This window comes from Octopus bimaculoides, chromosome 9 (genome assembly GCF_046866305.1).
Source record: "Octopus bimaculoides isolate indiv1 chromosome 9, ASM4686630v1, whole genome shotgun sequence".
Lineage (NCBI taxonomy): Eukaryota > Metazoa > Mollusca > Cephalopoda > Octopoda > Octopodidae > Octopus > Octopus bimaculoides.
Genome location: NC_142936.1, coordinates 34,835,513 through 34,979,691, shown reverse-complemented (window position 1 = coordinate 34,979,691; position 144,179 = coordinate 34,835,513). Strand labels below are relative to the sequence as shown.

The window sequence follows — 144,179 nt, the reverse complement described above, 5'->3', positions numbered from 1 at the left end:
GGATAGAATTGTTAGAATTTGGACAAAATACCTTGCAGCATTTCTTCTGTGTCTATATTCTGAGTTCAAAAATCCACTGAAGTCAACTTTGCCTTTCATCCTTGTAGGATCAATAAGTACCAATAGAGCATTGGGTCCCCTTAAAATTACTCACCTTTTGCCTCAGTTTGAAACAATTATTATTATTAGTAGTAGTATTGAGTTAAAAATCATCATTATTATTATTCGTGAGAGATATAAAAGTCTAATGGCAAGCATAGCTTTATATTCCTAAATAGCATACACCTTACTCTTTAAAATCTTACAGTTTTCACACTAAATTAAAAATAAATTATTGTTATTGTTTATATTTTCTTTTACAATTTTTTTTTAAAAATTTCCAGTTCAACATTGCTGCACAGAGAAGCTGGTGTACATAGAAACATTGTTGGTTGTATTATTGATCAAACCTGACTTTGTGATATTGAATAATAATTCTAATTATTAAACTTGTATATTCTGTATATTTTTATTTGATATAAAGTAGTTATGCAATAAGCTTGGAATATTCTTGTGTTGTATTTCTTTCTTGTATGTTAACTGTTTTGTATCTCCCCTTGGAATGAAAATGTGGAGAAATAGTAATGATGTGAATGTTTTATTTTATCTTCATTTACAGAAGGAAGAGCAGTGCCTATGACCCCCTTTAACTCTTTTATTACCATTTTTCTGTTAAAATATGCTGCTTTTGTTTCATTCAATTTTGAAAATAGTAAAGAATTTAGTAAAATTACTTTGTCTATCTTAAACTGGTGTTTGGAACATAAATCAGCATGAAATTTTGATGGTCAAGCAGGTTGGGATCAAAAGGGTTAAAGCTTCAAGACAGGTGGTGGTGGTGGGGGGGTTACTCACTGACAATGGCTCAGATAATTGCAACATGGTAGATTCTACTAGAGGTACTCAAAGGCTATGTTGTGATGTTAACTAGCTAAGGGATAAAGCCTACAAGCAATGATGTTGGTTGCAATAAAAGAAAATTAACTAGCAAAAAAAGCTGGTTGATTTTAGCCAAGGTCAGCCTTCATAAGCATAAACATACAGATTTATGATCAAAGGCATCAATATCCTCCATTCTGTTGTTTATTTAAATACAATCTATGCAGGTGTGCATAAGTCAAAATGTCTTTCTAATCTAATATATTGCAGTGAGTAAGATATTAGTCTACAGACTGAACATCATTGGTTTGCTCTGATTGAGCAAACTAATGATGTTACAGCCATAATATCCTAATTTTTTTGTTAGGCATTTTGTTGGGCCTTTAGATCAGTTCCATTTCAGACACTGCAAGCTATGTGAATTCAAAAGGGGCTGCTTAGCAATGTGAGCAGCAAGAAATATTTGTTCTACCAATAGAAATGAAGCTTTGATTGTCTGAACATATCAACAATGGTTTGACCAGATTCACTTAGGAAATCTTGGACTCACAGATTCCTCTTAATCTGAATGATCAACTTCTATCATTGTTGAGCTTCTGGGAAATGTAGTTGAGGAAAATTCAAAGTAGATTGCATGAGAATTAGCAAAACAGTTTAATTCAAGTTACAGTTTGATCATAAAATACTTTCATGAACTAGAAAAAGTGTTTAAACTTGGTCTATTGGTACCCATTATCTGACTGCTTCTTAGCTTAATCAAAGAGTTACCCTCTGCTCATCACTGAAGACGAGACTTGCTACCAAAGCTTTCCTTGGTAGAATCATCACAAGTGGGTTCTCTATAACTGTATCCAACAAAAACAACACTGAAAAGAGGGGAATCCATCCATACAAAGTTATGCTTTGTTTGGTGATATATGAAAGGTGTCTATTATGAAGTGTTGAACCAAAATGAAGCAGTTAATGATGCAAAGTACTGTTGCACAAAAAATTATTGAACAGCCTCCCATCAGTGGTAATTCATAAAAAGGTGTTGCTCTTACACAATAATGCAAGACCACTTATTGCCCAAGTCACTCAAGGAAAGGTTATGCTCAGTCAATATGAAAATTTTGCCTCATCCATCTTACTCCATCTGAATACCATTTTTTCAGGTGATATTCCAAGTTATTTAAAGAGGAAAACAGTTTATTAATTGTGAATGTTTCTTTGCTTCGAAACCTGAAGAATTTTACATCTCAAGGATCAACAATTTGCCAAATAGATGGGGTTGTTATTCATAACATGGGGAAATAACATATTAAATATTTCGAGGGATGTTGTTCGATGCACATATCAATATTTAGAAAATTACATTTCACCATGATATTAACAGCAATTTTCAAAACCAGCAGATGAGATTTACAATTTAGAAAAATGCTCTTCTTCAAGATGCATGTCAAAGTGCTGTTCAAGGAATCTGTCTCCTATTAGTTTTGGTAATTTCTCTGTTTCATATTGTACTCCTGTTAATAACATGTAGTTGGGCTTGTTAGGGTGTAGAAACATCCAAAATATATTATTTGATATAGTCTGTTGCTCAAAATGATAGTAGTAGCCAGCAAAGCCTACCCTGTGTTGATCAAGAACGGTAGAAATAGATGGAACATACCTATAAATCACCTCTTCAGCATTGTACACATGCCATGAGATGTTCTGAGCTGTCATGGGAAGCCTTGTATCATCAAAGTGATCTTGGAAGTCCCTTCTTCATGGTCTGGGTTTAACTTTAAAAAATTCAAATACCTAAGATGAACATTATGTGTTGCTATTTTGTTTGAAAGATATATTTTCCTTATACTAATTCTCAATTGTAACTATCAATCAACTTACTACATCACATGTTTACTAGATAATCACCATCATTATCATTTAATGTATTAAGTTATCCAAAAGTTTATTTCTCATTCACTATGTAACTTGTAGTATTTAGTATTAAATATTGTCAACAAATTATATAACTTCAAAATATAATGTGGATCAGTTTGGAAATGTAGATGTTAACATTAGCCAAATCTGAATTCTACAGTTTATGGTTGTCTCACTGCAAGTTTTGGTTTGATGTTTTACATATATTGGATTGTCCCATAAATAATGCAGTTTTTCAATTGCATGAACTAAAACTAGGAGGGAGACGGGATAAATTACCTGCATCAACTTGCTATAAAAGCAGGTAGTAATTTTACCTTGTAATTATTCTTAGTGCAAGTTTTGAAGAGTGCGGTTCAATTTTAATGGTTCTTTTTTCTAAGCTATAATGAAAGTGACAAAGGAGCATATTTTGCTTTATGAGTTCAGTAAAGACAACAATGTAATGGAAAGTGCAAGGAATATTGATGCAGTGTAGGGATCAGACAATAAGATCTGTAGAGCTTGATGAGGACGTCCTGCAAATCCTGATAGAACAAAATCCCATCATAACTGTTGAGGAACTAGCAGAGAAACTTGAATTTGGTCATTCAAGTCAGTACTAGAAGAAAAACGATCATCTTTGGTTTCAAGACAAAAGCTGTTCTTCCATCAAGATAATGCTCAGTCACGTACAGCAAGGATGACATTCTAAAGGCTGGAGCAGTTTGAATGGGATTTTGTTCCATCAGGATTTGTAGGACGTCCTCATCAAGCTCTACAGCTCTTCTAGGATGAGGCTCATCTTCTAGGCTGTAATTTCTGGTTCAGAATTTCTGGAACCACCATTAACACTGGCTTATGCTTATTGTCTGACCCCTACACTGCCTCATCCACCATATTCACCAGACATTGCTCCATCTAATTATCATTTATTCTACAGCCTTCAAAATCATTTGGACAGATAAAATATGAATTCTGTAGATGAGGTCAGAACAGTAATGGAGGAGTATTTTTCATCATGGACAAGTGAATTTTAGAAGAGGAGCCTTGCAAGTCTACCAGATAGATGAAAGAGTATTGTAGAAAATGGAGATTTTAGATTACAAAAGAACTTAGTTGATCTTAATTTTGAAAAATATAAGTAATATAAAAATACCACATTATTTATTGGATGACCCACTAAAATGATAGAATAACTTCAGAATATACCAGCTTTATTCAAATTTCAGGTTATTCAGAATGTTCCCAAATATAACAAGATAAAAACTTATAATACTAGGCCTTGCAGCTCAACCAACAAAAGATTGAGAATATGTGCTGATATTTAGTACAATAAACATGTACACCCTATACATTACAACATATCTTATAATAATTCTGCCTGTCATTGCATTACTTGGTCCATCAGTAATGGTTTCAAATGATTAGAGAAAAAGAGGGAGAGAGAAGCATCCATGATGTAAAGAAGATGGAATGTAATTGTAATGCTTTCACATGATCAGTTGAAGGAAAAGAGAGGAGAAAAAGAGGATAAAGCAAAGAGACAAAGATGGAGAAAAAAAGAAAGAGAAAAGGATGAAGAGAGAAGTGTCCATGAAGTTAGGGGGAATGTTATAATTTTAGCTGAGGGGTGATGTTCTGACAGTGAGGTTAAAGGTAGAGAGAGAAAGATGATGGTGGTGAGATGGAGATAGTGGTGGTGACTGGATAGTGAAAAGTGCATTTTTAAAAAATTTAACTAAGTTTTTTTTTATATCACCTATCACTTAACACATACGCATAAGTTCAATTCCATGAAATATTCATGCTTATTTTATGTGGCAGATGTATGTGTACTCATTCCGATCGCGGGGCCTCGACAGAGTCCCGCGTCGTTATTTTTCGTCACTACCTCCCCGTGCCGGGAGTGGGTAATTTGCGCGCCTGCTGCCTTCCTTGGATGTGGTAGCCGGGATACTTTTCTTTTGTTTATGGGAAAAATAAGAGTGAATATTTATTTTATGAGTGATGTGTATTAAGTCTATAAAATTGTATATAAAGTGTATATATAATGTGCATTAAGTAATCATCGTATTCGAATGGTTAGCAGATGAGCAACTAACTTTTGATACAGACACAACACAGGCTATGCTATCTGTTTTTTTGGATAACGTTTTCAGAAATAACCCAATAGGTTTACCATTAATTCTGTGAAATATTCACAGGTCCTGCTAGTATGAAAATAATTCATAAATTATCTCACCCCTTTTGCATTTACATTTAGCTGAAGGCTACAGTGACAAGTATAAATTAATATAAAGCTTAACCATCAACTCATGAATGAATCATGATATAAATAAAATGAATGATTCATTTCCCTGATATCATGATACACAATAAATTTTTAATCAGAGAGCTATTACCTCTGTGGGCAACAAAAGGTCTCTCCCTGAGTGAAAGGCACATTGCATGATGTTTGTGTATGTACAGCAATGCTACATGATAGAGAGACATGGGCCCTGAATACAGAGGATGTGAATGAAAAGATCAGAGAGGAATGAAACTAGTATGTTATGTTGCATGTGCAATGTCAGTATGCATATATGATAAAGTGCTAATGTACTGAAAGAAAAATTAGGTGAAAGAGGAATGAGATGTAGTGTGCAAGAGGGAAGCCTGCACTGGTTTGATCACATGATGCATATGGATGAAGACAGCTGCATAAAGAAGTACCAATCACTTGAAGTGGATGGAACCTACAGAAGAGGAAAACCCAGAAAGATAAGGGATGAAGTAGGGAAAATTGATTTTAAGATGTGGAACATCCATAAGGAGATGACAAAGAAACAAGATGTTTAGTGATTTGCTATGCTCAAGACAACCTGTCCAGCACAGTAGAAATGATACCCTAAAAACCACTTTGGTTATGCTTGTACATGTAGGACCCTGCCCACCTCTTCTTTTTCTGCCCCATCAAGCATTTACCCTACATATCATCCCTTAATACCTGTCATTTCTCTGAGAGCAGAATAGGCATATATTACATTCCCTCCATTGTGGTCACAATTCCATTTCTTATTATAATCCCTATTATTTTCACTGATCACCATCTTTTTGTGCTTTCTGCTCTCCTCTGCTTTACTCCATTCTTAACACCTCTTGCCATCACTCTCAAATCCTTCTCATATCCACCACCACACTCCACTTACCATAGCACCAGTGAGCCACTCCTCTGTCTCTCACCATCACTTGCTCCATGCACTTCTGCTCCACCCCCTACAATCCACTCTATCTTGAGCGGTTCCAGTATCCCACCACCACTTCTGTCTTCTTTCCAGCTACTCCCACCCACCCTTATATAATGCAGGGTAGTTTTGTATCTCTATTCTAAGGATGTCCTTCCATCACACTCTAACCTCTCAACATCTGACACAGAACTTTCACCCCACCCACCCATTTAGCTGAGGAGGCCTTTTCCTTTTTCTTTCTCCCCTTTTGCGTCTTCCTCTTCATTTCTTCTCTTGCCTTACAAGCTAATTTTAGGAGAGACTTTCAAACAGATCCACCTATGTAACATTCCAACACATGAATTAGAGTTAAGTTTGAAGCAGATGGAACTTTTTGGAATACCTACAAGAAATGTTCTGGAAGACTGCAGACACTGATGACCTAATTACTAAATAAACATATTTCTACAAAAAATGCACTAAATTGAGGTTAATAAGTCTTCTAGAGCCCAAACTCAGCATAAAATTGTTGTATTGAGAATGTTGCTTATTCCCTTTTGCTGTTCTAACATGTGGAGAGCCACTAAGTAAGAAAAAGTACTGGAAATGTATTGTTAGAGTTTGAGAAAATCTGTGCTGCAAGTGAGTCTTGAGATAGGAATTTCAAAATCAAGTGTCCATTGCATTTTGAAATGCTGTCACTGAAAAAGTTACATTCCAAGAATAGTCCATGTTCATAATGAAGATGATCCTGACCAAAGTGTAGAATTTCGCAAACAGTACTTGGAAAGCTTGTTTGGGCTGATGAGGCTACATTTACATTAAATGACTCAACTGCCACAGTTGCACCTACTGGGAATATGAGAATTTACATGTTATGAAGAAACATCATTTTAAATTACTAAGAGTTATAGTATGTAGGCATCACTATAGAACAATGGAGATAAGTGCAGTTTGAACACACAAAAACACTTTTTGCTTTGTTATTTTCATGCCAAAATAAATATTATTCTTGTTGGTTTCACCATAATGCCCACATCACCAAGTTTCTGTAGCACCTTCTTTTCTTAGACATGTTGTCTGTATTGCGTTTTTGTTGGTTGCACTATAATGCGTTCACCACCAATAGTTTCTGTAGTACATTATCCATCACTATAATGTACTCATCACCAACAGTTTCTGTAGTATCTTATCATCTTAGCCATGTTGTCTGTATGGCATTCTCATTTGTTTCACTATAATGCCGTCACCACCAACACTTTCTGTAGTATCTTATCCTCTTAGCCATGTTGTTTGTATGGATTTCTTGTTAGTTTCACTATAATACCCTCACCAGCAATGGTTTCCGTAGTATCTTATCCCCTTAGCCATGCTGTGTGTATGGCGTCCACATTGGTTTCACTATAATGCCCTCACCTCCCATAGTTTCTGTAGTATCTTATCATCTTAGCTATATTGTCTGTATGGCATTCTTGTTGATTTCAATATAATACTCTCACCACAAACAGTTTCTGCAGTAACTTATCCACTTAGCCATGTTATCTGTATGGCATTGTCGTTGGTTTCAGTATAATGCCCTCATCACCAACAGCTTCCGTAGAGGCTTATCAAATACTATCATGCCCTCATCACCAACAGTTACTGTAGTATCTCATCTATTACTATAATGCCCTCATGAACAACAGTTTCTGTAGTATCTTATCCTCTTTGCTAGCATTCTTATTGGTTTCACTATAATGCGCACATCACCAACAGTTTCTGTAGTATATCCTCCTTTTAGACATGTTGTCTGTATAGTTTTTTCATCAGTTTCACTATAATGCCCTCATCATCAACAGCTTCTGTAGTTTCTTATCATCTTAGCCATGTTGTCCGTATGGCATTCTCATTGGTTTCAGTAGTACCTTTTTCTCTTAGGCATGTTGTGTGCATGGCATTCTCGATGGTTTAACTACAATGCCCTCACCATGAATAGTTTCTGTTGTATCTTATCCTTTAAGCCATGTTGTCTATAGCATTCTCATTGATTTCACCATAATGCCCTCACTACCAACAGTTTGCGTAGTACCTTATCCTCTTTACCATGTTGTCTGCATGGCATTGCTATCGGTTTCACAATGATACCATGGTTTCACTCTGATACCTTCAGTACCAACAGTTTCTGTAGTACTTTATCCATCACTATAATGCCCTCATCACTAATAGTTTCTGTGGTACCTTATCCATTATTATAATGCCCTCATTGCCAACAGTTTCTGCAGTATCTTAGCCTCGTGGCCATGTTATTTGTATGACATTCTCGTTGGTTTCACTAGAATTCCCTGACCACCATAAGTTTCTGCAGTATCTTATCCTCATCTTCTCTGTATGACATTCTTGTTTGTTTCACTATAAAGCGCCCTCATCATCAACAGTTTCTGTGGTACCTTATCCTCTGAGCCACGTTATTTGTATACCATTCTCGTCACCACCAGTTTCTGTGGTATCTTATCAGCTGAGCCATTTTGTCTGTATGGCAATCTCATTGGTTTAACTTATAATGTCCTTATTACCAGCAGTTTTTAGAGTATCTTATTCTCTTAGCCATGTTGGCTGTATGGCATTCTTGTTGGTTTCATTATAATGCCTTCATCGCCAACATTTCTGTAGTATCTTAGACTGGCTAATTCTCTCCACATCTATAAGGGTAGGAAATTTTGCCCATTATGCAATATGGAACTGTTCTTCATTTTATTCTCGAAGAATAAACTGGTGAACACGTTCATCGAAAATGCATACAGATGTAAGCATTGGCAGCCCCACGTATTTTCTTCTTACAGATAAACAATACTAATTTATATAACGTAGACAGCTCACCTATTCACCTATTAGTTTCTTATATAATTCAAGCGATACAAGTTAATTATACCTTTATATGTATAAAGGTATGGTAGACTTGTCTCGCTTGATATATATTATCTAAACACTCTCCATTTTTTTAACCCAAATTAGGACACCCAGAACATCTATAAACATGTACTCAAACATTACTTTCAGTTCAACTTAACATAAACATTACTTCCAACAATGTTCAATATGTTGTGCTCCAATAACCTTATTCATTTGATTTCATGGCTCTTTCGTACATCCATATCATTCATTTACTGCTTTCACTTTATTCAGCAAAGATAGGAGTTATTTATCCTATTTTAGGTTATATTATTGGCATGATTCTGCGTCTAAGAATTTCATTTCTCTTCTTTAACTTTCTTAGACATATCTAAGATTCTGAAAGCAATCCTAGTTCATTTGTTTACGTTCATCGTAAAATGAATTCAAAACATATAAATATTTTCTTCTCTCTGCTTTATGACGTATAAAATACTGCACCACATAAAATTTTATTTTATCTATTGGAAAACCCTTGCACCAACAAATACAGAACGTGATTATCGAAGTAAACTATGGTAATAATATTAACTTAGTTTATACAAGTAATTTTTACTCCTTTAACCCCCTTTTTTTAGCCCCCTCTCATTTCCATCTAACTTAACAACACAATCTATCTCTGTAGATTAATAGACCACCCATCACCTTTATAAATTATCAATCATTTAACATCTTACTAGTTAATATAAGCATCATTTTCCTATACATATAGCACTGCTTTAATATTCATCACCACACGACTACTGTATGTATATAAGTACAAATGTATGTGTCTATGTATATGTATGTGTATGTGTGTGTATGTATGTGTGCATGTTTGTGTATGTATATGTACACATATATATGTATATATATATGAATAATAATAAATGGAGCAAAACGCATATAAATAAAAGTTCCTTTAATTCCTACACGTTTCAAAATATGAGAGAGCTCTTCTACAAAGAAGTAAGAGCTGCTGGAATTCCTCATATATTCCTCTTCAGGGAATCCATAAATAAACATATGAAAGCAAGACAAATACGAAATGATGAGGTAACTTACGAGCTAAGATGTTACATCTTATGTATATATATATATATATATATATATATATATATATATATATATACTTATAGGCATTTATGTCAACACTGCATGTATAAATACAAGATTAACTCCCCTTTACGGTCCCATTATACAATAAAACATTCTTCTCCCATTTTTATCGGGTTTAAATCATCTTATTAACTCCCAATTCTAAACTCCTTTTTTCCTTCTTTTCTTCCCTCCTTGTCTAACGTACTGTCTCGTAGCGTTGCAACCTCCAACGGTTTTTTCAAATAAGTTACCTAGCAATCTTTTACTTGTTTCTATCATTTGACTGCAACCATGCTGGGGCAAAAATTTTAGTCAAACAAATCAACCCCAGTACTTTTTCTTTTTTTTTTTAAATCCTGGTACTTACTCCATCAGTCTCTTTTGTTGAACTACTAATTTATAGCTGCATAAATGCACCAACACAAGTTGTCAAGCAGTTATCACATTCGGTTAAAATGTCTTACGGTTAAGCTGGTTCCTATGTATTTCCCTGAAGAGAAGATTACATCTTTATCAACATCACCTATTCCTTTGGAAGGAACCATTTGTAATCTTCGAAACATATGTTGGAAATAAAAGAATTCATTTAACATATGCGTATTACTCCATTTATTAAATTTGTATATTTACTCAAATAGCCAAAATAACAGGGAGTTTCTACCTCATAAACAGGAGTTACACCACAGTCATTTTGTGATCTTTGCTACCCTGGTATCTATTAACCAATTTATTTTGTCGGAGTTAATTATTAACTAAGAGAAAATAAATGCATATAATAATATATATATATATATATATGGCATGGCTGAGAAGTTTGCTTCCCATTCACATGGTTCCAGGTTCAATCCCACTATATAGCACTTTGCACAAGTGCCTTCTACTAAACTTTGGCCTGACCAAAGCCTTGTGACTGGATTGGTTGATGGAAACTGAAAGAAACCTACTGTATATGTATGTGCATGTGTGTCAGTGTCTGTGTTTGTCCACCACCACTGCTTGACAACTTGTGTTGGTGCATTTATGCAGCTATAAATTAGCAGTTCAACAAAAGAGACTGATGGAGTAAGTACCAGGATTTAAAAAAAAAAAGAAAAAGTACTGGGGTTGATTTGTTTGACTAAAATTTTTGCCCCAGCATGGTTGCAGTCAAATGATAGAAACAAGTAAAAATGACAAAAGATATATAAACATATGTGAAGAAAGACTTCGACAGAGAACATCACTCTGTAATAAGGTGGTCTCTGCAGAAGCTAGGGATAGATGAATGGTTTGTGAAAGCAGTACAGGTCATGTACAGGGGTGTTGTTAGAAAGGTAAGGGTTAGTCAGGAGTACAGTGATGAATTTAGTGTAAAGGTAGGTGTTCACCAAAGCTCAGCCCTCAGTTCCCACCTATTCATTATCATCCTCCAGACCATAACAAATGAATTTAACATCAGCTGCCCATGGGAACTATTATATGCTGATGATCTTGCTCTCATAGCAGAATCTGTAACAGAACTAGAAGAGAAATTCCAGGTGTGGAAGCAAAACCTGGAATCACAGAGCTTTTAAGTTAATAAAAACCAAAGTCCTTATAAGCAAGAAAACAGACAGGACCCTACCCACTTAGGGTAAATGGCCCTGTTCTACATGTAGGTAAGATGTAGGCAGGAATTCCATAGTGTATCCAGTGCAAGAGATGCAGTGTACAAGAGAGAAGATTGTGTTAGTTTGGTCATGTGATGTATATGGATGAGGACAATTGCATAAAGAAATGCCGATCACTTAGTGGATGGCACTTGTGAGAGAGGAAGACCCAGGAAGACATAAGATGAAGTACTGAAGGCTGAGCTTTACGAAGGAGATGACAAAGGACCAAGATATGACGCCGTGTTGTACTCAAGAAGACCTGCCCACCAGTGCAAAATTAATATCCTAAAATCACCTTGGTAATGCTTGACCATGAGGGGTTCTGCCCAACCACCATTTCCCCTACACATTTCATCCCCTTATGCCTAACACTTCTCTATCACTTGAGAATAAAATAAGCACATACATCTCCCAGCTTTCTCAGTTATCTCTCTTCCCCACCCCAAATCACTTCCATTTCCCATTATTTTCCTCTGCCTACTGTCTCCACCAATCACATCTTTTCTAGCTCCTGGGCTGTTCGCCATCATAAACACCTCGCTTATCTGCTATCATCCTCAATGCCCTCACATATCTACTGTAATCCCCATCCCAGAGCCTCTCCTATATTTCTCTTCATAATTTGCTAGTCACCTCTATACTGTTCACACCTCTGTATAACTTCACCTATTCTCACCACCCTCAAAGCCCCTAAAGAACATGTCTTGACTTATCTTCATCTCTCTCTGTTGTTCTTCTTTACTTACTCACCCTCCTTCCCTTTCCAACCAGGGTACCCATGTATCTACAGCAAGACACCTATCTATTTTTCTAGACCTTTAATCTCTCAACTGGCACAAAACTACCCTCATCTCAATACTGCTCCTCACTCCAAGTTAAGGGGGTTTTGCTTTTATCTATCTCTTTTTTTGTCTTGCAAGGTACTTGGTGACCCTGATGGTGATGGTGCCATGTAAGAAGCACTGGTGTTGGTGTCTGTAAAAAGTACCAGTACACTCTGTAAAGTAGTTGGCATTAGAAAGGGCAACCAGCTGTAGAAACCATATTAAAATGGACAATGGAGCCTGGTACAGCTCCGGTCAAACTATCCAACCCATGTCAGCATGGAAAACAGATATGGATGTTTTCACCTTGAGAGATCCTCTAATAGACATATGGTGCTAAGAGCACAGACATGTCACTAGTAGATGAGAACTGTTTCTCATAGATTTGGTTGGTAGGCTGCCACTGAGGAAGTGCAGTACACCAAAATCACACGATCTGGCAGTTCTAGTGACCATGCCAGACAGTTCTTGTCTGCTAGTGATATCTGTGCTCTTAGCACCATATATCTATATGAGAGGATCTCTCAAGGCAAATACCACAGTATTTGGTATTCTAATAATACATCCATTTTAAGTAGGATATAAAGATTGTCATTCAGTTTTAATATTGCTTCCAATGTTAATGTTTATTTTAATACTTACATATATATCATCATCATCATCATTGTTTAAAATCTGCTTTCCATGCTAGCATGGGTTGGACAATTTGACAGGAGTTGGTCAGGTAGAAGCCAGCACCAGATTTCTGTGTTTGTTTTGGCAGGGTTTTTACAGTTGGATGCCCTTCCTAACACCAATCACCCAGCATAGTGGACTGAGAGCTTCTTACATGGCACGAGCAAAGGCAAAGTCAGTTTTGGCAAGGTTTTTACAGCTGGATGCCCTTCCAAATATCAACCACTTTACACTGTGGACTGGATGCTTTTTAAGTGGCACCAGCACTGGCAAGGTCATCAAGTAACTCACAAGACAAAGATCCTTTGAGAGGGGAGGGGGCATTGGAGGAGGTGATCTTGTGTCAGATGATGAAAGGTGAGACAGAGACAGAAACAGGTGTCTTGCTGTAGAGGAGGTACATGGTTACCTGGCAAGAGAGAGAGAGAGAGAGAGAATGAGGATAGAAACAGGTATGCTGTTGTCAAGGAGATACATGGTTACCCAGCCTGAGGGGAGAGCAGAAGGAGAGAGATGGTGGCAAAATGCTGGGCATACTCACAAGGGATGAGGAATCAGAATATAAATGGGATGGTCAAGTACAGGAAAAGAAAGATAGATGGTGAGAAGTGCCAGGGCATACCCTTCAAGTACAGGGGTCATAATACAAGTGGCAGAACATTGCCAAAGAAGTGTGAGTAGAAAGTGGGGCAGGGGAATGCAGTGAGTGGTGAGAACCTGGGTGTATACAGATGGAGTGGAGGAGCTACTGGATAGCAATGATACAGTGAACAGGGCCGTGAGGACAGGTTTAAGGAGTGACAGATAAGCATAGTGCATGAAAGAGATGTAAGGAAGAGAAGAGATGTAGTTTGGTTTGTTGGAGTAGGATGTGTGAAAAGTTTTCTTATGTGTGGGTGGAACACAGCACTTCTAGAACTCAGTTTTGCTGACGTGAGCAGGACTTCTCAAGAACCTCATACACACACACACAAGTATATTGAAAGATTGTTATATCACCAATATAAATATATCTGGTAATATAAAATATGATGTTGGAAGATTGTTATCACACTTTTATTTTATTTTCTGTGCAAATACATTATTGTTATGTTTTTTTTTTACATTGATATTTGATATAGTTAATGTCCAGTATAAATACATGCATGTTTAGTAAAGTGACTTTTTGAGAGAAGGATTTAATATAGGTATCAGTTGTATGGTTTTTCTTCTGATATACATGTGTCTAGTTAAACTATTTACCTGTATGAATATGTTTGTGAGTAGTTAAGTTACCTCTCTGAGAAAATGATTTACCACAGATATCACAGTTATATGGTTTCTCCCCTGTATGAATGCGTTTATGTTTAGTTAAGCTACTACTTGCATAGAAGGATTTTCCACAGACATCACAATTATATGGCTTCTCTCCTGTATGAATGCGTTCATGAGTGGTTAAGTGACTTCTTAAAGAGAATGATTTACCACAAACATCACAGTTATATGGCTTCTCCCCTGTATGAATGTGTCTGTGAATTGTTAAGTGACTTTTTTGAGAGAATGAGTTACCACAGATATCACAGTGATATGGCTTCTCTCCTGTATGAATGTGTTTGTGTGTAGTTAAATCACCACTTCCAGAAAATGATTTACCACAGATATCACAGTGATATGGTTTCTCTCCTGTATGTAAGCGGTTGTGTTTAGTTAAGTTAGATTTTTGTGAAAATGATTTACCACAGATATCACAATGATATGACTTTTCTCCTGTATGAATGCGTTTGTGTTTACTTAAGACACCATTTTCAGAAAATGATTTACCACAGATATCACAATGATATGGCTTCTCTCCTGTGTGAAAGCGTTTGTGAGTAGTTAAATTACTTCTTGCTGAGAATGATTTGCCACAGATATCACAATGATATGGTTGCTCTCCTGTATGTATACGTCTGTGAGTAGTTAAGTTACCACTTTGGGAAAATGATTTACCACAGATATCACAGTGATATGGTTTCTCTTCTGTATGAATGTATTTGTGAGCAGTTAAGTGACTTTTTACAGAGAATGATTTACCGCAGATATCACAGTGATATGGTTGCTCTCCTGTATGAATACGTTTGTGGGTTGTTAAGTTACTTCTTGCCGAGAATGATTTACCACAGATATCACAGTGGTATGGTTGTTCTCCTGTATGAAATCGTTTGTGCTTAGTTAAGGTAGATATCTGTGAGAATGATTTACCACAGATATGACAGGGATATGGTTTTTCTCCAGTATGAATGCGTTTGTGTGTAGTTAAGGCACTTCCTTCAGAGAATGATTTACCACAGATATTGCAGTGATATGGTTTCTCTCCTGTATGAATGCGTTTATGTATAGTTAAGCTGTGATTCCGGGATAAGGATTTACCACAGATATCACAGCTGTGTGGTTTCTCACCTGTATGAATGCATTTGTGATTAGTGAAGTTACTATTCACAGAAAATGATTTACCACAGATATCACATTGATAAAGTCTTTTTCTTCTATGAGTATGCTGGTGAGTAGTTAAATTATTTTTTCTAGAGAATGACATTTTACAGATTTCACTGCTATGTGAATACTTTCCTATTTCTTTCAACATTTCATTTGATAAACCAATCTTTTTAGACTATGTTTTCTATTTAATCGGATTCTTAAATAATTCATTTTCCATAATTTTTCTTCTCTCACCACAATATGTAGAGGTATTTCTACTTTCTGTTTTAATATTTTATTCTTAACAAGTATTTTTACTGTTATATTTTCATCAACAGTTATGTTTGCTGAGATTTGAATATGCAGGAAACTTCATTTTGAATTTGCCCAAGTTTAATTAAGAACCTAGAATCATGTTGTACACATTCCAGACAGAGAAGCAGAAAAATTATGTTCATAATGTTACTCATAAATAATATTTCACAATATTTCTACCATATATTCATATAATCAGGGTTAAGTCTGTTGTATAAAGCCTTCCTTTAGTCATTAAAAGATAATAGATATTATGTACTCGCAGTAAAATGTTATTTTATGTCAACTTCATCTGGCATTCTGAAATAATAAAGAAACAGTGTAAGATATGGAAGATACTTAAAAAGTAGAGATTCAATAGTGGAAATTTGAATACATTTCTATATTGATAACCTTTAGAAACAAATCTTTACCAAATGACTGAACTTTACATCATACAAGCTATATTTTTTTATTCATATCAGCCATGCAGCAGCAGTCATGCTGGAGCACCACCGTATATTTACAAACTACACATACTTTCAGAGTGTTTACAATTATATACTACAGAATAATGGATGATAGCATTCTCTCTCCAAAAATGTAGCTATTCATTACATGGCTGATGGAAACTTCATTTTGAATTTGCCCAAGTTTAATTAAGAACCTAGAATCATGTTGTACACATTCCAGACAGAGAAGCAGAAAAATTATGTTCATAATGTTACTCATAAAAAATATTTCACAATATTTCTACCATATATACCTATTATCAAAAAAATTTCCATTCTCTTCTTTTAGATATTGTCTACTGAGAATTATATTAGTTGATGTGTTCAGTCATTCTACAACAGGATGCTATTTCAGAAATTTTTGGTTGCCACTTTTGAGACATCCTCAGAAATTAAGATCAGTCCTCACAGAAATCAAGATGATTTTTATGAGGATTGATTGATAGGTGATGAAAATTTTAACTACTTCTCAAGGTCAACTTCCATCACCCAGTCACATGCTGTGGAAAGCAAACTATCAGAGCTATTCTTGTGTCTTTCCTTCAGCTGCCCTCTTTCATTAACAAAGTCAATCTTCACAGCTGCAGTATGAATATTTCTACTATTACAGATTCCCTTGTGAATGCCTCAATAATAATCTTGAGGACATAGCAATGTCTCTAGTGAGTGTCCTTCACCCAGTGCCTTGGAGCAGCTGCTTAGGATGCATTTGAAGGCCCATGTCTTAGAAAACAGAGGGCATACAGATGTTTTCACTATGCTCCATGTACATTTGTTGGATGAACTGATCCTCTGCTTCCACTTCATCCAGGCAACCTGTTTCTGTACTGCCGCCACTCTACTTCCCTGAATTTTACTTTTTATTGGTCATGTCAAATCAGGTTGTTGTACTTGAGTTCAGCCCTACCCTATACTACATTCCCAAAAAGAGATTTATGTTTCAGCTGTTCCTTTGCCTCATGGACTGCCTTCCACTTATCAGAACTCTGAGAGAGAGAGAGAGAGAGAGAGAGAGAGAATCTTTTTATAGTAAGAACTAAGTTTTAAAAATCGATCATTTTGGTGAATAAATTTAGATATATTCATAATACTGTTTTATTATATTAAAGAATTTTGTTAATTTGCCTGATAAGAGACTGAAGTTTTTGAAAAGGTAGGATTTATATAACGCATTAGAAACAATATAAACAATTTTTTCTAAGATCCATTAGCTGCTGTACTATTCAACATGCAACTGAAATTGCTTGTGCTTGTATCTTACAAGCTGTAATGTTGTGCATGTTCAGTATCATATAATTACTGTATCCAAGGAGGAAATATCTTTTTTTTTTTCGGTGTTATATGTCTCAATTCTATGTAATTACCGCTTAGGGCAATCTCAAAAATATTTAGGGATTGAGGTACTGGCCGACCCTAATAGCAGCAGCTCCCCTAAAGGCTAACACAGAAGCAGGATGTCAGTACCAATAATAGCAGCAGCAGAAGCAGGAACAGACCCAACAGCACCTAACCCTAATCTTAACCATAAACACCGGGTATGCGTATTCTTTGCTTTCGCCTTAATGTGAATCAGTCGTACATTTTCGAATTTATGTAGTATAAGTGAAGGCACGTAGCGTAGTGGTTAGGGCATTCGGCACAAAACCGTAAGGTCGTAAGTTCAATTACCGGCGGTGCATTATTTCACTTTACTCCAGTCTAGTCAGCTGGCAATAATGAGTAATACCTGTATTTCAAAGGGCCAGCCTTGTCACATTCGATGTCACGCTCAATCTCCCTAAAAACTACGTTATGGGTACGCGTGTCTGTGGAGTGCTCAGCTACCTGCACGTTAATTTCACGAGTAGGCTGTTCTGTTGATCGGATCGACAGGAACACTTGTTGTACTTGACAGTGTCAGTTTTTCTGCACACTCTTATACTTCATTAAATCTCACGATAATTTTTTTCCCATTAAATACTTTTAAGTTACCTAATTTTTTTTCGTAACATACGTTTCTAAAATGAAAGTAAACAATATTACATTTTCGTTTCGTCGGTAGTTCACGTAACCTCTGATGTTTTCATACATCCCCCACCTTCTTTTTTTAAATTACGTCGTAATTCTCCACATTTACGTTAACAAACACGTTATTGCAGGTTAAAAAAGATATGAATTTCTGGGATAAAAGAAAATTCAATTTTAAAAAGTTTCACTATCATAATCGTAATCTACATCTTCCAAATGTATTCCTGCAAAGTTTTATTGACCCGCAAACAAAAAATCAGAAAAACATAGTGCAATGGGTGTAAAAAAATGTGTAGGAAACGAATATGAAAAAAAAAAGAAATGCGCGCAAAGCAACGGGAGCGTGGGGAGAGGACCTCGGAAAATTCGCAAGATCAGAGTTTTTCCCTCATAGCTTTTAGAAAAATGGTGTTTTTTTCAATGAAATTTTATAGAAATACCTTTCAAACAGCATACATTAGGATTTTCCAAGGGGTGGGGAGAGGACTTCGGAAAATTCACAAGATCCGAGTCAAGTTGTAAACATTAACCAAATTAAGAAATAAAGTCGGGAACAGGGCACCAAACTGTAGTCATATGCCCAGTGTCTCTTGGTGCAATGAGTAATTGAGGGAGTCTGCCTGCCTCTTTATTTTGTTTATAGTTATTTATATCTAAATATAAATATATTTATAAAAAATATATAAATATACATATTTTAAAGATTGTCTTTATATTTACTCTAATTTTCTTTTTCACTATATTTTACTAATTTTGTAAATCATGTTTTTTTTTCCGTTAAATAAATGTTGCTCGAAGTGAAACTTAATTCTTTTACTTACAATATCACTGTCTTAAAACGAAGCTATGTCAACTTACTGTTTTCAGATATAAACAGTGAATCGGTGTGTTGTGTCTTTTTACCAAACTATTAGCGATCTCGTTGCAAAACGGGTTTTCAAGCTTATTTGACATCAACAATCATGCAGCCTCTAACCCCTTTAGCCACAGATTCGTATCAAGGAACAATGCAGCAAATAAAGCTGATTTTATGTTTTCATCCACCGTTCCATTTAGAAATATATAACTGTATAATAGAGTATCATAGCTTGTTTAATCCAACGAGCAGAGCTATGATTAAAGCATTCCAACTGTGACCACTTTTTTCTTTTTAATCTAGGACTATTCTGTCGAATGTGTTTTTTTATGATATTAAGATGTGAAATGAGGAAGGATTTGACTGCTATTTCTAAAAATCGATCGACCACGTAGAGTCTTTCTCACTGAAACTTAATACTTCTTTTGCCGGCTGATATTTTTTTGATTTACCTGGGTCGAATGTAAATTGAAGCTGTCTTCAAATGTATTAACATATTTTAGGAACACTTAAATTATGCCACCAGTGATATTAAGGTAAGAGAGTTTAACCAGGCCACCAGCTACTCAGTCTGATTAGTTTAGGACTTTCAGTAAATCTGGCTAGCGGAGACATAAATGTAATACATATAGAAGCACCCACATCGAAATGGAGCAGAGGAAAAGATTTCAGATTCATAATCATTATGAGTAATCATAAGTAATATCTTATGAATATGAAAAATTGTTACCTACTGATCATGTGGGGCACAGAAACCAGCTAGCTTTCGGCTGCTCTTTTGGACCCTGTTGTGTCCACCACTCTGATTGGTTGGTATTGGTGCGTTTAGTCTCCTGTTCTATTTCGCGTCAGGGTGAAACCCAACCAATCACAACCTTCAGATAAGATCACGTGGGACAGTCTTTCTGAACTCTACTTTGAGCCAATAGTATCTTATAAATAGCCAGACTTTTCTTGGATTCGATTCTTGATTGCTTTCACCGTAAGGTCGGTTGTTGTGTTAAAATATTGCTGTCATTGTTATATTTGGGCTTGTTGGTTTCCTGTAAGAGAAGCATTGTTATATTATTGTTATAACATTTTGTGAACTGTGACCCTCTCCCTTTGGGTGAAGGAATTCTTTGTGAATTGTTGAACTGTTTTTCCTTTTTTTGGAAAATTGTTATTTTTTGTGCTCCGTTATACAGAATTGTTTAAAAAATTGTGAAAATGGCTTTTATGGAAGAAAGGTCAACACTGAATTTTGCGGTGGCTGTCGGCGGCCAGGAACAAATTAATTTAGAAGTTGAAGAGATTCAAGCTTTTTTGGGCATGATCTCTGAAAAGGACAGTGAGTCAAAAATTACGCCAACAAGTGAATTACAAAATAAGATTAATGAAAAAACTATAGTATACAAAAGTTACAACATGGAATCCAAGAGATTTGAACACTTAGAGGAAAGCTCTATAGAGAAGTGTCTTGGCGCCACTATGCGTGAAATTAAATATTTAATGAGAGGCACGAAATTCGCCATGATAGAAGCATGGTTCGAGTCAACAGAGCGGGTGAAGGAGTATTCGACTCGAACCTTGCAGAGTGGCAAAATTCTTCTACTTTCTTTATATCTGGGACATAGGACGTCCCAGATAAAGATTAAAAATATCCCTCCAGAAGTAGAGGTAGGCTGGATTGTGGCTACCCTGCTATTCAAAAGGGAAGATAAAATTAAAATCATACAGATTACAAGAGATGGACCTCAAAATTGGCAGGGCCAGACCCTTGAGATCCTGGCACAAACCACGACTAATGATTTAGAAGAATTGCCTGAAACAATAGTTATGGAGGACATAAGCATTCCTATACACGTGGAAGGCAGAAGGCCACACTGTTTTAAGTGCGGTAAGAAAGGCCACATAAAAGAAAAATGTCCGGACAACAAAAAAGTAGACCAGTCTACCTCTACCCCACCTCCAAGGAAGATGACCGCCAGGAGGGAACATCGACAACCAAGAAACTAAAGGAAAAACTAAAAGTAAAAGAGGTTGCACCCGCGACCCCTGCAGGAACCAAAGAAGGTATACTCCCGGCCACGGAGGCCATAACCAAGAATGCACCTACCAAAGAGGGCGAACTCCCAGCCATGGAGGCTGTTACCAGGAGTTCATCCAGCCAAGAGTGACCGCCTTGTATGAATTTATCACAGACAGCGAGGAAGAAACACAAGAGCCCACAGGTGGCTATAAAGTATGTTTGAGGAAAAGACCCAAGAAAACGAATAAGGAACATGTCCCGAAGAGCAAGGTCCCAAAGCCTGGGAAAATAGAAAAGAAAAAGAAGGAAAAGAAAATGTCGTTCATAGACATACCTATAAGTATTCCTAAAACAAAAGATTTAGTAACGGTTGCTTACAAATCCAAAAACATCTATCTAGATGGGGTCAATAGACCCCATCTAGATTCATCTGTATATAGAAACGACTATAAACAGAGCCCGATAATCATAGCAAAAGTTGTTAGAACACTTTACTATGATGTATCTAAACTCCACCTTAAAGACATTTGTATCTTTAAGAACCTAAAAAAAGCATTCGATCTGCTGGTTGAATCCTTTCTGAATGAAAAGGATGAAAGTAGGGGAATGGTCTCAAATGTCTTGAGAACCATTCCCCTGGGAAGATAAAATGGTAAGTGACTTTCCTTTCTTCTATGACTTGGAATGCCATGTTAAACATTGCATGTTTGAATGTGTGTGGCCTGAACTCGAAGAGGATGCAGGCGTGCCTCCTCGACGACCTCAGGTCACATTGTATAGATGTGATGGTTATTACAGAGACCGGCTGGACAAGCTGCAGGCCTTCTCGGCCCTCCTGAAAGACTACGAGAAAATAATTTCTCCTAGCCGGGAGGGAGGGAGCAGAGGGGTGGCTGTCTTGATCCGAAAAAGCTTGGTCATGCAGATACGTACAATCTTCATGGACCCAGAAAGTGAGTTGGTCGTTCTGGATCTGACATACAGTGGTAAGGCCTTCAGGATGGTGGGCATCTACGCACCTGGTAATGCAGGCAAACTGGTTGACTTTTTTCAACACCTGGAGAATTTCCTGGTGACATCGAGGACAGTAGTTGTACTAGGTGACTTTAACGCTATACTGGATGCACACCTGGATAGCATGGGCTCGAAGGATAGAAAGGGGAACTCATGCCTCACCAATCTGCTGAAACGCTTCAGGCTGGCAGGTCGATATAGACTTGATCACCCGAATATTCCAGTGTGGACCTGGGCAAGAAACAACGGATCAGTCAGGTCTTATATAGACAGGATAGTCGTAAGTACTAGAGACAAGCATAGATTTAGTTGTCCACAGTTTACCTATGTACCCTACACATATCACAAGTTAGTGATGTGTAGGGTGAATATAGATAAGATGCATAAACAGGGAAGCTGAACAAGACTTTATTGGATTGCGAAGCTTACCGTAGCCAGATTAAGGTTTTAGTGAAGAGGGCACTTACCGGTGCTGTGATCAACAACTGGTGGTTGAGTGCCCTCAAAAGAGCCCTTCGAATTGAGTCAATTAGATTTAGCAAACTAGAAAGGGAATTAGCTAAGGTATTAGAAGAGGCACTGAGAACGGGTTCTGTGTCACAAGTGTTGGCAGTGGACTGACATCTCAATGCCAAACACAAAGGATGCAGAGTCCGGGCTAGGACACGTGCAATGGGCCATGAAGGTATCAATGTTGCTAGATGGGCTCGCTCGGAAGAAACCCATTGTGGCATCTATGCTACAATTGGGTCTTTGGCAGATGAGTCTGGACAGGAGATCCAAGGACAAGAGGAGATATGTAAGGCCTTTTACAAGCACTTTGCCGCGTTGTTCAGGAGGGACAGAACGTTGGACCATGGGAACACCTTACAGCATTTTTCTGGCCGGCGGCCTGTGTCTTTCGGCCCGTGATGCTGAGAGCTGTGAAGGACCAATCACAGCCAAGGAGATCAGAGAGGTACTGTCCAAGTGCCCCAGAGACAAGTCACCGGGTCTGGATGGTCTTCCCTACGAATTTTATAGTAGCATGCCAGACTTGTTCGGGGACATACTGGCCAGTGTGTACACGAATTGGCAGCAGAATGGGAGGATTCCCAAAGCTGTGAGCCGAGGAGTGGTGACACTGATCAGGAAGGACCTGAGCAAAGGGGACAAAGTTAATAATTTTAGGCCCATAACTCTGCTAAACACAGAGTTAAAGATTTTGGCCAAGGTGCTTGCGAAGAGAGTTAGGGTTGTCATGGGTGACCTGGTGGGGGAAGCACAGACATGTGCCATCCCAGGAAGGACGATACAGGACAACCTTCACCTCATTTGCTACACCATAGAGCGGGTGGGTAAAATGCATGGCAACGGTGGGGCACTGGTGAATTTAGACCAGTCTAAGGCATTCAATAGGGTTGACCATGGATACCTGGCGGCAGTCCTCTGGGTGGCCAGATTTGGCCCAACCTTCCGAGGCTGGATTAAAGTCATGTACGGCAATATCGAATCAATAGTCCAGGTGAATGGGTTCTTCTCAAACCCATTCACGATCGAGTGTTCGGTTCGCCAGGGCTGCCCCCTGTCCCCGGTTCTGTATGTGTTGGTGCTCGAGCCATTACTGCAGAGATTGAGGGACACAGGGGTGGACCTGCATGATCTTTGCGGATGACGTCACCATCACTGTGTCTGATGAAGGGCATCTACCTCGAATAGAAGACGCCATGAAAGGATACGAGACGGTGACAGGAGCTAAAATTAACCAGGAAAAATCAGTCGGCTTGCAACTCGGCACCTGGTGGGGAAAGTCGATGCCTCCCAACAGTGTCGTCGGGCACTGGATGGAGGGCCCAGTTAAAATGCTCGGGGTCTGGTTTGGACCGAACCTCCAGGTGGAGAAGAACTGGAGTGAGGTGGCGAGCAAGGTGACAGCCATAACCCAGAAGTGGTCTGGGAGGAGGTTATCCTTGTTGGGAAGGGCAGATGTTCATAGCATCGGTGATAACCTACCACCTAACTGTCGTGCCTTGCCCCGATTCGTGGCTGAACAAGCTGGAGCGGATCCTTTTTCCACTTTTTGTGGGGAAGTAAAACTCTACTTGTGAGGTGCTCCATCTGTTGCCAGAAACCGTTAAAAGGTGGGCTGGGGATGCCCTGGCTGATGATGCGCAAGTACACACTGAGGCTGAGACATCTTCGGTGCCACCTAGATGGTGAGCAGGTGTGGTCAATGCTTGCCGAGCAGGTCTTCCCAAAGTGTGAGTCCCTTGTGGACTTAGGAGCATGGATCAGGCAGAGATCCAAGATGGGGGAATGGCAGGTGGAGTGCAAATAAGCACTTTCCCTCTTCTCCCGGGTGAGCGATGCTGACAGCAGAGTTACCACAGCGGATATTTATAGTGGGTTGGTAGAACATAAGTCTGATGATGTCCTGGGGGAGACTCTGGGCTTCGATAAGAGGCAGCTAGCCAGCCTGTTTGGGAGGACCTTCGAGTCGAGATTTCTGGATAACTACCAGAAATCCTTGACCTGGCTGTGCAACCAATCAGCCTTACCAGTTCGGGAAAGGTTATCAAGGCATGATTATGACACCTCCCCCACATATCCGACGTGCGGGCATGCCAGTGAAACGGGTTCACATGCCTTTGTACACTGTGAGGAGCTGAGGGAGTTGATAGCCTATGCCGAATAGCTGATGTCGGATATGGAAGGAGTATGGCTCTTGACTGAGTCCATGATAAAGATTGTACCACCTTCCTCTTTCACCAAAGAAAAGAAGGCGGTATTTCTCTGTGTAATAACCATATTGAAAGAAACGGTATGGAAGATAAGGATGAAAGGGATTGCGACAGGACAGTTCATTTCCGGACGAGTGCTAGTGAATTACTTCACCGCCCATCTTGCTTTCAAGATCCGTCTGGAGAGGAAGAGCCTGCCGCAAAGAGTGTTCACGAAAAGCTGGAAGGAAATCATAAGAAAGATGTGTATGCAAGGAGCCGTGCTAACACAGCCGGTCCGGGCATAGAGGAGCAGAGTTACCAAGAGGAAATCAACCAGTGGGTTAATGCACTAACCCAAAACCCGAAAGAGACATTTAAATTTTTAACATATATTATATCATATTAGATTATATCATATCATCTACATTGTATAAACCCATTCGTACTGAATCATTCGTAAAAGCTTGACTGACCCATATATATGTTCTTGTCTGTCCTTGTTTGTCCCCTCTATGTATCCTTGTATTAGGAGAATAAAGAAATTCAGTCCAGCTCCAGACCTTCTGAGGTCTAGTCGCTGACCACAGAGCACACAGCCAGTTCCAGCGACGACAACAGCAGCCTCATGGAGAACACCAACACTTCATTCAACAGCATTCAGGACACTCCATCATCGTCGCCACCACCAGCTTCTTAGCATCTACATCAACTCCTCTATGTACACACCAACCAGCAACGCTTGCACAGCTCTTCTCCACACTGTGAGTTGCTTCATCATGGTTAACAGCGGATACAACCTGCGAGAATTCCTGTACCAAGTAACCGGCCACAGCATTGAAGCCTCAACTTCTTACACGACATGTGGCTCTGCATTGCCGCCACAACATCTTGATACAGCACTTCAACTACTGTGTACCTTGACTATGAACTGGTATTTATCATCCTTGTGCCTGGACTTTCTCCTAACATCCTTATAGACTCTTTTCTAGGCTCTGTATTTCTTGCACACACATACATCTATGTTTGTATACACATACACTTTGTTTACATGACGACCCGTCTATTATGTTTATATGTCACACACACAGACACACATGTTGACATATCAATAAAACCTTCTCTTAAACCTTCTAACGGTTGTGTCTCTCTTTTCCTTCTGGCACTTATACTCATTTATCCTCTTTTCGTATTTTTTATTTGTATCAACCGTGCGATGTGCTAAAGGAGCCATTCCTCGTCATCCTCTCCTGATCGCGCAGTCCTTACAAACCAATGACTCTGACGTGATCACGCAGTCATACCCAACGTGATTCCAACGTGCAGTCCGACGTTTGCATGGACGTTTACTAAATGGTAACCCAGTGCCAGCTTCATGTAGCTGGAATTCTGAAGACGCCACATGATGTTGGCTAACCTGTGAAGAATGCCTTCACAATTGTGATTAAATCAACTCTGCTGCTTCCACACCAAGGCGACCTGGCTACTGATTGTCCCAAGATGTAACGTTTGTACAGACGGAAAATAAATATTGTTATTTGTTCGGATATTCTTGTTACGCTATTTTCTTCCATGTTTATGTAAGGAATTGTGTGGCACCCATCCAGTGCCAACCTCTCTTCCTACAATGGCATGGCTTGATTTGTAGGAAAGGCTTATGTAGAAATTCCATAAGATGTACCTTGTGCAGGCTATGTACACATAAGAGGTGCAGCAATATTAGAGGAAGGTTAACTGGGAAAATAATTTTTGTATGTGAAAGGTGCATAGGTACAATAAACACTAAAAATGCACAGAAAATAGACTTCATCAAATGCCAGGGGGACAAGCTAATAGTGGCTGTGGATGCTCTGAGTGCATAGCTGCAAGAATAAGAATAAGGTTGGCTTTAGTGATGTTGATCCTAAAGCCAAATTCTCAAAGTATTCCATGTATATATTGGCTATTACTGGTGATAGTAGTCAACCCATAGCTAAACCCTAATCCTGTTGATATATATCAGTTCTCTGAAGTAGGTAGTTTTTAATACATTCAAGTAAAACATCAAGCAAAGACTATAAGTAGTGATGCTGATACACAGCAGGAAGAAATGATCAGGCTAAGAAACAATCTGCTATGCAACAACTACCCAAAGAACATACTATCCACTCCAACTAGGAAGAGGAGAGAGGATGAAACCCATAAATTGAGCACAGTCTGTCTACCCTATGTTAAAGGCCTCTTGGAAAAGATACAAAAGATATGCAGCCCATATGACATCAGGACAGTATTCAAGAGCAATACAACACTTCGCAAATATCTTCTCCAAGTAAAACCACCTATAAAAGAGAATATGACCAAAACCTGCATGTAATCTATCCCGTGCAGTTGTGGTAGGCTATACAAAGATGAAACATACTGCCCCCTTAAAGTAAGGGTAGAGGAACATCATAAAGCTGTGACACAAGAGGATGTTGAAAAATCAGGTATAGCCAATCATGTATAGAAAAATGGCAGTGAGATGAAATTAAAATAATTGACAGAGAACACCACTAGAAAATACAAAAATTAAAAGAGGCTACACATATACTAGTGTAGCATAGACTCTAGTGAAATTCCTCTCATTTATTATATATATGTGCATTCAAACATAGCAAGGAAGAGCTAGCCTTTGGCCACTATTTGGATCCCATTGTGTCCACTACTCTGATTGGTTGGTATTGGCACAATTTGTCTCTTACTCGATTGCACCAACTTACCATGTATAACCAGTCAGAGTCTCTAAATAGGATCATGTGGGACAGTCTGTTTACCACACTGTTTGAGCCTACAGCTCCTTATAAAAACTCAGCTTTTCTTCATTCCGGGATCTTTGGTTCCAGACCTCTTAAGGTCTAAACCACTGACCACAAAGACACAGCCAGTTCCAGCGACAATGTCAGACAACACCACCACAGTAGCCATGTTGAGACTTACCAACTTCGTCCAACAACATTACAGCAACCTTCTTCATCGCCACTATCATGTCCTCAACATCATCTCTCTACATACACAGCTCAGCAAGTAATTCACCCAGGTTCCAACAGTTCAATGTTCGTAAATTATTTCAATACGGATCAACAGTGAAAATGGTGTGAACTTGGCGCTGAGACCGGGGCTGCACATGTTGGAAATTGGAACTGACTTGGCCACAGTAAGTGGATGGCATCAGTGATCAGCAATCAAAGGAGAATCTGCACAAAATGGGGCGCAGAAATGATAGTGAAGCAGCCGTTTCGAATCCTCAGAGAGCTGGCAATGAGTTTGGCTTGAAGCTACAGGTAGTGTTTGCGCCCTCAGAAAAGAATAAGGCAGATGTGCTAACCATGGTGAAAATCCCTGGTTGGTGGTGGTACAGGATGTACAGAGTGTGGTGGCTGCAGCATGTTGCCTGGAGGGCTCAGAGTTGAGGAGGTTGCACAGCATGAACCATATGGGTGTAGACTGGACCCTGTTCCTGGCCAGGAAGGTGGACCCTAATGTTACCAAGGAAAGTGTTTAGAAAGTGTTGCAGTGCTGCAACAGATGCCAGTCTATAGACCCCACACCAAGTGTGTATAAGGCAGGAAGGATTCAGGTTGGAGAAGATTGGAAGAAGTTGGCAATAGATATGACACACTATCAAGGAAGGCAATACCTTTCAATGATTGATGGTGGACCGGGAAAGATGGCAATATGGAAGGAAATTAGGATGGAAGCTGTGGCTGAAACTGTAGAGGTCCTAAATGCGGTATTCCTAGAGAGGGGGCCAGTTGATGAGTTGTTGATGGACAACAGTATAGTGTTTCACTCAGCTTAATTGAAAGAAATTCGTGACCAATGGAATACCAGACATTTCTTAAGAACAGCACATAGGCCTTGTAGAGGAGTAGGGGCCGAAACCAGATGTGGTTTCTCTTGATGATGTCTTGAGCTAACTGGATCCTATAAAGGAGCTGTTGTGGTAGCAGACCACAAAACATGGTTGAAATTCCTCCTGAATGACTAACAGAAGAAAACAACCACGCGGGATGTGAAAGAACGTTCCCCGTCCCAAATCGACAAGTAAGAAAACCTCAATTCTCTTTTTTCTATTTTACCCCTTCATACCACACTTTACTTACAATTTACTCAAAATTTTCTCCTTCAAACTTGTTCCCTTTACTGTTAATTTTTTTTCCAGTTTTTAAGTGTGTTTTAAGTGTGTTTTCATAGCAATTTTTTCATTATCTGAAATTGTTGAATTTTTGGGGTGGATTTCAAGTTTGGAAGCAAGGAAAAACCCTTACAGGCTAAATACAGAAAGTAGGGTGGCTGGTAAAGAGAAGTGTTTCATATTTTGCCAAAATGTCGTGGATATGGAGAAACATAGAAGCAAATGCCTTGTTGAGATGCAGAATCCAGATTTTGTTTGTTCATGCCACAGACCTCTTCCTTCACATAGTCTCTCAAATCCTCACAGCATCCAAGTAAAGTCCCTTGTTTATCAGCTAACCACATGGAATAAACTCTATATTTTCTTCAAGTTTTCTCAGCAAAGCCTTTGTATCTTAAGATACAAATCCAGTTTTTTTTCCTCTTTCTTTTCTACATTTGAGATAAGGTTTTGTATTTCTAGTATTCTAGTATTTGAAGATGTTTCTGAATGTTTTAATTTATGTCATGGATCTAAAACTTATGTCAAAGGAGTAATTGAGGAAAGAGAAATATTATCCACAATATCACTGTCTCATTATATAATTAGTTCAGCTAACTTGATAATAATACAGGGTCTTGCAGATGAATCGAGACCAATTTTAAGGAGTTGATTTAGTGGGTTTAACATTTCATTTTTTGACAAAACCTTATTTGCTTGAATATCTAATCCTAAAGAGCAAACTAATTCAACAACAGAAAGTCATTATTGTTTTGGTGCACGCCAGGCACATGCCAATAAAATTGTTAAGTTGACAAATCTTCCACAGTTTATCATGTGTATAAACAATTTAAAGAAGGAAAGCTTGATAGAAAAGAACACAAGACTCAAAGTGATTCCAAGTGCAATCCAAAGTTTCTTGCTGGCCTTAAACACTTGATTGAAGCCAACCCATCCACATCCTTGACAACTCTTGCAAAGAAATGCAATGTGTCCCTTTCCATGGTGTCTAAAGTTGTGAACAGGAACTTTGGCATTGCTAGCTATGTTTGATGACATCATCACCTCCTAACAGTCAAGACCAAAGCAATCAGAGCCGAGAGATGCCCAAAGCCCCTGACGTTCATCGTCAAGGTGCAGGAAAAACTCTCATGTTTGTGGATGAGAAAAAGTTCACTGTGGACGATGAGGTAAATTGCAGAAATTCTTGAGTGATTACAAACAACTCTTCTGATGTCCGAGACTAAGAATCCTGCCTCTGTGATGGGTTTTTTTGAGCTGAGACAAGTAATGGAAGTATGATGGATCCACACTTCATTGAGTCTGGCTTGAAGATCAGCACAAAGGAGTATCTGGACACCCTGAAGAACTCTCTGTTACCTTGGATGGAGTAGAAGTTTGAGCATGTGGTGCTTATTGAAGATTCTGCACCATGCCATGGGTCAAAAGCAACATAGGCCTTCCTTAGTGAGAAAGTGCCATACAATGTACCCAGTGTAAGCTTTGGACACATAAAAGGTGCAGCAACATCAGAGGAAGGTTAAGAAACTAACTTTTGTTTGTGGATGGTGCACAGGCATAATAAATGCTGGACATGTGGGGAAAATAGACTCCATCAACTGCCAGGGCGGCAAGCTAGAGGTAGTAGATAGCTTCCGTTATCTAGGTGACCAGGTTAGTAGTGGAGGTGGATGTTCCAAGAGCATAGCTGTGAGAATAAGATTAGGTTGGGCAAAGTTCAGAGAGTTCCTACCCCTGCTGGCAACAAAGGGCCTCTCTGTCAGAGTGAAAGGCAGATTGTTTGATGCCTGTGTGTGAACAGCTATGCTGCATGGCAGTGAAACATGGGCTATAATAGCTGAGGACATATGTAAGCTTGAAAGAAATGAAGCCAGTATGCTTCACTGAATGTGAAATGTCAGTGTGTATGTTCAACAAGGTGTAAGCATCTTAAGAGAAAAGTTAGGCATAAGATGAATCAGATGTGGTGTGCAAGCAAGACGACTGCTGGTATGGTCATGTGATACATATGGATGAGGACACTTGTGTAAAGAAGTGTCAATCTCTAACTTTGGAGGGAACCTGTGGTAGAGGTAGACCCAAGAAGACCTGGGACGAAGTGGTGAAGTATGATCTTCAAACTTTGAACTTCACAGAGGCAATGACTGGTGACCGAGACCTTTGGGGATGTGCTCTGCTTAAGAGGACCCATCAAGCCAAGTGCACCCATGCTGGTGGCATGTAAAAAGTCAACCTTTGAATGTTGGGCCTGATGGAGGCAAAGTGGCTGAGTTCCTTTCAAGCATTAGGCCTCATGGTGGCAAAGTGGCCGAGCTCCTTTCGAGTGTTGGGCCTCACAGAGCCAATGACTAAGACCATTGGCATTATGTTGTGCTTGAGAAGAAGACCCATCAAGCTGAACAAAATTGCAGCCATGGCAGATACCAGTGTCATGCAAATGGTACCCATGCTGGTGGCATGTAAAAGCACCCATTACACTCTCAAGGTGGTTGGTGTAAGAAGGGTATCCAGCTGTAGAAAACCATGCCAAATCAGACTGGAGCCTGGCACAGCCTTCCAGTGCTCCAGCCCAGTCAAACCATCCAACCCATGCCAGCATAGACAACGAACGTTGAATGATGATGATGATGATGATCACAAGCTGTGCTGTGTTGTGGTTACACCCCATTTTACAGGGTAGAGAAATTATTTTCAATCCCCAACTAACAATCAGTTAAATTTCTTAGCCTATCTTGACATTTTGGCCTTTAGATTTAATGCATGTATTATTTGGATTGCTATTACTATGTACATCATTTGTTTTTTCCTTGCTATTTGTGATACATTATTAGAACTACACACACACACACACACACACACACACACACACACACACACACAAGCATGCACATACACATACATACATACATGCATGCCTGCATACATACATACATATATACATACACACATACATGCATACATACATACATAGGGATTATTCCATCTTCACAAATGGTAGCCATCTCCTTGTGCTTCCGCACTGTCAATGACATTTCTGACTTTCTCTCCATAACCTCTCAGATGATTATTCCTCTGTAAAAGTCGGACTTGCATCATAACACAAAAACAGAACTATTTCACCTCAACTGGTCCAGCTCTCTTTAACATCATGCCAAGACACATAAGGGAAGAAAAAATCTTCACAATATTCAAACACTTCCTGAACAAATTCCACCAATAAATTCTGGATAAACCACCTGGATATATTTCTGAAAACAATAACTCTTTACTCGAATGGGATATGGTACTCAAAAAAATTACTATAATATGAAACATATTAAATGTTTTTCCCTCGTGGTTCTATCATGTTAGTCATGGTGTGAGTCAATTCCGGCTGAAACCTAAGTGTGAACATATAGTTTAATAACAATATCAATATGAGATTTTTAGGGAATCAAAACCCCATATCAGTGTCAAATATGTGAGGAAACATTCATTGTGAAGTGGAGTTTACTTTTGTAATCCATGCACCTGAATGCAGACAGGAGAAAAATAGTCATTGGGCAATATGTTGGAAATCATCTGGATTCTAGTCTTGTAATCCTCAAATACATCCTAAAGCAAGATCCATTCGCAAAAGTAATTTCATTAATCATAAGAATAAAACCATACTTATTATCATCGTTAATCATAGATATACAATTTCTTCTCTTTGTTCATTTCAGCTTTATTAAAAGTTTCTGTTCATGTGAAGTAGTAAACTCTTTTTAACCTTCATATAAGCCTTCCTTGTACATGTACCTCTACTGTTCTCATCATTTCACTAAGTTCTTTGCACTATACACTTTATTCAAGCCTATTTACCCAGAACTGGAGATTTTTAAAATTCCTTTTGCTTGTGTTAATCTAACGCAGTCAATTGTTATGGTACTTCTGTATATTGATAAGAGACATTGGTTGCTAACCCTGGTATATTTAAGTGAAGACATGTTCTATCATGGAAGTTTACAAGCCTAGATTTAGTATGATTTTATTATTATTGAATAGTGACATGCAGTCAGCAATTGTTCATATGTAGGAAGATGGTATTAAAGTCACTATGGTTTATATTATGGCATTGAGAGATATGTGCTTGTGAAAACAGGAGAATTATAGGTTGATATTAATGCTTTTAAAGCAGTTGCCCAACACCTAAACTTAACTCTAATACATGTAAGATGTATTGTCATCACTTAACAGTTGTCTTCCATGCTGGCTGGATAGATGGACAAGATCTGACAAGTCAGAAGACTGTATTGAGCTCCAATGTCTGTTTTGGCTTGGTTTACACAACTGAATGCGCTTCTAAACACCAACTACTTTACAGAATGTACTGAGTGCTTTTTGCATGGCATTGGCACTATTGATGTTACTGAGTTACTCTCAAGTAACTCATAATAAATAAATGAATGACTCTCATCATCAGTTTCGTGCCTGCTTTTCTATGTTGGCATGGGTTAGGTGGATTGTTATGAGACAGTTGGTACTGAGGACTTGTCTCACTCATATATGTTGCTTTTGGTAAAAGTAACTCATAAGACCCATTGACTTGGTAGGTCTTGTCTTGCAAGAGAGAGATGGATTTGTGCCAGGTGTTAAAAAGCTAAAGTATGAAAGATAAAATCGAAAATATACACTTATGGTTGAATGGTTTCAATTAAATATTCCTAAGACCACCATCCCATGACAAAATTCAGAATGCACGGACAGCACCTAACCTAATAGACTTTCCAAGACTTCACAAATTTAATTACTCTTTGATCTTCCTCAAGATAAAGAATGAAAATAACAATAATAATTTTGCAGTTGTCATCTTTACACCAATGCATAAGGAAAACGAATTTGAAAAAATATATAAATAAATCAATTAATGACTCATCATCAGTTTTATGTCTGCTTTTCTATGTTGGCATGGGTTAGGTGGACTGTTATGAGACAAGTCAGTTGTTATTAAGGACTTGTCTTACTTTTCAACTGGACACCCTCACTCTTGCCAACTACTGCACAGATTGTACTGGATAGATTCTTTAGTTGCACTAACAATAGAGAAGTTGTCATGTCCTTTACATGACTAAAAGTGTCTTCTTGGTGTTGTTTACATTTGTATGTTCATCAGAATCAGAGAGGGTTATTAGGAGAGCAGGTACTGGCAACAGCAGACATGGACAAAGGCAATGATGATTGGTGAGTGGCAATAGAGGTAGTCCAGTGATGGCTGGCAGTACAATAAGTCTAAGAGTGTATTGGTTAAGCTAGATGAGGGTGATCTGACACTGTCTCCTACAGATAGGCCAAGTGAAAGGTAAAGGGATCAAAGTTATGAAGATGATATGTGGTCAGCACAGGAGGTAGGGAGATGAAAGATTTAGGACTGTAGGTGATAAAAAGATGAGCAAAAGGAGAGGAGAGCAATAGGAAGGTGAGGGTAGGGATCAAAGATGTTAGGGAAGGAGGAACTAATTGCAACTTCAGCAGTGGCTGAAGAGGAGGATATGAAAATGTGTCTAATCCTAAGAAAACTGGCAACAGGAGAACATGAGCATTACAGCAATTACATACTCCTGAAAAAACCTTCTGCCATAAACTTTAGAAATACAATAGACATATTGTGTAAAATTTTTAGCAAGGAAAGCTCATTGTTCAATATACACTGGAAATGTTTGAACCTAGAAAAGAACAATCAGGAGGACTACATCACATAGCTGGTAGAGTTAACAGAGAATGTGAAAAGTTCAAACTGGACGAGTTAACGACAGACATGTTCAAGTGCCTGATATTTACTCCGGGACTAAGTACAGAAAAAGGCGCAGAAATAAAAACGAGAATCCTTGCTAAGCTGGAACAAAACCAAGCTGTAACCTTACAACAAGTGTCAGAAAAGTGTGAAAGAATAGTAATTCTAAGGCACAATACAAACAATTGAACATAAAGATTACTCCCAAGTGAAACAAGTGTATTGGAAAATACAAAACAGGCAGAATAGAAATCAAGTGTGTACTAAAATACAGTACAAACAGGACAAAAGTCAGGAAACAAACCCACACTTTGCATGTGAAGTCTACACCTGAGAAAAAAACTGCCCATTAAGAAAGTGGAATGTTTCCATTGTGGAAAAATTGGACACATAAACGCACACTGCAAAACCAAGATGACAAAACGTTGGAACAAAGAAAAAAGAGTAAACAAGATGTTGTTGAAAGAAAATGGTAATGTGACAAAGAGGAAATTTGTAAATGTAAAAATTGAAAATATTAGATTAAAAATACTGGAAGTGATATTACCATTGTGAATGAAGAAACTTGGAAGTATATGGGTAAGCTGAAATTAAGTAAATCTACAAATGTAGCACACAGTGTATTTTATAGGTGAATCTGTGTGTAATGTAACATTTTGTGACCAAATGAAAATGGCAAAAGTATATGTGTTAAAAACTTCAGTAAAAGTGGATGGAACTGTTCAAATTGTGGAATATACCCATAAGTGTTTTGGGAATATAGTCAGTTCAGTTGAAGGTTGGAGTGCAGCTGAGGGATTGAAATGAAAAATAAAACATTTATGCCCAGATGTTTTCTCAGATAAACTGGGTTGCTGCATGAAAACAAAGGCAAAAATTGTAGTAAAACAAAGTGCAACACTTATGTTTAAACCAAAATGTAATGTACCGTTCATGACGTTAGAACAGGTAAATAAGGAACTTGAAAGACTTGAACGCCTAGGAATAATTGAGAAGATGGACCACTCAGATTGGGCAACACCTATGGTCTATGTAAAAAGGAAAAATAAGTTATGAATTTGTGCAGATTTTTCAATGGGTCTAAACAATTGCTTACGCTCACATAACTACCCACTGCCAAATCCTGAGGAAGTGTTTGCAAAGTTGAATGGAGGGAAATTTTTCTCAAAATTAAACCTCTTGGAGGCATACTTACAAATCCAAGTAGAAGAAGAATGCTCACACTTATTAACCATTAATACACACCACGGCTTATTTAAATTTAAGAAGCTTCCCTTTGGTGTAAAAGTGGTTCCTTCCATATTTCAACAAGTAATGGATACAATGCTGGCAGACTGTGATTTTACTATCGCTTATTTAGATGATATCCCAATAAAAAGCAAATCACACAAACAACATGTAGACCAAGTAAAAAGAATATTCAAAAAGATAAGAGAATATGGCTTTAAACTAAGTGAAGGAAAATGCAAGTTCTTCCTGAAAAAAATTAAATACTTGAGCCAGATAATAGCTAAAAACAGATGGAAACTGGATCCATCCAGAACAACTGCAATAAAAAATATGCTCACGCCAAATAATGTGATTATGTAACAAGCATTTTTGAGATTAGTTAATTACTATCAAATTCATATTCCCAATATACACAATGTAAGGGCCCCACTAAATGATTTGTTAAAGAAAAATGCAAAATGGTGCTGGACTGATAAGTGCCAGAAGGTATTTGATGAATTAAAAACATTTTAACATCGAACTTATCATTAATGCATTTTGATCCAAAGCTGGATATTATATTGGCTACAGATGCAAGTGATTAAAGTGTAGGAGTAGAGCTTCTGCATAAATATGATGATGGGAATAAAAAGGCGATCATTATTACCAGCAGAAAGGAACTACAGCCAAATAGAAAAGGAGGCATTAGCAATTATATTTGGTGTAAAAAAATTCCATAGACTTATTCATGGAAGAAGTTTATGTCTACAAACGATCATCATCCACTATTGTCGATATATAGTTCTAAAAAAGGAATACCAACACACAGCCAATAGACTACAGTGGTGGGGCACTAAATTATTGAATTATGATTTCAAAATGGAATATTTACCATCAAAGAAACTAGGGCATGTGGATGGTTTTGTCCAGACTGACACCGAAACACTGCGAGCCATTCAAAGATACAATAATTGCAGCATTAAAATCAGAAGGAGAAATAAAAAATGTAGTGTGGAATGTGGTACATGAATTACCGGTGACCCTAGAAGACATAAAATGAAATGCGGAAAGGGACAAATTCATAACAGAAATGCAAAGAATATTGTGGACAGAAAAAATAAATTGGAACATGATTGGTATGAAACGAAATCAAGACATGAACTTATACTCAATTTGTGATAGTGTGCTGATGTAGGCACAGAGAATAGTAATGCCTGAAACACTGCAAAAGAAAAGGTTGAAGGAATTCCATGTTGGACATCCTGGTATTTTGAGGATGAAAGCTTTAATGCATAGCTACGTGTACTGGCTAAAAATGGATATAAAAATTGAAAATTTAGTGAAAGGGTGCAGATGTGCTATAGCAGCAAAATTACCAATGATAGAAAGTGAATCTTGGCCAAAAGTAGATGTTCTGTGATCAAGATTACACATTGATTTCACTGGTCCCTTAAACAGTTCATACTACTTAGTGGTAGCAGATAGTTTCTCTAAATGGTCAGAAATTTGTAAGGGTAAAAAGCCAATCTCCTCAATTGTGACAAACTTTCTACATGAGTTGTTTGCAACATTTGGAACCCAGACACTATAGTGTCTGATAATGGAAAGCAATTTGTATCTCATAAGTTTAAAAAGTTTTGTGAAATATTCACTGTAGAACATGTAACTACTGCACCATACCATCCCAGATCTAACAGACAAGCAGGGTGCTTTGTCAATATGTTCAAGAAAGCCCCAAGAAAGTTGAATAAGGAAGTCACGGATGAGGTAGCTCTACAACAATTCCTAAATGAATACCAAGTGACACCAAATCCAAACACACCAGCAGGTATGCCACCTATAAAGCTGATGTTTGCGAGGAAAATAAAATCAATTTTTGACAAATTGCTACCTGGTAAGAAAATAAAAATTGCAATGGATAATACCACAGGCTATTTTAAAATTGGTGAAAATGTATTTGTTAGGGATTATATGAATGGAAAACAAAGTTGAGAAGATGGCATGATTATCAAACACATAGAAAAAATGTTGTACTTGGTAAAAGGAATATAATGGGTATACAAGAGACATAAATCAACTAAAAAAGAAATTCGTTGAGAGCAAACTCAAAAGAATGGAAGAACCAATGGAATGGTTATATGATACTTTTCAAGTACCAACACCACAACAAATAATTAAACCCAGACACACAAGCAAAGGAAAAAGAAAATGTACAGAGTTCCTTGGAAGTGGATGCCAAATGAAAAAATATTAAATTTGTAACTGTATGAAAAAAAAAAAAAACTCAAAAAAGGGAGGTGAGGTGATATAAAAATTATTGTTAATAAAAAGAAATAAAATTACACTCCCTACGAAAAAACTTAAAAGGTGAGATGTTAGAAGGATAATAATAATAATGGATTACCCCTCCCATGTGACAAGTGGTATGTGTAGTTGTTACAAATACTGTGACATTGGAAGTCAAGTGGTCAAGAAGCTGGTGAAGTTAGTCATAGATAGTCATGTCTTTACTTGTCTAACTAACTATATTGCTATACCAGAGTTGATGTTATAACAGCCCAATGTTGGATTACAACAGATATGTTGGGATTTACTTTCAGACAATTTTTGGAAGCTTTAAATTCTGATGTTGATTTTTCTTCTGGAGAAAAGTTCTAGCAGATAGGAACTTCCAGAAAAGTGCAGTTTGATCAACATTATACGCTGTTGTGTAGCATCCTTTGGCAATAATTTTTGTTTTTCAGCAACTCTACATTATTAGAAGCAGCCTCTGTATCATGACGTTTGGCTTCACTAGTCAATTTTATGTTGTAAAAATTCAAATGTTTCTTAAACCTTTCAAATTACCAGTCTTTACTAATCATAAAGGTTTTTCATTACCTTCCTTTTTCTGTAAATTATTATACAAACTTTTATCTTTTTTTTTAATTACCATTGTACTTATTGGCATAAGGTCCAAACAGTTAATAGAATAATTTCTTTAGCACTTAATATGATTCTCTCTCAATTGTCAGATATTATCCCCACTGAAGATGTTGTAAATTTAATGTTTGGCAATATGATCGATACTTTCTCTTGTATCAAGTCTGTTTTAATATTAAGTGTAATCCCTCTAGAGTTGCTTTTAGTGCTACTGACTTCAGTTGTGTTTGAGGGCTTCTTGCAACTCTAATTTTAGGAAACTAACCAGTTACCTAATCACCTATCAATCTGGTGGCTACACAAGCTAGATTGACTACACTCTCATCAGCAAGCAGGATAGCTGGCTGCTCATAAATGCAAAGACCTTCCCAGGTAAAGAATGTATATCTTAACTTAAATTAGTCATTAGTAACTTCAGACTTAAGGCTAGAAGGATTCTAAGAAGCAAACCAGCCTGGAAAAGGAGTATTTGGAAGCTTAAGGATCCTTTGAATAATCAGGGATTTAGAGACGTCTGAATTGAAGCAATTGATAAGGAGGAGATAGTAGCAAATAACATGGAGGACAACTGGAAGTTTCTACAAAACAACTTACCGAGGGACACAGACCAAATTCGTGGCTGGTGCAAAATCTCAACCAGACCTAGGTTGGTGGAACAATGAAGTAGACAGAACCATAAGTGGGAAGAAACAGGCCTGAAAGGACTGGAAGATTTGGAGTAGCAGAAAACTATACCAGTAGCTAGAAGGGAAGCTAGGTAACAGGTATATTTAGCTAGGGGAGAAGCAGGAAGGAAGAAAATTGCCAATGTTCTGCAGCACGAGGACTACAGACATATGGTGTACCAAATTGCTGGACAATGTATCAGAGAAAATTGTGTTGTAGGAGAGAGGTGTGTTTGCATGGATGGTGGCACACTTGCACATAGTGGATCTACAAAGAAAAGGCCACGGAAGTGTCACTATGAAAAACTGCTAAATGAGGAGAATGCATGGGAGGACAATCTTCCTAACATGGACCTGCTGTCTGAGTTGACAGCAGCATGACAAAGCAGTTAAAGACATAAAAGCGGGGAAAGCCCCTGGCAGATCAGGAATTACTACAAAGATACTTAAAATACCTGGCAGAGTGGGATATGGCCTGGTCACCGATATAGTTAATCAGGTTGTCCAGGAAGGGTTCATACCCAACGACTGGTGTAGCAGTATTATAGTCAACTGCTACAAAGGTAAAGGTGAGGCTTTAGACAGAAGTAATTATAGAGGTATCAAATTGCTGGACCAGGTCATGAAAGTTACAGAAAGGGACATAGCTCAAGTAATTTGAAAGAGTTAATAAAGATAAGATGCAGTTTGGTTTGGTGCCAGGGAAAAGCACTACTGATGCTATCTTCCTGGTAAGACAACTGCTCAAGAAGCATTTAGTGAAAAATAAATTGCTGTACTTGGCATTTATCAATATGGAGAAAGCCTTTTGCAAGTTCCCTTGCTCCCAGATCTGGTGGTTGCTGTGGAGGTTAGGGGTATATGAGTGGCTGGTGAGATCTGGCTAAGCCATGTACAGAGATGTCAGTGAGGTCAAAGTCAGTAATGAGTATAGTGATGAATTTAGTGTGCAAGTAATTCATCAGTTCTCAACTCCAACATGCTTATCATAGTCCTCCAAGTTATAACAGAAGAATTTAAGACAGATTACCCTTGGAAGCACCTATATGCTGATGACTACGTACTTATAGCTGAATCTTTTCAAAAGAATTAGTGAAGAAATTTCTGATGCAGAAGCAAGGACTGAAATCAAAGGGCCTTAAGTGTTAATTTAACAAAAACAAAAGTTCTAGTAAGCAGGAAACTGGAAAATTACTTACCCCTTTAAGGAAATAGCCTTGCTCAATATGTAGAAAAGGTATAAGTAGACATTCTATACTGTATACCTAGTGCAAGCTATGGCCACATAAGAGGTGAGTAGAATCACAGGTAGATTAACAGAGAAAGTAGTCTTTGTTCATAACTGATGTGCAGGTACAATAAACACTAAGAATATACAGCAAATAGACTTCCTCAAATGTCCCTTGTGATCCTTAGAGATAATAGATAGTTTCCATTGCTTAGGTGACCAAATTACCAGTAGAGGAGGTTGCTAGAATAAGAACCAGCTGGACAAAGTTCAGAGAGAAATTACCCCTGTTAGCAACAAAGGGCCTCTCTCTCAGAATCATCATCATCATCATCGCCGTTTAACGTCCGCTTTCCATGCTAGCATGGATTGAACGATTTGACTGAGGACTGGTGAACCAGATGGCCACACCAGGCTCCAATCTGATTTGGCAGAGTTTCTACAGCTGGATGCCCTTCCTAACGCCAACCACTCCGAGAGTGTAGTGGGTGCTTTTACGTGCCTCCGGCATGAGGGCCAGTCAGGCGATACTGGCAACGGCCACGTTCAAAATGGTGTATTTTATGTGCCACCTGCACAGGAGCCAGTTCGGCGGCACTGGCAACGATCTCGCTCGAATGTCTTTACACGTGACATCCGGCACACGTGCCAGGAAGGCGATGCTGGGCACAGGTGCCATTGACGGTTTCACTTTCGCTTGCCCCAATAGGTCTTCGCAAGCTGAGTGTCATTTCCAATGAAGGAGACGACGTTGGCATGGGTGCCAGTCGTCGAATTTAATTTGATTTTGATTTCACTTGCCTCAACAGGTCTTCGCAAGCGGAGTTTAGTGTCCAATGAAGGAAGGTACGTATAAGAGGGCTGCCTGAGGCCTTCAATTTAGGTCTCACTTGGCTTGCCGGGTCTTCTCACGCACAGCATATTTCCAAAGGTCTTGGTCAGAAGTCATTGCCTCGGTGAGGCCCAATGTTCGAAGGTCGTGCCTCACGACCTCATCCCAAATCTTCCTGGGCCTACCTCTTCCACAGGTTCCCTCAACTGCTAGGGTGTGGCACTTTTTCACACAGCTATCCTCATCCATTCTCGCCACATGACCATACCAGCGCAATCGTCTTTCTTGCACACCACAACTGATGCTTCGTAAGTTCAACTTTTCTCTCAAGGTATTAACACTCTGTCTAGTATGCACACTGACATTACACATCCATCGGAGCATACTGGCTTCATTCCTTGCGAGCCTACGCATGTCATCAGCACTCACAGCCCATGTTACACTGCCATGTAACATGGCTGTTCGTACACATGCGTCATACAGTCTGCCTTTTACTCTGAGAGAGAGACCCTTTGTCGCCAGCAGAGGTAAGAGCTCTGAACATTGCCCAGGTTATTCTTATTCTAGCAGCTACACTTTCAGCGCACCCACCCCCACTACTAATTTGGTCACCAAGATAGCGGAAGCTATCAACCACTTCTAGTTTTTCTCCCTGGAATGTGGCAGAAGTTGTTTACCTCACATTCACAGTGTTTATAGCTCCTGAACATCTGCAACAAATGAAAACTAACTTCCTAGTTAACCTTCTTTTGATATTGCTGCACCTCTTATGTGTTCATAGCTTGCACTGGGTGCATCTTATAGAGTTTCTACCTACGCCTTTTCTACAGATCGAGCAGGGCCATCTACCCAAAGGGGTTTGTGTTTTGTCTACCTTCCTACTAATTAGGACATTGGTTTTAGCTAGGTTGACTCTAAGGCTCTTCGATTCTAGGCCTTGCTTCGACACCTGAAACTTCTCTAGTTCTGATAGTTACTCAGCAATTAGTGCAAGGTCATCAGCATAGAGGAGCTCCCAGGGGCATCCTGTCTTGAATTCCTCTGTTATAGCCTGGAGGACTAAGATAAATAGGAGGGGGCTGAGGACAGAACCTTGGTGAACCCCTACCTCTACCTGGAATTCTTCACTGTACTCATTGCCAACCCTCACCTTACTGACAGTGTCTCTGTACATGGCTCGCACAGCTCTCACTAACCATTCTTTTATCCCTAGTTTCCTCATTGACCACCAGATGAGAGATTGGGGGACCCTGTCGAAGGCTTTCTCCATGTCAACGAAAGCCAGGTACAGAGGTTTATCCTTGGCTAGGTATTTCTCCTGAAGCTGTCTTACCAGAAATATAGCATCAGTGGTGCTTTTCCCTGGAACGAACCCAAACTGCATCTCATCTAAACTGACTCGCTCCCTAAGTAGTTGGGCTATGACCCTCTCCGTGACTTTCATTACCTGATCTAAAAGCTTGATACCTCTGTAATTATTTGTATCTAAAGTGTCACCTTTACCTTTGTAGCAGTTGACTATGGTGCTGCTACACCAGTCATTGGGTATGACTCCTTTGTGTATCACCTGGTTAACAATACGGATGACTAGGCTATAGCCAACACAGCCAGATATTTTGATCATCTCTGCAGTGATTCCTGATGGGCCGGAGGCCTTCCCTGTCTTCATACGCTTAATTGCTTTATCTACCACTAGCAGTATAACCTGACCTTGTCCGGGTGTGACTTATTACGCCATCTACGATAAGTCTTGCTAGGGGAAAATCAACTAAAAAAGAAAGTCTTACAATGAAAAAACCCTTATGATGTAAATATGTTCATAATTCAAAAGATGATGAAATTAATAGGGTACGTCTGAAGGCTGTTATGCGTAAAATTATTAAGCGTACGTAAATTTCATCCGTCTAATTGGCTATAGAAATGCTTGTGCAAAACAACTTTTTGCGCTGCCCTGATTATACATAGCAGGGTAATCCCTTTTCACAGGATCTAGGATGGCAATTTGTGATGAAGCAATTGCTGGCGATCTGTTGCTACACAGTTTTGCCACAATTCTATCAGATTGGGCAGAAGATGTTGATGCACCATTTTCCATTATGTTCAAAGTAGCTTCTGGAATGTTGTGAATTGCTGCAGTCTGTTGCTGTCATTTTAAACCGGTTGCTTTCTTTCCCCAGCAAACTCTCTTCTTTGGAGGCATAATCTATGTATATATTAAACAGAACAACAAAAGTTATAATAGATGGCAGGGTCGGTACTTTTCACATATCTGTAATTTTTCAGATTAACACCCTCACGGTTACCCAACCCTAATCCTAAACCTAATCCTAACACTAACCCTAACACTAACCCTAAACCCTAACCATAAAACCCTAACCCTGACCCTAAAACCGTAACCATAACATTAATCCTAACCCTAACCGTAACTGTAACCCTAAACCCTAAAACCTAACACCCCTAGTGAAAATCGTTGTATAATTACAAAACATTGACGAACTTGAGTTATATTTTACTGAATGATTGTGTACTTGCATGTGTATGCGTTTGAGAGAGCAAGAGAGGAAGAGGTAGAGAGGTAGTTAAAAGTTTTCTTATGACAGCTTCTCTTCACTGCCTATTACTTCATTAGAAATATACGGATGCACATACGCACATAATAGGGGAAAATGAAAAAATGGACGACTTGCTCCGAAACACCACCGAGTGGGGAACACTTCTCAAAAATAATCTGCAGTTGTTTCCTTCTAAATTCCTATATGCTCGAAATGTACATACATCAAGGTATATTTGTAGAAAATTTCATGAAAAAATATTCATTTTCCTGGAAGTTAAGTGGAATTTCCGAAAATTGTCCCCCATCCCCCCTCCTAAAACACTTTCACCGAAAATTTTTGTATATTCGGAATCTACATAATAAATAATATATGCATAGAAAATTTCATTAAAAAATATTCATTTTTCTGAGTTATGACCTTCCAACTCTGTAGTTATGCCACATTGATGAACTTGAGTTATATTTTTGTGAATGATTGTGTCTACTTGCACGTGTATGTGTTTGAGAGAGCGAGAGAGGAAGAGGGGAAGAACGGGAGCAATGTGTATGTTGTTGTCACAGATCACGTATGTGTGGTTGTGTGTGTTTTTACGTATCAATGGGTAAAGAATACTGAGAGGAAAGTTTAATCTATGACGTTGTATGTATTACTTTCTCTCTCTGTTGAGCGCGTGTGTAAGAACGCTGTTCCAGCTAGAAGGGAAGAAATATAAAAGTTGCTAGAAACAACACCCAAATCTCCCTTAAATCACACAAAGTAAACGGAATTTTAAAAATCTAATTCCTGCACTTGAAAGTTCACATCGAGAAAATTCCATTGATGTAAAAAATTTTACGAAAAAGTGGAAAATGTATATTTCTATAGATGCAATACGCACACACACACACACACACACACACACACACACACACAAACTCAGCTTTATAGATACAGATGGTACTGTCAACTCGGATAGCTGGTCCCTCTGTTGGGTCGACATTCGGCAGACTCTCTTTCTCCCATTCATTCTCTTTATTGAGCACTCTTTTGTAGAAAGGCAAATTGCATGGAACCTCTGTTCAGGCAGCTATTCTACATGGCAGTGAAACATGAGTTGACACTGTAGAGGACACATGAAAACTTGAAACAAATTAAGCCAGCATGCTCCACTGGATGTGCAACATCAGTGTGCATGTGTAAATGCTCAAAGAGAAAAATCAAGTAGAAGGTGCATCAAATGTACTGTGCAAGAGAGATGACTGTACTGGTGTTGTCATGTGATGCATAGGGATGAGGACAACTGCATAAAGAAGTACCAATCTCTAAATGTGGTGGGAATCTTTGGAAGAGGACACAGGAAGATATGAAATGAAGTGATAAAAAATGATCTTCAGATGTTGAGCCTCATAAAATATCAAGACAATTGGGGATTTGCTGTGTTTGAGAAGACATGTCCAGCTAAGTAAAACTGAGGCCATAAAGGCATGTCCTTTATGCCCATACCTCCTCCTGCACACAATCTGTCTCCCCACAACCCATCTCCCCAATCATCCTTTCCCTCACCCATGTTCACCACCTGTTGCATTTCCCCCCATCACTCTCCCTTATGTACCCACCTGCACTTAATGTGTCCCTGTTGAATTTTCTCCACAACAATATCCTCACAAAACCCTTCGCTCCACCAGTTACCACTCCTTACATTTGCCCTTCCATCTACCACTCTCCTTTCACAATCTCATGAACTCACCCACTCATCCTCTCCAATCCTTAGTTCACTCACCATCTTCTTTCTCTCGCCTCTCTCTACTCTCTTCCCAACTGAGGGAGTCATGTTTCTGTCCTTCAACACTACTCCTTACCTTAAATCGAAGGAGTCTTGCCTTGTAAGTTATTTGGTGATCTTGCTGTTGCTGCTGCAGCCCCATAAAAAGCACCCAGTACACTCTGTAAAGTAGTCGGCGTTAGGAAGGGCATCCAGCCATAGCAGACAGCAGGGATAGATGTAGTCTTCTGACTTGCCAGTTTCTGTGAAACCGTGCAACCATTGCTGGCATGGAAAGCAAGTGTTAAATGATGATGATGGTGATGAGATATGTGTATTTAGAGAGGGAGATAACTAGACAGAAAGATAAATGATATACATGGACATACGTGTGTGTGTGTTATCGAAACTGTGGCTAAAGATATAAAGTTCACTTGTCTGCTTCGTTATGATAAGATACGAATTTATGGCTAAATATATTAGAAGATACACGTATGTTGATGTCATTGCGAGAGATTAATATAAAACCTTTAAAAATATATTTTCTTTGGTAGTATAAAGAAAAAATACAGCACATTGATTCACTGTTTACATCTGAAAACGGTTAGTTGATATAGATTTGTTTTAAATCTGTAATAACGCGTGTAAATAATAGAATTGTAAACCCTTGTTGTTTACAATTCTATGATTACACACAAGTGAAAACACAACACTGAAGAAAAGATATTGGTAAATCATATATTTTGTATATATTTTCCATTTTCATAACTTTTTTCGGTTAATGTTTACAAACATTAACCACCTTTTCTTCTTCATTGAATTTGGTTTAATTGGAGAGGTGCGTTTCTGAAGAAACGCCGAAAGATTATTTCTTTGTTTAGCCTTTTGGTTAATATTTACTTTGACACTCGGCCACCAAAATATAAACAAGTGTAATAGGTGTGAAAAAAATGTGTATTAAACGAATATGAAACAAAATTGCGTCAACGAACCGGGGGGAGGAGAGGACTTTCGGAAAATTCACGAGATCCAATTTTTTCCTTCATAACTTACCTTTCAAACGGCATAGATTACGATTATAAAGAAGTTTGTGGGGACAATTTTTTCCGAGGGTGTGGGGAGAAGACTTTCGAAGAGAAAGAAATTCATAAATTATTTTTTTGTTTGAGTGTAATCGAAAAAAGTTTGAAAAAAAATTTTAATATTCATTTATTTTTCGTTTGAGTAATAGAAAAAGGTTTTTTAAAAGATTCCAACGGTGGAGGTGTGCTAAAACAACAGCTAAAGTACAGATTGGATTAAATCTATTCCAATACTTAACTGATGCTTATTTAGTATGGAGTATGAAAGATAAGACCACTCTGCTGGGTTCGAATACAGAACATAAATGGATGTGAATAATTACCAATTCTACTGTCCACCACCCTTTCTAATTAAATGCAGCCCATATACACTCACTCAAAACTGGTAGAAAGTGTTTATGTAGCTTCTTTGGCAAAGAAACTCTGCACTTACCTTCTTTTTTTGTTTTTCATGTGAAATGTTAATGAAAATTTCCTGAAAAAGCTTCCTAATACCCGTAAGCCTATATTACATCTCCTTTTGAGAAAAATTTATTGGGAAATTATTTTATTCCATCATTCCTTTCAGCACCAACTCTCCCTCTCATAACATTACAAAAATTTTTCCCAGTATTAAAATCAGAATTGATAGTAATCTTAATAAGATACTGAGACCATCATGAACTTTTTATAATATCAGATTTATCTAATTATTTTGTTAATTGAAAGTCATATATTTCTAGTATAAGATACTGATGTTTTCTGGAATTGATTGAGCTATATCTGAGGAGACAATACAGCTAAAGATTTGACTAAATGAAGTAATCTAATTCATATAAATAGATAGATGAATAGAATGAAAGAGAGAGAGAGAGTTTTATTTGCTTGGATCAAGAAGTTATAATTTAGAATGTAAGATCTTCATTCCAAAGATCCAGATCCATGGTCCTTACTATCTATTTCCACCACATCTCTACATTGGATTGTCTTTTTTCTGTAAATATGTTCTGACTGTTGCTTGTTATGGTCAAGTAATTTTTCCTCCAGTAATTTTCATATATACACTTCTTTGTCCCTCATGTCTTATGTTGTCTTTTTATTTCAGGTTATCTGGTAAGAAACATGGTGATAAAAATGATTTCACTGAAGAGGAACAATGTATTCGTTTACTTTGGAAGACTAAAATTAACTTCATCAAGCTGATACTAACCTGTATTTACAACTCTTAGTTGAATGGATGCAAAATATTTCCTATTTATAATGTTCCATCCGCCTTATGTGTTAATATTTGCATATCCAGATGTATCTTGATATTTGGAACTTCTTTAATTACTGGTTATTAATTATAACATTGTATCCAAATAAATCTACCATTTAAAAGTGTTCCTAAACGTCTGAGATATAAACTGTCTTTGATAAAGACCACCATATAGAAAAAATGTAGTCATAGAAATATTTTTGTTACAAACTACAAAGAAAACAGAAAAAGTTACAAGATATCATTTTATATTTTTAAGTTAAAAGAGAAAATTATGGTTTTCAGTGAATCACAGATTAAAATTATTGATCTGACTGATCAGATGGAAGACGATGCAGAAGAGAAATCACACAGGTGTGATATCTGTGAGGAATTATTCACAACAAGAAATAATTTAATTCAACATAAATTAATTCACTCAGTATCCAAACTGTATCACTGTCATGTTTGTAGTAAAACATTCACTAATAGTAGTTTCTTATCTCAACATAAACGCATTCACACAGGAGACAAACCATACCACTGTAATATGTGTGATAAAACATTCTCTCAAAATAGTAATTTATCTACCCACAAACGTATTCACATAGGAGAGAAACCATATCACTGTGACATCTGTGGGAAAACATTCTCTCAGAGTGGTGGCTTGTCTTACCATAAGCGTATTCATACAGGAGAAAAACCTTACCACTGTGATATCTGTGGTAAAACATTCTCCTACAGTGGTGGCTTGTCCTCTCATAAACGTATTCACACAGGGGAGAAACCATATCACTGTGATATCTGTGGGAAAACATTTTCTCATAGTAGTGGTTTGTCTTACCATAAGCTTGTCCATTCAGGTGAAAAACTATACCATTGCGATATCTGTAGTAAAACATTCTCAAATAGATATAATTTATCTCTTCACAAACATATCCACACGGGAGAGAAACCATACCACTGTAACATTTGTGGTAAATCATTCTCTCAAAATAGTAATTTGTCTACTCACAAACATATCCACACAGGTGAGAAACCATACCACTGTGATATTTGTGGGAAAACATTCTTTCAAAATAATAATTTATCTAGGCACAAACGTATTCACACAGGAGAGAAATCATACCACTGCAATATCTGTGGTAAAAGATTCTCTCAAATAAATACCTCAACTACCCACAAATGCATTCATACTGGTGAGAAACCATACTACCATAATGAGAGTTTTTCAATATGATTTGATAATGTATAATATTTAAATTAAAATGTAATGTGAACTGGTGACATTTTAATATTGAATAACTGATAAGGCGGTGAGCTGGCAGAAACGTTAGCATGCCGGGCGAAATGCTTAGCGGTATTTTGTCTGTCTTTATGTTCTGAGTTCAAATTCTGCTGAGGTTGACTTTACCATTCATCCTTTTGGGGTTGATAAGTTAAGTACCAGTTGCATACTGGAATCAGTCTAATTGACTGGCCCCCTCCCCAACAATTTCGGGCCTTGTGCATAGAGTAGAAAAGAATATTGAACAACTGATGGCTGAAATAAATGATCAAGGAAACCTATTTAGAATTATATGTTTTTTCTTCTTTTCTTTAATTTAATGCTGATATTGGTTTTTACTGCATTGAATAACCATTCTTTTTGATCATGTTATATTATCTGTAAGGCCTTTCATTCTCCATTTAGATTTCCCTGCTCCTTTCTTGGTTTATTTCCACTATAAACATCTTTCATCAGGTCAAAGCACTTTTTCACCCTGCAGATGTCTAGATATGGACATCTAATGCCAAATACATTTACAACCTAGTCTCTTCTTCAGATCAACTGTGCTCTACCTGTTATGAAAGTTAACATTACATATCCTACAAGTTCTACTCAACTAACTTGCTTTACTTGCTGCAATGCAGTACTTCTACTCTCACTACAATACATCATCAAAGTTCTTACACATTCTTCATTAGAGTTTGCACTTTGAAAAAAAAAAAAAAAGAGAGAAATCTGTTCTCAGGTCATTTCATAAGTAATGTCCGGATTTTAAATATGGAAAACAAGTGATCAAATCTTACATTTTAATGAAACTTAATCATCAATATTAGTTTCCATGATATCTATGACATCTTTCCATCTACTCATAGTGTTTTAATCCCATTAGTGAAAAGCTCTTTCAGTTTCAAAGAGAACTCTGAAAGGTCAGTTTCGATTCCTCAGTTGTTTCAAGAGTTAATCCATCCAAATGATTCTGTAAGCTACAGAACAAATGGTAATCTGAAGGAGCAAGGTCTGGGGAATAAGGTGGATGAGCAATTTTCTCCCAGCCAATTTCCTCGACCTTCTGTGATGTGATCTTTGCAGTGTGGGGTCTTGCATTGTCCTGATGAAACACCACTCACTTTTGATTCACTAAAGCAGGCTGTTTTTTTTCTTCAAAGCAGCATTCAAATGCTCTAATTGTTGACAGTAGATTTGAGCATTGATTATTGCATTAGTTGGTAGCAACTCCTTCGCAATTCCACCAAACAGAGAGAACCTTCTTTGCATGGAGTTGGCTTTTTGGCTGTGGTTTGGCCTTTTCCTCTTCACCAAGCCAATGTCTGTGATGCTTAACATTTTCATAAAAGACTCAGTTTTCATCACTGGTCACCAAAAGGGCAAGATGAGTTCACTAGAACAAAGAGGTGAGCAGATGTCCCCTTGAGATTTTCAGTTGGCTTCAGACAAATCATGCAGCACTCATTTTCAAGTTTTGAGACCTTCCTTAGCTGTTGAAGATGATGGTGAACAGTTGTATGGCTTGAATGAAGCTTGCTTACCAATTCTTTACCTGAAACTGCATGATCTTTTTCAAGTTCTACCAGAAGGAGCTTGTCATCAAACAAAATTGGATATCTTGTTCAGGCCACATCTTCAAGGATGAAATCTCCACTTCTGAATTTTACAAACCGTCTTCTGCAAGTTCTTTCCTTGGATTATGGTCTCACTTGGCTTGCCAGGTCTTCTCACTCACTGCATATTTCCAAAGGTCTCAGTCACAAGTCATTGCCTCGGTGAGGCCTAATGTTTGAAGGTCGTGCTTCACCACCTCATCCCAGGTCTTCCTGGGTCTACCTCTTCCACGGGTTCCCTCAACCGCTAGGGTGTGGCACTTTTTCACACAGCTATCCTCATCCATTCTTGCTACATGACTATACCATAGCAATCGTCTCTCTTGCACACCACAACTGATGCTTCTTAGGTCCAACTTTGCTCTCAAGGTACTTACACTCTGTCGAGTATACACACTGACATTACACATCCATCAGAGCATACTGGCTTCATTCCTTGTGAGCTTACGCATGTCCTCAGCAGTCACGGCCCATATTTCACTGCCATGTAACATGGCTGTTCGTACACATGCATCATACAGTCTGCCTTTCACCCTGAGTGAGAGACCCTTTGTCACCAGCAGAAGTAAGATCTCTCTGAACTTTGCCCAGGCTATTCTTATTCTAGAAGCTACACTTTCAGCGCACCCTCCTCCGCTACTAACTTGGTCACCTAGATAACAGAAGCTATCAGCTACTTCTAGATTTTCTCCATGGAACGTGGCAGAAGTTGTTTTCTGCATATTTTCAGTGTTTATTGCTTCTGAATATCTGCCACATACAAAAACTATCTTCCTAGTTAGCCTTCCTTTGATATTGCTGCACTTCTTATGTGTCCATAGCTTACACTGGGTACATCTTATAGAGTTTCTACTTATGCCTTTTCTACAGATCAAGCAGGGCCATCTACCTGAAGGGGTTTGTGTTTTGTCTACCTTCCTACTTATTAGGACTTTGGTTTTAGCTAGGTTGACTCTAAGGCCCTTCGATTCTAGTCCTTGCTTCCACACCTGAAACTTCTCCTCTAGTTCAGATAGTGACTCAGCAATTAGCGCAAGGTCATCAGCATAGAGGAGCTCCCAGAGGCATCCTGTCTTGAATTCCTATATTATCAACAAAAACTTGCAGACCTTTCCATATAATGACCAACCCTTAAGCAATATTTTTTGTTGCCAATTTAAGTGGTGTGTCACAATATCTTTCTGAATTTGATATAGACTTTCTACCCTTTACTTTTCAAAGTTGACGGTTTCACTTCATCCCATGACTCAGCTATATTATCCACAACATTTATTATATTGAATTTCTTCCAGAATTCTTTAACTGCAGGCTTATCCTCCCTGTCAATTGCTTTCATAAGTTGTTTGAAAGTTCTTATATAATATGCCTTTAAGTTACCTGTCCCACCATTGTCTGGAATGAAGTTGTATTATTGAGGTTATATTCTGCTCTCACATTGTCAGAAAGGTCATCTAAGTTTGACAGGTGGCTTGGTAAATTGTCTAAAAGAAGGTTCACCAGGTTTTATAAACAATTTGCTTCTTGCACTTCTGATTTGAGACACAAATCATACACACTCGTGCATGCACATGTGTTGGTATAGATGCTGATATTTGTTGTAGCCAGTTGGACTCAAAAGATTGTGGGTTGCATTAGTTTAGATGTTAGTGGTGGTGGGCAGATTGCTGGTGTTGTAGTGGTTGTCTTGTTCTTGCTTATTAGTTACAAGTCAATCTGCATAGACCTAAAATCAGACATTTCATTCAACTTTTAAAATACACTAATATACCACATTATAAGATTTTATTTGAAATGTATTTGCTTATCTACTTCATACTATATATTATTGTTGCTCTTGGTGTTCGTCTTGATGATAGAGACACACATGGACACATACATACACAGTCATATATATATATATATATATATATATATATATATATATATATATATATATATATATATATATATATATATACACATATAAATATAAATATAGAGATTTTGAGACGCTACTATGAAAGGTTGCTAAATGAAGAGAATGAATGAGAGAAAGAGAGTCTGCCAAATGTCGGCCCACTATCAGAATTGACAGTACCTTGGTAGATTATGCAATTAATGATATGAAGACAGGGAAAGCACCTGGCCCATCAGAAATCCCCAATGAGATGCTTAAAAGATCTGGCAGTGTATGCTTTTGTCTGGTCACCCATATAGTTAACCAGGTGGTACTTGACAGAGTCATACCCAATGACTGGTGTAGCAGTACCATAGTCAACTGCTAGAAATAATTACAGAGGTATCAAATTGTTGGATCAGATGATGAAAGTTATGGAGAGAGTCATAACCCAACTAATTAGGGAGAGATTTAGTTTAGATGAGATGCAGTTTGGGTTTGTGCCAGGGAGAAGCACCACTGATGCTATATTTCTGGTAAGACAGTTGCAGGAGAAATATCTAGCCAAAGATAAATCTCTGTACTTGGCTTTTGTTGACTTGGAGAAAACCTTTGACAGGGTCCCCCAATCTGGTGGTCAATGTGGAAACTAGGGATAGATGAGTGGTTAGTGAGAACTGTACAAGACATGTACAGGGATGCTGTAAGTAAGGTGAGAGTTGGCAATGAGTAATCTACTATAATGTAAGACTCACCAGTCTTTGTCTTTATTCTATGTATCCCTATGTCTTTCGCTCTTCTTACCTCGACATATGACTCTGCATTCTGATGATGTCTACCACTACAACTGGTAAACAGAAACGATCGTAAATGTACTATTACTACCACTTTTCTTTATTAATTAAATTAATGGCTTACTAGTGCAAATGACCAACTTCTTTCTGTTATTTTTCTTCCATTTTCTTCTTGCATATATATATATATATATATATATATATATGAGCTGTGAACTTTATTTGCCTATCTGTATTCTTCTATCTATTGCTTTACTCTTTATTCTTCTACTATTTTATTCCTTTATAAACTGTGAATTCCTTGTCTAAAATTTGCATACATACTTACCTTGTAACTGATGACAGAATATCCTGTGTATGTATTAGGTTGTCCGGAAAGTTCATGCCGATTTATAGTAGCTTACCTTTCGACTTATTTGCCACGAAACCACCTCAATTCTGGGAAGAGGGTATTTTCAAGTTAAAGGAAAGATGGAAACGCATTGTGCAACAAAATGGTTCATATTTGGTCGATTAAAAATGTAATGGCAAGTATTTATTGACCTTTTTCTTTCCTTTAAAAATCGGCACAAACTTTCCAGACAACCCAATAGATGCTAACCTATCACTTGGGATATTGCAGAAACAGCTGTAAGATATCCAATAATCAATTAGTTAACTAACTAACTAATTAATTACCTCAAATTCACCTAACTCTAATTAAATATTGTAAATGACTTGAGATACTCATCCTACCTTGGTTTTTGTTTCCTCTAATATATACCTGCTAATTTGGAAGCCTAGCTCCAACTTCAGTTGTGAACTTGAAACCTAACGGATGACCAATTATAGCACTTACACAGCATACCTATTCATTTAGATAACCAGTGAACTAAACCCCTCATGTTCTACGTATATATTGTTTATATGTATATAGAAGTATGAAGAGGGGTTTATTCATAAGAACAGTTTCATGTTTTCATATTTCTAATAGAACTCCACTATCTTCTCAATTTCTAACTGTTTTACATATTTAACCCATTTCCCATACATCACTAGAATTTTCTCTTACCATCTTGTACCTTAATCATTTTCTAAGTTTTTTCTTTCTTTTTGTTTTTACTATTAACAGACAACAACATTTATTAAACAAAGAAATAGAAAAAAGAAAACAAGTGGGAGTTAAGCAGCAAAAGGTGGAGGGGAGGGGACAATGGACCACATCCCACAAAACAAATGGTGTGCTCAGCTGCACTTCACAGTCATGATCCTGATGGTGTTGCTGCAGTGAATGGCCAGCAATACTCACTATAGCAGCTGCTCCACCTCGCAGTGTTCACTTCTCAGATGGGCTGCTGTTATCCCAATTTTGTGGAGGTAATTGGTAGTGCAAGGCCCAAGATCAACTGACGTTTCAATGGTGACAGGCACCTACTAATAGTGACTGGTCAGGCAACTGAATTTTTTTCCTCTCTCTCCTGCATTATGGGCAGCGATGCTCAGATTTGCAACTGATGCAGCAAGGTGAAGCTGGAGAATGTATTACTGCATATCACATCCCAGACTAGAGATCTGCCTCCCTTGAACAAGAAGGGGCACTTACCATTTCCACAGTCAAGACTTACTGGCTCCAGCTGAGACAGGAAGATAACTGTGTCAAGGCCTCTTCTAATTATGTTGTTCAGAGATGCATGTTGGAGGAATTGGCTTATGCTAAGAATGCAGGAAAACGGAAGCAAGCCAAATTCATCAACTACCACTCCACAATGGCATTTATGTGGCTTTCACCCATGGAGACCAAGGTGTTGGCCACTCTGATATGAGTGCACTCATTATCTATAACAGCACTGATAGATGAAGAGAGCATCAAATTGAGCCATGCACCACTGTTTGACTGCAAAATGGAACAGAGACAGGCAAGGTCTAATGATGTCTCAATCTGCCTGATGTCATCCCAGTAATGTTAGACATCTAAGTTGACATTCATGTCTTTCAACTGTATACCATTCTTCTAGGTTTGGAACATTTACTGCAGCTCTTTAACAAATAAATTTATTAATACAATAAAGAATAGCTTCTGATTATTCTTTAACCAGTATTAATTATGGTTGGATTTGTAAGATCTACAGAAGACTGTGTAGTTAGTTGTTTGTAGGTAGTAAGTCTGGGAAGATATATAGCTTGAACTTAAGTTATCAGAAAGTCATGCAGTTTGTTTGTTTTAAACACAGAATATGTATATTCATCTGGTTATAACTGGTTAATATCTGGCATTTGATATCAAATGACTTTACTTTTTCCACTAGAAGACATCTTCATCCCTGGTTTAACAATCTTTATGCTTGCTATCTAATCAACTGTTGAATTCAAGCTCTACCATCTTGAAATCTTTATAAGACAGCATCCTATTGATGTCCAAACTGGTCCTCTTCCATCTGAAGAACTGCTTTGCTGTCCCAAGATTGTCATATATTTTTCACAGCACCCTACTTAAAACTAGAAACCTTATCTCACTAATCCCCAAAATTATATTTGGTATTGTGCAAAGGACATTTGCAATATCTGATTTAATGCTACCAACTGGCCTTGGGATTCACTCCTAATAAATTAGTTCTGTCAATATTATCTACTGTTGTTGGCCTCTTGTCATGCTTTCATCAATGAGTTTCTCTATAACACCACAAAACATATCACAATCTAGGTACAGAAAATGTGTGTGTGACCTAGACACAACATGGCTTTAATAAAACATCATCCAGTGTCATATTTCAGCTTTGCATATTTACTTGACCAGCACCAGCAGGCATTCTTCAGCTCTACCTCCCATCTCTACTGTACACTTAGTTGAATACTATACCTCTGATGTTGACTGGTATCCAGCTGGATAACAATAGTTTCCAAATTGGTCTCAACTCAGGCTTTTTCAGTCTATATCTGTTGCTATGCTGCTTCAGTGCTGACCATTCCCTTGGCATACAACCCTCAATAATATCACCAAATGTAGTTTGGAATCAGCCAGTTTTCCAATGCAATTAGAATAGGAAAAAATAGGTGTTATTATCCTCTGGAGGAAATGCAGATCATGTGGGGTTTTCAGAAGTTGCTTGCAAATATCAACTTGCCTCCATGCTTAAGCTGGGGTCAATTCATGAGGCACAATTTGGCAGTGCCGGATGTTTTTGCTGAAGTGTGAAGGTTACAACCCACACTGGAGTGTAAGATGCTGAGCTCACCTGATACTCTGTGCTACTCACCAGATTTACCTCTATGGCTTCGAGTACCTCAGAATTCATAGTTTTAGGCCTACCTGACCTTGCTTGATTGTCAAGGTTCTTGCAATCTGAGAGAAATTTCTTGAACCATCTGGTTACTCTTCTGTAATTTTAACTGTGCCTTCACACAACAAATGTTTTTGGTTGCTTCTGCAGCTTTATGGGCCAATTCGAGCACATAAAGTATAAGTTCCTGAATTAGACTTAATTTGTACATTCATCTGTGTAGCTTTTAAATCACATACTGAGCAAAGCAATATACATCCTCAGTGGGTATCTTCCACAGCTTGAACTGCTTTGGTCTCATAATATACATGCCACAAACTTGTACATTGCAAAGTTTTTGACTTGCCTTTGTAATACAAACTTACTATCAGCCAAGTCTAATTACATTTGTCTATGTATCTGTTATATTTTCTATAAGTTATTGTTCTTGCTTTGTTTCATAGCAACAAACTGTATGAATTTAAATAACAGAGGTCACACTATTTATAATGCTAGTTGTATTGTATAGCTTTTATAAAATGACCATCAGGGAAAATATGGATGTATTTTTTTTCATGACATCAGTACAAGTAACTTGCTAGACAAAGAAAAGAACTCCTCAATTAAGGAGACGGGAAGATGGCTTTAGGTCAGGTGTTGAGAGGCTAAAATATGATAGTGAAATGGGCTCCTTACTTTGGAGGAGATACATCGTTACCCTGCATTATATAAGGATGGGTAGAAGTAACTGGAAAGAAGCTTATACATATATATATGTATGTAACATAATATTTGAAACTCTTAACCAAAATGGCTAAACTATAGTTTTATTATATAACTTTTAACCACAGTAACTGAAATATATTCTTGTATACAGGGTGGGTGAAAAGTAAGTAGGCTTTAAAAATTGGTTATAAAATTCATAATCCTTTTACAAATTTATTGAAACAAATGATACATGTTCTTTATTACATGGGAAAATGAAAGTAAATCTTCCTATTTCAACAAAAGCACCAGTGACATCAACCAGTTTCCACAAACAGCCAGGGATGGAATGAACAACTTTCTGAAGGACATTGTTTGGGATATTGAGAACCTCCTGGATCAGTGTCTCCAAGTCCTCCAGTGTGCAAGGTTTTGTCTTGTACACCTCTTTTGTGTAACCCCACAGGTAAAAATCACACAGAGTGAGATCTGGACTTCTGCAGTTAGTCCTCAGGTTTTAGCTTCTGCATGTAATGGGGTTTCTGTGGACAAAAATCCTATTCTTTATGCAACACCATACGTATTGTGTGCCTTGTTAGTCCACTTTCACAAGCTGCCTGACGTGTTGATTTTTGTGAGCTGGGATTAAATATTTCCTGCATTGTTGCCACATTCTCCTTTGATTGGGATGTGGTTGTGCGCTACATCTTGTATTGTTCACAGAGCCTTTGGTTATCAGCTTTGCATGACAACCTTTTATTGTCTCTGGATGTAGTGGTGCATGCTTACCTTTCCATGCATAAGACCATCTCTGAACCAAACCAACGAAATTCCACACTTCATAGTGTGCTGCTATCTTAGCTCACTCCTGAACAGTCAAGCAACTGGCCATCTGCAAAATAAGAAATAAGACAATAAGAAATCCCCATTAGTGTTGTCTGATTAAAAAATAATTTTGTGATGGCTTCAGTGATACTAAAACTTCTATAAGCAATTTCTAATGCCTAGTTACTTTCCACCCAGCCTGTAGACTGACATTGTGATATCTTCAGATAAAATCAATATTGTTGGTGTCTGGTACTGTAACTCTTATTGCTCTCTTAAAACCTTGTCAAAACTGGATCCAGAAGCAGAAATTGAATAACTGAAAATGCAATTAAGAGTGCAGAGAAAACGAGCTAAAGTTATACATTCTCTCCCTGACACTGGACATGGTTAGATAAGGGTTTTAACAAAAGTGTTGTGTCAGCCTTGGTATACTCAAAGAACGTATATTAAAGACTGGCTCAACATTATCAGGGAATACTGTGAGAAAAAAATTTGGTATGTTTGAACCAATGAATCCATGAGTCAATGTCTTGAGGTGCTTTGTTTTGTATTTCAGATTAATGAAGTCGTTCTGTGGAGAAAGAGGAAATACAATTGAGGAATGGTGGTTTTTGGAGACTAAAGACTTACAGAAAAAGACCAACAGCAGATCAGCCATATTGAATGAGAGTTTGATGCCAGTATCAACCACTAATAAGTTGGGACAGATATTTAGTATTACTAAGTATAGTAATTATGGTCAGTGAGTTATGGGTTCATTTACATTTAGTATTGTAATATCAAAGATTCTAAGAAAATAGTTGCTACAAAACTGTAGAGTTTCACTTTTGGGTTTGTCTGTGAAATAATAAATCAACAGAAAATTGCTATCGATAATCTGTCTTGGTCAGATCAGTGAACAACATATGGCAATATTAGGTGTTGAACTTCTGCATTATACTCTCAAATACTGCATTTTCTTGATCCTTTTCACAGGAACACAATGAGGACGAGGCTCTTTTGGACCATGAAGAGGCCAAAAGAGCATTTTCTTGAGAACCATCTTACAGAATACTGGTAGAGATTGACTGAGAATGGTTTCTCTGATGTCTAGTCTCTCAGTAATCTCAGTCTTGAGACATTGTCTAATTTCTTGAGTTTTAACTGTAACTTTCTTTCCTTTTATCTAATCTATGACCCTTGAAAAGAATTAATTTGTCATTCGTATTTTTACTTTGGTTCTTTACTCTGCAGTTATGAGAAAAAAAGTTATCTAACCTTATGAGATGAAGAGATATCATGAAACCTATCTTAATACAAAAAATTATTCTATCTGATTATGGTTGATAAATAATAGAACTTTTTTTGTAATGTGTTTTCCATGCTGGCATGGGTTAGTTTGACTGGAGAGTTGCGCCAGGCTCCTGTCCATTTTGGCTAGGTTTCTATGGCTGGATGTCCTTCCTAATGTTAACCACTCCACAGAGTGTACTGGGTGTCTTTTACATGTCACAGGCACTGAATATCAATTTTTTTTTTACTGAAAACAAATTAAAATACTCACCAGCCAATGCTAAACAAACAACTTACTGCTGAGACTGAATCTAATTCACAATTATAGCTGTGAGTAAACATTTTCTGCATCAAATGTTTTAGTTCTTTAATATGAAAATGTTAGATCACTGCTTGATTACATATACTTTATAACAGAAGACACATTGCTTATATTAACAAAAGTAATCTTGACTAAAAGCAAAATCCAACATCATTTTGGAATTTTTTGAAACAATGTATGTTGACCTATATTATGCAGTAAGTACTTTTTCTTTTAAGACAGAAGCATGTGACTGGATAGAGATTTGATTGCTAGTTCTAGCAGATAGATTGACTACATACAGGTTCTTATATTGGTATGAGTTGGATTTTGTTTTAAACCCTTTAACATTTAGATTACTTTGTTAAATGTAATGTTTTGAATTCAGCAGGCCCAAGAAGGGTATCAATAACAGTTGTTTGTAACTTCAGTTTATGTGCAGATTTAAAATTTTGTTAGCAGGTAATTGCCAGAGCAGCTGTCTGGCTTCCGTGCTGGTGGCACGTAAATAGCACCATTTGAGCGTGTTTGTTACCGGTGTCACCTTGCTGGCACTTGTGCCGGTGGCACGTGAAAAAACATTTGAGCGAGGTTGTTGCCAGTGCAGGTGACATGTAAAAAACATCATTTGAGCGTGGCCGTTGCCAGTACCGCAGGACTGACCCTCGTGCCGGTGGCATGTAAAAGCACCCACTACACTCTCGGAGTGGTTGGCGTTAGGAAGGGCATCTAGCTGTAGAAACTCTCCCAGATCAGATTGGAGCCTGGTGCAGCCATCTGGTTTGCTAGTCCTCAGTCAAATCATCCAACGCATGCTAGCATGGAAAGCAGACGTTAAACGATGATGATGATGATGCTAATGATTTACAATGATGTACAGTTTTATTTTTATCTGATATAAAAAAAAAAATCAAATTTGACTTCTATTGACATGGAGAAAGCCTTTGACAGGGTCCCCCGATCCCTGATCTGGTGGTCAATGAGGAAACTTGGGATAGAAGAATGGCTAGTGAGAGCTGTGCGAGCCATGTACAGAGATGCGGCCAGTAAGGTGAGGGTTGGAAATGAGTACAGCAATGAATTCCGGGTAGAGGTAGGGGTCCACCAAGGTTCCGTCCTCAGCCCCCTATTATTTACCATAGTCCTCCAGGCAATCACAGAGGAGTTCAAGACAGGTTGCCCCTGGGAGCTCCTCTATGCTGATGACCTTGCCCTAATTGCGGAGTCACTATCAGAACTAGAGGAGAAGTTTCAGGTGTGGAAGCAAGGTCTAGAATTGAAGGGCCTTAGAGTCAACCTAGCTAAAACCAAAATCCTAATAAGTAGGAAGGTAGATAAAACACAAACCCCTTCAGGTAGATGGCCCTGCTCAGTATGTAGAAAAGGAGTAGGTAGTAACTCTATAAGATGTACCCGGTGCAAGCTATGGACACATAAGAGGTGCAGCAACATCAAAGGCAGGTTAACTAGCAAGTTAGTTTTTGTTTGTGGCAGATGTTCAGGTGCAATAAAGACTGCAAACAAACAGGAAACAACTTCTATCTCATTCCAGGGTGAAAAACTAGAGGTAGTCGATAGCTTCCGCTATCTGGGCGACCAAGTTAGTAGTGGGGGTGGGTGCGCTGAAAGTGTAGCTGCTAGAATAAGAATAGCCTGGGCAAAGTTTAGAGAGCTCTTACCCCTGCTGGCGACAAAGGGACTCTCACTCAGAGTAAAAGGCAGACTGTATGACGCATGCGTACGAACAACCATGCTACATGGCAGTGAAACATGGGCTGTAACTGCTGAGGACATACGTAAGCTCGCAAGGAATGAAGCCAGTATGCTCCGTTGGATGTGTAATGTCAATGTGAATACCCGTCAGAGTGTAAGTATCTTGAGAGAAAAGCTGAACATTAGAAGCATCAGTTGTGGCGTGCAAGAGAGACGATTGCGCTGGTATGGACATGTGGTGAGAATGGAGGAGGATAGCTGCGTGAAAAAGTGCCACACCCTAACAGTTGAGTGAACCCGTGGAAGAGGTAGGCCCAGGAAGACCTGGGCTGAGGTGGTGAGGCAAGACCTTCGTACATTGGGCCTCACCGAGGCGATGACTACGGACCGAGACCTTTGGAAATGGGCTGTGCGTGAGAAGACCCGGCAAGCCAAGTAAGATCGTTGCCAGTGCCCCTGGACTGGTTCTTGTGCGGGTGGCACATGAGATGCACCATTTTGAGCGTGGCCGTTGCCAGTACCGCCTGACTGGCTCCTGTAGGATTTTCGAGCGAGATCGTTGCCAGTGCCCCTGGACTGGCTTGTGCGGGTGGCACATAAAAGACACCATTTCGAGCGTGGCCGTTTTCGTGCGGGTGACACGTAAAAGCACCCACTACACTCTCTGAGTGGTTGGCGTTAGGAAGGGCATCCAGCTGTAGAAACTCTGCCAAATCAGACTGGAGCCTGGTGTTGCCATCCGGTTTCACCAGTCCTCAGTCAAATCGTCCAACCCATGCTAGCATGGAAAGCGGACGTTAAACGATGATGATGATGATGATGATTGACAGGTAAAATTAACAGGTATAAAAGCAATGACTTTATGGATAAACACTAGTAATGAATCTTCACCTGTCTTACCTGTTTGCTTTGTTACTAAAATCATTCAACAATGATTCAGACACAACTGTTTTTTTGTTTGTTTTTTTCTCTTCTACTTTTTGTAAATCTTTGGGTGTAATTCCTTCAAAGTTAGAATCACTGAATACTGAAGTCATGTTGGTAATTCATCATCATCATTTAACATCCATTGTCCATACTGGCATGGGTTAGACGGTTTGATTGGGCTGGCATGCTGGAAGGCTGCACCAGACACCAGTCTGATTTGGTATGGCTTTCTGCAGCTGGATGCCCTTCCTAATGCTAACCACTCTGAGAATGTAATGGGTGCTTTTACATGCCATTTGCATGACACTGGGGTGCGTTAACTTGCCACCGGCACGGGTGTTAATTTGCTTCACACTGGTATCTGCCACAACTGTGATTATGCTTGGCTTGATGGGTTTTCTTTTCAAGCACAACATAATGCCAAAGGTCTTGGTCATTGCCTCCATGAGGCCCAACACTTGAAAGGAACTCAGCCACTTTGCTTCTGTGAGGCCCAATGCCTGAAAGGAACTCGGTCACCTTGTCTCCATGAGGCGCAACACTCGAAAGGAACTGAGTCACTTTACTTCCACATGGACCAATGCTCAAAAGGAACTCTGCCACTTTGCCTCTGTGAAGCCCAATGTTCAAAAGATGTTCTTTATATACTACCAGCACAGGTGCACTTGGCTTGACAGGTCCTCTCAAGCACAGCACATTGCCAAAGGTCTCAGTCACCAATCATTGCCTTTGTGAGGCCCAAAGTTCAAAGATCATGCTTTACCACCTTGTCCCAGTCTTCCTGCGTCTACCTCTACCACAGGTTCCCTCCACAGTTAGAGACCGCCACTTCTTTACACAGCTGTCCTCATCCATATGCACCACATGACCATACCAGCGCAGTCATCTCCCTTGCACATCTAGCGAAATGATTTCATTTCTTTCAAGCCTATGCATGTCCTCAGCTGTTATAGCCCATGTATCACTGCCATGCAACAGAGCTGTTCACACACAGGCATCAAACAATCTGCCTTTTACTCTGAGTGAGAGGCCCTTTTTTGCTAGCAGAGGTATGAGCTCTCTGAACTTTGCCCAGCCAATTCTCATTCTCACAGCCACGCTCTCGGAACATCCATGTCCACTACCAACATGGTCACCTAGATAACAGAAGCTATCTACTGCCTCAAGCTTGCCCCACTGGCAGTTGATGGAGTCTATTTTCTGTACATTTTCAGCGTTTATTGTACCAGTGCACCTTCCACATACAAAAGTTAGTTTCTCTGTTAACCTTCCTCTGATGTTGCTGCACCTTTTATGTGTCCAAAACTTCCACTGGGTGCATCTTATGGAGTTCTAACTATACCTTTTCCACAGATTAAGCAGAGCCATCTACCTGAAGGGATTTGAGATTTGTCGGCCTTCCTACTTACTATGACTTTGGTTTTTGCTAGGTTAACTCTAAGGTCTTTTGATTCTAGGCCTTGCTTCCAAACTTGGAACTTCTCTAGTTCAGGAAGTGATTCAGCTATAAGAGCAAGGTCATCAGCATACAGGAACAACCAGTCTTGAATTCTTGTTGTTGTTGCCTGGAGGACTATGATGAATAAGAGTGGACTGAACACCAATCCTTGGTGAACTCCTACTTGTACCCTGAATTCTTCACTGTACGTGTTGCCCACACTCACCTTACTGGTAGCGTCCCTGTACAAGGCTTGTACGACTCTCACCAACCACTCATCTATCTCTAGTTTCTGCACTGACCACCAGATAAGGGATCAGGAAACCCTGTCAAAAGCTTTCTCCAAGTCAACAAAAGTCAAGTACTGTGGTTTATCTTTGGCTAGACATTTCTCCTGCAGTTGCCTTACCAGAAATATAACATCAGTGGCGCTTGTACCTAGCACAAAACCAAACTGCATCTCATCTCGACTAACTCTCTCCCTAATTAGTTGGGCTATGACTCTCTGCGTAACTTTCATCACCTGATCCAACAATTTAATACCTCTGTAATTATATCTATCTAAGGGATCACCTTTACCTTTGTAGCAGCTGACTATGGTGCTGCTACTTTGGGTATGACTCCTTCATGAACCATCTGATTTGCAATACAGGTGACTAGACCATAACCCACACCAGATATTTTTAATTATAAAGGGAAAAAAATCCATCTCCACTTCAAATGTTGCTAAAACCTTGTGTTTTAGCAAATATTCTAATATTCTTCAACCAACTTTATTTTAACTTTGAGTTATGAAGAATATTCACGAAGAGTGGTGAAACTTACAGTTAAGATGAAAAAATGAAATATGGGAATATCTTGTATGACAGACATGTGTCCATTCCCTACCTGCATACAAAAGGTAGTTGAAAACATTGATGAGGATGAAGCACAAATTATGTCATTCATTTTGCATTTATATTAAGTTGAAGAGTTCTTGCAAATTAACCATCAAGTCATTGAGGGATTATACTATAAATAAAAGAATTGATAAAATTATATAAATCTAAACCATCAAAAGAATGTATTCCATCATTCTCTTGATGGGATGCATACATGTAACAGTAGATTGAGCAGAAGAAACCAAGTTTCAAAAAGAAGAAAACCAAATGGTGGAATGTCATCAACAAATCTTTATTTGACACGTCTCAGGTTAGCAGCAGCAGGCAATGAAAATATTATTCTAAGTAGCAGCAGGCTAATGCGAATATTCTTGTTTGTGTGCTATGAGAAGTGGTGGAAGCAGTATGTCTAACAGGTCAAGCTGTCTGCTAGAAAGCAAAACAGAAAAAGAACTGACCATTGTGTTGGAGCAATTGAAAACTACTGTCCCTGGTGCTTTGAGGGAGATTCTATTTATATTTTCAGAGGAAACAATGTCAGCACCAGAACAAAGGGGATGTTATCCCTTATCTATGTTTCAATTCTCAGTGACCTATGAAAACTACTTAATTTAAGGAAATGTGATAAAATATGACAGCTGACCTCCTGATGTGCTATATGTTAGAGAAAGGAAAAAATATTGGAGTGAAATCTAAGTTATAGTTTTAATTCTCAAGCTAAGCAGTTAAAATTTATCTACATACACAATAAAATTTAAACCAGAATATTTATAAGATACATAAAAGAATATATATAACATACATATGTATATCTTATCATGGTATAATAAAATATTTCATTTTATGATTTATATAGTTATTTTTAACTTAATAACTGTACAGTGATGTTATCTCTGATTTATGATAATACATTTCTCAATTATTTATTCTCAATGTCAAATTATCAAATAGTTTCTTTGTAACAGAAAATGTGTTAAGTATTAAAAATATCACATTTGTAAATCATCTTAAAAATGTATAGCTGTGGCTATATAAAAATATAGTGTTAAGAGGCTGTTATGACACTGTTATATCTTATTTCTAGTTTCAATATATTTATGGTCGTATATAACTTTCATAAAATTACTTTTGACATATATGTGATTACTTCTCTGTATGAACACATAAATGCATAGTTAAGTGACTTTTTTGAGTGAATGATTTACCACAAATATCACAGTTAAATGGTTTCTCTCCTGTATGAATATACTTGTGCTTAGTTAAGCTACCTGTATGAGAGAATGATTTACCACAGATATCACAACAATAGGGTTCCTCTCTTGTATGAATGCGCTTGTGTATAGTTAATTCACCACTCTGAGATAATGATTTACCACAAATATCACACTGATATGGTTTCTCTCCTGTGTGAATCCGTTTATGAGCAATTAAGGTACCTCCTTGTGAGAATGACTTACCACAGATATCACAGCGATATGGCTTCTCTCCTGTATGAATACGTATGTGTTTAGTTAATTCACTTGTTTGAGAGAATGACTTACCACAGATATCACAGTGATGTGGTTTTTCTCCACTATGAATACGTAGATGAGTAGTTAAGTTACTACTTCCAGTGAATGATTTACCACAGATATCGCACTGATATGGTTTCTCACCAGTATGAATACGTTTGTGTTTAGTTAAGTTACTTCCTTCAGAGAATGATTTACCACAGATGTCACAGTGATATGGCTTCTCTCCTGTATGAATCCGTTTGTGTACAGTTAGCTCATCATTTCGAGAAAATGATTTACCACAGATATCACAGCTAAATGGTTTCTCTCCAGTATGAGTACGTTGGTGAGAAGTTAAATCACCACTTCCAGAGAATGATTTACCACAGATATCACAGTGATATGGTTTCTCTCCTGTATGAATGCGTTTGTGAGTAGTGAGATTACCTCTCTGAGAGAATGATTTGTGACATACATCACAGTGGTATGATGATTTTTTAATCTCTTTCGGCATCTCTTCAGGTAAAAAATATCAATCATTAAAGTTGTTCATTTTGGCAGAATTTTTCTTGTTTCTGTAGTCTTTTCCTGTCAAATATTTCTCCTCTAGTTCGAACACCTGTTATTGTTATGAAGATGTTGCAAGCTCATTTGTAATCCAAGTTTCATCTTGTATGCATTCTAGCTAGTGAAATAGAGAAATTTTGTCAATAATCTCACACACAACAAACATTCTACAGTAATTCCACAATAGATTTATATAAACAAAGTAATATCTGTTCTCTAAAGCATCTTCCTTTTGTCTTCAAAAGATGATAAATATTGATGGCTTATCTGAGTAAAAAATTCTCTCATCCCAATGTCATCTGATATTCTGAAATAAAAGAAACAGTATAACATATAGATACTTAAAATGTAGAGATGCAACAATGAAAATTTTACTATATTTCTATGCTGATAAACTATACACCACATTTATTCTATTCATGTCTTAATACACACTCATGTACAATATGTACCTCTAATTATGGGGAATGATATCTCCAGTATTAAATATGTTGCTTTTCTGCTGTGAAGTCGACATTGTGGAAATCGCACATTTTTTTCTAAAAATGAAATCAATTTGATTTTTTTAATGTTGATGAAGTCAAATAAGTTTATATTTAGTCTTACTATTCAATTTGTACAGTAGTGTACATTATTTTTCATATTTAGCATTTAAGCATGAATTTTCTAAATCCCGTCAAACATTTTTATTAAGAATCCTCTTTTTTTTAAATGGTGCTTAGATTATGTTTCAACCCCAACAGAATATTCTTTTTTTAAAGAGAATCTTAATAAATTGAAACAGCATTTTAAATTTTCAGAAGATGAGAAAAATATTTTAAACTACTTGTAACAAGATGGATATTATAAGTTAGAATTACCACTTTAAAAAGTATATTTTATAATGTGCATGTAAGAAGATTTCAAATGTATGTCCTTTACATGGATGTAAAAATTATCAGAAGGCAATATTCTTTCATTAATAAACATAACAATTTATTCCTTGATGGTAAATCACACATGTGGTAGTAAAAAAATTTTGGTCGCTGAAAGATTAGCGTTGATGTGTAATTCAAGGATGTAGAATAATGAGAGAAAAAAAATTATTTGCAATAGAAAATCTGATGTGTGTGTATATATCTTAGCATGTTGTTACATGTGACTGATATCCACTGGACAGCTAAATAAGAGTGTGTTAACATGTTAGATTCGAAGCAGCAACTCTTAAGGATCCATAGCATGTCGAGCTAGACGAGCCACAACCTCGTCAATAGTTTAGTGTTTATATCTGAACAGGATAAAACAAAGCAGCAACAAAAGGAACTAGGTGTTAACATTCTCACAATTAGACAGCAACTGAATAAATGCTCTTAAAAAGCAGACGTTGTTACTCTGGGTGGAAGTGATGAAATAGTTCGACAGCTAGCCTCAATTAACTACATTAGTGACCCAACGTTGGAATATTTTATTGAATTGTTTTCACAATATCTGTGCCTGTTCAGCTCTTTTGCCTGACACCTTGTACATTATCTCATGCTCCCTGCACTCTTGTCAGACACAGCTTGCCTCTATTGGACCCATGGTTGGTTATGTAATTAATAGAAAAAGTTGTCTGTCTTTTGCAACATGCCAGCATGCAATACTGTTGTCCTTGCTAATCTTAGCAAATGAGCACAAAAATAGTGCCAGGAACATCTTGCTTCAATTTCTTTCCATAGCCACTGCTAGCTCATATTACACATTCAGCAACTCCAATAATTTCTACAATTCTGAATGTTGTTTTTAAATGTTTTATTTTGCAATGACTTTCAGTCTGCAGAGGGGCAATGTAGTAAGATATGAGAGAACTATTTTATCACAGTAGCGTAATCTAGTTGCACTTGAGTAGACACCAGCCAGGTAGGGTTGGCGATGTATGAATTCAAGTAACAACTTCTGCCCAACTGTGAAATGCGCTTAGTTCATTGCAGCCTGGATGTTAAATGAACAATAGCATTTACTTTGAAGTACCACTGTTTGGATTTTCCTTTTCATCATGAAGAGTTGTGGTTTAAACAGCATTAATTATTATCACTACTTATGTGTTGAAACATTATTCTGGTTTTTATAACCAACATGAAGATTTGGCTGATTTGACATCACTCGCAAATATATCTGAAGAAAATGTTATTCTGATCATTATAACAAATTCGGAATTTTGGCGAAGTAGAAAGTCTTAGCGACTCTCTCAGTATAATTACAGAAATGTTATTCCACTCCTTATAACCAGTTTGAAGATAATGCTTCTTTAACAGTCCTAGCAACCTTATTGTATTTCTACTATGCAGCTTCCATGCCACACAACCTTTTTACTGCTTTAGCCAGTATTCATTCTACAGCCAATAACCTTACACAGTTAAAATATATAGCAAATCATCATCATTGTTTAACGTCCGCTTTCCATGCTAACATGGGTTGGACGATTTGACTGAGGACTGGTGAACCAGATGGCTACACCAGGCTCCAATCTGATTTGGCAGAGTTTCTACAGCTGGATGCCCTTCCTAACGCCAACCACTCTGAGAGTGTAGTGGGTACTTTTACATGCCACCGGCACGAAGGCCAGTCAGGAGGTACTGGCAACGGCCATGCTCGAAATGGTGTATTTTATGTGCCACCTGCACAGGAGCCAGTCCAGCGGTACTGGCAACGAACTCGCTTGAATGTCTTTTCACGTGCTATTTATGTGCCACCGGCACAGAAGCCAGACAGCTGGTGCTCTGGCAACGATCATGCTCGGACGGTGCTCTTAGTGATCTACTGGTACAGATGCCATCACGATTTTGCTTTCGCTTGCCCCAACAGGTCTTCGCAAGCCGAGTTTAGTGTTCAATGAAGAGACGTTGGCATGGGTACCAGTCTACAAATTTAGTTTGATTTCAATTTCACATGCCTCAACAGGTCTTCGCAAGCGGAGTTTAGTGTCCAATGAAGGAATGTTACGTGTAAGTGGGCTGGCTACATCCCAGGAAGAGGCCTTGGATTTTGGTCTCACTTGGCTTGCCGGGTCTTCTCACGCACAGCATATTTCCAAAGATCTCGGTTAGAAGTCATTGCCTCAGTGACGCCTAATGTTCGGAGGTCGTGCTTCACCACCTCATCCCAGGTCTTCCACGGGTTCCCTCAACCGCTAGGGCGTGGCACTTTTTCACACGGCTATCCTCATCCATTCTCGCCACATGTCCATACCAGTACAATCGTCTCTCTTGCACACCACAACTGATGCTTTTTAGGTTCAACTTTTCTCTCAAGATACTTACACTCTGTCGGGTATGAACACTGACATTACTCATCCATCGGAGCATACTGGCTTCATTCCTTGTGAGCTTACGCATGTCCTCAGCAGTAAATGATGTTATATTAATTTTTGTCTTACTACATATATCCCTCAGCAAATGTTTTAAATTAATTAACGTAAATTAATATTCACAACAGCAACATGTTCCTTTGTACACATTTGGTTCAGCGTTCTTTTAAAAAATTGTAAAATAATAAATTATTTTTGTATGAAAAATTGAATTATACTTTCTGAATTTTCTTGGAGCTTGACTTTCTTCACCATGACATTCAATCCTGAATTTTACAACATTTAGTACAAATAAGTGTTGACTTTCTGTACTTTGCTACATTGGTGTTTGTAGTTTCTTGCCTTGCCAATATCAAGTTTGAAAGGCTATCCTCAATTACATACTCGATCCAGTGTTTGAAATTTCCTGGAACATAAATTATGTTGATATTGTACATAGTACCTGTCTCTGTGAGGATAAAAGAAAAAAGTCAATTTTCTTTTCTGGTTAGTTGCAAACAGCAATATATTAGCAAAATTTTACTGTACTTAGTTGACATTGATTAATATGCATGATGCTAATGTAAATACCTCATCCACCAGCAACAAAATTCAGGTCTTTAATGCATCATTATGAAACAATGTGAGCATTTAATATATTACACTCTGCCTCAAACCTACAGGCTCACGAGAAGCTTATATAGATTTTCAAAGCATTTCAGCTGAAAATACAAAACTGACCCCTTGAACAGGACACCAGTTTGTTATAGAGTAACCACTGATATTCATTTTCAGTTGAGTGCACTGGAGCAACATGAAATAAAGTATCATGTTCAAGGACCCAATGTGCCATCCAGTCCCAGAATAGAAATAATGATCTAACAATCATGAATCCAATATCCTAACTACTCAGCAACATACCTTCAAAATAAATTAAATTAAGCTACAGAAATCTTGTCACAAGGAAAATAATAGGCGTTTCTAGGTAATCATGGTAAAGTGATTTCACACATATATTTAGAAGGTTTCTCATGTCCAGATTTTGTGAAATTAAATTCTTGTTATCTTGTGCATACATTAAGATTAATACAGTCTTGCTTCTTTTGGGGTGACAGAGCAGATATATCATGTAACATGTCCTAAATTACTTTTTACAGTATGATAATTAAGAATGACATCACATAGCTGTGCTTGTGTAAATCTCCCAAATTTCAGCTATGTCTGTAAATAATATACATCCATACAACAGCAAAGAAATAATGATAATCATCATCATCATCATCATCGTTTAACGTCCGCTTTCCATGCTAGCATGGGTTGGACGATTTGACTGAGGACTGGTGAAACCGGATGGCAACACCAGGCTCCAATCTAATTTGGCAGAGTTTCTACAGCTGGATGCCCTTCCTAACGCTAACCACTCAGAGAGTGTAGTGGGTGCTTTTACGTGTCACCCGCATGAAAATGGCCACGCTCGAAATGGTGTCTTTTATGTGCCACCCGCACAAGCCAGTCCAGGGGCACTGGCAACGATCTCACTCGAAAATCCTACGGGAGCCAGTCAGGTGGTACTGGCAACGGCCACGCTCAAAATGGTGCATCTCATGTGCCACCCGCACAAGAGCCAGTCTAGGGGCACTGGCAACGATCTTACTTGGCTTGCCGGGTCTTCTCACGCACAGCACATTTCCAAAGGTCTCGGTCAGTAGTCATCGCCTCGGTGAGGCCCAATGTACGAAGGTCTTGCCTCACCACCTCAGCCCAGGTCTTCCTGGGCCTACCTCTTCCACGGGTTCCCTCAACTGTTAGGGTGTGGCACTTTTTCACGCAGCTATCCTCATCCATTCTCACCACATGTCCATACCAGCGCAATCATCTCTCTTGCACACCACAACTGATGCTTCTAATGTTCAGCTTTTCTCTCAAGATACTTACACTCTGACGGGTATTCACATTGACATTACACATCCAACGGAGCATACTGGCTTCATTCCTTGCGAGCTTACGTATGTCCTCAGCAGTTACAGCCCATGTTTCACTGCCATGTAGCATGGCTGTTCGTACGCATGCGTCATACAGTCTGCCTTTTACTCTGAGTGAGAGTCCCTTTGTCGCCAGCAGGGGTAAGAGCTCTCTAAACTTTGCCCAGGCTATTCTTATTCTAGCAGCTACACTTTCAGCGCACCCACCCCCACTACTAACTTGGTCGCCCAGATAGCGGAAGCTATCGACTACCTCTAGTTTTTCACCCTGGAATGAGATAGAAGTTGTTTCCTGTTTGTTTACAGTCTTTATTGCACCTGAACATCTGCCACAAACAAAAACTAACTTGCTAGTTAACCTGCCTTTGATGTTGCTGCACCTCTTATGTGTCCATAGCTTGCACCGGGTACATCTTATAGAGTTACTACCTACTCCTTTTCTACATACTGAGCAGGGCCATCTACCTGAAGGGGTTTGTGTTTTATCTACCTTCCTACTTATTAGGATTTTGGTTTTAGCTAGGTTGACTCTAAAGCTCTTTGATTCTAGTCCTTGCTTCCACACCTGAAACTTCTCTAGTTCTGATAGTGACTCCGCAATTAGGGCAAGGTCATCAGCATAGAGGAGCTCCCAGGGGCAACCTGTCTTGAACTCCTCTGTGATTGCCTGGAGGACTATGATAAATAAGAGGGGGCTGAGGACGGAACCTTGGTGGACCCCTACCTCTACCCGGAATTCATTGCTGTACTCATTTCCAACCCTCACCTTACTGGCAGCATCTCTGTACATGGCTCGCACAGCTCTCACTAACCATTCTTCTATCCCAAGTTTCCTCATTGACCACCAGATAAGGGATCGGGGGACCCTGTCAAGGGCTTTCTCCATGTCAACGAAAGCCAGGTACAGAGGTTTATCCTTAGCTAGGTATTTCTCCTGCAGCTGTCTCACTAGAAATAAGGCATCAGTAGTGCTTTTCCCTGGCACGAACCCAAACTGCATCTCATCTAAATTGATTCGCTCCCTAATTAGTTGGGCTATGACCCTCTCTGTAACTTTCATAACCTGATCTAACAGCTTGATGCCTCTGTAATAATTTGTATCTAAAGCGTCACCTTTACCTTTGTAACAGTGGACTATGATGCTGCTACACCAGTCATTGGGTATGACTCCTTCGTGTATCACCTGGTTCGTAATACGGGTGACTAGGCTATAGCCAACACTGCCAGATATCTTGAGCATTTCTGCAGTGATTCCTGATGGGCCGGGGGCTTTCCCGGTCTTCATACTCTTAATTGCTTTATCTACCCCGGTACTATCAACTCGGATAGCTGGTCCCTCTATTGGGTCAACATACGGCAGGCTCTCTTCCTCCCATTCATTCTCTTTATTAAGCAATCTATCGTAGTGGCATCTCCAGACCGCTTTCTTTGCATCCTCATTTAGTGCAAGCGTACCATCATCCATGCGAACACATTTCTCTCCTACAACATCACTATTCTCTCTCCTACACTGTCTTGCAACACGAAATACCTCGAGTCTTTGGTCCTCACGGCGCAGAACATTGGCAAATCTTTTCTTATCTGCTTCCCCTCTGGCTAAATAAACCTGTCGCCTAGCCTCCCTTCTGGCACATTGGTACAATTCCCTGCTACCACCGTTCTTCCAGTCCTTCCAAGCCTGTTTCTTTTGTCTAATAGCCCTGTCTACCTCCTTGTTCCACCACCACGTTACTCTGGGTCGGGAGGGGACCTTACACCACCCACAAATCTGGTCGGTGGCTTTCAACAGGTTGTCCTGCAAAAATCTCCAATTGTTTTCCACGTTGTATGATACTATATCCCCTTCTATTTCATTAAATGCTTCAAGTAACTTGTCTCTACGTCTCTGTCCATTTGCAGGGTCTTTAAGCTTCCACACCCTTCTCCTCCAAGCCTGTCTAATTCTGGGCACCCATTTTGCCTTGATCCCAAAGTCGCTAACTACTAATCTATGTTGTGGGGTACATTCTTCGCCTGGGTAGGTTTTGGCATTTATAAACCGCCCTCTTTCCCTATTTCTGGCGAGGATGTAGTCGATTTGGCTAGAGTGTCTGCCGGAGCGGTAGGTGACTAGGTGACTGGCAGGTTTCCTGAAGTTGGTATTGCAGACCATAAGATCGGTTGCATCACAGAACTCCAGCAGTCTGGTTCCCTCCTCGTTGCGGGAACCGAAGCCATAGCCTCCATGTATGCCATGGAAGCCTCCAGCACGACGTCCGACATGACCATTGAAGTCTCCAGCCACAAAGAGAAGGTCCCTGTCACTCGTCGACGAGGTAGTTTGCAAGAGGGTGTCATAGAATTGGTCTTTCAGACCATCTGGTAGCCCCGGTTGAGGTGCATAGGCTGAGATGACAGTGGCTAATCTATGATGAAGCACTAGTCTGATCTTAAGTACTCTGTCACTTACTCTAACGACCTCGATTACCTTATCCACCCATTTCTCCACTAGAAGTATTCCTACGCCCCCGACCCCGTCAGTGTTCCCTGCCCAGAAAATCTTGTACCTGTGTTCTTTGCCTGTGAGGAACCTCGCAGAACCTCCTCTCCATCTTACTTCCTGGATGCAGCACATATCTACGCGTCTCCGTTCAAGCATCTCAACAATTTCACCAGATCTACCTTTCAGCGTGCCGATGTTGAGAGTGCCAATCCTAATAGTATGGGTGTTGGGGGTGTGGGCCTGTAGCCTGGGAAGGGGGAAAGCAGTGTCGTGTACCTATCAAAGATAAAAGATGCTTACAAGTACTATTTTGATTGTAAGGTAGGGGAGAAGGGAGTTACTACACTTTTACTGTACACAATTATTAACAGCTTAGTGAAATGGTAAAAAAAAAAAAAGCTATAGCTTTCACAGGACCAATGATTTTGTGTAGGCCCACAAATCTCTGTAACATTTTTGCATGATTAAGATGACTAGCTCCACATAGAAAAATAAAAGATCAACTAGCCACACTGTCAACCACTCTTAAATCCAGTACCACATGACAAAGTAAACCTACTGCCAGTTCCACCAACAAAGATCACAGATAATGAGTCTTCTGAAGATTTCGTTAGTGGTATGAAACAGCATAGTCCACAAGTTCCTGGGAAAGACAGGTATCCATATCTGTCAAACCAAGCAGAGTTAAATGTCTTGGGGCATGATTTGGAATTAACAAATAAAAAAAAAAAATAAATAAAAAAAGCAAGTGTTGCCTGGTTCCAGACTTCAGAATGGAATGAAGTAGGAGTTTGTTTCTGCATTAATATCAGCGGCCTGAGGTAGAAGATTGGTCATGATAATGATCACAAAGAGTGGAGACCCTTTCATTTTCTCTACTGAAGTAAGTCTTAAAACTATCTTATTGCACAATGCCAATGAGAAACCTTTAATACCTGCAGCACATGCCACTTGCTTTAATGATACCTATGAGGCTCTGCAAATTCTTAGGCTCATCAACTACAAGGAACATACATTTGTGGCAATCTTAAAGTTACATTGTTGTTTCTTAGTTTACATATGCCAGCACAAAGCATATATGGTTTTTGTTTGTGTGGAATAACAGAGGTAAGAATCACTACAAAAAGATTGACAACCTCAAGCTAATATGTTGGTGAATTTAATGTGCAATACACAGCACTGGATGATTCTCTGACTAGATGTCTTCCCTGCTCCACATTAAAATTGGCCTCACTAAGAGCATTAAAACTACTCTAAACTGGTAGATGGCAAGCCAAAATTTTATGAAAAAATGGGATAGGTCTCTTAAAATGCAATTTTTATATTCTCACTTTTGATTTCTTCCTTACCAAACTTGACTATTAACAGTCAATGTTTCCATTAGCAAATTTCCACTATGGAAAGCAGACATCAAGAGAACTTCAACTGAAGCATGACGGGATTTATTGTTGTTCTTGCAGAAAAGGAGGCCAGTAACAGAAGGGATTCTTGATGCTCATTTCCTCAATAACAGCCTGGCCAAGATATCGGAAATCATGAACCAGTTTACTGAGAATGACGGTGGCTAAGAGTGTAGCAGTAAGGGGGAAAATGTCCTGGATATGATACCCTGCTACCATGTACTGCTTCAAGAGAGAAGACTTGCTACAAGGGTGACATAAAATGTATTTGTCAACAAGCAACCAATATGTAAGGAAGTACCATAACTCAGACCTTCATCCCAGATACAGTTTCCTGTCTTATTTTGTGTAGCTACTTTTCAACATAATTAATAGTGAGTTAGATGTGATTAAATTTGAGTAATAAAACCAGTTTAATAATTTCATGAGATAAAGCTTAAAAAACAAAATGCAAATATCATAAAAAACAATTAATATGCGAGAAAGAACTACAGTCTGCTCCATCTCAGGTGCTGCCTATTCTATCCAATTTCAGACTGTTGCTTTTCAAATGAATTTATGGCCAATGTACTCATGATTAAAGTTGATAAATTTAACCTGTTTCATAATTTTATATGATCTTAAACTCATTTCTAATGTCATAACTTTCGGTCACAATAGGTATCATCACACTGTGAGTTAATTCAAAATTATGAAACGCTTGAAGACTCTTATAGCTAATCTTTTGAAGGTTTCAGTTATTTGGCAGATATATGTGTGCGCGTATAACCTTCTTTTGTGCAAGAGTCCATCCAACTTGTACCACTATGCTCTGTTATAATAACCTCCATCCCACCCAAACCTATAGCGCGGTCTTGTATCTAGAGTGCTACCGAAGTATTACTGCAGTTTCATTTCCAAATTTTGATTATTTTCATCACCTCTCATTACCTTCCTCCTGATTTTGCAACCTCCAGCCCAATAGGACGGTACTATTCTCTTGTGTTTGTACAGTATGGTTATGAAGGTAAAATTGAAGAGAGACTTCTTAATCTACCAGTACTTTTGTTGGTAAATCTTGATACTTTCACCCGCATGATTTTCACTAAGAAAAAAAAACTCAGACTTTTTGCATGGAATCAAGTACCCTGACCTCTTAATATGCTGCAAACCTCTTGTTTTTGTACAGAAAAGGAGCCCCCCGCCCCTCCAACACAGAATCATTGGAAAATTCTTTTTTTCTGTTGAATGAATTACGGCAACCTAATATGCCACAAAAACCCTTTTTTGGTATTTTGGTCCGGAAAACGGGGTGGAGTGGAACCTTGGAAATTCCACCACCACCCCCATTTTCAAATATTATTTGCTGTTTCTTTCTTTACCCTTATTTTTAGATAACATTTTGCAGAAATACATTTTAGAGAGAGCGTGGATTACATTAGATAAAATTCAAACAAGTTTGAAAAGAATAAGTGAAAATGCAGAGGTTATAGTGGTAACGAAGTGTGTGGAGAGATAAAGAATGATACAAAATTCATTTAAAAAACACAGAGTTTGTGTATGTATGTGAAACAATTAAACGTATAATATTAAAACAAAATATCTTTTCATACCTCTTAAAATCACTAGCCCAACTAATTAGGGAGAGAGTCAGTTTAGATGAGATGCAGTTTGGGTTCGTTCCAGGGAAAAGCATCACTGATGCTATATTTCTGGTAAGACAGCTGCAGGAGAAATACCTAGCCAAAGATAAACCTCTGTACCTGGCTTTCGTTGACATAGAGAAAGCCTTTGACAGGGTCCCCTGATCCCTTATCTGGTGGTCAATGAGGAAACTAGGGATAGATGAGTGGTTAGTGAGAGCCAAGTCATGTACAGGGACGCTGTCAGTAAAGTGAGGGTTGGCAACGAGAACAGTGAAGAATTCCGGGTAGAGGTAGGGGTTCACCAAAGTTCGGTCCTCAGCCCCCTCCTATTTATCATAGTCCTCCAGGCAATAACACAGGAATTCAAGACGGGATGCCTTTGGGAGCTCCTCTATGCTGATGACCTTGCCCTAATTGCTGAGTCACTATCAGAACTAGAGAAGTTTCAGGTGTGGAAGCAAGGACTAGAATCGAAGGGCCTTAGAGTCAACCTAGCTAAAACCAAAGTCCTAATAAGTAGGAAGGTAGACAAAATACAAACCCCTTCAGGTAGATGGCCCTGCTCAATCTGTAGAAAAGGCGTAGGTAGAAACTCCATAAGATGTACCCAGTGTAAGCTATGGACACATAAGAGGTGCAGCAATATCAAAGGAAGGCTAACTAGCAAGATAGTTTTTGTTTTTGGCAAATGCTCAGGTGCAATAAACACTGAAAATGTGCAGTAAACAACCTTTGCCACACTCCTGGGAGAAAAACTAGAAGTAGTTGATAGCTTCTGCTACCTAGGTGACCATGTTTGTAGCAGGGGAGGGTGCACTGAAAGTGTAGCTGCTAGAATAAGAATAGCCTGGGCAAAGTTTAGAAAGCTCTTACCTCTGCTGGTGACAAAGATATTCTCACTCAGAGTAAAAGGTAGACTGTATGACGCATGTGTACAAACAGCCATGCTACATGGGCCGTGACTGCTGAGGACATGTGTAAGCTCGCAAGAAATGAAGCCAGTATGCTCCAATAGATGTGCAATGTCAGCGTGCATACTCAACCGAGTGTAAGTACCTTGAGAGAAAAGTTAGACCTAAGAAGCATCAGTTGTGGTGTGCAAGAGAGACGATTGAACTGGTATGGACATGTGGCAAGAATGGATGAGGAAAGCTGTGTGAAAAAGTGCCACACCCTAGCAGTTGAGGGAACCTGTGGAAGAGGTAGACCTGGGATGAGGTGGTGAAGCATGACCTTCGAACATTAGGCCTCACCGAGGCAATGACTAGTGACCAGAGCCTTTGGAAATATGCAGTACGTGAGAAGACCCAGCAAGCCAATTGAGAGCATAATCTGTGACCTCTGCCAGAAGTGTAGCCAGCTCACTTATTCGTATCTTTACTTCATTGGACACTAAACTCTGCTTGCTAGGACCTGTTGAGGCAAGTGAATTTGAAATCGAACCAAATTCAACGACTGGCACCCATGCCAACCTCTCCTTCATTGGACACTAAACTCTGCTTGCGAAGACCTGTTGGGGTAAGTGAAATCGAATCGTAATTGAACCATATTCGATGCCAGTAGAGCACTAACAGCACTGTCCAAGCGTGATCATTGCCAGAGTAGCTGTCTGGCTTCCGTGCTAGTGGCCTGTAAATAGCACCATTTGAGCATGATCATTACCAGTGGCACATTAGACAATCATTTGAGTGAGGTCGTTACCAGTGCTGCTGGACTGGCTCCTGTGCAGGTGGCACGTAAAAAACACCATTTTGAGTGTGGCTGTTGCCAGTTCTGTGTGACTGGCCCTCGTGACGGTGGCACGTAAAAGTACCCACTACACTCTCGGAGTGGTTGGCGTTAGGAAGGGCATCCAGCTGTAGAAACTCTGCAAGATCAGATTGGAACCTGGTGCAGCCATCAGGTTCACCAGTCCTCAGTCAAATTATCCAACCCATGCTAGCATGGAAAGCAGACGTTAAACGATGATGATGTTGATAATAATTCCAGATTGCAGAATAGATTTGAAAAACAGGGTGCCAAAATCAGGTAACTAATGAGTTTCGTTTTTGTGTAAAGTGAGAGAGAGACAAAGTTTACCTAATCTTTCAACGGTATTGCAATATATTATACATGTCATCATCATCATTGTTTAATGTCTGCTTTCCATACTAGCATGAGTTGGACGGTTTAACTGTGGACTGGCAAGCCAGGAGGCTGTACCAGGCTCCGATCTGTTCTGGCAAGGTTTCTACAGCTGGATGACCTTCCTAATGCCAACCACTCCAAGAGTGTAGAGAGTGCTTTTTAAGTGCCATCGGCATGGGGGCCAGTCAGGTGGCACTGGCATTGACCATGCTCGAATGGTGCTTTCTACATGCTGCTGATTAGATATGCAGCTGATGCCAGTGCTGGTGACACGTAAAAAGCACCATGCCAGTGCCACCTGACTGGCTCCCCTACCAGTGGGACTTAAAAAGCACCCACTACACTCTTGGAGTGTTTGGCATTAGGAAGGGCATCCTGTTGTAGAAACCTTGCCAGAACAGACTGGATCCTGGTGCAGTCTCCTGGCTTACCAGTCCTCAGTCAAACTATCCACCCCACCCCATTTTACGGACCAAAAAAGGGTTTTGTGACATATTAGGAGGTCACCATAATTCATTCACCAAAAAAGAAAAAGTTTCCAATGATTCCAGGATAGGGACGGGGCATCCAGTTTCCCACCCACCCCTTTTTACGAACAAACATAAGGCGGTTGCGGCAAATTAGGAGGTCAGGGTGTGCCCTAGATTCCACACAAAAAATCCAAGTTTTTTCTTAACAAAAATCGTGCAGATGTACTTCCCAAGTTGGGGGGGGGGGAATTTCTGAGGGTTCCACTCCACCCCACCATGTTTTCCGGACCAGAAAAAAGGGTTTTGTGGTATATAAGGAGGTCACTGTAATTCATTCAATGGAAAAAAAGTGAAAATCGTGTCGGTGAAAGTATCGAAATTTACCCTTTTACTTACATCATGAAACTCAACACCTTAAGATCGTAATAGTAACAATACAATAAATTGGTCAGTTTTATTACATCAAAACCACTACATCAAGTTTGTGGGAAGTCTGTATGCAACTTAACTATTAAATACTGACATGGATGGGTTAATTCGGCAATCAATCGTTTTAGGCCTCAGAGTTGTCACTTGCGACTTGTCATTCTTTCGTTAGTTATCATATATTGTTGTCTCATTCAATGACCAATCCCAGTGTTGCCAACTTAAAATCAGAATTTTATGCTAAATTTCAGTAGAAAAAATACCAAAAAAATGCTAAATATGACAAAACGATGCTAAAGACTAATTATATCAAAAACCTTAATTTCTATTTACTTTCTTTAATTATATTCAGTATTGAGAAATAATTTCTTGAATTTCACTGATTTGATCACTTTCAGTTGCAGTGCCTAGGTCTTGACTTCCGTATACATTCAAGGTCCCAATCTTATTAATTATGTGTTTTGGAATATCAAAGTTTTTGCAACATTTGCCATATCTTTTCATGCCATATTTTATAGACAGTATTATTGATCTAAGCATAGGAAGATGCATTTTGTTTCCCAATTTTGATTTGATTACACCCATACTACTGAACAACCATTCAACTTCTGCATTTGAGTTTGGCAATGTCAATAGATTAATGGCAAAATTTGTAACATCTCTAAAAGGATTTCCTCCAGTAGCATCTTTATATTCCAAGACTTCCAGCCAGAATGCCTCAGTATTAGACGTATTTGTCCATTTAACTAAATGAATGTTATCAAACTGAATTTCAACTGAAGCAATTTTTTCTGCATTTAAATGTATTGCTTCTAAGACAGGTAAAATTGGCTCTTTGAAATGCTGCAAAATATTCTCTACTGAAAAACATTTGATATTCCTCAGTATATTAATATTTCCTGGCAAACAGTGCTTCAGCTCTTTATAAAGGCAGAGTAAAAATTGTTGCATTCTCTTTTACAAATATTATTTTCTTCGGTGGTTGTTAGTCTTCTTGATAATCATTTCTGCTATCTTTCTCTCGAGCCTGTAGGATCCAGAAATTTTGATTTGGGATCCAGAAATTTTTTAATAGAAGCATCTGGATCAAGAGGATCAAGTCTACATGTTGGCAACACTATCATATTAGCAACAGATTTGATCAAATTTGAAAGATCTTCAAGTAATTTTGTTTTGTCGACAGTGTTTGATTCAAACAGTTTATTCACTTCCTGAACATGTTTTAAAATTGGATGCAAAAATAAAAGGTAAAGTTCATTCCTAGAATCACAAAACATTTCATGTAACGTTTGTGCTATAAAGCATTTTTTTTTTATAGTTGTAGTTTGGAAGTGAGTTTGCTATTCAAAACATTGGCTTAAAATTCTATTTACCACTGGTTCTATTGACAGCCACCTAGTTGTACAAGAATTCACAATCTTCAAAGGCTCTTTATCATTGATAGCAAAGTAAAGTTGTCTGTAGGTACTTTGTCTTGTTGAAGAATGAGAACCATTTATAGGTTTTGGATACTTTCTAAATTAATGGGCAAGCATTCAGCACAAGAGTGGGATACTGCCAACTGTAAAGAATGGCATACACATCTAAATAGAATTAATGATGGAACTTCTTTTAATTTCTGGAAAACACCATTGTTGACTCCTGTCATTACTCTAGCATTGTCGGTTCCTATACCCAGTAAATTTTTAATATCTAATTTCTTTTTCACTAATTCAATATTTAAGGCATCTACAATGCCATCTGCATCACAAGTTTCTAAAGATACCATCCTGAGATATGTATGTACCACTTATTTGTGAGTGTCACTATAATATATGATAACAACTCCTAACAACTTGTTTATTGATATATCATTGGATTCATCTAATAACAGGCTAAATTTTCTATCTCCTATATCAGGAACATTTCTCACAATATTTGTACATTTTGTACGATGCAACTTCACTTTGGATATAATATCACTACCAGACATATAATTCTTGCATAGCTCTATGAAGTGATCACAGCCATTAAATGATGAGTGGCAACAAATAAACATTGCTAAATTTGCTTCAAGCATAGGTGTCTTATTTTTAAGAGGAATCATTTGCTGTCGAGTTGATGCCTTATGTTTCTTTGCTTCACAGTGGCTTACTAAAAGAGAATATTTTGCCAACAGATTATATCTCCAATATCTGCAATGTGTTTTAGATTGGTCACTAGGTACTTCACACAACCACTTAGTAAATGCTGGCATCTTAAGCCATTCCTTTCGGAATTTTTGCTGGTACAACTTTGTTTTTTCTTTGCTCATTATAATGTAGTGGGAAGCAAGAAAATAAATTAAATGATTAATAAAAAAATAAAATTGAAAACACAACTTATCAGTTTGCTGCTAAGAATTCTTTCATTCGTCATTAACAATTCTTATGTTTGCTGCTTACAAATTCTTGAGGTGAAGAATGCTGATTCAAGATGCAGGGTGGCCAACTTATAAATGGAAAAGTAAAATCTACATAAATCCTAAAACTGTGTTCTGATATAAACCTGAGAACATCATATTTCATTCTAATCTTACATTTAATATCTACTGGTAAAACCACAAATATAACTACAATGCTTGAAAAAAAAAAAAGCAAGTAGAAATATAAAGGGGGAGACCCCACCACCCCCATACTTCTATACAAGATAATCCAAAACAAGCATGAAAAAACACAGGCCTATTTTAAAACAGTCAAACTGAAAGTAAATCAGTCAACCTGTCATGATAAAAACTCATCACTACAGAATAAAGCATTTTTAGGAGGAATTTCCATACTTTCATTCTTTGCAACATATTTACATTATTGTGTAGTGAGTTCAGGTGCTGACATGAGTTATCTTCTCCCCCTCACCCCACCTGCACGACTCTGTATCCAAGCCGGGATGGGGGGCAGGGGGGTTGGAAAAATTCACAACTTGATAAACTTCCAGTTCTATATTTAACAGATGAAGAATTATGTACATTATTTACATATTTATGTGGTTAAGAGCGCGGGCTACTAACCCCAAGATTCCAAGTTCAATTCCAGGCAGTGACATCATCATCATCGTTTAACGCCCGCTTTCCATGCTAGCATGGGTTGGACGATTTGACTGAGGACTGGTGAAACCGGATGGCAACACCAGGCTCCAGTCTAATTTGGCAGAGTTTCTACAGCTGGATGCCCTTCCTAACGCCAACCACTCAGAGAGTGTAGTGGGTGCTTTTACGTGTCACCCGCACGAAAACGGCCACGCTCGAAATGGTGTCTTTTATGTGCCACCCGCACAAGCCAGTCCAGGGGCACTGGCAACGATCTCGCTCGAAAATCCTACGGGAGCCAGTCAGGCGGTACTGGCAACGGCCCTGAATAATAATAATATCAAAACATACCTGTAGCGGATACTTGAGTGAAATTCTTCTCCGCTCTATTATATATCCATACATACGAACGGAGTAGATAACAGCTAGCTTTTGGTCGCATTTTGGACCCTGTTGTGTCCACTACTCTGATTGGTTGGTATTGGCACAACTTGTTTCTTGCTGTATTGCGTGCCAATATGCAACCCAACCAATCACAGCCTTCAAATAAGGTCACTTATGACAGCCTGTTTTCTATCTCAGCTGAGCCTACAACACCTTATTAAAAAAACTAACTTTTCCTCGTCTCGATGTCTTTGGTTTCAGACTTTTTATGGTCTAGCCACTGACCACACAAAACACTGCCAGTTCCAACGACAACACAACTACAGCCACGTGGAGACTCATCAACTTCGTCCAACAGCATTCAGCGACCTCCATCTTCGCTGCTACCATTCTTCCTAACGTCAACATCTCTCTACATACACAACTCAACAAGCAACTCACCCAAGTTACAACACTGCACTGTTTGCGAACTACTTTACCATGGATCAACAGTGAATATACAACCTGTGAGAACTCCTGTACCAAGTGACCCAGGTAGCAGCATCACAGTCACTACTTCACGTACATGTACCGCAACCAGCTCTGCATCACCACCGCAACTTCTTGATACAGTATTTCAACTATCGTGTACACTTGACTACGAATTGGTATTTATTGTTCTTGTGTCTGTGAACTTACTCCTCACTTCGATGGCTATAGACTCTTTCACTGTCTCTTCTTCATCGCCATCCTTATATATTCTTAACATGCATACATCTATGCCTACATACACACGCATACATCTTATTCTTATGACGGCCTGTCTATTATTCTGTATACATGACGCACACACAATCACATATGTTAACATATCAATAAATCTTCTCTTAAACATTCTTCCCGGTTGTTTCTCTTACTTCCCTCTAGCACATATATGCATTGTCCTATTTATATTCATTGACCGTATGATGTACTAAGGAGCCATTCTCATCACTTCGCTTCAACGGACATCACATATCGGCGACCCGTTCCAGCTCCGTGAAACTACAAAACAATTACAATGGGAGGAGATACTCAACAGGTATCTAAACCTTCATGTCCACTATATACCTTAGGAATGAGAACACAGGTTTGAAATTTCTCCAAGACTCCTGATTAACAACAAACAAGATGAGGGCAAATATCTGTCAAATGTAAATAATATTGATAAACTTTCATTTGAAGTTTCAAGAAAGTGAAAGAAAAATTCAACAACAGGCGCAGGAGTGGCTGTGTGGCAAGTAGCATTGCTTACCGAGAGGACGTGTTTTTTGTCGCTCCTGTTGTCACGTCGCTGAATGCCGGCATCGTGAATTTTTGACGTACAACTACAGGTAAGACTTTTGTGTTTTGGGGATTTAGTGGGGGTTTGTTGCTCGTGTTTATTTATATTTATGTCGAACAAGAAATCTCCACTGAATTCCACACATTTGTCTGCCTGTGGTTGTGCTTAAAGTCTCACTTAGCGGTGAGAAGAGTGTTTTGGAGGTATCACTCCTCCAAAAATTGTGAACTCAATTTGTAAAAGTTTGTTGTTTTCAAGCCACGATTTGAAAACTACAAATAAATATTGTGAACTTTGTTTAAAAAAGAAAAGGAATTTATTGTTTTCAAACCAAGTTTTGAAAGCTAATAAATTTGAAGAAAAGTTTTCCTCTTGCTTTGAACTACACCACATGGAACTATGCAAAGGATTTAATTTTTACCAGCAAAGTGACAACTGCAGCGGAGCCGGGATCAAATCGGGCCAGAGTACCGTTGTGGCCTGAAAATTTGTTATTCTGCCTGGAACTTTATATTTTATTTATTCTTTGTGAACTGTTGTATTTCCTTTCTCCTTCTTTTATGAACTTTTTTAGTACGAACTGTTTATTTTATTTCTTCCACTTTTTCTAACTGTTTTCTCTTTTTGCATGTTTTTAAAATTTTTCGTTGTTTAATTTTTATGTGGACATTTTTATCATGGCAGAGAACATAAAGAAAAATAAAGCCACTGCTGTGGAGTGGGAGATTATCCCACCCAAGAAGTGGTTAAATGATTTCAGGGAAAGAACGGTGGTATTACGGACCTACTCTAGGTTACTCGACACCATTACGGTCTTTCTCAAAATTGAAATTGAAAAAGAGTTGGCAGAATATCTGCCAACTATTAAGTTTATGACAAGGGGTGTAAAATACGCGACGGTTAGGTTGCTATTTGACATCCCTGAGGTGGCTCACAAGTTTGCGAGCCAGCCCTTAGAAGGGGAAAAAAATTCTGTTTCTTCCCACATACTGTGGGAAGAAATTAACTAGAGCTTGTATCTGTGGGCTGCCACCCGGTATAGAACCTGATTGGATAGAGGATACTATCCGACGGGGTCTGGGTGACAGTGCAGCAAAGCTCTTAAATGTGAAAATTTTACCTACAGCTGATTGGGTTGGGGCAAAAGCAGTTTTGACCCCATGGACCCAATCAGCCAGGGATCTGCTATTTCCGGATTTTTTGAGGATGGCCGGCCATAAATATCCGGTAATTCTTGAGGGACGTAAACCCAAGTGCCACCGGTGTCTGAAACCCGGTCATATCAAGAAAGACTGTTCCCAGGACCAGAATAAGGTCCTGGAACAGTTAACAAATGTTGTTCCCCCCGCTCCCCCAGTGGAGGGAGAGACGGAGGAAGTTGAGGAGGTGGAAACCTCCTCGAAAAAAGGAAAACAAAAGGAAGGTGGGCAACAATGGTTGCCCACCGAAAATCATTGGGGGAGGAGGAGGACCTTCCGGCAAAGGCAGAAGTACGCCCTACTCCAGTGGCCCCAAAGAAAAAGAAAAAAAAAAACGAAGCACGGCCAGTGCTCGATAGTGCACCGCCAGCGTGTCCCGACACTCCGTTGGTGGGAATTGTGCCACCAACGGAGGAAAGCAGGTCAGCGGGAATTGTGCCACCGACAGTAGAAGCTGTGGGCTTACCCTGTGAGGAAAAGGATTGGCTAATCCTATTCCGAAAGGGAGGGGCCCTGCAAAAATTTGTGAATAAAAGGAAGCGTCAGAGAGAGGGAGTCCTCACCTGTACTAAGGATCCGGACTGGCCTCCGCAGGTGACTGTGGAGGTCGTGTCGGGTAGTCACATAAGTACGGTGGTGAATTCCTTTCCCCTCGACGAATTCAGTATTGCAAAGTGGCCCGACCCAGATCCATCGTTTTGCTTGAGAGAAGCGAAGGCTATATCGGGTGAAAAAACCTAAGAGGACGAGTGCCTCATGTTGTGTAATGAAAAATCGTAAGAGGCAAATGCCTTAATTTATGACTTTTTATGTACGAGGTTCATAGCCTCAATATGAAAATTTAATTTTAAAAAGAACAGTGTTATAGAGAAGCAAAGTTCGGTGGGCGGCTTTTGCCTTCTCTCATTATACCATCATATTTATCATCCTTTTCATCTCAATGTTTTTGTCCAGCCCGTAGCTACTTTCTGTGTACTGCCTTTATGGCAAATTGAAATGAAATAAAGTAGCTTGCTTACCAGCCACATGGTTCCGGATTCAGTCCCACTGCGTGGCACCTTGGGCAAGTGTCTTCTACTATTGCCTCGGGCCGACCAAAGCCTTGTGAGTGGATTTGGTAGACGAAAACTGAAAGAAGCCCGTCGTATATATGTGTGTGTGTGAGTGTGTGTGTGTGTGTGTTTGTCTGTTTGTGTATGTTTCGTGTGTCTGTGTTTGTACCCTCAACATCGCTTGACAACCGATGCTGGCGTAAGTTAGCGGTTCGGCAAAAGAGACTGATAGAATAAGTACAAGGCTTCCAAAGAATAAGTCCTGGGGTCGATTTGCTCGACTAAAGGCGGTGCTCTAGCAAGGCCGCAGTCAAATGACTGAAACAAGTAAAAGAGTAATAGCCGATAGTACTAAAATTTGGCTATAAGATACATTAACGAAAGTAGAAAAGGAGGAGAAAGAAAAAAAGGATGACTATTGTGGAAATGTCATGATCAGAGAAAAATGCTAAACTTTTAAACCTGCTGTTTTTCCTGCTAAATACTAGATTCAAAAATATTCTGCTCAATGCTGAAAAAATGCTAGATCTAGCATAAAATATGCTAAATTAGCAACCCTATGCTAAATTAGCAACCCTACCCTTGTCTGTCCCCTCTATGTTTGAGCCTTTTGACTAATCTTAATATATAAATCTGAAGTTGTGTGTCTGTGTGAAGCCTTTTTGAAAGTTTATAGAAATCCACATTTTCCACTTTTTCGTAAAAATTTTTACATCAATGGAATTTTCTCGATGTGAACTTTCCAGTGCAGTAATTAGATTTTTAAAATTCTGTTTACTTTGTGTGATTTAAGGGAGATTTGGCTGTTGTTTCTAGCAACTTTTATATTTCATCCCTTCTACCTGGAACGCCATTCTTACACACGCGCTCAACATAAACATATAGAGAGTAAGAGTAAAAGAGGGAGAGAGAGAGAAAGTGATACATACAACGTCAGATTAAACTTTCATCTCAGTATTCTTTACCTATTTTTCATAACATAGATACGTAAAAACACACACAACCACACATACATGACCTGTGACAACAACATACACATTGCTCTCAATCTCTATTCATTTCTCCCCCTCTTCCTCTCTCGCTCTCTCAAACGTATACACGTGCAAGTAAACACAATCATTCACATCGTGGTATATTTACAAAACATTGATGGCATAACTACAGAGTTGTATCCCCCAACTTTGGAGGGTCATAATTTTCATAAAAATGAATATTTTTTAATGAAATTTTCTATGCATATATTATTTATTATGTAGATTCAGTGAAAGTGTTTTGGAAGGGGGTGGGGTACAATATTCGGAAATTCCACTTAAATTCCTCTTAACTTCCAGGAAAATGAATATTTTTTCATGAAATTTTGTACAAATGTACCTTGTTGTATGTACATTTCAAGCATGTAGGAATTTTGAAGGAAACAACTGCAGGTTATTTTTGAGAAGTGTTCCCCACTCGGTGGTGTTTCGGAGCAAGTCGTCCATATTTGTTTCATTTTTCTCTATTATGTGCATCCTTAGATTTCTAATGAAGTAATAGGCAGTGAAGAGAAGCAGACATAAGAAAACTTTTAACTACCCCTATTCCTTTCTCTCCCCCTCTCTACCTCTTCCTCTCTCGCTCTCTCAAAAGCATACATGTGCAAGTACACAATCATTCAGTAAAATATAACTCATGTTCGTCAATGTTTTGTAAATTTACCACGATTTTTACTAGGGTGTTAGGGTTAGGGTCAGGGTTTAGGATTAATGTTACGGTTACGTTTTTTAGGGTTAGGGTTTAGGGTTAGTGTTAGTGTTAGGATTAGGTTTAGGATTAGGGTTGGGTAATCGTGCGGGTGTTAATCTGAAAAATTACAGATATGTGAAAAGTACCGACCCTGCCATCTGTTATAACTTTTGTTGTTCTGTTTAATATATACATAGATTATGCCTCCAAAGAAGAGAGTTTGCTGGGGAAAGACAGCAACCGGTTTAAAATGACAGCCACAGACTGCAGCAATTCACCACATTCCAGTAGCTACTTTGAACATAATGCAAAATGGTGCATCAACACCTTCTGCCCAATCTGATAGAATTCTGGCAAAACTGTTTAGCAACAGATCGCCAGCAATTGCTTCATTACAAATTGCCATCCTAGCTCCTGTGAAAAGGGATTACCCTGCTATGTATAATCAGGGCAGCGCAAAAAGTTGTTTTGCACAAGCATTTCTATAGCCAATTACACGGATGAAATTTACGTATGCTTAATAATTTTACGCAAAACAGCCTTCAGACTTTCCCTATTAATTTCATCGACTTTTGAATTATGAACATATTTACATCATAAGGGTTTTTTCGTTGTAAGGCTTTCTTTTTTAGTTGATTTTCAGCTAGCAAGACTTATCGTAGATGGCATAATAAGTCACACCCGGACAAGGTCGGGTTATACTGCTAGTTAAAAATAAATTCGTTATTTTCCAGTAAGCTTTTATTTATTTGCTTTTGACGTGTCGAAGTGTAAGAAGAGTGGCGCGTCTATAAAAGATGCGTGTGTAATGGTTGTATGTACGTCTATATAAAAAATAATGGTTGCACATGTGTGTGTATTTATGTATGTACATGTAAAAGAAATATAATGGTTGTACATGTGTGTGTAATGGTTGTATGTACGTGTACATGAAAAATAATGGTTGAACATGTGTGTGTATTTATGTATGTACATGTAAAAGAAATATAATGGTTGTACATGTGTGTGTAATGGTTGTATGTACGTGTACATGAAAAATAATGGTTGAACATGTGTATGTAATGGTTGTATGTACGTGTACATGAAAAATAATGGTTGAACATGTGTGTGTATTTATGTATGTACATGTAAAAGAAATATAATGGTTGTACATGTGTGTGTAATGGTTGTATGTACGTGTACATGAAAAATAATGGTTGAACATGTGTGTGTATTTATGTATGTACATGTAAAAGAAATATAATGGTTGTACATGTGTGTGTAATGGTTGTATGTACGTGTACATGAAAAATAATGGTTGAACATGTGTGTGTATTTATGTATGTACATGTAAAAGAAATATAATGGTTGTACATGTGTGTGTAATGGTTGTATGTACGTGTACATGAAAAATAATGGTTGAACATGTGTGTGTATTTATGTATGTACATGTAAAAGAAATATAATGGTTGTACATGTGTGTGTAATGGTTGTATGTACGTGTACATGAAAAATAATGGTTGAACATGTGTGTGTATTTATGTATGTACGTGTATATCAAAATTAATGGGTGTACGTGTGTGCGAGCGTGTTGTATTATGCATTTGTATTCACTCACATCAGCACACAAAAACACGTACACCCATTATCTTTCATATACACGCACATACATACATGTGCATACTTTTTTGTATGCATGTGTGTGGAATGTAGATAACAAAAACAATGTCGCATTTTAAACTTGAGAAAATGCTTTGCATATTTATAATGTGCGAGTTATGTATGTATGTATGTATGCATGCATGCATTTTTGTGCATATATGTGTATGCGGCTAGGGTTCGTTCTTACCCGATTCATTTGTGTATTTAAAATCCGTAAATCTCCAAGAAGAAAACGAGATCAACGTCGAAAAAGCTGTATTAGTTATAACAGCCCGTCTGTTTACAGTTGACAACACGTGCAGTTACGCATGGAAACTAACGAACGAACTTGACAATTCTGAGACCCAAAGCGATTGATTGCCACCAATAATTCCACGCTTTTATATATTCACTTTAGATTGGCTTCGACACGATATAACTATACAGAAAGGGATTCTACCTAGTCTCGCTGGTTCAAATTAAAGACCAACTTTGTGTTGAAAATCTACTTGTAAACATTTATACGAAGGAAAACAACTACAACAAATTTTACCCTAAAACTATAAATTCCAACAACTGGAAGTGACAACATTTTTTGTAAGCGCACAAGCTCTAAAAAGTTAATATTTGCAATTGCATAGTTACATAAAATATCTTTTTCGCTGTATTCAATAATATAAATGCAAAATTGGAAATAAACCAGTTACAGCTGACTTACCATTAAAAGTAGTATCCATAATTCCAAATACTAAGACCCACTGTCACAAACTAGGGTTTGAAGTTGATTCAATGAAAGGTGACATAAAAACAAATCTTCGCTAATGGCAGCAAGCAGTCAACATCTGGTTGAGCATGCGCATAAGGAAATGAAAATGGCAGTAACGAGAAGCAAACAATATATTTATAAGTGTGTGTATTGATTAGGCACTATTTCGTTTTGCAACCATAATATGTTTAAAAAGATTTACAAGTTTATATCGCGTATTACATTTTGTGTTAGCAGTGCGATATTCTCATTTTTAAGTGATAAACTATAGATTTTCTACAGATTTCAGAGCCAGCACTGTAAGTTACGACGTTTCGTATACGAATACGTAAATCGGTCTATCCATTAGAGTTACACCGCTAAACTTAGTGGGTATTTAAGCAATGAGTTCTTGGGTAGTTGATGGGTTGGATGTGGCACAGATGAAAGAGCAATAACTCTTGAAATAGGCATATATACCTATTACCTTACTTTTTTTTGTAATCTTCGACTGCACTGTTTACATAGCCGTAGTTATAGATGAAACGTTGTAACCTATAGTGCTGACTCTGAATTCTCTAGAAACTCTATAGTTTATCACCTAAAATGAGAATATCGCACCGCTAACACAAAAAGTATGACACAATATTGACTTGTAAATCTTTAATATACTTGGTAGTATATTATGGCTGCAAAACGAAATGCTGTGTCCTTACTAGTGATTAATATTTATGTACCAGCTGCCAGGAATGTGTTTGATAGGTATATTGGTCTATCCATTAGTGTTACACTGCTAAGCAATGTGTTTGTGAATAGTTGGATGTTGTGTCGATGAAAGAGCAATAACTCTTGAAATATGCATACATACCCATTGCTTAGTGTGTGTGTGTGTGTGTATCTGAATATATAAAGCTGAAGTTGTGTGTCTGTGTGAAGCCTTTTTAAAAGTGTATAGAAATCCACATTTTCCACTTTTTCGTAAAAGAATTTACATCAATGGAATTTTCTCGATGTGAACTTTCCAGTGCAGTAATTAGATTTTTAAAATTCCGTTTACTTTGTGTGATTTAAGGGAGATTTAGCTGTTGTTTCTAGTAACTTTTATATTTCTTCCCTTCTACCTGGAACAGCGTTCTTACACATGCGCTCAACAGAGAGAGAAAGTGATACATACAACGTCATAGATTAAACTTTCTTCTCAGTATTCTTTACCTATTTTTCATAACATTGATACGTAAAAACACACGCAACCACACATACGTGATCTGTGACAGCAACATACACATTGCTCCCGTTCTCTATCGCTCCCTCTTCCTCTCTCGCTCTCTCAAACGCATACACGTGCAAGTAAACACAATCATCACGTTCGTCAATGTGGCATAACTAGAGTTGTACCCACCGACTTTGGAAGGTCATAACTTTCAGAAAAATGAATATTTTTTTAATGAAATTTTCTATGTATATATTATTTATTATGCAGATTCCAAATATACAAAAATTTTCGGTGAAAGTGTTTTGGGAGGGGGGGGGGACAATTTTCGAAAATTCCACTTAAATTCCAGGAAATTGAATATTTTTTCGTGAAATTTTCTACAAATATACCTTGATGTATGTACATTTCGAGCATGTAGGAATTTTGAAGGAAACAAACTGCAGGTTATTTTTGAGAAGTGTTCCCCACTCAGTGTTTCAGAGCAAGTCGTCCATATTTGTTTCATTTTTCTCTATTATGTGCTTAAGTGCATCCATAGATTTCTAATGAAGTAATAAGCAGTGAAGAGAAGCCGTCATAAGAAAACTTTTAACTACCTCTATTCCTTTCTCTTCCTCTCAAACACATACACGTGCAAGTACACAATCATTCATTAAAATATAACTCATGTTCGTCAATGTTTTGTAAATATACCACGATTTTCACTACGGTGTTAGGGTTAGGATTAGTGTTACGGTTACGGTTTTAGGGTTAGGGTTTAGGGTTAGAGTTATGGTTAGGGTTAGTGTTACGGTTACATTTTTAGGGTTAGGGTTTTAGGGTGTTAGGGTTAGGGTTTAGGGTTAGTGTTAGGGTTAGTGTTAGGATTAGGTTTAGGATTAGGGTTGGGTAATCGTGCGGGTGTTAATCTGAAAAATTACAGATATGTGAAAAGTACCGACCCTGCCATCTATTATAACTTTTGTTGTTCTGTTTAATATATACATAGATTGGGGAAAGAAAGCAACCGGTTTAAAATGACAGCAACAATTAACCACATTTCAGAAGCTACTTTGAACATAATGCAATATGGTGCATCAACATCTTCTGCCCAATCTGATAGAATTCTGGCAAAACTGTGTAGCAACAGATCGCCAGCAATTGCTTCATCACAAATTGCCGTCCTAGCTCCTGGTATGTATAATCAGGGCAGCGCAAAAATTTGTTTTACACAAGCATTTCTATAGCCAATTAGACGGATGAAATTTACGCACGCTTAATAATGTTACGCAAAACAGCCTTCAGACTTTCCCTATTAATTTCATCATCTTTTGAATTATGAACATATTTACATCATAAGGGTTTTTTCGTTGTAACGCTTTCTTTTTTAGTTGGTTTTCACCTAGCAAGACTTATCGTAGATGGCGTAATAAGTCACACCTGGACAAGGTCGGGTTATACTGCTAGTATATATATATAAACATATTTATATATATATATATATATATATATAAACATATATATATTTATATAAATATATATGTATATAAATATATATATACATTTATATATATATATAAATATATTTATATATAAATATATTTATATATTGTTGTATTTGGGGATGGTCATGTTGCCAGTTTAGCCAATAAAAACACACGCACTATATATTTGGTGTTAATTTGCTTCAGCTTTATATTATACTAGCAGAAATACCCGGCGTTGCCAGGGTTAAAGAGAATAATGAAATCTAAAAACGCCGTCTAGACTACGCATCATCTTTATATATAGAGATGTATATACACACACGCACCCAAACACACGTATATATATGTATATCAATATAAATATATGAAAGTCAATGAAGTTTCGTAAAAGAAGGTGATCATGTACATACTTTCTTGCTGTTGTGATTATAACACCTCATTGTAAACTATGTTCCTTGTTTTCCCTTGTGGAGCATATACAAATAGGTTTTTTGTTGCTGCCCACTCTTCAGCAGCCAACATACAGTTGTCCATGTGAGAAGCAGGGCTCTTCCAAGAGAAGACCAGCTACAGACAGTGTTTGACCCTGATATTTGTTTATGGACATGGCAAAAGTCACACGAAGGGGGAATTGTAGTCTTCTGAATGTAAAAGGAATGTCTGCTCCTGATGGAGTAAGAGGAATTCTTGGAATAAAGACGTCATCCCCTTTTGCACATCCAGAAAGAATGGTAGCCTCGATAACGTGTGACATCATTTTCTAAATAATGCTCATCTGTTATGTTCAGGTTAAAATTTCATCAACATCAAAACTATATGAATTTTCATGGGAGTTATGGCCTTTATGCAAAGAATATAATTTCCAAATTTCATAAAGATCCATTCAGTACTTTTGACGTAGTTTTGGATTAAGAAAACAAATGACTAATGTGTTTGTTTGTGTGCATGTGTATGTGATGAGTGTATATATGTATAGATATCTGTATGCATGTATATATATGTATATATGTGTACATATTACATGTACATCTATATATATATATACATCTACACATATGTATACATATACATCTCTCTCTGAAAGTATCTGTCATTACAGTATCGAAATGGTGTACATATACATGTATATGTATACATATACACCTCTCTCATTCTCTCTCTGTGAAAGTATCTGTCACTACAGTATCGAAATGTGATTGTTTCAGTTAGTGGAATAGTTTCATTTTTAAAGTGAAAGTATTTGACATGAGTGTTTTTGTTTCACTTTTGACACGTAATACTTAAATAGTGGAGATATTATGTTGCCATGTGCTCGAACTCTGCAAGAAGTTAATAATTTTTTTTGACTAAAACACAACTGGAACCCTAAGTAAGGCATGTGTAAAATTTGAATGAAATTGGTTGCGTAGTTCTCGAGTTTTAGAGATTCACACACACAGACAGACAGACACACATTCTCATTTTTATATATATAGATTAATCATATTTCGGCCAGAGTTCTTTCGTCACACTTCTGTGACCTCATCAGTGGTCCTTTGCTTTCTTCTTACTTATTTGTGTGTCCCTCCTTACTAACGATCAGCCATTTTTATTTTGTATGTGTCTATATTTGCACATGCGTATCCCTCTATGTTTGTCTATATTTAGTAAGTGCATGAGTGTGTATGGGGAGTGCCTGTATTATCTGTATCCCGTTTATACATGTTCGTTTAATTTGTTCATGTGTTTATACCTACTTTTTTTTGTATTTGATTTAATTTTGTTAACGTATGTAGTTATTTAATTCCATGTGTTTATCTGTGTATTGTATTATATTTTGTTCATATTGTTATCAGACCATATGTTATAAAAGACCTTTCAAAATTCTTTGTCAGTCAGATTGGTTCTGTCATTCAGACTACTAGGACCAAACGGAACAAAATTATTTATTTTCTCTTATAAGGTTTGATCTTATTCATTTTTGGTTAAGCGACCACCATCAATGTCAGCACCCAGTTTTCACTTTTTCTCTGCATGGTACAAGAATGCCCTCCACTATCCTTTTTCTACCTTTTCAAATTTAGCTTTTACTTCCTGCTTCAACATACTCTCATTGCATTCTTCAATACCAGGGTCTCTCCCTTCCATAAACCATTCTACAGTCCATCTTTCTCCATCAAATTCTGCATGGAAGTTTTTCTCCTCAGCTCTGTTAACTCCTGAATATTTCAATATCATGATGCAATAACTTCTGAATATCACCTGTCCCAACTTCTTCAAACCTCACTTCCTGCATCATTCGTACAACACTATTGCTGAGGCTGTTTTTCTTTTATAATATAGTCTTCCTTAACTCTATTAGGAGACAGTTTTTTCCAAAACCCCAATGAGATATGAATGCCTAACTTCTGAGTTTCCTTAGTATTTTTTATTGCAAGCATAATTTAATTTTTCAAGAATTCTTTGGCACATGTTCATTAGTACTCACTGTAATCACTTGTGTTTCTCAAAGATCATTGCAAAACAAATGATGCAGTGACTGATGAGCAAGCAGAAAGAAAGTGTTCTAGAGCTGTGTCAAGCAGTTCTTCCTCAATAGAGCAGTCCTTAAAGAAGTGAAGCAGCATCACTTAAGTTAACTGACTACACAACTATGGAAATGCATTTGTTCCTTGCTTGCACATACAGGAGACAAAACTTGTCAAATCTCCATTTGCTATGGTGGATGCTATTAAAAGACTGACTACATCATTATCCACTAAGAATTGAAGCAACTACTATTCTCACAAACAAAATTAGTATATCAATAGGAAAGCTTGCCTTTACTAAGGTTCATTCTTGCACTGAACTTGTCAACCCTACAAGTGATATGTAAGGGCTACAAGTTAGGATCTGCCAAGGAGAGAAAAAAGTCACACACACCTTTCCTGCTGATGATCTTAAGTTATGTTCTGATAAATTCATGACAGTAAGAGACAATTTGGGTTGGCCACAATATTCTTATAGAGCATATGAACAGAGTTTGGTCAGGTTAAGTGTTCATATTTGGTCATCAATTGAGGAAAGACACTTACCTAGACAATGGATGTCAATGGTCTCTCTCCCCTATCTCCAATAATGAATGTGTTTTTTTTTTATATTTGCGGAGTCTGGAGGAAAAGCCTTATTTGGTTTGTTGGTGATTCTACACCAGTGGAATTAATACCATTAATGCTACTCTTGAACCTTTGAAATCCGACACTTGATGAGCAGGTAAAGAATTCCAGAGGGCCAATGTTCTGGAAAGGAAGGATTGGGCATACTGATCAGTGCAGGACCTGAGGGTTGGACACAATAAGGGTGATGGTAAGAAGATGGACAAGTAGACAGGAGTGCTTGACAGGAGATGGCTTGAGCATATCCAGCTCCAAGGAGCAAACATTATAGTAACAGTAGAAAAAGTTGAGAAAGTAAACAGCATGCCTGTGGGCCATAGACTGGAGTGTATCTATTGTCAGTGGGAATGCTGGGAGGCTTCCTGGATGCAGTCGAGGATGCTTGTATATGTTAGCAGTAGCAACATTTCAAATGTGAAAGCAATACACCATTGTGAACCTCAGCTGAGCTTTGTCAGGTATCAGTAATTACTAGAAGTTGAAATATCTTCTTGCCTGAAGAGAAGGCTCAGTTATTGGATGCCATCCTATGTTAAGGATGTACTTTTTTGCCAGGATAAAACCTCAGAGATACTGAAACTTAACAACTATTGAAGTGATTCTGAGGACTCTTGATAAGTGCGATTCATGTTTAAGTGGAGTGTGGTGCAATATTATTTCCTTGATGAGTGGCATTTGTGCTTTTTTGCTACTGGAAAAAGACAAGATAGGCGTATCTTCATTGGAGAATACTTTCAAAGCCTCTGTTCATAGAGTTAGTGGGTACTTGGCATGTGGTACCAAGGTTGCAAATGGGTAATTTATAGCTGGAGAATGTTCGAGAGTAATGAAGGATAGTGTCATCTATGTAAATGTAGGTCTTATTGAAAATGGTGGCAAGTAAGTTGTTACTATACAGAAGACTAAGAGACAATTGAACCTTGGAGCACCTTAAAATTGATAAAGCAAAAAAAGAACTGACAATATGGCATGTAGTATTAGTGCTAACACCAGCATTTGGGATACTAAACTGGGCACTCAAAGAGGTTTTCAGCATAAATGTTAAGACAAGAAAGATACTAACAACTACTGACACACAGCAGCAATAACACTGGAATAATATATAAAAGTGGTTCAAACAGTCATTGAGGGCAACCTCATATCACTCAGACGACACCTATTGAACAGAAAAGAAAGAAATGAATACATCATGTGAACTCAGTGAAAAATAGTAGCATTAGTTTCAAGTAATTTATTTGAAGAAGCGGAATAAAAAAAAAAACAATGAATTTATTCATTGAATTCACACATACAACATAAAGAAAAATTAAGTTTGTGTTTTATTTTTAATTGAAGTTTATTTTTTTCTCACATCTCATTGAAAAAATAAACGGCTATGAATATTTCACTTTCATATGCAACCATAGACTGTGAGATGAAAGGAAAAAGGGATAAAAACAGGAAAAGAAATAGAAAAGTAATAAAAATAGCAACAGTAAAATAGTTAATTCTACAGCATTCTGGTTTATTGAATGCAGTTCCTTATGCCACTTGAAACTACATATTTTTATGGTTGGTAAACTATTTTACAAAAACCTGCAGTTAGTAAGGCAGTCAATTCTGCAGTTTGTAAAGTAAATATATTCATAATCATCATCATTTTCTACTTGAATATTTTTCAATATACAGCAACTAAGAATAGAAAAAGGAAACTAATGAAACTTACTATTTACAACTTTTTGCATGAGGCAGATTTGGCTACGCTATTTCACTGAAATGATATATTAATATTGTGGACAAAAAATTCTCATTCATTGTCTGCCACAAATATTACTAACATACACACACACATTCACATATATATAGTGCTAGAGAGAACTCACCAAGTCATTCAAACATGGTGAAATGAATGTTGAAAGTAGCTGGGATTTACATATATATACATATAAATATTTAGGTCCTTTGCTTAACGTCCCTGTTGTCTCTACATCAACCACTGTCGTGATACCTTCTCATATCGTTACCATACATCATTATTACTCATCCTCTCTTCAGTGGTGGCCTGTAGATAAAATTAGTAGGGTGCTGCATCAGAAAATTTTTAGCCGTTGTTTTAATATTGTGTAATAGGAAACAAACATATAAAAAGAATATTTATACATAAACTTGATTGGCTCATGTTTTAGCCACTGCCAGGCAGTGTGTTTAATTTGTTCACTGAACACTGCCATGAATTCCCCCTTGTTTTTCAAAAATCCCCCCTAATTCACAAAATAAGGGAGGAAAATCTGCCCTATTTTTCAAATCCTGGCAGCAACACTGAAGCTGGAAGCAGGATAATAATCTAATTCTACACTTCATCACATTCAAGAATATAAACACGTTTTTAAGCACAACATATGCAGAGTCAAAAAGAAACATTACCTTTCACCAGCACTGAGTGAATGATAGTGCTGTCTCTCCCTAGCGTGAAGCTTCCTATCTCAGACATGTGAGCATGCACACAACAGCCAAACACTGCATCGCCGGAACTGTGAAGTGCAGAGTTCTATATAAGGATTTTTGTATTTTTTTCATAAACTAGGGGATGGCTACTGACATTAAGCTTAAGGATTATATAATGTACAAGTATAAAGAAAGAATTAAAGAAAAAAGGACTTGTTATATTGAATGTTATCGATAATATCGAGTGAAAATAGGGGGTGCTGCAGTTCCTATATACAAGCTGCCACTGCTAAGGATGTTAGGAAAGTCATTAGACCTGTACATCTCTCTCTACAAACCACACTGAGGAATGGCACTGAATCTACTTTTATTCAATCCCCACCAACCATCATGCTCTAAATATGCTTAGCTATCACCCTTTCTATACCAACAGTGAATATTCTTGCACTCTACCTCTCCTATGCTCATGCCAATTACTCTGTTTCTACTCTTATACATATGTTCCATTGACCCATTCATTCATTCTGGGTTTCTTCTGGTATCACTCTATCAATATTGAGTGAATGAATACAGAAAAAAGTAGTGATAACTCTTTAGTCTTATGAGGCAAAAAGAAACCTCTCTAGTTTGGGGCCACAATTACATTCACCTAGTACACTCTGTAAAGTGTACAGAGCAAAAAATAAATAAGTAAAAAGCATCCAATGCACTCTGTTAAGTAGTTGGGGAATGAGTAGAAACAAGACATAACAAACTTTCTAGTGCTCATCACTCATCACTCTTACTCATTTTCACAACATTCACCATCTTTCCATTTTCTTTCTATTTGCATTATTTTATCAGTGCAACAAAGGAAGGTAGTATCTGCTAAACCATATGATTAGCCTTTCTCTTCCCATCATTCATCCCTCACTTTTATTTGCTGCATTACTCTGGTGATGTAATTATGGACACATTAGTTTGAGTGAATGAATACATCATAGGGTAGTGAAAACTCTGTTCTTATGGCACACAAGGTAAGTAACCCCACTAATGCTGGGGGCGGGGTTGACAAAATGCACCCAGTACATTCTATTTTCAACTTTCTACATTAACATGTTTCAACCCCTGCTTGTTGCAGTAATTCCAGATAAGAACTGATTCATACTGTGATGCCCTGTCCAACTCATTGAAAGTGAATATAAAATGATGATGAATGACAATGATAATTTTTCTCTAGCCAGTATTCAACTGTAGATTACAAGTGTAGACTGACTTTGGAATGATTTTCAACAAACTTTGCTAGATCTTTTTTCCTGAGTACTCATTTCTCAACAAGTGTGTAATTCACGAAAAAAGATTTTCCAAATATTTACATGATAGGGTTTATCTCAATGAAGAGCATTTTCATAGATATAAAAGGTGAGAATTTATGGAGAATGATTTCCAATATATTCTTCAAGGTGCACTTATTTATAGAAGAGAAAGATTTTTCATGTTTGATTCAAAAGGCTTCTTTCTGGTGTGTATGTTTTTGTGTCTTTTGAGAGTAGAATTATCAGAGAATGATTTTGCACATATTTCACAGTGGAAGAGTTTTTCTCCAGAGTGTATTGCTTTGTGAACTACAAGATTAGATTTAACAGCAAATGATTTCAAACATATTTCACAGTGGAAGGGTTTTTCTCCAGTATGTGTTCTTTTGTGTTTGGTTAAGTCACTATTCTGGATAAAAGATTTCCCACATGTCTCACAATGATAAGGTTTTTCTCCAGTGTGTATTATTTTGTGTCTTATGAAATTAGCATTGTGGAGAAAAGTTTTCCCACATATTTCACAATGAAACATGTTTTCCCCAGTGTGTATTTGTTGGTGTGTTTTTAATAGAGTGTGAGTGATAAAAGATTTTGAACATACTTCACAGCAATAAGGTTTTTCTCCAGTGTGTCTGCGTTTGTGAACTACAAGACTAGAATTAACAGAGAATGATTTCCCACAAATTTCACAATGGAAGGGTTTTTCTCCAGTGTGACTACGTTTGTGAATAACAAGACCTGAATTATGAGCAAAAGATTTGCCACATATTTCACAGTAGAAGGGGTTTTCCCCTGTGTGATTACGTTTATGGATAAGAAGATGATAATTCTCAATGAAAGATTTGCCACATATTTCACAGTGGAAGGGTTTTTCTCCAGTGTGACTACGTTTATGGAGAACCAGAGGATAATTCTCAATGAATGATTTCCCACAAATTTCACACTGAAACGATTTTTCTCCAGTGTGCAATCTTATGTGTTTTCTTACATTACTGTTAGAGGCAAAAGACTTGCCACAAATTTCACAGTAATAAGGTTTTTCTCCAGTATGTATTGATTTGTGAACTACAAGATGAGAATTCTGAATGAAGGATTTCCCACAGATTTCACAATGATAGGGTTTTTTCCCAGTGTGTATCCTTTTGTGAACTATAAGATTTGAATTAACAGAGAATGATTTTCCACATATTTTACAGTGATAAGGTTTCTCTCCAGTATGTATTCTTTTGTGTATTGTTAATTTTTTGTTAGAGACAAAATTTTTCCCACATACTTCACAATAATAACGTTTTTCTTTATTATGTATTTCTCTGTGTGTGATGACTTCATTTTCTGAAGAGAACATTTTCCTACAAATCTGACAACGGTATTCAGAAATATTTCTTTGTTTAGAAAATGTTTTGCCACATAAACGTTTCCCACCACTGTAAGTCTGTGTAACTGAATCTACATTTGTAAAAACAGTTGTGTTAGAAGTGTCTATGCGATCAATATCCTCCATATTAATTCCTAACAAATTCTTAAAATCTGAGAAGTGTCTGTGAGTATCTGTTACAGTTGAATTTCTTGGATGTCATGAGACACTGTTTATAAATGTTCAAAATGTGCAGTGTAGTTTTATTTTCTACTTACCACTAGAGTGCTTGTTAGTAACTAAATACTCTCCAAATGACACACATAGTTTTAGTTGAAAAAAATTCTGTTTTCACATTCAGATGAGCAGATATGGTTAATGGATGCTATGTGAGTTATACAAAATAGTGAATCCATAAATGATTGGTAGCAGTCACTCTGGTGCGCATAGATGTTCCACAACAGTTTGTAAGGGAAAACTCAGCAAAACTGTAAAGCAAGAAAAGATATGATTAGACAACTGTAGGAGAAAGAATACACACACACACATATATATGCATTTATACATATAAAGATGCATATAATACATGCAAGCATATATATGGTCTCAACTGTGTTAAAAAAAAGTTAAACACTGCCTAGGAATTAATAGGCAAGAAGCAGGAGGAAAATATTTGAGCAACATGTCCATTATGTCTACACCTGCTTATTGTGACAAATATCAAATCTTAAACATAAATTGCTTCATACCTATAGCTACAAAGCACATAAATTAAAAAGAAAAGAATACAGAAAACAAAAAATATCAAAATGAACATTGCCATCCAAAGAATTATGGAACTTAGAAACCATAAAACATTAAATCAAATTAGTAAACTAAATGTTAGTGAACATAGTTCAAAACACAGTTTGCCAATACATAAAACATAAAATAATAACTTAAGGAAAAATCAACCTAGAACTGAAAATATATGGATCAATTAAAGAATGTAAACCAAGACATTGCTACCTAACAATCTATAACATATAAATAAAACACAAAAATGTTAGAACAATCCAAATATAAACTAGTAGAATAATAGATCACTTCAACTATCAGGTTTCAGTTATCTCAAAAAACAACACATGGGAATAAACCAGTGTAGACCAATATCTATTAAATATAAATTTTAATTATAGAAAATATATTATCCCCTACAAAAACCATATAAGATTGACTAAAACACCAAAATCATAATGGAAATACTAACATGAAAACATAATTAAAATGAACCAAAGGAATAACATCACTTTAACTAACTGTCATTCATCACTTACAACTAAAATCAATGGAGACCTATAACTAAAGAACATTTATAATCAACGAACGGAAGTTCATAATTAATCTCTAATGGTAACCTACCATCAAACTTTTAAACAGTACTAGACTTACTACCCAGTGTTGCCTGGTAAAGTATTCAGAGAATTGTTTGCCAGTTTGTAGAATGGGAATTCATGGTACTTATACATGTATATATATTTAACCTAACTTCTAGACTTATTTAATTGGCACTATCCAAACAATAGTAATCAATTTAATGTCTAAAGAAAATTGTGAGTAGCTGTCCAATATGGTGATGGATCTGGCCATGAATGACAACGGAGGGATTCCATATGTTTCTTTTAGGAATAACTTCTTTCCCACTGAATGATGTCATTTGGAAGAGGCAGTTGTATTGTCTGATATTCTTCCTGAATTCTTTTGCAAGATGGTCATCACTGTTGTATAAACGGATAAGTTCATTTGGTAGAGATTGTAAATTGTCAATACAAACTTTTCCCTTCATGCAGCAGAAATTTGCAGTTTCATCACAGAACAAGAATGCATGATAGTAAGAGCATATTTTATTTATCACAGATACATCAGCAGAAAAAGTGGATCCATTTCTTTCCATTGCTCCTCTGTCCTTCTTTCTTTCCTCACACTGTAGTTTAAGAGTCATGCAGCCCTCATCTCAGACGTTTTTGCAAGTCTTCTGCTATTTGTTCTTTATCTCACATCCTGGAGATGTTCATCCTATCTTCCTCAGTCTCTCTTCACCTCCTTCTTGTTGCATGACTCTCTTATCCTGCTATCATCTCAGCTGTTTCCTGTTGTCCCCTTGCCCTTGCTTCTTTCCGACACCTTTTGGCATCATCTCTTGACCACGATGATCCCCATCTCTTTCCACGTGACATAATTGATAACTGAAGTTCTGATACTTGATGGTTGCAGTATTAAAGATGAAAATAAAATTTTTTCAGAGCTGTTCATTTCCATATTTGTGAACATTTAATAATAATAATAAAAAAAAAAACATGAAAGTCCAAAATATTGGTGGGACAAGAGTAAATTAGAAATGTGGTTGTTTGTTTCTTATTAACTTTTCATTTCTTTCCAAAATCATAATCTCCATTGATGAAAACAGGAATCCAAAGAATTTTCTTTTAAATAAGAAAAAGGGGCAAATGATTTAAGGGAAATTTTGCTGTTACTTCTAGCATGTTGACAAAGTACACTGAGGTCTTCTAAATATCGTCTGCAGTGTTTCTCAAAGGATGTGTGCCTCATTCCAGCCTTAGGTGGTTTTGTGGGACTTGAAAAAGGAGTGTATATGGGGGTAGGGTTTAAAAAATTTTAATTTTGGAAACAATTATTTTCCAGAGATTTGGCCGTTATTTCTAACATTTTCCTCATTTCACATACATTACAGAATATTAGTATGCCTGGCAAACTGTGATGTTTAAGCTGCATGCAGATCGGTCAAAATCATATTCTAAAAATTCAGCTTGTTGGAGCATTCTAAGAGGTACTAAAGTTGTCAGTTAAACACATTTGAAATCTAATGATTACTCTATGTATGAAAGCACGAATTTAACTTTATGAGCATTACAAAATATCTGTTTTAATGTTAAAATACCATAATAAAAAATATGAAAACCAGACCATGTTTTAATTTTATTCAACTGATATATTATTCTACATACATTCACACAAATTTGAAGCAAAATATATATATCTCATATAAAACAGACCTGTGTGTATGTGTATTTGCTTTTCACACGAAAACAGCTGTGCGAATTGCTTCCATACTTGGGATGCATGAATAATTTAACCTCAGATACATAATAAGATCTTCAGTTTTTTTTTTTTTTAATTAAAAATAGATAATATTGCTTTATATATATATGATTCACTTCCTTAAAAAGGTTTCTCAATGTCAACTTCCAGTATTGACACAGCAACAGCAAAATTTTGTTTTTATTTGCAAAGCCTCTCACTCTCTATTTTAATCTTTTCATTTCAAGTTTTAATTCGCTATTTGTAAACAACTACGATAAATTACTAAAAGAAATACTTACTAAGTTCACAAATTAAAATATTTGGTACAAATGAGCTTTTATTTATATGATTTTTTTCATTTCATGTTTATTTCTTTTATTGTTTGCAATGTTCTCTTCCCCCCCCCCTCTCTCTCTCTCTCTCTCACACACACACACACGTTTTTGTATGTACATCTGTATACATGTGTGTGTGTTTGTGAGAGAAAGCGGGAGAGAGTGATCTTTATCGTATGTATGTGTGCGTGTGTGTGAGACAGAGAGAGAGAAAGAGTGATGTATAAGTGGTACTCACTCTGTCTGTCTGTCTCTCTCTCTCTCACACATGCACACATACATACATACAAAAAAGATGTATGCATATTTATGTATGTACGTATACATGACAACACACCCCTTCTCTCTCTCACACACATGTCCATTTCATCTGATGTTTTATACTGTGTGTATATGTCTGTGTGTGTGCGTGGGGTATTCCACAATCGCCATTTATTTCCATCACTCTTGTGAAGATATTCACGTAACTCATTTTTTCATTTAATACCCATTTTAATTTTTGAAAATGTTTCCGAAAACAATGTTCTCACTCTCTACAAGAGGAGACAGGGTAGATGATCAGTATTCTACAGTGAAGCAAAGATGAGTACAGGTAGCTGGAGTCAATGTTGAATTCTGCAACTCTGTTAACTCTATTAAATATGCTTGCAAATATATAAACAAAGGTTTAGATGCTGCAACATACACTCGTATACAGAATGGCAGTTAGCAGATCCATAAAAATGACAAAGTTGCACAGTATGACAGAGGAAGATACATCAGTACCGATGAGGCATTTTGGTGCATATTCAATTTTCTCATCCATGAGAGGTACCCAGCTATCATTCATTTGAGTGTCCATCTAGAGAATGGCCACAGGGTTATCTTTACAAAACAAACAGCCTTGCAACAAGCATTTTCTCCAAAAGAAACTACCCTTCCTGCCTTTTTTAAGTTGTGTCAAGTAGATGAAGATGCAAGAAAACTCCCTTAACCACAATTACCCAAGTATTACACCTGGAGAAACAATACAGCTCCTTCTGCATGAAGTACGTGATTCTAAATCATTCCAAGATTCGAGGTGAGTAAATGGTCATGTGTGTGAAACTTATAGGGAAGAATGCTGTCAACAAGGCTTTTTAGAAAATGATTAGCATTGGGACCTTGCATTGACCGAAACATCAGTATCAGATTCTCCAAGGAAATTCCATAACTTTTTTGCAATTATACTGGAACATGTGTCAACTTGGCAGTCCCTTACTGCTTTGGATGAAACATCATGAGGACATGGCTGATGACATAAAGTATGCAGGCAAACTCAGATATCAGTATTCAGTTCTCTAAACAATTTTTAACCAAGCACTGATTAAAACTGAGGATCAAGTTTTGGCCATGGGAGGCAAAAATCTGCTAGAGTCTGGCTCTGGACTGCCAAAAACAAACTGTTAAAATTAGTGATTGAACTTCAAAAGACATAGCAAGAGAGACGAATTATGACAATCACAGACTTGGCTGCATTTGTGAATGAACATGAATCTAAACTTCTTCCAGAACAATGCTGTGCATATGATAAAATTATTTCATCAGTCAGAGAAAAAAGCAGTAGAATTTTCTTTCTTGATGCTCCTGGTGGCACAGGTAAAACACTTGTAACAACATTGCTTCTCTCCAAGGTAAGGCAACAAAAAAGAATTGCAGTTGATGTGGCATCATCTGGTATTGCTGCCCCACTTCTTCCAGGAGGACAAACAGCTCATTCTTCTTCTTAAATTACTGTTAAACCTGGTCACAAGTGACAGTCCAATTTGTAACATAAGCAAAGGTTCAACAGAAGCGTTGCGCCAATGCCACCTGATCGTTTGGGCTGAATGCACCATGTCACATAGACTTGATAAGACCTTACAAGACATAAGAGGCAACAATAAATGCATGGGAGGAGTTACATTAGTTTTATCAGGAGACTTTAGACAGACATTACCAGTCATTCCAAGATGAACAAAATCTGATGAAATAAAAGCATGCATTAACTCTTCACACCTAAGGAATAAAGTACAGAAATTCTCCTTCAATGCTAACATGCAAGCTTTAATACACGGGGACCAATGTGCAGAACAGTTTTCAACCTGACTCCTCCAATTAGGAAATGGGAAAGTACCATTTGATGGGAATGGTGATATGAATTTGGCTCATATTGCTATTATGGTAAATTCCCCAGCTGAATTGAAGAACAGGGTATTGCCAGACTTAAGTAATAATTATAATTCACATAAATGGTTGAGTGAAAGGGCGTTTCTTGCTCCAAAAATTGAGACAGTAGCAAGGATTAACCATGAATTAATGAATAAGATTCCAACAGTCATTAAGAAGTACAAATCAGTTGATTCAGTCCTTGATGAAAATCAAGCTGTCCATTACCCAACAGAGTTCCTTAATTCTCTTGAACCAGCTGAACTCCTCCACATAAACTTTTTCTGAAGGTAGGAGTCCTAATAATGCTTCTAAGAAATTTAGATCCTCCTAAATTATGCAATGGGACAAGGTTGATTGTGAAGACATTATCACCTAATGTGATAGAAGCTACCATCATCACTGGATGAGCCTTTGGGGAAGAGATTTTCATTCCAAGAATTCCAATCAAACCAACAGACATGCCATTTGAGTTCAAATGAACATAATTCCCAGTGCGGCTTTGCTTTGCAATGTCTATTAATAAAGCTCAAGGTCAGACTTTGAAATCTACAGGCTTGCTTTTCTTATGGTCAACTTTATGTTGGTTGCTCCAAGGTTGGTAGTTTGCAAGACTTATTTGTCTATGCTCCTAACCAGGAAACAAAGAATGTTGTTTACCCAGAAGCACTGATTACTTGCAGCGGAAACTGCAATTGCCTCGAGTAACACTAATAGTAATTGAAAACTATATTTTTCGTTTTTAACACACAAAGCGCGACGAGCCACGATCGTGACCGTCAGGCACAGGTCGACAGGCTACGATCGTGGCCCAGATAGATGCATTTAATTTATGGGCGTTTGTTGGGGTCTAATGTCACTCAAACGCTCCGATACACCCCAGAATGCAAGAGGACTAATAGTTCAACTAATGACTTTTCAGATGATGTAAAACTTGCCACCATTATATATTACGAAGATATTTAAACTATTTTTTGTTTTTTTATGTGTGCATGGTAGTCTCATTTTCATAAAATGTGCTCAGCAGTCTATGCTATGTAAGTGCAAATCCCAGCGCTTTATGGGTTAATTGAAAATTAAACCAAGTTGGTGTTACTTCCCCTGACAATACTCAATTAACATGTGCGAGAATGAATGAATTAACTATTTCGTTTAATTGTATGAATTCTCTTGAGTAGAACGCAAATTTGAAAACAATTTCTGAAAATTCAAAAAAACAGAAAGGTTATATGGGATGCTTAAACCACAATTCCGCTCTTAATTTTAAGTTTTATAGTTATTTCATGCCAAAGAGTCAACTAGACGCTTTATTGTCAGATATATTATTTTTGAGTTTACTAATTGTATGTCGCTGGTGTTATTTAAGCAAGAAATATCAAGGAGACCGAAAAAATATCAAATTCGACGCTTATAGACATGGAAGTACATTCCAATTTTTGTTAGATACTTGTTTTGCATCTTTTAAAAGATCAGCATAACCGGTGTTATGTAAACAACAAGAGAATTAAAACGATATGCAATAATAGACACATACTGAAGAATCCATACCTTCAAACCTCTTTGGGTGTAGTCTTTGTCGAGTCGTGTCAATAACAGTTTAACAAGATGCTCATGTGTAGACCTTTACATACAGAAGTCTCAATAACTTCTTTTAACAAATCAGTTGTTTCGTATCAGTTAAATAATAATATTATCAATTGCCTTAAGCATTTGAACTGATAATCCCAATCCCTGTTAATACATTAAAATGTATTTTATTGAGGTCTCATGCTTCTTTTGTTACATGATACAATGAATAAGGAAGATAGATATAAAGACAGATGGGATCCAGTACCATCCTTACACAGGAAGTATGATATAGTTAAGAAATAACTTTGCATTATTGTCTCCCATAGTTTGATGAAACAACACATCCTCTCGTCCTTCGAATGAACCATTGGCAAGACTGTCGGTATATCTTCTATACCGGCCTATGATTAAGAACAAATAAATAAAAGAACCTGTTATATCCTTCAGATCCCACCAAGTTTGTCTTTCTCTCTCTCTTTTGCCCGTTATTTTATTTACGTAGCGGTGGCTGAAAAAGCGTAGTTCACACCTTCTGAAATTTTAAAATTAAGAGAAATTTTTCAAATTTGGTTTATTGGTATAATTTTTTAACGCTGAATCTGATATTGTTATTCGCTTGTTCCAGAAAAAAATTAGCAAAATGTTAGAGATTTAAAGTTTGATTTAAAATCAGAAAATAGGATTTGCAAACTTTAACCCATAAAGCGCTTAGATTTGCACTTACATAGCATAGACTGCTGAGCACATTTTATGAAAATGAGACTACCATGCACACATAAAAACAAAAAATAGTTTGAGTGAGACATTAGACCCCAACAAACTCCCATAAATTAAATGCATCTATCTGGGCCACGATCGTGGCCGGTCAACCTGTGCCTGACGGTCACGATCGTGGCTCATCACGCTTTATGTGATAAAAGCTATTAACTTTTTAGGATCTTTTCTGCTTGGCTCATACTTTTCAATTCCTTTAATTTTCTTCCAATTGATTTCAAATTTGGTGTACTGATGTAGTTTTGTATGTTAATTATGGAAATGAGATTCATTTTTGCCATAAATTAATAGATATAGAGTTAAAAGCTTTTAAAGTTTGCAAATTTGGGTTATTGGTGGTTGTATCTGTAATAACAAGCCAAGGCATAATCTGCTTAAGCAATTCGAAAACTACAGATATATTGGTGACTGTTTCCATAGTAACAAACCAACATATAGTCTGCTTTCTAACCACATGCACTTTACCCTTTTGTTGTGCTGTCACTACCTCATGGAGGATTTTTTTCCATTTTATATTGTTTGCATGCCAACATTTTACACAACTTTATTCATTGAAACTTATTAAAACTTCCATCATTGTTATGTTTTGTCTCATATTGACATAGACAGTTATTATGAAGAAAATGCCAGTTTTCCAAATCTTGTTTTCTGATTGAGTAAAAATAATCAAACTTTAAACCTCTGTAACATTTTTTCTAAAGTAAATAACATCAGATTCAGCATGAAAAATTACATCAATATACCAAATTTGAAAAAATTCACTTAATTTTAAACTTTCAAAAAGTGTGAGCCAAACAGAAAAGACTTTAATAGTTTTCGTAAAATATTTCTGTAAGTATTAAAGACACATTGATATCTTTTATAAATCATTGCTGGGTGAATGTATCTTAAGTTTGCTTTCTTCCTATATAGGTGGGTGGGGTACAATGAGTAAGATTTACTGCATTTTTGACTTTGACGAAAAATATATTTTTCACAAATGCTCACTACCTTACAAAAACTATATCAACTAAACAAATGACCTTCTCTTAGTGCATCAAAAGCACTATAACATATTCAGAACATTATTTCGGAAAATTATCACTGTTCTCTTTGAGCGTATGAAACACAAATTTGGCTGGAGCAAAATGAATAAGACAAAATAAGGCAAATTTGCCTCTTCAATTCTCCAGAATTACATTTAAAAAAAGGTTCATACCCACCAATATCCATCCTTAGATATCAGAAATGTCATAAAAATTTTAAATATCCTGGTCAGATGAAAGAGGATCATGGATAAATGGCACATGATATGAAACTAACCAAACTCGACTAAATCCCAAAAATTTGACTTAAAATATTCTCTATAGCTTCCTCACAATCTGCTGGAGTGCCTCTCTTCACAATATACTTACACACCATGCAGTTAAAGAGAAGAAATGATTGAAATTAGTCATTACTCACTTTGCCTCAGTTTAATCATCACTTATTGAAATTTGAAAATTATCAAATTAGACATTAGTGTGGGAAAAGATTGATTTGGAACCCAACAGAGAAAAGAATATTGATGGATGAGCACCAAAAATTATAATTTTATTAGCAACCTTAATTACAATTGGGTCAAAGTTGAGGAAAAATTTCTTGAAAAAAAAGTACCTGTCTCCTGTCTATATTTGGAACTGTTTCAACTTCAACAACAATAAGTATCCTGATCAATTTTTACTCCCAACAATGATGTGACAGTACAAAATGATGATGCAATACTTGCAATGTAATGGTTACAAATAAATAAAGAGAAAATAATACAAAATCAAGAATTACTCATTTTGCCCCGCCCCATTACCGATTTAGTATTGTATTATAATAAATTAATAAATAAAAAGTTAGTAGCTTTTAAATTTCGCAAATTTTTAGAAATTTTAGCCAATTAGAAGCAACCATTATACACATCAAGCAAAGCTGTGGTTTGTCCTGTTATCATTGTAATAAAGACCTTGTACTTTCAACACTGCAACCATCGCCACAAGTTTTGGTGAACGATATCATTTTGTGCATGTTATTTCTATCTGCCATTTAGTGCCATTTAGTGACATGCAGGAAATGCTTGACTTCCAATTCCTTTTCCCCGAGACTTAACTTTCTCAACATCTGTACTCCACTGTCAGGCTGCATTCTCTAATCAAACTTCACTTCAAAAAGTAGTGCATGCACATACATAGATACAATTCTTCCAGATTTCAGTATGGGTTTCCAATTACTCTGGCTTAAATTCTCCTGCCGTCACTTTCTCAAATACATCTGCTCCCTCTACTGCTCTCCAAACTCCACAAAACTCCAGCATCTCTTGCCTCATTGAGAGCATATATCTTATTTCACTTGACCCATAAGTCAGCACACTTGATGGCTTCAATGCTCATAACTCCTTGTGGCATTTATGCCCATCCCATACTGATGCTGCCTGTGCAGTACCCAAACCTTTTGCTATTTTCAACTTTCTACATCAACATGTTTCAACCCCTGCTCACATTCCCAATTAGTACACAGACACCCTAATACTTGTCCTCTTTCTCACTGTAAAACTCTAACAAACCATAACTGCCTGCAGATTATCAGACCACTACCTCATCACAATAACCCAATACTATCAAATGCAAAAACTTTACTGATGTTTAGAACATTGCTTTCACTTAATTTGTATAAGTTGAAAGCCCAAAGGTGGTCAATAAAAGAGAGTGAGCCACTAATGGATCTTGCTCTATGTAAGTCATACTGGTGGTCATTAAGGAAGAGGAGAGTTTTAATGTTTTGGAGAACATAACTGTTACTGGTTGATTCTGTTACCTTTGAGATATTAGAAGAAAGTGTAATGATAATTAGCAGGGTCAGTGAGGTTCTCTTTCTTGAGAATAGGATACACTGTAGCATGTTTCCAAATATGAGAGTACATGTCTACAGTGAATGAGAGATTGAAGAGTTTGGTGAGTAGAGAAGCAAGTTTTGGGTTGTATTGTTTGAAGGTAACAAGGGGCATTGTCAAAGCTGGTAGAATTTTTTTATTTGAAGTAACCAGAAATAATTTTGCATTTGGTGCATGCATGCAATGTAAAGAGGTTGATAGAGTGGAAAAAAATTGCCAAATGTCTTTTCTGTAGATGTCAATGTGTAACAATTTTAAAAAAGCATAGGAAAAAAAATCAATCTGTCTCAGAGGACCTATAAATATCATGGGGTTCCTTACTCCGTATCTAGAAAATAAAAGGAAAAGGATATGCTTGAACCACCTTCATCATTTTACATTCACTTTCCATGTTGGCAGGGGTAGGATGGTTCAACAGGTCAAACAACCATGCTTTGCTTCAATGTGTTTATTTCTGTGGTTTCTGTGTTTATTTCTGTGCCCTTCTTAAAAGCAGCTACATAACAGAGAATACTGAGTGCATTTTTTCAAAGACTTACCTGATGATTCATGCTCTGTGAACACTGAAAAGGCTCTAAGATGTGACAAGGACAGCTACAATAGAGACTATGAAACAGTGGCCAGCTGGAAGGGATGCAGCTGATGTTCTGAGTGCATCTGCATGCCAGAACTTGTCCAACAATTGCAGGACAAGGTGATGGAAGATCTGAGCAAGAGAATCCATGCTTTGGTGAGAAAGATGGTTGTTGGAGTCACCACTATAAAGATGGCCCTAAATGAAGACCTTCACTATAATTCATACATGAGGCACAAAGGACAAATTCTGCCAGCCAAGATCAAAGTAAAACCATTTGACAAAGGTAAAGAAGCTCCTGAACAATCTGAGACTTTCTTTTGAGCCAGGGATAATATGATTTATCTCAAGTTAAAAGAACTTCTGTCAGGACCAGTTGCACAACACCTAGAACAACAGGTGTCTTGCCTGAAACCTATTTGATGTCTCACATACCATGAAAACCAAGTTACCCCAAAGTATGATGGTCTTTAGATGTGTCTCTTGAGTGTGACATCATACTATCCGACACCTTTGAACTGGGCCTTGGGCTCCATTCAGACAGCTCTTTGAAGCTGCTAGAGATTGTGGTCAAACTCTGGCTGGAGAAGATTGCTGCTGGAAGGCCATATGTAGGATTCAGTTTCTTGCCATATCTCCAGAAAGAGTCAGAAGTGGTTATTGGAGAATTTGTACAACTTCACCAGCCCCAATTTCTGGCTTCCTAATTCCTCTGGTTGTAATCTCATGGATTACTGTGTGCAGGCCATGGTCAAGAAAGGCACCAACTACTCAGCCTGCAACACCAAAGCCAAGCCGGTAGCCAAGATCAAGGAGGTGTTTAAAGATTTTCCCAGAGATACAGTGAGGAATGCATGCACCTGATTTCAGAGCCATCTTGAAGCCATGGTAGAAGCTGAGTATGGCTACTTTGAGTAAACTGTTATCTCCCAACCATAACCTAGTTGATAGTTTTTGATTTTTTAACAATACTTTTATTTTTGGATAAGATATTATGTTTTCTTTTCTTTTTATGTAGACTGTCAAATTTTGCCCAAACAACTTGTAAATACAGTAGATACATAAACTTCTTGATTTTTGTTGATCAAATTAATTTTTTTCTCATTAGGAAAGTAACAATATTGATATCTCTGAATATTGATAGTCCCATGTGGGGTATGTCTACTGTGTGTTGATAAAATCACTAGATTATCCAATAAGAAACTATCAATATTCATAAAATTAGATATAACAGTGAAAAAAATGAAAAAATTAATCAACACACTTGCAACACTATATTTATAATGATTTAAATTTTGACATGAATGCAGTTACTCTTCTGTACGAATACTTAAATTAAAAGTTGAAGGACTTCTTAAAGAGAATAATTTACCACATTTATCAGTGATTTGGTTCTCCCCTGTATGAATGTGTTTGTGAGCAGTTAAAGTATTTGTCTAAGAGAATGATTCACAACAGATATCACAAAGATATGGCTTCTCTTGTGCATAAATGTGTCAGTTTAGTTAAGCTGCATCTTACAGAAAATGATTTATACCAAATATGGCTTTTCTCCTGTATGAATGTATTTGTGTACAGTCGAGATATTTCCATCAGAGAATGATTTATCACAGTGGTATGGTTTTTATCCTGTATGAACTTGCTAGTGTTCAATTAAATCACAACTTCCAGAGAATGTATTACCAAAGATATCATAAGGGTAAGGCTTCACTCCTGTATGAATGCATTTATGTTTAATTAATTCACTTCTTTGAGTGAACAATTTATCACTGATATGAGAGTGGTATGGCTTTTTCTACATTTGAATGTATTTATGTTTAGTTAATTCACTATTTTGAGAGAATGGTTTACCACAGATATCACAATGATATGGTTACTCTCCTGTATGTATACATCTGTGAGTATACATACACTTTGGGAAAATGATTTACCACAGATATTACAGTTATATGGCTTCTCTCCTGTATAAATGTATCTGTTTACTTAGTTCAACTCAGAGAATGATTTACCACAAGTACCACAATGATATGGTTACTCCTCTGTATGAATATATTTATAAGTAGTTAAGATACCATTTTGAGAAAATGATTAACCAATAGACATCACAGTAATATGGTTTCTTTCCCATATAAATACATTTCTGAGAAAGAAGATTGCTACTTTCAGAGAATGATGTATCACAGTGCTATGACTTCTTTCCTGTATGGGTACAGTTGTGTATAGAAGTGGCTAAAAAGTTAATAGGCTGACCAAAATATTCTCATAAAATGTGATCAAATGAGGTTTATTTTTCAACATAGTCCCCACTTGCAGTCCACACACTTCATCCATTGGTGTTGCAGTGCTTGGATCCCATTAGTGAAGAAACTTTCATCCTGTTGGGCAAAAATATCATCAACAACAGAGGTGACTTCATCATCACTGTGATACTGGTTCCCAGCCAAGTGTTTTTCCTGATTTGGTCCCATCTGAAAGACAGATGGAGTCAAATCAGGAGAATAGGAATGGTGATGAACTAGTCCAAAGGCACAGTCATGCATAGCAGCCATTGAAACCAAAGACATGTGCTGGAGTCAAAAGGAAGACCCCTATCGTTAGTTTTCCTGGACATTTTGTAACTGCTTCAGCAAGTTGGCATACAATTCTCCATTAATGATGTGGCCCTTTTGAAGAATAGTTAATAAACACAATGCCTTTTGCATACCAAATAACTGAGGCCATCACCTTCCCTACAGATGAAATGACCTTGGTTTTCTTTCAAGCAGGTGAGGAGGGAGGTTTCCACTGCATGGATTGTGTCTTTTCTCTTTATCTCTGGCACAAAGTGATGAACTTAACACTCATCATGGGATTGGAAACATTCAAAGAGACCAGTTAGATCTACCTCAATGTCAGATTATCCTGTCATCTGATCAGCTTGGTGTCAGAAGACGTGGCACTCATCAAGCATAAACCTTCATCATACCAAGTTCATTGTGCAAAATATTCTCAACTCTCCTATGAGATATGCTAATAATATTGGCTATTTGATTTATAGTCAATTGCCTGTCATCCATCAACATGTGGTGAACACAATCAATGTTTTCCTCTGTGGTGGCAGTTGTAGGACGTCCAGACATTGGGTCATCTTCAAGAGTCTCCCTTCCCCTTCTAAATTAAGCTGCCAACTAAAGCTGGAGCATCATCCTGTAATGTCGCCATTATGTCAGCATGAACATCCTTGGTGGATAAAGCCATTTTCTGAAGGTACTTGACAACTCCATGATGCCAAATTTTGTCTATTTTCAAGAGAAGTTGCTACTAGCTACTTTTGAAGTCTTCTTTGAACAGTCAGATCTCAGTTTACCAGAAAGGAAACAATGCAGTTATGAATATGTAGAGTTGAAATGAATGCCTGCAAGCTTTCTAACATCACTCCCTCATAATCAGCCTATGAACTTTTCAACCCACCCTCATACTTATTGGTTGAGCTGATATATTTAAAAAAAATTTTAATTAAGAGAACCAAAATTAGTTTTGTAACATGGCCATGAGGGTCAATGTTTTAATGTGCTTAAAAATTTTTTAAAAGATGCAGAAAAACATTATTATTTACATACATCATTTATAAATTAATTCAGTTCTTTGATCTTTCAGGGCAAATATATTTATTACATTCTCATAGAAATTTTCTGTTTCAATCAGTTGTTGGAATAAATCTTTTTCAATTGACATAAGGGCCAACACTGAAAGTCTCTTCTCTCTTGATGTATTTCTTTTGTAAGTTTTAATTCTCTTCAATGCAGAAAAGGACCGCTCTCCAGAGGCAGTTGTAGATGGAATTGTTAAAATAGGGTTGCAAAAATTGAAGAGTTCTGGCAAAGCTTCAATCAGATCACTAATGCATTAAATTACTCACACTTTGCTTTTTAAAATCTTGTATAGAATACATAACATTTAGTTCACTCTGTAACCGTATGTGTGTATGTGTGTGTGCATATGTGTGAACTGAGAGTCAATTTCAATAAAAAAGATAATCATAATAAATCAATGAAGCAATGAAAGATCCTTGCCAAAAAGGACAAATTCCAACTTACATGGGACAGATAATCCAAAAAGTCCACAAATGTAACAATGAATGTTAAATATCAAAGAGAAAATAAATAGTTTTGTTCTGTTTGGTAAAAATTTGGTCCTAGTAGTCTGAATGACAGAACCAATCTGATGGACAAAGAATTTTGAAAGGGCTTTTATTAGTGCCGTTTGACTGAAGTCAAATGGTCAAATCCATTCGACAATGTGATCAGACACCAATTATGAAGAATTGACAGAAAGTAGAGAGAGGTATCGACAGCTAGAGAGGAGACCAAAGACCAAAGACTTTCATGCATTTTTAACATTGTATGACTTCACAGCTATTTTTAACAGGATGGGAAATGAGGTCAGGTAGAGCTGTCTTCAATAATCCAAGTGATGCTACATTCATATTGTACCTGTCAGTCTTCTTTGAAATGAATTAACTAGTTAGTTTTGTCTTCAATGATTTTGACATAATTACAAATAATTACATGCTTAAATTTATTTTTGATTTAAATAAAAAATAAATGGCCATGCAATGCATGACTTACATAACTAGAGCACATACCACTGGTGTTCAGTTAATTTACTACTTCCAGCAAATGATTTACCACATATATCACAGTGATATAGCTTCTCTCCTGTATGAATGAATTTGTGAATATTAAAGTTATTTTCATAAGAAAATGATTTACCACAAATATCTCAGTGATCTCATTTCATTACAAAGAATGAATCATCAAAGGTATCACAGTGATATGGTTTTTCTCCAGTATGAATCTAGTTGTGAGTAATTAAAGTACTTCCAGCAGAAAATGAGTCACCACAAAACATCACAATGATATGGATTTTCTATGAAAACGTTTATGTTTACTTAAGCTATTTCCCTAAGAGAATGGCTTACTACATATATCACAGTGATATGGACTTTCTCCTATACAAATATATTTGTGAATACATAAGCTACTTCTTGCAGTGAATAGTTTACCACACGTCACAGAGATAAGGTTTCTCTCCAGTATAAATATGTTTGTATTAAGCTATTCTTATGAGAAAATGATTTATCACAGATATCACAATGATATGGGTTCTCTCCTGTTTGAATGCATTTATGAACAAGTAAATCATCATTTCAAGAGTATGATCTATCACAGATATCACATTGCTATGGCTTCTCTCCTGCTTCACTATGTTTGTGCTTAGTTAATTCATCATTTTCAGAAAATGATTTTCTTCAGATATCAGAGTGATAAAGTTTTTCTCCTGTATGCATTTGTGCCTAATTAAGTGATTTCCCACAGAGAATGATTTGCTACAAATTGTTTCTGCCTTGTATAAATGCATTTGTGTGTAGTTAAGTTACATTTTACTGAGAAAGGTTTTTTATAGATATCACAGTGATAAGATGATTTTCTCATTCTCCCTTGGCATTGCTTCAGAAAAAAAATATCCTTCAAGTTTCTCACATAATTCTTTTATCTTCTTTCACCACAATACATAGATATTTTTCTTCTTTTTATTTTTATATACTACTATATTGATGGAAATATTTCTACTACTATATTCCCATCTGTTTTCATTGTTGATCCAACTGTGATCCTTGTTGATTTCTGGAGAAGATTTAAAACAGTACCAAAGTCTATTTAGCAAAGACCCAAGTCTTTTTATGTAAGGATACTGACAACTTAGAGATCTTTTCAGGGTGATAGTCCTGCTCAATATGTTGAAAAGGTGTTGGTAGAAACTCCATATGGTGTACCTAGTGCAAGCTATGGACACATAAGAGATGCAGTAGTATCACAGGAAAGTTAACAGAGAAAGTAGTCTTTGTGTGTGGCAGATGTGCAGGTACATTAAACACCAAGAATGTGCAGAAAATGAACTTCCTCAAATGTCTCAAATGTCCAGGGAGATCTTAGAATTAGTAGATAGTTTCTGTTACCTAGGAAACCAAGTTAGAAGTGGAGGAGGAAGCTCTGAAAGCATAATTGCAAGAATAAGAACAGGCCGGGCTAAGTTCAGAGAGTTAGTTTCATCTGAAATATAGAAACAATATAAGATGCAGAATATATTTAGAAAGCAGAGATTTGACAATGGAAATTTTACATTTTATCTATAAACTGTAGATCTGAACATTTCTGAATGACTGAACTTTACTTTTCATTTTGATTTTAAAATTACATCATACACATGTAAGTGAAGTCTACATATTTACTAACCACAGCCTCACCTTCACATTGTGTAGGGTTATATATGTTAAACTACAGAATAGTGAAAGATAACAATCTTTTCTCTCTTGAAACATCATTTTTCATTGTTTTGCTCCAACCTGACATAGTAGACCTATGAACAAAGCTATTTCTACCAAAACCATCCTGTCATTCTCTCTGGAATTGTATAATCAGGATCCAATCACCTCAATTTTTACAAACTGAAACATGTAATTTGAGAGAAGTCTGATAACTATTACTAGCAGATTGAAGTGACTATGTAGAGGCTCTCTTGCTGATGTTTAGCCCCAGGTCAACCCTGACTGAGTTAAGGCTTGATGTAAAGTAGGTCGATTCCAAGGATACTACAAAATTATCAAGCAAAAAGAATAAAAAAATATGATGATTGAAAAGAATATAAAAAATTACGAAATATAATTGATATCGTTATGGCGAGAATCACGATGACCCCCACCTGTGAGAATGAACTAGGCAAACTTGTATAAGTAGCAGTGTGTATGACTGAGAGTGAGAGATGAGAAATCACAGTAAGTCAAAAGGTGCCATTCATGAGTTCATGGAGTTGCAGGGAAAAGTTGAGAAGTTGTTATAGTTCGTTGAGAGTTGTTTTGAATCGATTATATTAGTTGCCAGAGTATTTGGGAATACATCAAGTGGACACAGTTGGTGTCTACCCCACCTAGTGGATATGAGTATAACCCTGTCAGAAGTCCATGTTATAAAAGTGGTAACAAGGATATTTATGTTATAAAAGTGGCATTGAGTGATTCAAAGTTTATGTTGGTCATAAACAATTTTTTATGATACAAAATATTCATTAATTATAGAAGACCTATTAGCTGACATATTACATTTGCAAAAGCAACAGCAATAGCAGCAACAGGAGTTGCACCAACAAATACAATACAGTCAGTTGCTGGAACTAATGTTGAAGTCAGGAAACACCGCAAGTTCATTTTCGACAGATGGCGTAGCAAATGCTATAACTGAATTTAGTTGTAACCCAGAAGAGGGTATAACTTTTTTTGATGCACTTCAAAAGATATGAAGAAATCTTCAAGGAAAAATGCAAGTGTTGGACAGATGATGAAAATGTGAGACTACTGTTACAGAAACTAGGTCCTTCAGAATATGAAAATACTGCAATTTTATCTTGCCTAAAAAAAACAAAAAAAAACAAGGGGAATTTTTGTTTTGAGGAAACAATTGAATTGTCATCCAAAATGTTCAGCAATGAGAGTTCCTTGTTTAACACTTGCTGGGAGTGTTCGAACTTAGTAAAAGAAGAGGACAAAGGTTTTGTTAGTTATGCTGGAATCGTAAATAAAATATGCAAAAAATTTAAACTGAAGAAATTATCTCCGGACATATTTAAATGCCTCATCTTTTGTGCAAGGTGTGACAGCAAACAAAGATACAAAAATATGTGCACGGATTCTTACAAAACTAGAACAGGAGGACTAGAATTTAACCCTGCTGGCAGTAGTAAAGGGATGCCAAAGAATTATCAACTTGTGACAGGACGTAAAGAAAATTGAAGGAAAAAATTTCTCTCAAATACAGACATGTCGACTGAAAATAAATAAGGAAAAAAGAATGTTACGACCTAATCCATGCTATGGGTGTGGAGGTCTGCATTTTAAGAAAGACTGTCCATTTAGAACTCAGAAATGTTTTAGTTGTCAAAAAAAAAAAAAAAAGCTCCCATTGCATAGCGAAGCAAAAAAGATCGGAATAAAAAATTCTTCTAAAAAAGTCTGCTCAACAGAAAGTCTTGATAACACCCAAAAAAGAAAGTATGAGTATGTAAAAATAAACGATGTGAACATGGAACTACAACTAGACACAGGTAGTGACATTACAATTATTGATACCAGCACATGGAAAAAAATTGGGAAACCTACATTAAAGAAAACATGGAAATGTGCACAAGGCATCACAGGTGAAAGAATAAACTTAGGTAAAATGGTAGGTGACATTACAGTTCATGGTAAAACCTGTAAAGCAAAAGTGTTGGTGTTAAAAAATGCAGCAAATCTGTTCAGTACTGACTGGATGGAGTTGTTTGATTTATGGGACCTCCTCGTAAATCTGTTCTGTAAAAATATAAATGATTCTTCCTCCAGCAAGAATAAAGCATCAGATGAATTGAAGAAAAAATTAAAAAATGCTTTTCCTGAAATGTTGTTGGATAAATTAGGTTTGCCTACTAAGACTGAGGCATGTTTCCAAATTAAGGAAAATGCAATACCAGTTTTCAAACCAAAAACCTTTTGCTCCGATAAAACATGTCAATGAAGAATTAGATAGATTAGGGAAAATTGGAGTCATCTAAAAAGTAGAATATGCAAAATGGGCAGCTCCAATGGTGCATATTAAAAAAAGAATAACAAAATCAGGGTGTGTGCTGATTTTTCTATTGGCTTGAATAAATGTCTGAAAATGTGTCACTATCTGCTACCCACTCCAGAGGATATTTTTGAGAAGTTAAGTGGGGACAAGATATTTTCAAAACTGGATCTCTCCGATGCGTACCTACAAATTAGAGTAGACAAGGAATGTTCAAAATACCTAACAGTGAATAAGCATAAAGGACTATATAAATATGACAGATTACCATTTGGTCTAAAGGTCGCACCTGCAATTTTTCAATAGGTTATGGATGCAATGTTAGCGAACAGTGAATTCGCAATTTCATACCTGGATGATTTATTAATTAAAAATGACTTTCGTGATCAGCATGTTGGGCATGTAAAAATAAGGGGTTGAAAAAATAAGGGATTATGGTTTCACACTGAGTGAGGAAAAATGTCAATTTTTCTTACCTAAAATTAAATATTTAGGACAAATTAATTAACAGGAATGGATGACAACCGAACCCGTCAAGGGCAGACCCAATTAAAAATATGCCTCCTGTGACTAATATAACGACCTTACAAGTTTTTGTAGGGCTAATGAATTATTATCAAAATTATATACCAAATATGCATGAATTGAGAGCTCCACTAAATAATTTGCTAAAAAAAAGATGTGAAGTGGAATTGGTCAAATAATTGTGAAAAGGTGTTTGATGATATAAAAAAAATATTAATATTGGATTTGTCGCTAGCTCATTTCGATCCTGCAGTGGAGATTGTTGTAGCTTCTGAATACGGCATAGAAGCAGTAATACTACACAAGCATAAAGACAGTAATATGAAGGCGGTAGTTCATGCCTTATGTACTCTGATAGTGGCAGAGAAAAACTAAAGTCAAATACAGAAAGAAACTCTAGCGATCATTTTTGCCTAACTCTTATTTCACAGATTTTTGCACAGAAGTTTTTGGCTACAAACTGATCATTGACCATTATCAATTTTTGTGTCACAAATAGGTTACAATATTGGGATATGATTTTTCTGAATTATGATGGGATATATACCATCCAAGAGATTAGGTCACGTGGCTTGTTTATCAAGGCTAATTCAAAAAACTGCGGAACTATTCAAAGATACTGTGATTGCTGTATTGCGAGCAGAAAATGAAATAAAAACATTTTGTGTAGCACCATTCAGGAGTTGTCAGTAACTGTTCAAGATATAAAATTAAAATCAGAGAATGACAAATTCATTGCAAAGATGAAAGAAACATTGAAGATAAAAGAAAATAAAAATATACATAACACAAATGTGAACCATTTTTCTATGTGTGATAATGTGTTGATGTACACATAAAGAGTTGTAGTGTCAGCTGCACTACAAAAGCATGTACTAAGTGAATTTCATATGGGACACCCAGGGATTTCAAGAATGAAATCAGTAATGAGAAGTTACATGTATTAACCTACTATGGACTGTGATATTGAACAATTGGTGAAATCCTGCAGAGGATGTGCTCTTGCAGCAAAGTCACCACTGGTGAAATTCCAATTGTGGCCTAAGACAGACAGTCCGTGGTCCAGGCTACATATCAATTTTGCTGGGCTAGTAAATGGTGCATATCATCCGATCATAGTAGACAGCTATACCAAGTGGCTGAAGATATGTAAATGCAGTCAACCAGCCTTGAAAGTAAAAATAAGATTCCTTCATGAACTTTTTGCATGATATGGTGTCTCAGACACCATGGTGTCAGATAACAGAACACAGTTTTTGGGGTACGAATTTAAAAATTTCTGTGAGAGATATGTTATCAAATGATATTTGAACCATTTGAAGACTAGACATACCAAAGACAGAGAAGAAATACCAATGGAAGTTTGTTATGACTTGTTCGATGTTCCAATGCCAAAAGAAGTTGAACCTAGGTGGATCAGCAGTAGCAGACAAAAACAAACAGAATAACTAGAAATAGTCCCTAAGCGAAAGAAGTATTAAAACTTCTGAGGAAATTAAAATCTCAAAAAAGAGACGTGATGATGAAACATAAGGAATAGAATCAAATAAACAAGTTGCACTTTCTACAGAAGTCAAATCTCAAAAGGGGAGATTTTATGGTGAGAATCATGACACCCCTGTGAGAATGGACTAGCCAAACTTGTATAAGTAGCCATGTGTTTGATTGAGAGTGAGAGATGAGAAATCACAGGAAGCCGAAAGGTGTCATTCATGAGTTCATGGAGTTTCAGGGAAAAGTTGAGAAGTTGTTATAGTTCGTTGAAAGTTGTTTTGGATTGTTTACATTTGTTGGCAGAGTACTTGGGAATACATCAAGTGGAGACAGTTGGTGTCTACCCCACTTCATGGATATGTGTGTAACCCTGTCATAAAAGTGGCATACAGCACCAAGATATAAAAGTAGCGACAAGGATATTTATGTTATAAAATCTACTTCACTAAACAATGAGACTTCAATTGGTCTTTATTCTTCTATACATTTGTCAATGTTATTTATATATACGATAAAAATCAACCATTGGAATTATAATGCTGTAGCGTTTAATTTCAGTTCACTTTATTTACAAGTAACCCCCCAAAACATCAAATTACTATAAAGTCATCATCATCATCATTTAACATCCACTTTCCATGGGTTGGACGATTTGACTGAGCAATTTGACTCAGCAATTAGTGCAAGGTCATCAGCATAGAGAATTCCTGTGTTATTGCCTGGAGGACTATGATAAATAGGAGGGGGCTGAGGACTGAACCTTGGTGGACCCCTACCTCTACCCGGAATTCTTCATTGTACTCGTTGTCAAACCTCACCTTACTGACAGCGTCTCTGTACATGGCTCGCACAGCTCTCACTGTCAAAGGCTTTCTCCATGTCAACGAAAGCCAGGTACAGAGGTTTATCTTTGGTTAGAAATTCTTCCTGAAGCTGTCTTACCAGAAATATAGCATCAGTGATGCTTTTCCTAGGCACGAACCCAAACTATCTCATCTAAACTAACTCTCTCCCTAATTAGTTGGGCTATGACCCTCTCCGTGACTTTCATTACCTGATCTAACAACTTGATACCTCTGTAATTATTTGTATCTAAAGCGTCACCTTTACCTTTGTAGCGGTTGACTATGGTGCTGCTACACCAGTCATTGGGTATGACTCCTTCGTGTATCACCTGGTTAACAATACGGGTGACTAGGCTATAGCCGACACTGCCAGATATTTTGAGCATCTATGTAGTGATTCCAGATAGGCCGGTGGCTTTCCCTGTCTTCATACTCTTAATTGCTTTATCTAGCATGGTACTATCAACTCGGATAGCTGGTCCCTCTGTTGGGTCGACATTCGGCAGACTCTCTTTCTCCCATTCATTCTCTTTATTGAGCAACCTTTCATAGTGGTGTCTCCAAACCTCTCTCATTGCAGCCTCATTTAGTGCAAGCATACCATCATCCATGCGAACACATTTCTCTCCTACGACATCACTATTCTCTCTCCTACACTGTCTTGCAACACGAAATACTTCAAGTCTTTGGTCCTCACAATGCAGAACATTGGCAAATCTTTTCTTATCTGCTTCCCCTCTGGCTAACAGTCATACAAAATGACACATTGTACAAGGTGATATCAAAAAGTTCCCAAACTAGTTCTGTAGTGTGCCAACAGAAGGCAGCACATGGTTGTGTGCACAGTCAGAGCTAGCAGTGACCTTCATGAGGCAATGTGCTGGGTTTTTATTATGCAAGTTGTGAAATTTGTGTTTTATGAGCATGTGTATATTGTAGTCTGCGATTTTGTTATGGACAGGAAGTTGGAACAAAGAGTCAACGTGAAATTTTGCAATAAACCTGGGAAGTCTGCTACAGAGACATTGAGTATGTTTCAGCAACCTTACAATGATGAAACAATGGGTTGTACACATCTTTTGAGTGGCATGGGCGCTTCAAAAGTGGAAGAACGTTTCTGGAAGATAATGAGCAATCTGGAAGACCTGCCATGAGTGTCACCCCCAGAAATATGGTATTGTGCATCAAGAATTCGTCCCCTTGGGCCAGACCATCAAGTGAAAGTTCTACTGCGACATTTCGAAACATTTGAGGGGGGACATCTGGCAAAAGTGACCAGATCTGTTGAGCACGAAGAATTGGATTCTTCATGACAAAAATGCACCCTGTCACTGAGCTCTCCTCACTCATTAGTTTCTCACCAAAAACAACACAGTATTGCTTCCACACCTTCCCTATTTGCCAGATTTAGCACCTGCAGACTTCTCTCTCTTTCCCAACAGGAAAATGCAGCTCAAAGGTCACTGTTTTAACACCGTTGTCAAGATCCAGAGTGAATTACAGAAGGTTCTCAATTCACTCATGGAAAACAACTTCCAGGCTGGATTCTAAAAGTTGGATGAATGCCTGGACTGGTGTATTGCTGTGCAAGGTGATTATTTTAAAGGAGTTGATGTTAAAACTTAGGTAAATAAGTTATTTTTCTGTTAAACTAGTGTAGGAATTTTTGATACCACCTCATTGATGTCTAGAATTGGCATTGAATACAAAGATGACAGAAACATATTTGAACTTAAAAAACAACTATTAAAAGGTATTATTTGGATGTGTACTATATAGTGTGTGAATTACTGTATTTTATATGTAAATAGAATTTACAGCTTGACACAAAACATCTATACTATAATAAAAAAAAAGCTGTTTATTAATTACTTTGGAGTATCTATCTTTTACTAAAAGGCTGCACTGTCTAAAAAATTCTTTAAAATTCTAATTTTAATGTATTTTTATCAAAACATGATTTTCAAAATTCCCTTTTTCCTTCTATGACAGAAAACTAATTCTAATTCACTGCTAGTTAGCAATTTTTAACACTTCAAGATAGCATCCTTTCTTTGTATTTTCTCCCTCTTTTACACTTCTTGAAAACTGTTTAATGCCTTGATAATTGGTGTTCACTATGCACTTATTATAACAACAACAAACAGCTTAAATTAAATATGAATGGCAACAGTCCTGTTATAAATCATATTATGGTTAAGAGGTATACACTTTAACAGATTACAAGCATTTTGACTAAGTAAAAATTAATTACTATATTTGATGATGATACTGAATATGTGAGAGAAAAAAAGGTGATAATGTATTTGTGAGAGTATTAGAATCATGCCGTCAGTTATAAATTCTTATCAAATACCAAGCCTGTCCCTACAAAGAGATCAGAATTTGAGCTATTCATAGGCATCATCTAGACAGTGATAGAAGTGGTTATTTGGGAACATATGGAAGGGTTAGACCCAAGAAGAATGGGATGAAGTGGTGAAAAAGGATTTTCAGACACTGGGCCTCACAGAGGGTAAGACAAGGGTCTCTGACTCTTGGCAGTTTGTTGTGCTTAAGATATGTCAAGCTAAGTAAAATCATGGTTGTCCTTGCATACAGGCACGTCCCCTGCATCCCTCTCCAGCTGAGTATTCCTAATCTTGCAGGCTCGTGGGTGCTGGTGCCATGTAAAATGCACCTGTACCAGTGCTGCATAAAAGCACCCAGTACACTCTGTAAAGTGGTTGGCATTAGTAAGGGCATCCAGCTGTAGAAAACCTACCAAAATAAACATGGAGCCCAGGCAAATCTTCTGCTAGCCACCACTCATCAAACTGTCCAACCCATGCCAGCATATAAAATGAATGTATGATGATGATGATGATTATATGTTAAGGGTCCTAGATGCTGAGTTAAGGAAGGAAGGACTAGACATTATAAACCACCCACCTATGTGAGCTGAAAACTAGGGGATCACCATCTTCCCTTATGTACCTTTCTCATTTCTGTTACTTATTCCTGGATGTTCTATATACGTTTTGGTACATAAATCACAGATATGGTAGCTCTTTAATGTTGACAACAATTTATCGCAAGACAACATTGGCTGGAATAAATGGTGAGTAGTGTGTCTGCATACTCGAAATTCATGCATTTATTTTACTCCCAAATATGAAATCATTCACTAGATAACATTCTATTTGCACAAGGAAAGGTTCTTTACAATTAATCTGGATTCATATGGACTAAATGATTGAAATTCATGATACTAAAATTTTTCAGGTACAAGCCAGATGGGATATTATTTATAGCTCTAGAGCAAATGCAAATCAATTATGAATTTAAAACATAACATAACATGAAATTTGATTCTTTTTGAAACACTGATTTTACGCAGAAGTCATAAGGATTCATGATAATGTAGCGAGGCACAAAGAGGCCAGCGCTATTTTGAAACAGCAAGATTTCGCCTGCAACCATTGCCATATGCAAGACAAAAAACAAGATCTTGCCTGCAACCATTATTTAAGGAAAAGACATTTTGCCTCTCATTCTTCTCATGTGGATGCAAGCAAGACTTCAAAGCCAGAAACTCACAACAGACTTTTGTCCCACTGTGATACCACATGCATTGTCTCCAGAGGTTATTGAACCTCACGTGTATGGGAGAGAAGGCTAACTACGCACTGCTGTGAAGATGGTTACTGAAAGCAAACCCCTTGTACGAAGCACCTGTGAATAAACTGTTATTGAATTTACTCCACCTGAGAACTTCATTCTTCATATTTCCAGCTCCTTGAATCAACAGAATAATTATAATGGAAGAAGATACCCCAAAAGTATCATAAAAACCTTCCTTCCATTATGATAATATTTCAATAGTAATTATAATATATAGCTGATCAATAATATACAAATGGTAAGAGACATCGTTAGAAGCTTGCTACAGCTGGAAAATAAAATGCATAAATTGGGCAGTGATAATTTTTATTATTTTAAACCTTGTTATTTTATTTATTCAGTCTAGAATAATGAAAGACAAAGTGGCCCGTAGTGGAATTTAATATTCTTTTCTACTCTAGGCACAAGGCCCGAAATTTTAGGGGAGGGGCCAGTCGATTAAATTGAGCCCAGTATGCAACTGGTGCTTAATTTATTGACCCCGAAAGGATGAAAGGCAAAGTCAATCTCGGCGGAATTTGAACTCAGAACATAAAGACAGATGAAATACCAATTTCTTTATTGCCCACTGGGGGCTAAACATAGTGATGGACAGAACAACTGATAGGATCAGTAATGTGGTATGATTTTACATTAAATGTGACTTTTAAAAATTAAATAAAATATTTTAAAAATCGAATGAAATTAACAATACAGGGTCAATACAAATGAAGCGATGATCAGGCCACACTCTGACCCCACAAGCTCCAATCTATCGCTGGTACCCTTTTTGTTCTTTTTTTTTCATCTATTCACATGGTTCCTTGCACACACAACACTTGTGCAACATGCTTCCATCTCTTTTGGAATGTACACTCCGACAGACATCTCTTCTCCAGCCACACCTTCCTTTTCAAATGAAAAGTAAAAAATGATCGTAAATTGTGGCCAGAGATAAAGTTGCCTGTCTTAATTCCTTTTATCCTAGTCTTCCATACTGCCTCTTTCGCTGTTGCTACAACCGTGAGAAAACAATTCTTACCTTCGTTTGTTAAAACTCTTGGTGGGTCAATTTTTATAGTTGACTCAGTTGACAGCTGTACTCTTCCTTTGCCGGACAACAGGTGTTCAGCATAAGCCCACATTTCAGATATCTCCGGACACTGAACAATAGCGTGAGAAACGGTTTCCCTGTCTCCCCAGTATCTTGGACAGGTCGGCGACTGACGCTTACTGTGTCTTGCGAGCTTATCCCAAATGGGCAAGGCACCTCTGTAGCATTGCCAGGTTAAAGACTTTTGGATTGTCCAACGTTCTCAACCTGAATGTACGGTGAAACAGGCTGGTCCAGTTGAATAAACCCAAGACCTAGAGTCGCCCCCAGGCCATCGTTGCATTCAGACTCTACGAACCCACTATATAAAATCTGTGTGGAACCCCCACCGCTGGCGTTGCCTGATGCCGGAATAGCAAGAGGGCCTTACGGCACTCTTTATGCCATTCACTCGACCTCGGTCTACGAGAACACCAGGTTTCCTGTTCGCAAAAACTTTTGGGGAACACTTGTCTGGCTAGCAAAGACCACACCCATTCACTATCCAGGAGAATCCAGAGGTGCCTCAACCTCAATGCATGCCTGCGCATCATTAACCAAGACATCCCTAAACCTCCCTTTAAACGCTTTTGACAGCAGACAGAGCGTTTCACAAGTGATGACCTGCCCTTCTACAAAAAGCGAAAGAGCTGTCTCTCCAACCTGATCAACCATGAATCCGGACAGGGCACGACGGTCAGGCGGTAGGTAATGACTGATGCAATAAACACATTGGCCACCTCCGCCCTCCCTTTCAGGGATAGCCACCGCCAAGACCAGGTCTTGACTACTGCAGCCATCCTGCTCAATACCTCTGCCCAGTTTTTCTCTATCTGGAGGCCTGGTCCGAACCAAACTCCCAGCAACTTAACCGGTCCCTCCGTCCAGCGCCCAACAACGCTGTCTGAAGGCATCGACTTGCCAACCCAGGTGCCAAGCTGCAACCCGACCGACTTTTCCCGGTTAATCTTTGCTCCTGTCACCTCCTCGTAAGCCTCAATAGTCTTACCCACTTCACGTAGGCGTGCTAGTGAGGTTACGCTGATAGTGATATCATCCGCATAAGCCGTAACAAACTCCTCTAGACCTGGTTCTCACGGGATGCCGCTCAACCTTCGCAGTAGGGGCTCAAGAGCCACCACATACAAAAGTGGTGAGAGCGGACATCCTTGACAAACTGAGAGTCTGATGCAAAACGGCTTCGAAAGGAAACCGTTCACCCGAACTATCAAGTCAATGTTGTGGTACAAAGCGATAAACCACCTGAGGAAGCCAAGGCCCAGGTCGAACCACACAAGCACAGTCGCCAGGTATCGATAGTCAACCCTATCAAAAGCTTTAGACTGGTCCAAATGTACCAATGCCCCACCTTTGCCAGATTTATTACCAACCCTCTTTATGGTATAGCGAATAAGACGGAAGGTATCCTGAATGGTTCTGCCTGGGATGGCACATGTCTGTGCCTCCCCGACTATACCATTCGCGACACGCGCCAACCTTTCTGCTAAGACCTTGGCCAAAATCTTCCATTCTGTGTTTAACAGAGTGATGGGCCTGAAATTCTCTATAATGTCCCCCATGTCTGGGTCCTTTCTGACCAACGTCACTACTCCCCGGCGCACAGATCTGGGGATAAACCCATTCTGTTGCCAGTTCGAGTACACGTCAGCCAGTAGATGCCCGAACAAGTCTGGTATACATTTATACAGCTCGTATGGAAGACTATCAAGCTCGGGAATTCTTCTAGTGTAAGTTCTGACGAGCTTTCAGACACATCTCCAAATAACTCATACATTTTGTCATTTTTTTGGCAACGGGGGAATCAAAAATTCCATTTTCGGGGGAATCCAATATTTCTTTATTCGTAGTTGGCTCCTCGACAGACAACATGTAATTCTTCCTTTCAAAAAGAGAAACAAGTATTTCTGTTCCAACGGTAGGCTCCTCGCTAAACGACATTCTTCTTCCCAACGGGGGAATGAACAACGCGTGCTTTCTACAAGCACTTAGTGTTTTCAAATGAAAACTCCAACAATTTAACAAGAAACAGCAGTTATTAGCAATATTAACACTAAGAAACAGCAATTTTCACCACGAACACATGTGTGACACGTAAGAAAAAAAAGAGACAGACGCAATACCGCTAGACATTTCACCCGACATGCTAAAGTGGAATTTAATATTAAAGCACAAAGAGCTAGGATACTGAAAGGCGTTATATACAACGCTCTTGACTGCTTCAAATATGTATGCGCGTGCACCCCTCCCTCATATACACACTTTGTATCGAAACTGTGGCTAAAGACAAAAACATAACACTGCGTCAGTGTGACTGGATACGGATCTATGGCTAAAGATGTTAGAAACTACATGAACTGCATCGACCTGCTTTGTTCAGGAACATGAATAAAATTGACAAAACCTTTGAAAACTACAATTTAACGAAATCATTTATTTAGGGTTAAAAAGATACAGTATACTGATTACACCTAAAATGGTAAGTTGACATATTTGTCTCAGGTCTATAATAATTTGTTTAAACGATATAATTATATGAACCCTTCAGGGATCAGTAATTAGCAGTGTTAAAATATATTTGTCAAAGTTTAGTAATTATATCGATGAGAAAATACATAACATTGGTAAAAGATATTTCCTTCATGCATACAGTATTTATATTGACAAAAAAATAACAAGAATTCTGTTGTATTCGACGTTGTTCTACGGTCATCTTGTTTGGTTTAGAGGAGACTTGTGGATGATTGTATAGATTTGGTATTTTATATCGTTATTGTTTAATCCTAAACAATTTGATCGACCACTATGGTTAGACTCATTCCAGCCTTGCCCATCTCCTCGTTGTATATGACTAAGACTACATTATTTAATTTGTCCTTTTTAAAGACCGTATAGTTTGATTGTGAAGTACGATAATAATTCGTTAAGTCTTTATTATGTAAAAATACAAAAAATATTAAAATTTCTATATTTTAAAATGTAAATTAAGTTAACCTATTCAATTTCTTTCAAATGAGGTTATTTCGGATTAAAATTATAAATACTTGAATCTCAGTTTTGAGTTCATTGTTTGGCACCTGCCAGGAATTGGTGTAGAATTTTGCTTAAAATATGAATAATATCCAGTAAGCTAACGTTATTTAATTGACAGTTCAGAATACTCACGTCCCTGTTACTTTGTATTTATTTGTTTGTTTGTCCGAATTTTTCACCCGGATTTCTGTTTTTAAATATCTAGGGTCATGGTTCTGCATACGAAAAGACAATCTTTGGTTTTAGCTACCAAAGATTCCCACCGCCATCCACAAAAAAAAAAAAAAAAATCGAAAAATTTTTATTTATAAAAAATTTTGACAGTCGTAAATTTTCCATTTTTTAATACTTTTATTCTCTTATTTCAAGAATTTTTAAAAATATGTTTCGAAAATGTAGGATATAATGATTTTAAATAAATAATTAAATTTTGAAGAATTGAAAGACTAGGAGTCACCAAGACTATTATATATATATATATATATATATAAATAAATCTGTGTCGTCATCAACTTTTAACATTCAGACTCCATTTGTTTTGGCATAATTTCTATAGCTGGATGCACTTCATAACACCAGCCACTTTTTAGAGTGTATTGGGTGCTTTTCTGTGGCATCAGCGCCCACAAGACTAGGATCTCTCGGCAGAGATAGGGATGTTGAGGATATGCCTGTATGCTGACTTTCACCTTACAACATTCCTGTACATTGCTTGTGCAGCTCTCACCAACTACTCATCTCTCCCTAGCTTCTGTATTGTCCACCAGATAAGAGAGCAGGGGACCCTATTAAAAGCTTTCTCCATGTCAAGGAAAGTCAAATTCAGAGTTTTATTTTTGGCCAGGTACTTCTTCTGCAGCTGCCTCACCAGGAAAATAGCATCAGTAGTGCTTCTTCCTGGCACAAAACCAAACTGCATCTCATCTCAGCTAACTCTCTTCCTGATTATTTGAGCGATGACCCTTTCTGTAACTTTCATCACCTGGTCCAGCAATTTGATACCTCTCTTGATTAAAATATTTCTCCCTTGGTCTGGAAATTGAAGTTCTAGACAGTATGATATTGCTTATTGGAATCAGTATTCGAGTCATAATCCATTACAGATTGACAGAAATCAGAAACTGCAAAATTTAATCATGAAATAGTGGTTGACAAGGGTTAAATACATGTTCATTTCATGTAATTTAACTCTTATACGATGAAAACAATGAGAAATTTTGTGTGCAGGTAAGAATCCAACAAGGCTCAGTTCTGAATCTTTTTTATTTATCCTGGTTCTCCAGATCATAACAGAGGAATTTAAAGTCAGCTGTCTGTGGGAACTCTCATTATGCTAACAATCTAGTTCTTAAAACCAAATCTGTAATAGAATTGGAGAAATTCCAGGCAGTGAAGCAAAACTTAGAGAAGTAATTGCTAAGTATTAGAAGGAAAGTAGACTGGATCCTGCTATATCAGGGAAATGATGTTGTTCACAATGCAGGAATGGAATAGATAGGAATTTCATAAAGTTTCTTGGTGTAAACTATAGATACACAAGTACAGTAGAACCACAGGCAGGCTTACAGAGAAAGCAGACTTTTGTGTGGCAAATGCACAAAGGCAATAAGCACTAAAGGCATATAGTTTGGGTAATAGATTTTTTTAATGCTTGATAGGATCACAAGATATAGTTGGTTGCTTCTCTGAGCTAGCTGATTTAATTAGCAGTGGAGGTAGATATTTCAAAAGCTCAGGGAGTTGTTAGCTGTTGGTAACAAAGGGCTTCTCCCTCAAAGTGAAGGGCAAATTGAATAATGTTTGTGTATAAGACTGCATATATACTAGAAAGAAATGAAGTAAAGATGTTCTGCTGAATGTGTAAAGTCAGTGAACATGAACACCAGAGTACAAATGAGCTGAGATAAAAACTGGACAGAAATGATTGCACTGGCACAGGACAGGTATGTGGAATCTTTTCCTTTAGGCCAGCACATAGAAAAAATAATTTTTTGTAACTAAACACTTTCAAATTTCGTATACTGGTAGAATGTGTCATTTAAAACATCATTTACTCTTGGCGTTTTTAAGAAACTTCTTTATTTTCAAAGATATTTCGTGTTAAAGTTGTTGTATTTTGGTAATTTCAACCAATCAATGACGTCTATTGAGGTGAAAACAATTACTGCTGTGGTTTGTCAACAAGATGTTCTGGCGGTGTAAATTTACTTTGTCATCGTTATTTCTGATATATTTACATTTGAGATACACGTGTATATAGTTTAATCAATTCAGTTATTAGTCATTTAAAAAAAAATTTCAGTTTATTTTGTTTGTGGAAGTATTTTCATTTCGTTTTAGCATTTTCGAAATTGCCTATTTTGGGATCTTTTCCCTTGAATAAAATTACTGCCATTGTTTGTCAACAACAACTATCAGCGGTATATATTTTGTTTGTCACCTTTATTTATGACATCGTTTGTGTGTTTGTACTGGTTTTAGGGTTAGAGTTAGAGAAAAATGAAGAAATTGGAGGGGGAGGGGAGCAAAAATGTTTTTCCGAAAATAGTAGCTGCAAAAAACCCTAACCCTAATTCTAAAACCTTTTCCATTACCCTGACCCTAAAACCCTAAGCTAAAACCAGTACAAACGCACAAACGATGTCATAAATAACAGTGACAAAGTAAATTTACACCACCAGAACGTCTTGTTGACAAACCACAGCAGTAATTGTTTTCACCTCAATAGACGTCATTGGTTGGTTGAAATTACCAAAATACAACAACTTTAACACGAAATAACTTTGAAAATAAAGAATTTTCTTAAAAACGCCAAGAGTAAATGATGTTTTAAATGACACATTCTACCAGTATACGAAATTTGAAAGTGTTTAGTTACAAAAAATTATTTTTTCTATGTGCCGGCCAAAAGGAAAAGATCCGGTATGTGAAGTATATAGAAAATGATACGTGTAAAGATGTTCTGACTGCTCAAAGCTGATAATACAAACATCTATTGCATTTGGCTTAGTAATATAACATCACAGGCAAAGAAAAATGTCATGAACATTCTGTTCATGATTTGGAAAGCTGTTGACACTTTTGATTAAGCTGCAAAGTATATCATACATACACAACCTAAACTTCTTTGTTCTACCTACTAATATGTCACTAAACACACTACTGCAGTGATAGCATAGTCGGATGTATTGAAGATAGAGATTCTAGTCTTTGAAAGTAAAATTTGGCTAAAATAATAAATATACATTGAATGAATCAACAACCAAAAAGCTGTTATGGTCAGTGCTGTCTGAATGCAATGGCAGTAATAGCAAGGATATGGATTTGAGAAATTAGTGATACCAGTTTCATTCACTTGATATTAGTTTTATTATTAACAGTATTGTTCCAAACACTCCCTAGGCAATGTCTAGTTTTATAATTTTCCCCTTGCAACTTATTGTTAAACCCACATACCCCACCACACATACTTTAATGAAATAGTTTTTTTTGTCTCTCTTTTCTTCACAGTTTGTTGGCTTCATTAAATTTTTCCCCTAAAACTTGTCTTTTGATCATCCCCACGAGATGTATGATTGGTTTGTTCATGATTCCCCTACCCTCACTCACCTATACCAAAAGGCTCTCTCTTTTCTTGTCCCAAATTAGTAGCAAGTCTTCCTCCATTCTTTATTGTGGTATTCTGATCTTCACTCTCATACATGGGCACAACTGAATTGCTAGTCTATGAGTATATACAACTAGTGTGAAAACCATTTGCTGGTATGTTTCAACGATGCATATGTACAATTAAATTCAATTATGTATTAGAAGCAGTGCTAGTGTTGTAAACATTATTAAACTTTCATTCATTCACAATAATGTCACTCATATTCTTATAGTCATGTATTTTCCTACTGATATTGTTTTCTGAAGTAAACTTTGAAAACTGCATCTTGAAATTTCTTTTTACCCCCAGATATTTTATTAAAGTTCATAAAATGTTATATCAATGGGGAAAGTGTTCAGTCACACCTTCACACCAATTCAACTGTTATTATTCACTGAAGGACATTTATACAAGGTACTTTTTGTTTAAATTTTTTTATTAAATCCAGTTGTCTTTTCCTTGTTTATCAATATAATGTTTTTATTTGATTTATCTGATATAAAATTTGCTTCTGACATAGAAACAAAAATATTTTTCATAGTAGGTTTATATCAGGGCCGACTTATTATTAAACAAGAACCACCAGCTACAAATAGAAGTCAATAAAGATTCATACTCTGAAAAAGATGGGTGATGGTTGAGATTCCTTTGATCATTAGTTAGGTGGCTAAGTTTTGACCAAGGTCTAAGTAACAGTAACTTGTTTAGTCAAGGCTGGCCTGGGGTTAAACGACAAGCTATGAAGGGAAGTAACTCTTCAACCTGCTACAAATGGCACTCAACTTTTCCTCACCTTACACCTTATCTTGAAAGATGATATATCTGATCAGTTCTTAAATATTTATATCTACAGTTTATCTACTTTTTTAAGTATCCTCTGTGTCTTATACTGTTTCTCTTTTATTTTAGATTATCAAATGACATTCCCAGGAAAGTATTTTCTAACTTATGACCACTCATCAATTTTTATCATCATTTAAAGACTAAAGGAAGATGTTATACAGAGCAGATATAACACAGTTTATATAAATCTGTTGGAAATTAGTTTGAAATATTTCTTCTAACTGGAATTATTGGCAAAATGAACAAATTTCTAAAGGAGTTTGCTACATCACCAAGCACTGGCAAAGAATACAGTCAAGTTAAATAGAGAATTAGAATTATTTATTAGGAAAATAATATAAAAACACAAAAAAGAACAGTGTATATTGTAAGGAAAATCAAAACATTATGGAAAATGAATTATGTGAGAAGCAGTATAAATGTGAAATGGGATTGAAAAAGATTGATTTTCCTGATGAGAAACTGAAAGAGACAGGGAAACCATTATATGATTGTGATACCTGTAAAAAGTCATTCACTCAAAAAAGTAACTTAACTATTCACAAACGTATCCATACTGGAGAGAACTGCTACAACTGTGATATCTGTGGTAAATCTTTCTCTCGAAATGATGACTTAATTAAACACAAACGTATTCATACAGGAGAGAAGCCATATTATTGTAATATTTGTAATAAGTCATTCACTCAAAAAAGTAATTTAACTACTCACAGACGTATTCATACTGGAGAGAAGCACTATCGCTGTGATATTTGTGGTAAATTATTCTCTCGAAATGATGAGTTAACTATACACAACCGCATTCATACAGGAGAGAAGCCATATCACTGCGATATCTGTGGTAAATCATTCTCTGTAAATAGTACATTAACAAAACACAAACGCATTCATACAGGAGAGAAGCCATATCACTGTGATATCTGTGGTAAATCATTCTCTGAAGGAGGTGCCTTAACTCAGCACAAACGTATTCACACAGGAGTCAAGCCATATCATTGTAATATCTGTGGTAAAGCATTCTCTCAAAGCAGTAGCTTATCTAAACACAGAGACATTCATACAGGAGAGAAACCCTATCACTGTGATATCTGTGGTAAATCATTCTCTGAAAATGGTACTTTAACTACTCATAGGCGTATTCATACAGGAGAGAAACCCTATCAATGTGATGTTTGTGGTAAATCTTTCTGTCAAAAAAATGATTTAACTACTCACAAACGAATTCATACAGGAGAAAGACCGTATCACTGTGATATATGTGGTAAATCTTTTCCTCGAAGTGGTGAGTTAACAACTCATAAACGTATTCATACAGGAAGAAAACCCTATCATTGTGATATCTGTGGTAAATCTTTCTCTCAGAGTGGTTATTTAACTCCTCACAAGCGTATTCATACAGGAGAGAAGCCATATTGCTGTAACATCTGTGGTAAATCATTCTCTCAAGGAAGTGCTTTGACCAATCACAGACGTATTCATACCGGACTGAAGCCCTATAACTGTGATGTATGTGGTAAATCCTTCTCTCGAAATGATAATTTGACTAACCACAAACGCATTCATACTGGAGAGAAACCATATCACTGTGATATCTGTGGTAAATCATTCTCTCTAAGTTGTCAAGTAACTACTCACAAACGCATCCATACTGGAGCAAAGCCTTATCAGTGTGATATCTGTGGTAAATCATTCCCACAAACATGTGGATTAAATTCTCACAAACGTATTCATACAGGAGAAAAACCATATCACTGTGATGTCTGTGATAAATCATTCTCTGTAAATAGTACCTTAACTAAACACAAGCGTATTCATACTGGAGAGAAGCCATATCACTGTGATATCTGTGGCAAATCGTTTTCTGTAGGAAGTGAATTAACTATTCACAAGCGTATTCATACAGGAATGAAACCCTATCACTGTGATATCTGTGGTAAATCATTTCCACGAATATGTGGGTTAACAATTCACAAACGTATTCATACAGGAGAAAAACCATATCACTGTGACATCTGTGGTAAGTCATTCTCAGAAGGAAGTCACTTAACTAAACACAAACGCATTCATACAGGAGAGAAACCATATCATTGTGAAGACTGTGGTAAATCCTTTTCAGAAGGAAGTGCTTTAGTTAAACATAAGCGTATTCATACAGGTGAGAAACCATATTGTTGTGAGATCTGTGGTAAATCATTCACTGTAAATAGTACCCTAACTAAACACAAACGCATTCATACAGGAGAGAAACCATATCACTGTAACATCTGTGGTAAGTCATTCTCTAAAAGAAGTCATTTAACTACACATGTATGTATTCATACAGAAAAGTAAATATATAAATTTCAGTATTCATTTTATGAAAAAATAGCTTACAAATATATCCATACAGGAAAGGAGATATAATGGTGTCTGATAACCTCCCAACATTCTTTTATAAATCTTTCTCTTATTGTATACAGTAGTCAGGTGCACTATAAGTCATCAGAAATAGATAAATGATGAGTCAGAAAATGGCAGTAAGCCATGTAAAGAAAGAATGTAAATACTCCCAAGCATATTTGCAGAGTACACAAGATAAAAGCTCAGTAAGAGCACAAATATATCTATTGGTGAGAACTTAGCACTGTAGTCTGTTTACACATAGTGTAGTACAGTTTTACCTGTTAGTTTCTATGAATTATCTCCTGCAAACACTTCAGTTCACCAAGTTGTATACCACAATATTTGCCTAATCTTGATCACCTGAAAATCAGTTATTTTGTGATGATTCTTACTGAGTTAAGAAAGCTGAAGAATTCTTCAATGTACCCACTGATGGTCTGAAATAGACCCTGTAGGCTTTTATATTCTAAATATACTCAGTAATGTAGAGGCCAGAATAGGATTATTTAGTGGTGAGGGTTTAAGTCAAGACATGGATAGAAATAGAAAAATAAAAACTACTTAAAATATTTAACCAATTAAAACTTAGGACTGGACCACAATGAATATATATCTCAAAATTGCTAACTACCTGGATATGGCATTGAATGTGTACACCTGAAAACACTACCCATTCCTTAAATGGAATGAGGAGATTACTTGTGCAAACAAGGGCTCCATCCACCACTCATTGATTATTAAACATATCACAAACAACATAACTAGAAATATCTCTAGTCTGTCTTTAGATAAGAGTATATTCAATATGGCTACCTCATACTATATAAATGTACTAAAGAGATGCATTTTGAAATAAGTTATAGAACCATCTCCACTGGAACTAATTGGCTCAAAAATAGGAAATCATGTGATTCAATCATTTATTTGGTATGAATGCAGCTACAAATACTTAGTAGACATGCACTTCCTTCCAAACCACAAGTACCAGAAAATCTTTGACATAAATTCTGTTAATCTTAGTTGTTTAGGCAGTAGATCACAAATACTCAACAACAGTGAAAAAGTCAAAAATAGAGTGCCATCATCATAACAGATCTATATTTGTTGGTGTACAGTCAATTCTTTTGGATAACAAATGCTTTGAAAAAGAGGTGAATAGAGTTGATGTTTTAGATAACCAGGAAGAAGGGAAAGGTGCATATCAGCTTCAACAAATATACATTCAAATCTTAATACACAGCCCATCTTGTTTAGACAGAGAAATTACAGCAATTTTACCTTACTATCAAAATTCACATAGATCTTAAAAAAAACACAAAATAAGTAACCTAATGGACAAGTAGTGCAATTTATTCTTGATGAAAAAAAAAAGCTCTAGATACTGTCTCTATAAATAAATATCTTAAATAAAATGGAAAGGGCCTTCTTTTGGTCACATACAAATACTTCAAACATGCAAGCACATTTCTGTCCTGGAAATACTCCAGTTACAGCCTGGTTAGGTAAATTATCCACAACCCTGACATTTAATCTTCAGCTCCAAGAGAAATATACTCACTAAACTCCCTAATAACTTCAGCGTTTAAGGGATAACAATGCACTAGCCTCTTCTAACCTCTCTTCTTCCTGTGTCTCCCTATATCACACCCCAATACCTACAACCACAGGAAAGCCCATCCACTCCATACTCTGAATGATCTCAAGTGAACCAGCAACCTGCTACACACTAAAATGCACTCCCCCTCCCTGCTTCAGCGTATGGACACCTAGTGTCTGTACATGAGACAAACTGTCATGAAATTTACAAATATTATAGTGGATTACATCCACCCCGAGATGTCTGTACATTCTGCCAAGACATAAACAATACTACCTCGTAACAAAATGTAAATGGCTGTAGTCTCTACGTGTTGAATTACAAGAAAGTGCTTCCATAAATGTTGATCATTGCACAAAAGTAGGCATTATTTATTTCTGTTTTACTAATTCATTTACTTATTCATTCAGTCATACATGTACAGAAACTAGATATCTGTGTATGTGAGAGTATGAGTATATCCATGTTTACATTTATGTCAAGATATAAACATACAGCAGATTGAAGTAAATAAACAAGACTTATCTTGAATTGTTTGTTTTGATTTTTATTTGTTCCATTGAGTGTTCTTCCCCATTACTAACTGTAAAACAATGTAAATATATGAGACCACTAATATTTTGTATCAGATTTGTGCTGCCTTCACAGCTGTCATCTCAAGAGTTTGCATACTGAATGATTATGATTTTTGTGGTTAATAAAACAAAGTATGAGTTCTGAATCTGGCCAACTTCTAATCCTGAAATTGAGCACTCTTTCATTTTTCAAAAACACCTGTATACATCCATTTATAAATATACAAGTATGGACAAAGATAAATACATATGTTTGGTCAGCTTCATGAGTATATTTGATTGATACAAAATGAGAAGAGCCTGTTGTATGTGCATGTATATCATCATTTTAACATCCACTTTTCCGTGTGTGCATGGGTCAGAATTTATTCAGGCAGATTTTCTGTGTCTAGATGCTCTTCTTGTCACCAACAATTAGCTGTTTCTTAACAAGGTAATAGTTCCCTGTGACCAGAGATGTTTCTGCTTAATATTGGAAATGAATAACATGCATTTTCAACAATCACACAATATCAAGACAAGGAGACACAAACATACACTCAAATACATAACAGGCTTCTTTCAGCTTCTGTTTATCAGATTAACTCCCAAGGCTTTGGTCAGCCTGGAGCCATAGAAAAAGACACTAGCCCAAGATGCTTTGCAGTGAAGCTAAATCTGAAACCATGTGGTTAGGAAGCAAACTTCTTAACCACACATCCAGGCCTATATATAAATATATGTATATAAGGATAGCTGCATAAAGAAGTGCTGGTTGCTTAAAGTGGATGGAACTTGCAGAAGAGGAAGACAAGGGACAAAGTAGTGAAAGGACCAAGACGATTGGCAATTTGCTGAAGACCCATTCCTAACAGCAAACATTTTGTCCATGCATATACATGCTGGGCACTGTCCCTACACCTAGTGTCCTGTCAACAATTCCCCATGTCTTAACCACACCTCAACATATATTATATCCCCTAATTCTTTGTGCTATCAATTCGTCCCTTTCTTGCCCCCAATGTCCACCCTTCAGTCTCATTCATTATTGTGCTATTTCCCTTCCCCCTCTTTCTACCATACTTCATCTTAGCACTTTGCATAACTATCATTCTCAATGCCCTCTGTTGTGCACTCCAGAAGTTTTGAAACTTTTACATAAGTACAAAACTCTAATGTCTTGAGGAATTTGTAAAAATTTTCCAGACATCCTAGCCTTTAATAATTGCGTTCTTGTAATAAAAGTTACATAATTCCAACTAATTAATATGCAACTTTCTCCATTACTATTGGGTTGACAATTAAGTTCCACCTGTTTTCTTAAATTTTGAAATTTATTGCGTCTTTAAATTTTGGAATCTATTTTTGAATCATTTTGGAATCAATTTTGTTTATTTTCAGATCATTAAAATGGAATATCAAGTTAAGAAAAACGAGTATTTTCAAC

General features: G+C 37.4%; 6 protein-coding genes across 22 annotated transcripts; 3 read left to right on the top strand and 3 right to left on the bottom strand.

Moving 5' to 3' along the window:
• Positions 1 to 14,192: 14,192 nt before the first annotated feature.
• On the bottom strand, positions 14,193 to 20,131 carry LOC106881547 (uncharacterized). Of its 5 annotated transcripts, none has more exons than XM_014931975.3 (2): positions 19,992 to 20,131; positions 14,193 to 16,203 (listed from the first exon to the last, which is right to left on the bottom strand). In XM_014931975.3, the coding sequence occupies exon 2, from the start codon at positions 15,752 to 15,754 to the stop codon at positions 14,387 to 14,389; it is 1,368 nt and encodes a 455-aa protein (XP_014787461.1). In that variant the 5' UTR covers positions 15,755 to 16,203; positions 19,992 to 20,131; the 3' UTR covers positions 14,193 to 14,386. The 5 variants fall into 5 exon arrangements, with proteins under 5 accessions (XP_014787461.1, XP_052826554.1, XP_014787460.1 ...); XM_052970594.2 differs by having other exon boundaries at positions 19,988 to 20,079; XM_014931974.3 differs by lacking the exon at positions 19,992 to 20,131 and adding an exon at positions 19,260 to 19,390.
• On the top strand, positions 20,096 to 26,530 carry LOC149134056 (uncharacterized). 2 transcript variants are annotated; one of them, XM_089357414.1, is made up of 2 exons: positions 20,096 to 21,920; positions 26,209 to 26,530. In XM_089357414.1, the coding sequence occupies exon 1, from the start codon at positions 20,467 to 20,469 to the stop codon at positions 21,253 to 21,255; it is 789 nt and encodes a 262-aa protein (XP_089213540.1). In that variant the 5' UTR covers positions 20,096 to 20,466; the 3' UTR covers positions 21,256 to 21,920; positions 26,209 to 26,530. The 2 variants fall into 2 exon arrangements, with proteins under 2 accessions (XP_089213540.1, XP_089213541.1); XM_089357415.1 differs by lacking the exon at positions 26,209 to 26,530 and adding an exon at positions 25,514 to 26,118.
• A 19,869-nt stretch (positions 26,531 to 46,399) lies between these two features.
• LOC106881545 (uncharacterized) lies at positions 46,400 to 49,905 on the top strand. 2 transcript variants are annotated; one of them, XM_014931971.3, is made up of 2 exons: positions 46,400 to 46,641; positions 48,205 to 49,905. In XM_014931971.3, exon 2 carries the CDS (start codon positions 48,632 to 48,634, stop codon positions 49,574 to 49,576), a length of 945 nt encoding a protein of 314 aa, XP_014787457.2. In that variant the 5' UTR covers positions 46,400 to 46,641; positions 48,205 to 48,631; the 3' UTR covers positions 49,577 to 49,905. The 2 variants fall into 2 exon arrangements, with proteins under 2 accessions (XP_014787457.2, XP_052826555.1); XM_052970595.2 differs by having other exon boundaries at positions 46,462 to 46,767.
• Positions 49,906 to 65,469: 15,564 nt separating this feature from the next.
• On the bottom strand, positions 65,470 to 92,942 carry LOC106881548 (uncharacterized). 5 transcript variants are annotated; one of them, XM_052970599.2, is made up of 4 exons: positions 92,114 to 92,942; positions 78,923 to 79,105; positions 70,800 to 70,987; positions 65,470 to 67,563 (listed from the first exon to the last, which is right to left on the bottom strand). In XM_052970599.2, exon 4 carries the CDS (start codon positions 67,201 to 67,203, stop codon positions 66,340 to 66,342), a length of 864 nt encoding a protein of 287 aa, XP_052826559.1. In that variant the 5' UTR covers positions 67,204 to 67,563; positions 70,800 to 70,987; positions 78,923 to 79,105; positions 92,114 to 92,942; the 3' UTR covers positions 65,470 to 66,339. The 5 variants fall into 5 exon arrangements, with proteins under 5 accessions (XP_052826559.1, XP_052826560.1, XP_052826557.1 ...); XM_052970600.2 differs by lacking the exon at positions 70,800 to 70,987; XM_052970597.2 differs by lacking the exon at positions 78,923 to 79,105.
• Positions 92,943 to 99,169: 6,227 nt separating this feature from the next.
• Positions 99,170 to 134,109, bottom strand: LOC106868284 (uncharacterized). Of its 5 annotated transcripts, none has more exons than XR_016243110.1 (3): positions 110,157 to 110,689; positions 100,357 to 103,514; positions 99,170 to 99,994 (listed from the first exon to the last, which is right to left on the bottom strand). XR_016243110.1 is itself a non-coding variant. In XM_089357411.1 (2 exons), exon 2 carries the CDS (start codon positions 103,171 to 103,173, stop codon positions 101,830 to 101,832), a length of 1,344 nt encoding a protein of 447 aa, XP_089213537.1. In that variant the 5' UTR covers positions 103,174 to 103,514; positions 133,840 to 134,109; the 3' UTR covers positions 99,170 to 101,829. The 5 variants fall into 5 exon arrangements, 3 of the variants coding, with proteins under 3 accessions (XP_089213537.1, XP_014768959.2, XP_014768958.2); XR_016243111.1 differs by having other exon boundaries at positions 99,170 to 99,624; XM_089357411.1 differs by lacking the exon at positions 110,157 to 110,689 and adding an exon at positions 133,840 to 134,109 and having other exon boundaries at positions 99,170 to 103,514.
• LOC106868295 (uncharacterized) lies at positions 132,778 to 142,709 on the top strand. Of its 3 annotated transcripts, none has more exons than XM_052970590.2 (3): positions 132,778 to 133,153; positions 137,666 to 137,770; positions 138,266 to 142,709. In XM_052970590.2, exon 3 carries the CDS (start codon positions 138,587 to 138,589, stop codon positions 140,528 to 140,530), a length of 1,944 nt encoding a protein of 647 aa, XP_052826550.2. In that variant the 5' UTR covers positions 132,778 to 133,153; positions 137,666 to 137,770; positions 138,266 to 138,586; the 3' UTR covers positions 140,531 to 142,709. The 3 variants fall into 3 exon arrangements, with proteins under 3 accessions (XP_052826550.2, XP_052826551.2, XP_089213536.1); XM_089357410.1 differs by lacking the exon at positions 132,778 to 133,153 and adding an exon at positions 134,491 to 134,934; XM_052970591.2 differs by lacking the exon at positions 137,666 to 137,770.
• Positions 142,710 to 144,179: the final 1,470 nt, after the last annotated feature.

Bases quoted from the DNA above. Each gene is read 5' to 3' on its own strand.
- LOC106881547 (XM_014931975.3), bottom strand. From the start codon at position 15,754: ATGTTGAAAGAAATAGGAAAGTATTCACATAGCAGTGAAATCTGTAAA.
- LOC149134056 (XM_089357414.1), top strand. From the start codon at position 20,467: ATGGCTTTTATGGAAGAAAGGTCAACACTGAATTTTGCGGTGGCTGTC.
- LOC106881545 (XM_014931971.3), top strand. From the start codon at position 48,632: ATGGTTTTCAGTGAATCACAGATTAAAATTATTGATCTGACTGATCAG.
- LOC106881548 (XM_052970599.2), bottom strand. From the start codon at position 67,203: ATGCCGAAAGAGATTAAAAAATCATCATACCACTGTGATGTATGTCAC.
- LOC106868284 (XM_089357411.1), bottom strand. From the start codon at position 103,173: ATGGAGGATATTGATCGCATAGACACTTCTAACACAACTGTTTTTACA.
- LOC106868295 (XM_052970591.2), top strand. From the start codon at position 138,587: ATGGAAAATGAATTATGTGAGAAGCAGTATAAATGTGAAATGGGATTG.